We start from the raw sequence: 108830 nt of genomic DNA on the forward strand, positions 1-108830 counted from the left end.
CGCCCAGGGTGCGTATCCTGGAGGAAGCCAGTAACAGCAACCTGCTCACCCTGCCACCGCCAGGTCACACCCCCAATAGCGCCCACAAATCCAAGCACTGTCGGTACCATAGGAATCACGGTCACACCACTGAGGAGTGCCGCTCACTCCGGGACCGTATTGAAGAACTCATCCAGGCAGGCCACCTCGGCCAATATGTCCAGCGACAACAGGGTCACCGAGGAGGCTATGGTGGACGAGGACGAGGCAGAGGCCGTGGTTCAGGAGCTCGCACAGACCAACCCTCTAGCTCTCAGCAGAATGCCGGCGGAGTAGTGCAAGCCGAGGTAAGCCAAAAAATAGGATCCGCTCCCCTACGAGGAGTTATCAATACAATTGCAGGTGGCTTTGCAGGGGGAGGTGCCACCAGCTCAGCCTGGAAGAGACACATGTGCAATATCAACACTGTCCATTCCGCTACCTCGGCTTCGCACCAAAGTTCACCACCGATCACCTTCACTGACAACGACTATGCCAACGTCAGTCCCAACCAGGATGATCCCATGGTCATAGCCGTGGAGGTAGCCAATTGGGAGGTGCACAAAACACTGATAGACAGGGAAGCTCGACAGATGTCCTGTATTGGCCGACCTTCGTCAGGTTAGACATCCCCCACTCTCTCATCCAACCTCACAAAGAGCCCCTAGTCGGTTTTGCAAGAGAGCGAGTGCACACTCGGGGATACGTGGACCTGCTGACCACCTTCAGAACCTCTCCGGACACAAGGAGAATCATGGTCCGATACCTCCTTGTGGAGGCCAACACCTCCTATAACATCATCATTGGGAGGCCCACGTTGAATCAGCTTGGAGCAGTGGTGTCCACTCCACACCTCACTATAAAGTTCCCGGGAAGTGACGGTAAAATCATCTCCATCAAAGTAAATCAGAAGACAGCTCGGCAGTGCTACGCTGAGAGTCTAAAGATCTCCTCGTCCGGCGAACAAAACAAGAAGGATCCCCCCACCGTGGCTCACATCACCCACGTGGAAATCACCGATCTCGATCCGAGATCCGACTCCCATGATGAGCGGTCGAGCCCCATTGACGAGCTGGACGACCTCCAAATCGGAAAACTTCCCGAGCAGTGCACAAAAATCAGCAGACAGTTGAGCCCAGAATTGCGGCAGCAGCTCGAAGCTGAGATTCTCCAAAATGTCGACCTCTTCGCCTGGTCCAGCGCCGACATGCCAGGTATAAACGCTGACTTCATCTGTCACAGGTTAGCGATACACAAGGAGGCAAAGCCAGTGGCCCAGAGGAAGAGGAAGGTCGGCGGTGAAAGGTTGGAGGCCATCATCACCGAGACACAGAAATTGCTGAACGTTGGCTTCATCCGTGAGGTCAGATACACCACATGGCTGGCAAATGTGGTCCTGGTGAAGAAGAGCTCGGGGAAGTGGCGCATGTGCGTCGACTACACCGACTTGAACAAAGCATGCCCCAAGGACTCATACTCATTGTCGAGCATTGATAGGCTGGTTGACGAAGCGTCCGGACTCGCCCTCCTCAATTTCCTCGACGCCTACTCTAGGTACAACCAGATAATGATGTACCCACCCGACGAGGTGCATACGTCCTTCATCACGGACCATGCCAACTATTGCTATCGGGTGATGCCCTTCGGTCTCAAAAACGCAGGGGCAACCTATCAGCGGCTGATGGATAATGTTTTCCACCAGCAGATCAGGCGGAACATGGAGGTCTATGTCGACGACATGGTAGTCAAGACCATCTCGGCAACAGATCATGCTACCGACCTCGCCGAGGTGTTCACCCAGATTAGGAGGCACAACATGCGCCTCAACCCAGAGAAGTGCGTCTTCGGCGTCCAGGGAGGCAAGTTCCTCGGTTTTATGATCACCAGCAGAGGAATTGAGGCCAATCCCGAGAAGTGTAAAACAATCATCCAGATGCAGAGTCTGCAAACAGTGAAAGAGGTTCAACGCCTAGCCGGACGGTTAGTCTCACTGTCCCATTTCATCCCCAGACTTGCGGAGAAGGCAGGGCCGATCTTCACTCTGCTACGGAAGCCAAAAGACTTTCAGTGGACGGATCAGTGCGAAGAAGCTTTTCGAAGCTTCAAAACCTTCCTCACGACTCCGCCGATCCTACAGAGGCCGGATCACAAAACCGACCTCCTCCTCTACTTGGTCGTGGCAGAAAGCGCTATCAGCACAGTGATAGTACAAGAGCACCAAAAAGTGCAGACACCGATCTACTTCATCAGCCAAGTCCTCCAAGACGTAGAGAAGCGATACCAAATGATCGAGAAGTTGGCACTGGCACTTGTGACGGCGTCTCCGACCCTACTTCTAGAGTCACCAGGTGGTAGTCAAAATCGACTACCTAATCAAGCAAATTCTGCGAAAGCCCGAGCTCGCCGGACGGATGATTGCGTGATCAATAGAATTGTCCGAGTTCAGCATCCAGTACGAAAGTCGCGGACCCCTGAAAGCCCAATGCCTGGCCGACTTCGTAGTTGAGCTCACAACTACTACTGCCGAAGAACCCCAAGTATGGACTTTACATGTTGACGGGTCCTCCAACTCTAAGGGTGGTGGTGCAGGTATCATATTGGAAGGGCCGAACCAAGTTACCTTGGAGCAATCCCTCAAGTTTAGCTTCAAGGTGACCAACAACCAGGCGGAGTATGAGGCACTCCCCGCAGGACTAAGGCTAGCCCACGACCTCGGAGCTCGAAGAGTGAGTTGCAACAGCGACTCAAAGCTCATGGTGGAGCAACTCAGTGGGACGTACCAAACAAAGGACACTCTTCTACAGCGGTACTTCCACATTGCATACCACCAGATCTCGTCCTTTGACGAGTTCACCATACAACATGTGCCTCGAGAACAAAACACCCGAGCCGACCTCCTATCAAAGCTCGTTAGCACCAAAAGACCTGGACAACACCGAACTATCATCCAAGAGACCTTGCACTCACCCAGCGTGGACGACAAAGTCGTCAACGTCAGTGACAGCGAAGACCTGGGGTGGATGACAGGCGTCTAGAGTTACTTGAAAGAAGGGACCTTGCCCGAAGATAAGGACAAAGCTCGGAAAATGAGGATGAGATCGGCTAAATTCATCATCGTCGGGGATGAGCTATTCAAACGTGGCATTTCCACTCCACTGCTCAAGTGCTTGACTGCATCTCAGGCAGCCTATGTCATCGAGGAAATTCACCGAGGCATATGTGGCATGCATTCCAGAGCACGCTTAATGGCGACCAGAGTACTCCGAGCTGGGTACTACTGGCCCACTCTGAAGTCGGATTGCCAAGACTACATCCAAAAATGCAAAGAGTGCCAGCAGTTCGGCAACACACACCGGCAACCGCCCGAAGCTCTCCACCACATGATGTCGGCGTGGCCTTTCTCCCAGTGGGGAATGGACATCCTCGGGCCATTCCCCCCTGCAAAAGGTCAACTGAAGTTCCTCCTAGTTGCGATCGATTACTTCACCAAGTGGATTGAGGCATGCCCACTCGCCAAAATCACCAGTGAGAACGTGCAAAGATTCACCTGGAAAAATATCATTTGCAGATTCAGAATCCCTCACACCCACGTTACTGACAACAGCTGACAATTCATCGCACAGGGATATGAGGACTTCCTCCTCGAGCTCGGTATCAAACATCTTCCGACCTCGATGGAACACCCCCAAACCAACGGCCAAGCCGAAGCAGCCAACAAGGTCATCCTCCGGGAACTTAAGAAGCGGCTAGGGAACGCCAAAGGACAGTGGCCCGACGAACTACCCAGCATCCTCTGGGCGTATCATTGCACCCGCCAGTCAACCACGCAAGAGACGCCTTACAGGCTGACCTACGGAGCTGACGCAATGATCCTAGTAGAAGTCGGAGAGACGTCCCACCGACGCCAAGTTTTCAGCAGCGAGCAGAACGCTCGAGAGTTGGCAGCTGACCTCGACTTGGTTGACGAGCTTAGAGACGAAGTTCAAATCCACGAAGAAGCCTGCAAGCTCCGAGCTTCTCGAAGATACAACACCTGAGTGAGACCTCGCTCTTTCCAAGTTGGTGACTTGGTGTGGTGATTGCTGGGCGAAGCACGGAAAGACACGTCAGATGGGAAGCTTGCACCCACTTGGGGTGGCCCATTCCGAGTCACAGAAGACTTGGAAAATGGAGTGTACCGATTAGAAGAGCTCAGCGGAAAACCCATACCGCGAACTTGGAACACTACGCATCTCAAGTATTACTTCAGCTAAACTTTGTACGAATGAGCTGTGCACTCTTTTCCCGCCTCAGTCTTTTGTCCCAAAAAATAGAAAAATGGGTTTTGGCTGAGAGGGTTTTTAGCGAGGCACATTTACATAATCAATAAAATGACTCATTCTGTTCAACACACATTCTTTTCGCATTATTTCATGTTTTACGCTAAATAGAGGTCGAGTTCGAACCTCGGCATGATTGGGGTCGAGTTCGAACCTCGGCATGATTGGGGTCGAGTTCGAACCCTCACAAAAAATTACTTAACGAAAAACTGAGGTCGAGTTCGAACCTCGGTATGATTGGGGTCGAGTTTGAACCCTCACAAAAAATTACTTAACGAAAAACTGAAGTCGAGTTCAAACCTCGGTATGATTGGGGTCGAGTTTGAACCTTCACAAAAAATTACTTAACGAAAATCTGAGGTCGAGTTCGAACCTCGGTATGATTGGGGTCGAGTTCGAACCTTCACAAAAAATTACTTAAGGAAAAACTGAGGTCGAGTTCGAACCTCGGTATGATTGGGGTCGAGTTCGAACCCTCACAAAATATTACTTAACGAAAAACTGTGGTCGAGTTCGAACCTCGGTATGATTGGGGTCGAGTTCGAACCTTCACACAAAATTACTTAACGAAAATTTGAGGTCGAGTTCGAACCTCGGTATGATTTAGGTCGAGTTCAGACCTCGGTATGATTGAAGTCGAGTTCGAACCTTCACAAAAAATTACTTAACAAAAAACTGAGGTCAAGTTCGAACCTCGGCATGATCAACTCAAGGTAAAGTATCACCAAGTATAAAAGCATACGGCAGACATCGAACGTGTGTCTCAAAACGCGCAAACAACAAAAATCAAGCCTAAACACGAAGGCAAAGAAAAAGCGCAAACGCAAATAGACAAAGAAAAATATACATATACAAGCAATGTTTCAGAGTTCCACACTTGAATTCGAAACAGAAAAATAAAGCAGGGAAGCTCAAACTAGGCTATTACAAAATTGGTCTACGTAGAGGAATTCTCACTGGAGCTATCATCCACATCATCCTCCCTTACCAGCTTCCCGAAGCGGACGACCTTCTCCACATGCATAGCGGAGAAGTCAAACCCCGAAGTGAGGAGCCTGGCTTGGCGAGTGGCCTTGAGGAAACCCCTCTTATGCTCTACCACAATAGAGCGCTCGGTCTCCTCGAGTTTCCTCTCCAGCCCCGCTTTAGCCTCCTCCAACTTCGCGAGGTCCACCCTCAAAGCGGCATTCTCCTCCACTTGGCTGCCAAGAAACACCTTGTCACAGAGACGCTTCTCGGCCGCCGCCACCAGCTCGGCCTTCTGCGCAGTGACCTCATCCTCCAAGGCACGCACACGAGCTCGGGCGGAACTGGAGAGCTCCTGCAAGTCGCGAACCTGAGCAGCATAAGTCTCGTTCGACCGCAGGGCAATCTCCAGAGACTTCTGGAGCCTCTCCACCTCCCTCTGGGCAGCTTGAAGCTCAGCCTCGTTACGCAGCTTAGCCTCCCCGAGAGCACCTGCCAAGGCCCGATTCTCATCCTTCAAAGCTTTGCTCTCCTCCCTTAGGGCCTTGGCTTCTTCCTTGAAGGGCTGAACTCAGCCCCTCAGCCTGGCCAGGTCCTCCTGCTGCTTGGACCACTTATGCTTCCAGTGGTCCACAATGGCCATAGTCCTATGGAGGAAGACCTGAGCAGCGTCAAAGCCCTACACAAGCCTGACCTCTTCGATCATCCCCTGATCCTCCGAGCTCAGCGTGCCCTTGGGGAAGAATCTCTCGGCGGTCACCCCAGCGCTCCACAGCGAGTTCATGTCGACCGAGGCGCTCACATGGTCCAGGCGCACATCAGAGCGGTCCTTCCCGAAGTGGTGAGCAATATATCAGCTCCGGGAAGCCCCCTGTGACGGACCTGACGATGGTGCAGAGGCTGCGAGCGTAGCCGTAGGGACCTCAGAACTTGGCCCCTTGCCGCGAGCCTCAACAAAAGCGGAAGCCGGCGTCCCCTGCTCGGCAACATGGGGGTCCACGTCTAGCACCTCCGACCTCGGAGGCACCGGGGTCTCGACAACGCCCCCCGCCTGCAAAAATGGCCTCATGTCAAGAAACAAGAGACTAACATACAAGATAGAGAGAAAAACGAAAAGCGAGGTACTCACCTTGGCGGCCTGGGCGACCTGCTCAGCAACCTGGGCCTCCACCTCGGCAGTTATCCCTGCCTGCAAAGAGCGACAGCACATCAACAAACCAAGCCAAATCAACATAGAAGATAAATTAAAGCAAACAAAACACCTACCTCGGCAGAGGGAGCAGCTTGCTCAACAGTCCCCGCAACAGCCACTTGGGGAACCTCCCCAAGCGGAGGGCTCCTAGTGAGATCGACTGCATCAGCATCTACAGCCTTGGAGGTCACCTCCTCCATTCCGCGAGGGGCAGAGGTCCCCCCGACCTCTTTCTCTCCCCTCTTTCTTTTTCGGTTGACCTTCAGGGGGACATCTCCTCCTCTTGAGGCTCGGGAACCTCAAGCTCGGGAATGTTGTAGCGGTGCTTCAGCTCACGCCACTTATTCTTGCCCATTATGCCTGCAAACACAAAAAGCAAAACTCATCAGCAAAAGAAGGTTTTGCAAACCCTAACAATCTAAAGAGGACGAAATACTCACTCTCCAGGCCCCTCTCCTTGTATGCTGAGTTCGCAAGCGACAGAACGAGCTTGCAATCCAGCGGACGAGGAAGCGCTGCGAGGTTCTCGACGGCGGCCGCCTCCAAAGCCGTCAGTTTCAATTGGCCCACCCCATGAAACCTAGACGGTTTGGGGGTACCAATAGAAAGGGAATTTCGGCAGACCGCCGAAGTAAAACGCCCCATCCTCCAATGGGTCGACATCCATAAGAGCAACTCAGAAAAACTCCTGTTTGAAATTTTTGTATGACTAGGAGTAGAGAGTAAACAAACCCCCATCCCTACTCCCACTTAGAGACAGTATGTCGTATGGCGGAACGCCTATCTTCAACTGGTTAAAATGAAGAAAGACGGGAAGGGACACCTCTATCCCTAGAACTGAACACAAGACTTGAAAAGCCCTCAAAAAACCCCAACTATTGGGGTGCAACTGGCAAGGAGCCGAGTTGATAAAGTTCAAAAAATCACACTCGAACTGAGTGAAGGGAAGGCAGACACCTAAATCCCTAAAAAAACATTGGTACATATAGAAATGGAGAGAGTCAGTGGACTTCCCCATCTACACGCCCTCTCCGGCCTGACAAGGTTCAAGACGGATCATTTGGGAAATAGAAGGGTCGCAGATTCTGAGCGATTTCCAAACCGCATTGACCTCAAGGAAAGATCGAAACACGCTTTGGATTCCCTCCATCTCGCGACGAACCCAGTCATACCTAGGAATGCCTGGAACCAGGTCTTTTGACGGATTCACCACCTTCTTCTTCTCGGCGGCAGCCGTTCCGGTAGCCACCGCCTTACCCGCGCCTTGCCTTTGCCCTTGGCAGGCGCGGAGGACCCAGCACCACTCTCTCCAGCCATAAAGAAAACAAGAAAGACTCGAAGAAGATCGGGGAAGAAGGAAAAAGAAAACTGTAGAAAGGAAGTACCTGGTACTCTTCCTCAGAAAATAACCCTAACAACGACTGGGTTACCAGAAACGATAGCGGAAACGGAGAAAATGGAGACGGAGGACAAACAAAAGCGAAAGAAACGGCATGCGCAAGAAGTTGAAAGAGCGAAAAATGAGTAAAGTGAAAAGAGAAGAGGCACGAAGGAGAGAAAAAGGTTTTTCCCAAATTCAAAACGGTCACGCCACGTGTCGGCCAAGGGACAAGTCTGACGCCACATTAATGGAAAACCATTATGACAAATGCAAACCATCATTACATGACCGCCACTCCCATTAACGCGCCACTTGCACGTTTTTGGGAAATGACCAGTTATGACACATGGCATCTCAACAAGCAGGCGTACGCGAAAGGTCACTGCTCCCTAACGAGCACGGTTTTAAACTCCTCGACCCACGGTCTTCGGAGCTCTGGGGGCTAGTGTACTATCCGTACTGCCACGCCGAGCTCGAGCTCGGCATCACAACATGGATTGACCTCGGAACACGCACTTGGATACCTCGGCCTAGACGAGATCCGCAATCCAACCAGATCTTAACTGATCTCAAGGGATCTCGGTCTAGACGAGATCCGTTGCCCAATTAGATCATAACTGATCTCGGGCCCAAGGCCCAACGCAACCCTAATTCACACTAAAGTACGTGCATTACTTATACGAGACATACACTCATACAAACCCTAACTTTAGCATCGGAGTCTCTTTTGCAAGTACCACCCCCATCTTGGAACACCAACGTACCAGCGAAAGAGGCTCACCAATCTTACTCGGCGGATCATCTTTACAGCAGATCTCCGGTAAGAACAATAATAAATAATTAGACATAAAAAATATTAAAATTCTTTAATATAATTAAATTGAGAGTGGGTGTTAAATTAAAAATGAAAACGGGGACGGGTACGAGTATGGGTACGGGACAGGCAAGTACATACTCGTACCCGTACTCGTACCTGATTTAATATATCGAGTTTTATCCGTACTCATACCTAGTTAAATGGGGTATTTTCTGTCAAAATCGTGACTAATACATGCAGGACATGAGTGAAGGCTGACATGAAGGGAGCAGGTGGCATAGGGGCCCCTACGTTTTCAGGTTACAGGTGGCACACAAGGCCCCCGCGCTTTGCTTTCACCAGCCCCTTTATATGAAAAATGATTCAGCCTCCAAATCCGAAATTAATTTTGAACAATTAATATAATAATTTAAATTATAAAATATTAAATTAAATAATTATTTTATAATAAATTTATTAAAAAATATTAATATTTTAATATTTGGAATGTGATTCGGAATACGTTCTCGGAGTGTGTATCATTGCTCCCTTTATATACAACTAAGGGCATCTCCAATGGAAGCAACTCATTTGAGTTGCTTCATGCATTGGAAACTGAAAAAAGTGGTCCCCAGTGTGCCATGTCAGTATTAAGCAACTCAAACAGAAATTTACTTCAATGGTAAGAAACTTTAAGAAATTCAGCTTTTAGAATTTTTTTTCAAATCATTTATGAACCAAATTAATTTTTTTTTAAAAAAGAACAATTGCACTACAATAAAAGAAAATAAATTATGAAAAAAATATACAATAAGTAGATATTAAAAATAAAATAAAGCAATACATAAATACATAAACATTACAAGTATTCAACAACTACAAGTCTCCAAATTTTTTTCTTTTTTAATTTTTAATTTTTTAATTTTTAATTTTTAATTTTTATTTCTTATTTTTTTAAACCCTCTTTTTCATCCTCTTCACGCATCTTCTTCTCTTCCGTAAAGCATTTTTTCATTTTTTTTCTCCCCCTTTCCTTTTCTTCTGGTGGAGTTTCAAACACCGTTTACCACCGTCGCTGCCCCTGCCACTGCCGCTGCCCAGAACGTTCACCGGCACACCTCCGCTGTCCACCGGCGCGCCTCCGCTGTCCACCCGCGGCAGAACGTCCACCTCCGCTGTCCACCTGCGACAAAACGTCCATGTCCCCCTCATTCTCTCGTTCCATTCCCTGGACCACTATATTTTCTCCTTGGGCAGCCTATCCTAGTCCTTTATTCTCTCAAACTTTGATCTCTAGTAGCCTATTCCTTCTCCTATTGCATCTCATTTACCTTTTTGTACTGGCCTTTTGTAAGTTTTTATATTTTTATTAATTTATATAATAATATATTTTGTTATTAGTTGATATATTTATATATGTATTTGTTAATTTATTTCTTGTGTTATTTTACAAGCTAGAAAACATCTTCTATTTTTGGCAATTATTTACTGGTAAGAATAAAAAAAATTATTAAAAATAATTGTATATTTTAAATTTAAGTATAATATATATATAGTAGATTTGGACTCGTAGAATTTGAAAATATATGAGTTGATCATTCAATTAATGTTATAGTTTTGAATATAATTTCTTATAAGTATGTTACTGGTAGAAAATTGATATGTATGTGTAGGTTATATTTTGAAATATTTAAAATAGTCTTATTTGTGTTAATAAAAATATTCTAAAAGCTTATCTTTTATATAGTATGTTATAATTTTCATTAAGTAATAAAAGAATTAAAATTTGAATAAATATGTATAATACTTGTATAATTTAGAATGTATTTGTAGTAGTTAATATTAAGTTCAGGATTTAAAGAATAACAATTTAATATAAATGAAGAATGTAAATTAATATGCATTGAAATAATAATTAAGATTGTATGAGATGAGAAAAAAAAAATTATGTTGATTATAATAAATAATACTGAATTATTTGGGTTTTGAAATAAAATACATGCTGAATAAATTTAATTTACATTAATATTAAATAATATAATATTTATTAATATTGTGTAATTGACAAATATGTCAAATTTAATCTTGTAAAAAAAATATTAATATATATATATATATGCAGAAATTTAAGTGAATTTAAATTTATAATAAATTAATGTTTTGGTAAAAAAAAAAAAAAAAACCTAATTTGTTAAAATTAATAATAACAAATATTTTTACCAAATGATACCTTATAATTAATAATAACACATATATACTTTGTAACACCCCGATTTTTCATACTTTATATAAATAATATTTTTTAAATTATTATGATATTTAATATAATTATTTTAGAGTTTTCATATTATTAATTAATTATATGAGCTCTATTTTATTTATGAGACATGATTTATAATGATTATTTTGATTAGTGACATATAGGTAACTTTTATGAAATGTATTTTATTAATAATATGTTTGTATTTATTTTAATATTTTAGAGTGTTTATTAGAAGGATTTTTAATATTATTTAGCTAGTAGATATGAGTTCTATTTTTTATTTTTATTTTTTATATAAAACGTATGTTATTTTTACTAAAAGGGAGAAGTACATTTTATATTATTTATCAATTTTATGTGAGCTCTATTTTAATATAAAACATGGTTTTTAATTAATACTTAGATTATTTGCTATAAGACTATTTTTATGAAAATATATTTTTATCAAGAATTATATTTATGTTATTTATTAAAAGGAGGAAATATGTTTAATTATTTTAATTATTTTATGAGAAGGAAATGAGGGACGTAGTGGTCTTTTGCTAAATAGTATTATTATTATTATTATTTATTTTTATTATTTTTAAGAAAGGAGGTTGTCAGGAGTTATTTTTGCACTTCTCGCTTTCTCCTTTTCTACGCGTTGTGCTCTGAAGACTTAAAGAGAATCATGAGGAGGAGGTCACTGGAATTGTACGCACTTTGTCTTCTACTCATCAAGGTAAGGGGGGAGTGAGAGACCTCACTTGGGGGTGAGGGAATATATGTTGGGTAGCAGGATTGACTCTCAATCCCTTGCCTGATGTATGCCTATAAGAACAGGCACTTTATGAAAGTTTTAAGTTTTGCTTTCTGATTGTTCTATTGCATTCCTTGTGTGATTCTGAGTGTGGATGTGTGTTCAATTTCAATAATGGATATGTTTGGTAGCAGGATTATCCACAATCCTTTAGTTGATGTATGCCTCAAGCACTTTATGAATGTTTTTTGTTTTACTTTTTGACTGTTCTATTGTGTTCCTTGTATGATTCTGAGTATGAATACGTGTTTAATTTTGAAATAGACATGTTTGATAGTCGAATTGGCCCCCAATCCTTTAACTGATGTATTCCTATGGAAACAGACACTTTATGAATGTTTTTTCTATTTTTCTTTTTGACTGTTCTATTGGTTCCTTATGTGATTCTGGTATGAATATGTGTTTAATTTTGATATCGGATATGTTTGATAGTAGAATTGGCCCCAATCCCTTGCTTGAGCTATTCCAGGTGTACCTTGGGTCACTAGTGATGTATTGAGTTATTCCAGGTGTATCGCTTAATTAGGCCGCATGCCAGTGACGTATTGAGCTATTCCAGGTGTACCTTAGGTTGCTAGTGATGTATTGAACTATTCCAGGTGTGCCGCTTAGGCCGCATGTGTAACACCCCGGAAATTCTACTATTACAATATCAATTATTATCTATTTTTATATATTTATGAAGATTATTTTTTATAGTTATTTTAGTTAATTAAAGAGTTTTTTTATAGAATATTTTAGAGGTTTGTAACAATTTAAATTATTTATGAAAAGTTTTATAAAATTTTGTTTCTTTTACGTCGGAACGGGCTGTTCCAAAAGTGGAACGGGCCATTCCAAACAAAGAAAATATGTTGTTTTTGAGGTAGCAGAACGGGCCGTTCCAAAAGTGGAACAGGCCGTTCCAGAGAAGTAAAAAGGCCTATATGGGATTTTCCAAAACGGGCCCTTCCCAAATGGAAACGGGCCGTTCCGGAATTCTAAAAATACCTAGAAACCTTAGTTGGAAACTGGCCGTTCCAACTATGGTCAATACGTGTTAACATGGACCCCAGAACGGGCCGTTCTTCTTTTTGGAAATGGGTCGTTCTGATTTTGGAACGGGCCGTTCCAGTTGAGAATTTTACGTATATTTGAAGGATCCGGAACGGGCCGTTCCGGGTGCACCAGGATGCTTATAAATAGGGGCATAGGGGGTGAAAAATTTATAACTTAGTGAGAAGGTGAAAATCTTGAGAGAGAAAGAGAAAGAGAGAGAGGGAAAGAAAGAGGGAATCCAGAGGATGAGGTTCTGCTTAAGTTTCAACTCCTGCTTATCCAGGTAAGGGGGGAGTGAGAAACCTCGCTCGGGGGTGTGGGGATAATTGTAGGATAGTTTGATTGTCGGATTGGCCCCCAATCCCTTGCCTGTTGTTCTGTTTTTCTGTTTGGTTTTCTTTGTTCCTTGTTACTTTATTCCTTGTTACTTTGTTCCTTGTTACTTTGTTCCTTGTTACTTTGTTCCTTGAAAGTAATAAATGAATATGGAATTAATGCTAAAAATAAATAAGTTTTAATATGAAAAAGAATGTTCTCTGTGAATTTCTGTGCGGACTTTATGAGGAGTATTGATGACATGACCTTGTGAAATATGGACAAATGACATAAGACCTAAGAATGGACTATTGAGACAAGTTATGATTATGAGAATATGAAAAATAATGACATGATGTACTAAATAAAATTATGTAATAAGTTAAATGTTGAGTCAATGAGATTATGAATGTATGACATGCATCATATGCATATATTACTCCAGGTGTGCCGCTGAGGCCGCATACCCACGATGTAACATGCTAATAAGGTGTACCTTATGGTCACCCCCGATGTAACATGCTAATAAGGTGTACCTTAGGGTCACCCACGATGTAACATGCTAACAAGGTGTACCTTAGGGTCACCAACGATGTAACATGCTAACAAGGTGTACCTTAGGGTCACCAGTGATGTAACCAGGTGTACCTTAGGGTCACCAGTGATATGTGAAACTTCCGTATGGTGTCACATGCATGCATTTATGAGTCAAGTCCATGACATTATTGCATGATAAATGAGTGTATATGTAATATTGATGATGTATGTGTATTGTTTACATGTGACTTATATTTGTTGTGTGTGTGTGTGGGTGCTATCTAACCTTTATTTCTTCACCTAAAACTGAGTGAGAAGTTTCTCACTCTCTTGTTGTTCTTGTATATGTTTTAAATTATGTTGCAGATGATCATCATCATGAGGATGTTGGTGATGAGGCTTAAGGCTTCAGTTGGGCGTGCTCTGATAGGATGTGACATCGGGCATAGCTAGCCTTAGTTTGGGATATTATTGTTTTAATAGTCTTTTCTTTTCTTTTGTAATTTTGAACGTTCTTGATAAAAGACCAAAGTGTACATCTTTGTTATATTATTTTATTACATGATTTGAAAGTTATAAATTAATTCCTAACTAGGAGGCACTGCCACCTTTGCTGGAATTAATCTATATTTTCCTTTATATGATTTCTTAAATTTTGATACTTACATGATGACTTTCTATGATTTAGGAGTTACGAATGTGAATCTTTTACCTTATGATATTTGAGATAATTATTTTATCCATGAAAGATGTTACAAAATATGAAAGATTTTATTTACTCAAGAAGAAGAAAAAAAAATTTATTGCTTACATTTATTGTGTATTAATGTTGGGGTAGAGGGTGTCACATTTAGTGGTATCAGAACAGGTCGATCTAATCGGCCGTGAGTTATGTACTTATCGTGATTCTGTTGTGTACTCTGACAGTGTTTTGTTTGTTGTATACTTTGATGATGCTTTGCTTTGATAATGATGATGATGATGTTCTCCTTGTGCTGATATTGTAGAGTTTGATATTGTTGTTAATTTGTAATTAGAGGAATGATAGTGTTAGCTAATACCATTATGACCGCTCTTCTTCATTCTTATGATTGCTTATTTGTTTGATACTTCTTGCTTATGTAAGAAGTAATGGCTGAGTGATATCGCTTGTGTTGCAAGCATATGTGCGAGTAGTAGACGAGATATTGTGCTAATATTGTAGGAACTATTGAGGCCTTAGATTTGGGTAAGACATTGATTTTTTTTAGTATTAAGAGTTTACGATTGGTGAAATTTGTGAAAGCTATAGTTGTAGCGATTGAATCCAAGGATGATGTATGTTGAGAATTGGAGTTTTGGTATTCTTAAGGAGAGATTGAAGTATTGATGATTTCTAGAGTTTGATGGTTGCATGTGAATTTTATTTTCTTAAGCCTTTTGTACTGAATATGTGAGTTGTTTGGTTTGTAGTGGGAAACTTTGATATGAATTTGAGGTGGAAAGGAGTAAGTTTGGAAGGATTGAGGTATTTTGTGGCCTAGATGTTGATGCGTTATTGTGTAGGGGATGTTTGCACTCCAGTTATAGCTACTTTGGTGATCAAAGGTCTAGTTGTAAGCGTTAAATATATCTGTGGTGATTTTTGAATTTTTAGCTAAGAAGATGATCCTTTTAAAATCTCATGTCTCCCTAAGAGTTGTAGCTTATTCACTTAGCTTTCTTTGGTGATAGGTTGAGATCACGTGGATGAGTAGAACTCTCTATGTGTTGTTTTCTTTGATAGTTGTTGAAAGGAGAAGTTAGGCTGTATAATAATGTATTCGGGATAGTAGGCAATGCAAGGATAAGAATTGACTTTGTTAAGATGTTTTGGGGTGTTTTCATGTGGATTGAGAGGTTGTTTAAGGTTGTATGATGCTATGTGGTAAAGGTTGTTCATGTACATGCTTATGGATGGTATATATGAAGGTTTAAAGTAGGCATTCTAATATGACTTGATATGCATGTATGTTGATATGTGGATAGATGACTTTAGGGATGAATTAATGAAGGTTGTGTGTTTAGTAAGATTGACCTTAGGATGTGATATCATCATATTAGAGTTAAGGGTGAAGATATATCCAAGACAGCGTTACATCAAGTTATCTAAGCATGAATTTCTATTGCATGAGGTGAACCTTTTAGGTCGTAATTTTAGTGGAGATATAATGAAGATCTATCTGTGGTAGAAGTTGTCCTTAAGTGGGAGATACCAAAGTCAGTAGGTGTGGATATGAGTTTTCTTGAATTAACTTATTATTATAGGAGATTTATTGAGGAAATTTCTTAGAAAACCTTACCTTTGACTAGATTGATCAGGAAAAGATAGTTGCCTTTAAGGAATAGTAAGTGTGAAAGTATTTTCTAAACTCTTAAGAAAAATTGACTAGTATTAACATTATCGGACTCTAGTAAGTCTTATGTGGTATGTAGTGATGGCTTTGAAGACAGGTTTCGGTGGATTATTGATGCAAAGGTAGTAACTTGTGTTTTTAAGTATCTAGGTAATGGAAAATTCATGAGAGAAATTACCTTACCCATGACCTTGAATTAGAGGTTGTAATAGTTACGCTTGAGATTTTGGAGACATTACTGGTATAATTCTAAGCTTGAGGTATTTAGTGATCATAAGGATCTTAAATATCTGTTTGATCCGAAGGAATTGAATATGAGACAGAAGAGATAGTTGGAAATTATTAAGGATTAGGATTTTAATCTTAGTTGTTATCTGGGTAAATCTAAAGTAGTGGTCGATGCTTTGAGTAGGAAACATCTATATTCATCTTTCTTTATGGTTAAAGAGATGTACCTTTTGGCTCAAATTAGGAATTTAAGTTTGACTTGTAAAATTACTCCTAGTAGTAGGAAACTAGGTATGACTCGAGCAACGAGTAGATTGTTGAAGGGTATTGGATAAGCATAATTAGTCGATTCATTTTGGTGGCAAGGTATGAGTCTATAGGACAAGGTAGTAAATAAGAATTTGCCCGGGGTATAAATGAAGTTGTAAGACTTGAAGATCGAGTATGAGTACATAGTGAACTTACACTTAAGCGTCTAATCCTTGGAGAGGGTTATAAAAGTAAAATTAATATAGTGACAAATGTCCTGAGTAGGATGAGCATTTATCTATCATTTTGATGATGTAAGGGTTGAATTTGATTGAGGATATTAGAAACTTAAGCGTGATGTGTGAGCTCATCCTTAGGAGCATTGAATTGAGTATGTTGAAATGGACTAATAGATTAATAGATGTGATTAGAGGACCCAGGAGTTAAATCCTTTCTTAGTGAGCCAAGTGGAAAAGATTGGTAGAGGTATAGATAGCCCTTTACGCTTGGAAGTTGATGGTGTTTTGAGATTCAAAAATAGAATATATGTGCCTAGTAATCCCGAATTAAGGAAGATGATCTTAGAGAAATGACATAAGAGTACTCTTAGCATTCATTTAGGAGTTACTAAAATATATCAGAGTGGCGCAGCGGAAGCGTGATGGCCTAAGGTGAAAAGAAAAGTAGAGGAGATGGTTAGAGTTTTTTTAAGGATTATGACTTTCAATTGAATTATCACCCTAGTAAGGTATATGTTGTAGCTGACACTTTAAGAAGAAAATCTTTGAGGGTGTTTTCTTTTATGATTAGGGAATTGCATATGATTAAGGAATTTAGGGATATGAACTTAGGGTGTAAGTTGACCTCTAAGAGTATTAAGTTGGGAGCTTTGAGAGTGACTAATAGCTTGATAGATGAGATTAAAGAAGGACAGAAAGTAGATCCTCTCTTATTGAGTCAAGTAAAGAAATTGAATCAAGGTGTGGAGAGTGAGTTTAGACTTGAAGTGGATGGAGTGTTGAGATCTAAGAATAGGTTGTACATTCCTAGTGTGCCAAAGTTTAAGAGAGCAATCCTAGAAGAAGGTCATAGAAGTAGTCTTAGTATCCATTTAGGAGTCACTAAGATGTACCAAAACCTTAAGAAAGATGTTTTGGTGCCCTAAGATGAAGAGGGAAGTGTAGGAATTTGTGTATGCGTGCTTAGTATGTTAGAAAGCTAAGGTAGAACACCAAAAATCTCCAGGTCTGATGCAACCTTTAGACGTCCTAATTTGGAAATAAGATTCTCTATCTATGGACTTAGTTATAGTTATGTATGATATTCTTAAGAAATTTGATCTTATGGATAAGCTTACCGAGTTTGCTCACTTTGTACTTATGAACATTAGACATTTCTTGGAGAGATTGATAAAGTTGTACATCAATAAGGTAGTGAGTGCTACATGGGAATTAGAAAGAAAGATGCGAGAAACTTATCCCTTGTTGTTCTTGTATATGTTTTAAATTATGTTGCAGATGATCATCATCATGAGGATGTTGGTGATGAGGCTTAAGGCTTCAGTTGAGCGTACTCTGATAGGATGTGACATCAGGCATAACTAGTCTTAGTTTGGGATATTCTTGAATTTTGATACTTACATGATGACTTTCTATGATTTATGAGTTACGAATGTGAATCTTCTACCTTATGATATTTGAGATAATTATTTTATCCATGAAAGATGTTACCAAATATGAAAGATTTTATTTACTCAAAAAGAAGAAAAAAAAAATTTATTGCTTACATTTATTGTGTATTATGTCACAGCATGCTAGAGATGTATTAAGCTATTCCAGGTGTACCTTGGGTCACCACTAATGTATTTATGAATGAACGTGCCCCCAAGTATGTTGCTATAGCAGCATGCTAGTGATGAGAAATGTGCAACTTCTGTATGGTGCCACATGCATACATTTATGAGTCGATACATCACTGTTAATGATATGTATATGCCTCTAATTTCATGATTTGGACTATAATTGTATGTTTTAAATTGCTTGTGGTTTTCCATGGGAACCCCAAATGGTTAATTGTGTGAATAAAGCAAAAGGAAGACTAAGGTTAATTGTATGAATATGAAAAATGAAGGTTGGATTTGTGTAATTGATGGCCTAATAGTGATTATAGGTTTTTAATCAATGATTCTATTGATTTATGGCCAATTTCGATGAATTTTGATTGCGGAATGAGTTACGAGATACAAAGGATCAAAATTTGAATATGTCAAATTTCGTTATGCATGTGACTGGAGAGAAAAATCATATGAAATGACAACTAGGAGTAAGTTATGATATAAGTTAATTGTTAACAAATTGAGGTGTTTTGATGATAGTAATGCGTAAGGACTTAATGTGTGATATTGATAAAGTTGTTAGACAAATTAAGTTTTAAATTCTTAGTGACGTTGATCTCTTAGTGACTATGGTCAAGGTGTTAACATATGATTAGAATATCTTGTTGGATCGAGTGCTTACCACTGGGCTAAAAGCTATAGCTGATAGTTAGGGCACAACTCTTTTTACTTAACCGTATCGGCCCAAGGGTCATAGTCTCAACTGTGACTTGACCCACTCAAGCCTCTGCCAAGGGACAATTGATGCAACCTAGCAAACAATCTCCCCCTCAACAATTGCTCCCATTGGGAATTGAACACACGACCTTGGCTTTGATACCAACTGTTGGATTGAGCCCTTAACACTAGGCCAAAAGCTATAATTGATAGTCAATGTCTAACTCTTTCTACTTAACCGTAGTAGCCCAAATGCCATGTTTCTTGATTGAGACATGACCCACTCAGGCCTTCGCGATAGGACAATTGATGCAACCCAACAAATAGATCTTATAATGATTATATCTCGAGGTGGATGATGTTGTGTAATTATTGTGGTTGAACTATGAACATGTGTAGTCATTGTAATAATTAATGTTGATAACTTGTTATGGTATGTAAGTATGCTATTACATAATTATGAGTTATGTGTGAATTGATTAATGTGCTCTAGTATTGATATAATGATGTATATGGATATTGTGAGGGTCATATCATATTATGAGAAGTCTAAGCAAGGCTTAGCCACAATGTGATTATGAAATTAAATTAATTGAGATACAATTGTGAGTACGTATTTATGCAATATGATAGTTCTTTGAGTATTGTTTATAGGCATCATATGAATAAATGTTTCTAAAAGGGTACGATATGAAATACATTATCGGGGAAGGCCCCATTACGTAAAAGCTTGGGGATTAGTCCTTGAGGATAGCTTGATTTAGGAGTTCCAATCTCTCTTTTTGTGCGCATGGGATGTAACTTGTGTGACTTAGCTATTCTGACCAAATCCTAGTAGTATATCCTCCTAAGGCGAGTGCGTAAAAGGTGTGACCCATCATATATTCCTTGGCTACTTTACGTGTATTACTAGCGACAATGCACATGTGTGATGTTTATTGATGCCATATGAATGATAACATGTAGTTTTTGTCCAATGAATCATGCATCTTAATGTTATGTGGTGTTTAGTTGATATCTTGTGAATGAATGGAATATGTTATATTTTCGATATGTGTATTATGTTATGTTGGTATATGTCTTGTTAGTGTTTGACTGCTCAACTACATCTTACGTTATGACATGAAGTGAGATGTTTCTCACTCTCCTTACTTTATGTTATTCTTCTTGTATGTAGTTGCAGGTGATCTTCAACACAAGTTGAGGATATTCATCACCAAGCTTAGTCCTCATAGATAGATTATATTATGATAGGATGTGACATCAAGACCTAGTTAGAAATTTTCTTATCATGTTTTAAGACAATTGTCTTCTATGTTGAACACAATGTAATTTATTTATGAAATACTTTTCTATTTAATTTTATTTATTCGAGTATTTATGGTATGTGGAATTGAAGGTGATATAGTTATAATCTTTTTCTTTTAGTTGGAGAATTTACTATTTGCCCCTTATTCTTTATTATTGAATCATTTTCCTATGCATGATTAACTGCTTAACCCCAAGAGAGGCCAAGCTATAATACCAATTAAAAGTCAAAGAAACACACAAAAAGGGGTGAATGTGTGTGTGTAAATTTTTGGTAACCTTTTACAAAAAGGATAAATAAAGAAGTTAAATGTTTTAAAAATGTTTCTTCCCAAAAACTTAAGGATGTAGAAAATAAAGAACACTTTGATTTTTATACTATCTCTGTAACGCCATGGAAATACCAAGCTATTTGGTATATATACTCTATATATATATGTATGTATGTATGCATGTATGTATATGTTGTTTATATGGATTTGGATTGGATTATGAAGATGTGGATTTGAAATGTACTTACCTCTGTGCATGTTGTATGTTGATGTGATTTAGATTAGTTGTTTAAGCATGGTAGTGATTTTATAGTATGAGATGAGAGGTTGATGTTTTGAGAGGTTTATATAGGCATGTGTGTGCATGAATTTGGTAAATGATGCATTGTACACCATTATACTGGTACTAAGAGAGAAGAAGACTGATCACCTTCCTTCTCATCTTGGTTAAGTGAAGTATTATGGCATGCAACTCATTATTCCAAGAATATGTATCTGAAAGTGATGTTTGTTTGTATGTTGATATGCATTTCATATGGTGATGAGTTATGAGTATTGCATGGAAAGGAATAGGATGGGTAGGAGATTGAAGGATAGGAACATAAGATAAATCTGGTCTTTCTGAGTGAATTTGAGGTTGTTTTAGAGCTTAGGGAGTTGAAATACTTCAAGGAATAGGATATTTGAGGTGAATAGGTGCTAAGGGTGAAATTTGGAAATTTTGGAAAATGGCTATATATAGGGATTTAGGACTGGAAAGTCTCATTTTTCAGACAGGGACAGTTCTAGAGAGAGAAAGTAGAGAGAGGAGCTCTGGTCTGGAGGGAAGCTGAGGACACATTTGGGAAGCTTATCAAGCCAGGATCAATCTTCACAACTGGAGTTTCAAGAGATTTGGCTGGCATCTAAAGCCTTGAAAAGGGGGATTAAAGTTTGAGTTGGGATTTGAGGGTTTTGTCCAAATCTTGCATTTCTGAGGTTTCTAAGATAAGGGTAGTACTTATAAGACTTAATCTAGTATGTATGGGTTGAAATATCACATTGATTCCATGTTTTACGCATGATTGAGGCTGGATTGAGCTGGAGAGGGTTTTGGTTAGGGTTCTTCATGATTTCCATAGAATAATGGTTAATACTTGAATTTATTGCTTAAAATGTTATTTTTGGATATTGTTTATGCTTTATAATGGTTCAAACTCATGTAATTTGGATTGGATTCATGATTGGAAGGAATTTTCAAGGTTTTCAAGGGTTTCTGGTTGCAGAATGCGCCAGGCACAGTTCTTGGCGCCGGGCATGAATTTATCAGAGACCATCATTTCCAAATCACACCAGGCGCAAGTTTAGTCTCGCAGGGCACAATTTGGTTAATGTTATTGCACCAGGCGCAGCATAATTGCACCGGGCACAATGACCTCTTAGGTCTTTGTTTGAGTTTTGCGCCGAGCACGATATTAGTGCGCCGGACGTGAGTATGTTGGTCTTAAGGTCTTCATGAAAGTTTTAGCCTTGGATGTTAGATTTCCAATGGCATTGGAATCATCCAAAAAGGAGGTCTAGAACTCCAGATATGACTGTTTTAGTGAACAGGGGTCAAGCTGCCAGCATTGGTTATAGCTGTTGCAGTTTTTTGAATTTTTAACAAAGTAGATGATGGAATTAGGACTTGATGTCTTCATAAGAGTTGTAGGAAATTTTCTTATCTTTCATATGAGATAAGTATGAGCATGATATGAGTAGTATAACTCTTAATATGCTATTTTATGTGAAGATTGTCATTTCAAAAAGGGTAATTTGGTTAAGTTGATAGTTGTTTTGGGTGTTTAATTATTTATGTTGTTATATTGAGTAATTTGGCATGGTTATGGAAAATTTTGTATGTAATTATGGAATATGCTATGTGTGTTTGGTTTGGAAAGCTAATAGGACTTAGAGGAGTAAGGTTATGGTATGGATTGGGAGATCTCTTGGTGAGATCAGGATATAATCCTTGGAAAAATATGGAATTTGGGAGTCCCATGGTGAGGATTCCAATATGGAACTTTTCCAAAGATTATATAATAAACCACTTCAGATGTTAGGTGGATTCTGAAGTACTCCTCTAAGTATTATATTTGCTACCGGTATGGGGGCAAGGCCGAGTCATACCGATGGATGAAGTGGCCGCGATCACCAGGGTTACGTGACGACGTAACCCAACTATATATTTTCCATGAGAGGTTAGGTGTGTGACATGGGCAGGTGACATGTTCACAAATTCAACACTTAGTTTGGATGTGTTGAGGCCAAAATTTGGTTTGGATGTGTTGGCTACTTAATGGGATTATACAGTGGTGTGACTTTGGTTTGGATGTGGAATATGTATGCATTTGGTATGGATTGTATACATTGGTTATGGATTCTTTATTATTATAGAATATGTATGCATTGGCATGGATGTGTATACATTGGACTTTGGATTAGTTTATATTTGGCATGGAAATGACTTGTTATAATGTTGTCATTCCCTTGGTATGGATACATACTGTTGATGAATATCTAGTTTAATGATATTTTATTATGTTGTACTATGGTTGGTTTTATATGTGCTAACCCTTATATTTCCATGATGTGGACTGTGATGATCTCACTATGTGAGAGAGCAGATAAGGTGTGAGGCTTTGGGATAGCAAGGAGTCTTTTGGTAGTTGCTTTGAGAAGTGGCTAGGCTTAGAGCTTGACCAGCACCTAGGATGTCTTATTTTGATGTTTTCATGATGTTGTAATTATATTATCTTTTTGGATGACTGTATAACCTTACTGGTAATGACTCTTTTATAAAATTATGTTTTATATTATGGAAACAATTTATACGTTATTGTATATTTACACTCTAGTGTAGCTGGCCTTTACTCTATTTTCCTTATTATATATTATTTTATTTTGGTTGTCATATTGGTTATTGATGTGACGGCCTACGGCAAGTCGTTACAATCTCACTCAACTTGAGTTATGTCTAATCACCTTTAAACTATAAGGGTTCCATTAACCATGAGGATAATACAAAATATTCTTCACTACCACTTCTAAATTACACAATATTCTCTATGTCATTGTTGGATGAAACCATAAACAAAAGTTTACAAGTTTCTTTTATCAAGCCTTTTCAAGCTCAATCTAAGAAGTATAGGTTAGTATTTATTACAAGGTTAACTTTTCCAAAGAGGATATGTAAGTTTAAGCTTATAGTGTAGACTTGCTAAGGCAAGGGTAAAGCTTTTAGGCTTAAACACTAATCGTCTAGTGGCCTTTAACTTAGAACTTAATACAAGATAAAGAGTAGTAAATGCAAAAGACTTTTGGCATAATTAAGTGTGGGATTCTCTTATTCGACTCTTGAAGAGGTCATAGGCTTCATGTGATCTATCTATGTGAAATGGAGAGCCCTTCATAAGTCCGTTTTGACTTCTAGTGCATGATAAGTTCTTGAAGTGAAGCATATGCGCATGTTGATTTCTCTAAAACAAAGTTGTTTAATTGGATTGTCTAAGATGAAATATGCTTAAAACACCATTGACTTTCTCTGAACTATTGTCTTACTATCTCAGAACATTCCTATTGTGTGTGTATTTGCTATATATGGGATAGTGCGCTTGTGTTCAATATCTATGCTTATACAAAAAAGAGTAAATAGAACAATAAATGCATTATAATCAAAGTAGGTTATCACAATGATCATATTTCAAATATTTGAATAAAGTTCTCAGCCTTTTTTAGAGCTTGAAAACATATTTTCTTATGAAGTGCAAACATTGGAGTTGTTAATGTTTGGATGGAAATAATAAGTCCAAGTGCATTGGACGTTGAATGAATGTTTTATAAACACGCAAGCTTATCTAGACAATCACTTTTCTTTGATATTTGTATACGTATGCTAAGGTTGATTCTTTTGATTACTCAAAGCCTATACACTTTTTGTTTCTGCAAGATCCTTTTAAACACATATGTCTTATACAATATTCTCAAAAACCATTAGTATATCAAAGATCATATTACTTTTGTTATCATCAAAACCATGATGAGCTAGATGTTACAAAAACGTTTTTGGTTCGACAAACAATTCACAGTAGATAAACCTCAATTTTTTTTATCAAATTAATATTCAATTTTGCCATGTATTAAAAAGGGTACATTCAATAGATAGCAAGGCTGAAGAGATATATGTTTTTTATGGGGTATTCTTTTTTGTTTATCTAGGATCTTCTCAATCCACTATATGCATGCATGTATATGTATTTATTTACATAAAAGGAGCATACAAATTAAGTATAGTTCTAGAACTAATGTCAAAGATATTTTCTCAATAGATGTAAAATTGAAATCAATTCGAATATTTATATATATACATTATAGATGCATCATATCACTTAGAATTTCTCTAAAACTTGACATTTCATCAAAACAAATCCCTCACATGGACATGCATTGTTTACTTAAAGTAGTATATGAAGCATAAAGGGCTGAAATTAATGCTTAAATTGGCACTGGATCTATTAGCAAAAGCTTTAATAGATGTCTTCATTATTCCTTCTGAATGTGTGAAGTTATCTTTATCTTTATAGAATACATCGATGAAACATGTGAGGTTGAAAATGCGTTTCAAAAAAGGCATGGGAACATTGGCTGGCATAAGGCACTCCTCGTTTATAACCTTCCAACTATCTGTTATTCTCTTTTGACATTCATGAATGGCAGCTTCCCTAGACTCGTCATATTAATTCATATAACATTCTAAGAATGAGGAAACATGTCCTCTTTTTTGTTCAAACTATAAAACAAGAAATAATTTATACAAATTAATATTTACATGCTTTAATGGGAATATAGACTTTGATGAGAAGGATTCTTAAAATCAAATATCATACCTCGTTGGACACGATGTCATCCATTAGCCTGCAAACAATAGAGGTAGCCTTTAAAATTTTTGGCTCATTTGTTGCCCATTTAAAGATGTTCTCTGTGGCTATGTCTCCCATGCCAATGTAACTTGTTATGGCCATTAATGAGCAGCAACATGATATTGTTGATGTGTGCAAGTACTCATTTTTTGTTGTTGGTTTATAGTTGTTGTTTAACCATCTGGCCTCAGTCATGTTGGCTCGAACCAACTTTTTTTGTACTGCCAAACAAAATATAATGCATTATAATAAATATAGAGAGACTGAATCTAAAAGTATACCATGCAAAATATTTTTCTTTGTACTTTGGCTAGAATTATGATAGCTTTTAGTATTAAGGAGTACTTTTTATATTTAATTTTTAGAATAAGTGTACAAAAAGGATACCTTAATTGGTGATAACTCACAAAATCTAAATTTTATAATGAATTAATGTTATTGCAAATCCTTAATTAAGTTTGTTGATAGAAACCTTGAGTCTCTCAATAGAAACTACAAACTAATTTGATATATAAATCTTGTAACTCAAGTGCTGATTAAAATCGGGAAAAATAACTCATACTTCTTCTATGCTATAGTTAATGCAATTTGTTCTTCTTTCTTTCATCATTTCTTGCTCTATTTCTTCATAAAGATTTATGAGTAACTTATAAGGTAATTTCATGGATTCCGTGAGATCATCCAAGCAACTAATATCCCACCTGAAAATCAGTTTCATTAAAATAATTACATAATTGTTTTTTTCTTATAAATATAGAGTGAAGAAAATTTGTGTTTTTATAATTTGCTAATCAACCTTTCAATTGCCTCAGTCAAAAGTTCTAATTCACCAATGGTTCCATATGCATCATACATATCATCAATGATTATTGTTATGGCAAGTACTTTCATGAATATTCTTCTTGCTTGAGAATATTGGGGCTCAAAATATGCCACAATCCTGTCTCGCACATAGGGTAATTTACTAGAGACATCCAACTCTTTAACCACCTATATAATTGAAGACTAGAAACAATAGCACACTACAAGAATGTTGGTTATTAGTGTCGGTTTCTAACCGACTCTATCGTGTAATTAGCGTTGGCTATGCATCAACATAATGGCCTTCACTAAATTTGTTGACACTAGATATATTGTGTCGGTCTGACAAACGGACATTTCGTAGAGATGGCTAAACTAACTCTTAATTGTCGTTAAAATATGTCGGGTTGCTTTTAAATATTAAATAAATTTTGTTTAGCGTTAGATATAGAGACGTTAAATTACAATATTTTTTAAAATTAAAATTAGTTATTATCGACAATAAATAAATTTTTTTTTTAAAATTTATATTTTTAGTGTTAACAAAGTCGACTCAAACATAATTTTTTATTTATTATTATTATTTTATTGTCTGCTAAGTTAACACTTAAAGTTAGTTATGTTAGTTTAAGTCGTAGAATAAGGTTTTGTGGGCTTAGTCGACACTAAAGTTTCATATTTTTTTTTTTAATTTTGGAGTCAGCCTAATAAGGGCTTGGCCAACACTATGACTAGTTTTTTTTAATTTTATTTTAGAGTCAGCCTAATGAGGGCTAGACCGATACTATGACCAGTTTTTTTTATATAAATTTAATGTTAACCTTTGTTGTGTTTGGCTCATCATTCTTCTGTATCAGCCAATGCACATCAACAACCTGTGTCCATCACACTACAACTATTTTCTGTGTTGGAATACAGTGAGGTACAGTATACAAAATAAGGAATTACACCAGCATGATTCAAACCTGTCACATCTATTGATCTGTACGTAATAAGCTAATTATTTTCCATCTTAGAACATTATTTTTAAGATCTTTATAGTATATGAAGTTTTGAAGAATTATTCTCACTTTAGTTGAGATATAATTTGCTTTTAGTGCATGTACATATGGGATGTTGTAGTTTGAGTGCGTAGCATTCTAAGCATTACTTTTAGCTACATGAAATTAAAGTACCAAAACTAATCAACTTCTAATTTCTCTTCCAGAATATTATCTTCAGTTGTTTTTCCTTGCATGAGGAGCTTTCATATGGACATTTCATCGATCAGAGGGTTACCTGAACTGGTAAGATACATATCTCTTGTCACTACATTTTCAGATATTTAAATTTTAATAAAAAAAATTCTAATAAAAAATTAGAATCCATAAATTAAGAACCAACTACATATATATGGTGATAACAAGTAGGAATGTGCACACCATTTATGTCATAAGCAACATCAAACTGTTGTGCCAAGATATTGAATTTTACAAAGTCAAAGTTCTTGTCTCCTTTGAAATGCAACATTTGGGAAATTAAAAATAGTATAGAGTAAATGCTCTGAAAAAAAAAATGTAACAAAGATGAAAAGTCATAGATTCACATCATTCCTTACAAGAAGGTTAGTCCAATATTTTCATTTACAATTAGCATACCATGGAAGAAAAATCATCAGCATAATGACTGTCTGATTCACCTAGTAATTGCTGAGTGACAGGCGTTTTACCTCTTGTAAATAAAGTCACCTGCCAAATTCATATGTTTATAATCAAATCCATAAGTACTTCTAGGAGCAATGAAAAATCATTCCTTACAGCAAATGCAGGCCAACCAAAATGACTAATTAATGTGAAATAGACAAGTCATATACCTTCTTTGACTAGGAGCCTGGATAAAAAGACACTGATAAACCTGGTGTGCCTCCCATGATGAGGATTTTCTTGGTGCTTGATGTAGAGACATGGAAAAACCCTTTTGACTGCCATAATTTTGTGTTGAACTGTACCCAAAGACATTAGTTGCCAAGAAGAACAAAAAATTCGAAATACCAAATAATAAGTGAATAGCTATTTAATTTATATTGAACTAAATCTGAAGCATTTTTTGCAAGTAAAACACTCAACCTTATTCAAATCAAATGAAAAATAAATCAACCCCAATAATTATTGATGCAATATAAATCATTGCCTCTTCAATAGCCTACAATTTAGATCAAACATCAATGATACGAGCAAGAGTTAACATTAGCTATTTATCAATTGTATAAAAATTACAATGGCCACTCTCACACACAAACACACAAACACACAAAGGCATAAGGGTAACATAAAAGAAGGCCAACAGCTCCAAGTCCAAAGATGGCAGCAGAAGACCAAGAACAATATTAATTTAAATTTTAAGTTCACTCATTTTCATTTAAAACTTCATATTTTTACAAAACCATACAACAATATTAATTTAAATTTTATACATAATTGTTACTACTATCAAAAAATCAATAGTTATTTATTCGTACAGAAAAAGACCAAGAACAAAAATGTTCAATCTTCTCAAACACATATCTAACAGAGTTACATAGGTAGCAATTCATATTGACAAACAGCCTTCTCAATCAAAATCAACCGATATCTACCAGGATTAGTATTTTAAAATTGTTCAATCTCTTAATTTATATAGACTACCTTACATGCTACATATCTAAAAAAGTCATGTAGCCAATTATTTACATATAATTGGTGGTAGTATTTACACACAAAAAACACATATTGGTCATAGATCAGACAACTCAAAATATACAAAGTTCATCCATAGAAACTCAAATAATAAAAATAATTAGATAAATCATACTTTCAACCTTTGCATCCCCATTATGTAAAGACAAGAAAATAGGAGGACAAAATTTGAAGTTCAGCCAATTACCCACATAAATATAAATGTAGGCATTTCATAGTCCACTTGATCAAATACATTCAATTTGAGGCACAAATGTAATTTGCATATACAACTCAATGTCACAACATAGATAACTGCTAAACAAAAATTGAGCATAAGGATGTCACTCTTACAGAGAAATAGCATTTCAACCTTGCAATCCTTTTAAGAGAAGATGGTTCAAGATAATTATTAATTAAAATCCTACATAGGTAATACCTTCAACCCAATGCAGATTAAGAAATAGCAACCTCAAACCTCATCTTAGAATAGAAGAAATAAAAATATTAACCACCTTGACATTCAAAATTTTTCACTAGCATCCTAATTGACATTTTCACTTATTTTCTATAAAGTTAAAATGCAAAATTTCAACCAATCTATCCTGTGTCCGTATTTTCATTTAAAATTTCACATTTTTACTCATTTTCATTTTAGATTAGAATCCAAAACACCAGACAAGCAACCCATGTCTCCCATTTGTGAATATGTACTGTTTTAGCCACCAAACGACACATGGCCACTCCCTCATTCTAAATATACAATATTGATCCAATATACAATATTGTCCCTTAACCTTAACCCCTAGTCTCCCACGAAATGCATAAAGTTCAAAATCCAACACATATTAAAATAAAAATAAAAAAGAGCAAGTCAACAAAAAGAACATTTTTTCTAAGGTAAGCTTAGAGAGAAAAGTGAAAAATACCTTTGTTGCCGAACTTGGGGTTTTGGGAAAATAGTAGGATTTTTTCCAAGGAGAAGAGTCCGAGCCTCAATCAGGAACAAGTGAAGAGGTGAGTGTTGCTGGGAAGAGTGGCGAAGGTCGTGAGTGTAGGTTTCATGAATCACGCCATCTACCTTATGCCTTCTCGATCTATTTACTTTACTTTCCTGCTTCTGGAAAGGGTTGAATTGATAAGTTAGGGTTCAATGGGAATACAAGAAAAAGGGGGCATCAGCCACATTAGGACTTAGGGTTCATATTCTGCTTTTGGGAAGGGAAAATTTGACAAGCTAGGGTTCATTAAGAGTGAATACAAAAGGGGCATGAGCCATACTAGATTCAGGGTTCATGTTTTTCTTTCAGGAAGGGGAGAATTGATGAGTTAGGGTAGATGTAGAAGGGGGCGTGAGGCACTCAGCCACATTAGAACTTGGGGTTCATGTTTAATGTGTGAAAGGTTTTCACTTGGACGATTTTAGTGAGTTTTGACCTTTTTCGGGTTTTATTATACGTATAATTAGTTTTATTAATTAATTTTTAATTCTTTGTGTCGGCTAAACAGACACTAATATTTAATATATTATTTTTTATAAAACAAATTGATTGACAAATGGGTGTCGTCCATAATTATAAATTTTTAAAATATATAGTGTTGGCTAAACCGACACTAACATCTATTATAATATATATTAAAATAAAATTTATTATCTAGCGTCTGCTTTGACCGACGCAAATGAAATAATTATGAAATAATACAAAAAAATTACATGATTTTTGTTTATTGTCCGTCTAGAGTTACCTTAGCCGACGCTATATGCGTCTGCTCCATGGCCGACACTGTGTGGCCAACGCTACTTTCATGCATTCTTGTAGTGGCAACAATATTAGAAGAACTAGTCTTTGGAATTGATTTAACTTTGTTTAGCTATACGAAGGTTACGTGAATGAAGAACTTACTTGCAAATGTTGCCAAATTCTTTTTTATGTAGATTTTGTAATTTATTGAAATTTAATTTTGCCAAAGTGAGTAGAATTTCATTATGATAAGGATCTTGCTCGTAGATAGAAATGTAGCGTCGTGCCTCTAGCCTAGGCAGGTTCTTATGGAGAGATTGTCTTAAGCTATGATTGACTTGAACTGCAAGAAAAGGGCTCAATATGGTGGAAATGGACTTAAGGTGAGTGGAATGAAAGTTAATGCTTCTTCCAAAATGTCCTCTCCAAGAACCATCATGTATGAGGCTTCATACAAGCATAACATTCCCTCAACATCACTCATAAGTCTCTCACTAAAGTTTCCTTGTACATCCTTGAACTTGTTGAACACAACTAGTGTTTTATTCAACAACCACAATATTGAAAAATAGTTAGAGTCAACATTTAAGAGAACTATATGAAAGAAAAGTTCATAAAACAAGTTGTAAGATAATGTTTAAGGTGTATCCCATATTAATAAGAAAAACTTCATGCTTTATTCTCCATTCAATGTTTACTGCTCTAATTATGACATTCAAAATTTAATCAAAGTGAGATACGATGTAGATTCAAACTAGGTGAGGTCTCGAAAAATATTTTAAATAATCTAAATAATTTTTTCTTGTTATGAAAGTATGTATGTCTATGACATGAAATTCTTGTTTTTTCATTAGTGTGTGTAATTTATGTAGTAACTAAATAAAGTGATTTTTCAAAGATGATTTAAAAAAAATGAATTGAAATAGACACTTAAGATGAGGAATATACAGGGTGAAACATGAAATCCGTGTTGCCTCAATAATCTAAATAACACAGCAAGAGTGCAGAGGTTGGCTTCAATAGTTATTTCTCTATATTTTTTTTTGGACAGCAAAGATAATTATATTACTTAGGTACAAGGGGTACCTTAAACCCATATACAGTATACTTAACAAACCTACATAAGTATCTTTTCCTTCCTAAGGGAGGTTAATAGGTAATTTACCTTTAAACTAGTATAAATTACCAATTAACTAAGGTTTACACTTTAATATTTATGAAGGAAAATTCCCCCCTAGCTTGCTGCAAACCCGCGGTACCTGTGCCCATGTTAATATAACAGATTTGCACTTGTCAAATACATTTTATTTCACTTCCATCCTTTGGCCCCCATATATTTACAACATAATTCTTGTGAATTTGTTGCATAACTTCATCAATTTCATGTTCAAAGTGATAGTTCACACCCAAACGAGAAATTGAATCAATCAAGTCAACTTTTATTAAGGGATTCTCAACCTTTGAGACAAGCATCTTGCTCACTTCCTTTTTCAATGTTTCAGTTTGTGTCTCAATATCATGATCAAGTTCCTACGGGCGTTGAAGAAACACTTAATTATGTATTTAAGAAACATATTGAGTTCAAAAGCATATTATTGCCGTTCTTCATTAAAATAGATGAGTTGTCGGCAACCACTACAACAATTAAATTTAAATATTTTTCTCACAAAACACTTATGAGTATAAAAAATAGGAAAATAAAATAAAATAAAATTATCCAATAACTTAAAAATGAACTTATTTGCTTTAACTTTTTAAATATTAATGATTTAACCTTTTAAAAATTTAAAATTATACCAAGAATTTGATTTATTATTTTAACTAATTTTTTGTTTTTTTTTTCTCATATACATAACTTCTTATAAGTTTATCCAATCAGATCTTTCGTTAAAAAAAATTCTTTTTTATTTTGATCAATCATGAAGTTAAATAATCTAATCAATAATGTTCAAACATAGATCACAAATATTATGCTGGAAATCACATGACAAAAAATTACATCCTAGCGGCAACAACAAGACTGTTGCTTATTGACATAAATGATAACTGTTCTATGATTAATGACGACTTTGTTGATTGCTAACTTGTGAATTTCTTACATACATTCTTAATCAAATGTTTCCAATATAAATTTTCACCCATAGCATTTGATTAATATGTGAACCGGCATATAGGAATGATTTAAAGTTTTCATGTGTGAAGTATACTAACTATTTTCATGTTCCTGTGGCTCACACAATTCAACTTATAAAATCTCATGTTTATAATTATTCGATTAATTCTTTATTTAAATTATTTTATTTTAACAATATATATTGTAATTTTAAATAATATATAAATGTTGGTTAATGTGAATTGCGAAGTATATATACAAATTAAATATATGTTTCTTTAAAATTTGATATGCATATATCTTCAGCTCTAAGATTCAAAAAAATCAGTACAATACTAAAATTTATTAATTTTAAAAGAAATGTTAAATATACATATATACAGGGAGGTTATAATAACACCGGTGTAACTTTTACTAAGTATTACACCACTCAATAACTCTACCACTCAATAACTCTATATTAAATGTGAATTTTGTAAATCCAATTGTTAGATTGAAAGTTCATATCACTTTATATGTGTATATCAAATTTTGTTAAAATTAAACAACAACTTGAAAGTAATCAAAACATTCATATTTTAGTATATTTTGAAATGAATATATTACGTTAATTTTATTTTATAAGAATGAGTATCAAATCATCTTAAATTAATATAAAATTATATATATATAATCTAAGAGTAAGGAACTTTCAATATAATGATTAAATTTATAAAATTCACATTTAATATAAAGTTATTAAATAATATAATATTTAGTAAAAGTTATATCGATATTATTATAACCTCCTTTATATATATATATATATATATAATGACATCTTAAGACTTAAATAAACAAATCTAAATATCAAAGATATGATTAGAAGTGGAATATAAACGTACCTCGGAACTAGAAACATACTGAATAAAATAATCCCCCAAACAGAAGGAGGAAAATCTGCAATTGGTCGAAGGTCTGAGGGTGGTTTTGCATCATGACAGAAAACTGGTAGTGATGATGATACATTAGACATTGTTTACTTTCTAAGTATATATATATATATATATATATATATAGAGGAAGCATATCAAGTGAGAGGGAATTTATTATGAGAGATGAAAGGGTTAAAATATAACCCTTAGATTAATTAAGTGAGAGAAAATTTGAGGTTTAATCAAGTAAGAGGAAATTAATCTAATAGAAAAATATTATCAATTGAAAAATTATACTTAAATTTAAATGTAATTTAGTAGAATGAAAAAAAATATATTATTTTGCTAAAAAAATTCTTATGACAAATATGTAGTTAGAACGGTCCGTTCCGAATTCAGAACAGTCCGTTCTGGTTTAACTAGTCATGTGTTATTTTTGAATCTGGAACGGGCCATTCTGATTTCGGAACGGGCTATTCTGATCCATTCGTCATGTGTTTTTTTTTTATATTTAGAACGGCCCGTTATGATCCGTTATTCATGTGTTATTGTTTCATCTGGAACGACCCGTTCTGAAATCAGAATGACCCGTTCCGCACATGAATAACAGTTGCGTCAGTGCATCGTAACACGTGTTTTTTTTTTTGGTAATTTAAAAAAAAATTCAGTAAAAAATTTGAAAATTTTAATCCTGTGTGAAGGTGTATAATATACTATTACTCATTAAATAATAATCTCAACTGTTCAGTATTTTTATATTATATTTATGGTGATTATTGATGCAGCAACTATGCACCACTTGTAAAAGTGGGCTATGAGAGACATCACCGTGATTTAGTGTAACTTAGCATTGAAATGTTCAACATTTATAGGAAACGGAAGAGAAGACATAACCGTTACTTACTAAGCAGGCTTACATTAATGTTGGACTAAAATGAATTTAATAATATATGAAAAACCATTGGATCTATTTGTGGTGTAAGCAAATTAAATAAAATAAAATAAAGCAATAAGATTCTTAAGTACATAAACAATTTTCCATGCTAAATATTATTAAATATGATTATATGTTAACAAATATTATTTTTATTATTTATTAATAAAGTTTATAAAATACTTTTAAAATAGAAAATTTAAATATATATTAATATAATTATAAATTCAAATAAATTGATAAATATGTGTAATAATTTATTTCTACTGTTAACTATCCTATTAAATAAATTACTGTAAATTATTTTATCTTTAATTAAATATATTAATTAATTGAAAAATAATAAGATGCAACTATACTTATTTTTATTTATTAACATACATAATACTTCTAATTAATTTATCTAAACCTAGCTAGTTCTTGTGATCTACACGTTTTTTTAACTAATCACAATTATAAATTATTATATGATTAATTTATCCATTAATATTGTCGATCTACAATCTAACCCAATTTGTAACGACCCGTTGTGGCCGTCACACTACGAAACAACACTACACACTACTGGAATATATATACTAAAATAGTATAATAAAATATTTACAACACAAGTTGCTAATCAAGCAACCAACAGCAATCAGTTATATACAACAAAGTATGCTACTATAAGGTAGCTTACAAAAAAAATATCCATCTTCAGGCACCTCCTGTAGCCTCTAGCAACTATCTCCCAGCCTATCCCTGCCCTGCTCCCATACAACGTATGATCATCGCAGTCCAAACCACATGGAAACATGCAAGGTGTAACAGCCCAAAATCGCTGGGCCAGAGGCCCAATTGATTGCCCGGAACGGGCCGTTTCAAAAGTGAAACGGGCCGTTCCGGAATAAGAAAAATGCCCAAAATTGGAGAAGCAGAACGGGCCGTTCTGGTTTAGAGAACGGGTCGTTCTGGTGGGAGAACGGGTCGTTCTGCTGGTTTTGAGAACGGGCCGTTCTGGTTTTGGAACGGGCCGTTCCAATTGAGAATTTTGCGTGGTTTCAAAGGGTCCAGAACGGCCGTTCCACTTTTGGAATGGGCCGTTCCGGTAGGTGAGCCTGAAATCCTATAAATAGTGCCTCTCACCTCTCATTTTCACACATCTCTCATTCTCTCTTCCTATTATCTTCTGTTCTCTCTTCTTTCCCTCTTCTTCTCTCTGAAGACGAAGGGGCATTTAGAGGAGGAGACCAAGAGATTCCTGTTTTAGTTCAACAGCTGTTTATCCAGGTATAGGGGAAAAGGGGATTATTTGTATGCAAAGTTACATGAGGAAATTGGGTAGAAGAGGAAGCTCGTAGGATTATGAATAATTTATTAATTATTTCTGTTTGGAGAATTATTGGTCTTATGTGATTCTATATTTATTTAGGACTATGAATATATGATTAATTTGTAAAAATGATGCTCTGGGAGAGAGAACGAAATTATAGAAAAGTGCCTGTAGGTTAGGTTTTGGAAAAATTGGATTATTTATGTTTGAGGAATTGATGAGCCCATTAGATTCTGTATGTGTTGAGGATTAGAAATATATATTTAATTTATAAGAATGATGATCAGGGAGAGAGAACGAAATTGTAGGAAAGTGCTTGTGAGCTAGGTTTTGGAACAATTGGGGGTTTTACTGTTTTTGTTAAAATTATATTAAATTGATAATTCCATTGATTATTATATTAATTTATGAATGTTATCATTGTATTAATTGACAAGAATTGATGATCTAGATGTGAATTGCTTGAGGGGTGTGTAAACCCTTATTTTGTTAGACTTATTTGTTGTGTATGTGATATGAAATTGAGTTTTGAGATGAGATGTTATATGGATGTAAATATGATTGTGATTGTGGTTCCTCACACTAATGATCAGGGATGAGACGGACCTTGAGTAGTGATGCTTTCAAGGACGAGCGTGCCCCTAGCATGGTATGGGATGAGTGAGGTAATTAACACGCATCACTTATGTCAAATATGGCAGCCCTGGCATAGGGTTAATTGCAAGAGATTGTGTGGATTGTAATGTGCTTGTGGTTCCTCACACTAATGACCAGGGATGAGACGAACCCTGGGTAGGTGATGTTTCGGGGACGAGCGTGCCCCTGGCATGGTGTGGGATGAGTGAGGAAATTAACCCGTATCACTTGTGTCATATGTGGCGTGGCCTTGGCATAGTGTTAATTGTAAGATTTGTGTGGATTGTGATAGATTGATGTAATTGTGAATTGAGATGTGAAGATGATAAATGATTGATAAATTATATATATAAATGCTTGTAAATATTTTATTAAGTAATGAGTTATGATGAGACTACATTTGTGGTGTGTTTATATGTGTTTTGCATATAGATATTTTCTTTTCTCACCGTATAAATTGTGGATGTTTTAGGTGAGGAAGATCCGACTACGAGTGGCATATAGAATGCCAACAGTTGAATTGTGGGTATACTATGATATTGTGACATTGGAGCAGAGGATTTTTAGGACATAGATTTTTATATGGATTTGAAATTGTAATTATTATTTTTAAAAGCAATTTGTAAACTCCTACGTTTCATTTTTATTATTGTGATTATTGAAGAATAATTTTGAAGATTCTCATGTGAACCCTTTTACCAAAATTGAAAAATTTATTTGTAAGTTTTCATTATTACAATATATGTGTTGGGGTAGTGAGGGTGTCACATTTAGTGGTATCAGAGTATGTCGATCCAATCAGCCGTGAGTTATGAGTCTACTATACTTGTTTGGTAGATTAATAATGTGATGATTGATTATGTTGTTGTTTATTTATTTGTGTGCATTGTGTTATCAGGATTTGTCTCATAGACATGATATAACTTGATGATGCTATTTTTGATTGCTCTTTGTTATTCTCATGATTGCTTAATTGTTTTGGTACTTGTTTCTTATGTAACAAGTAGTGGTTGGGTGGCATCGCTTGTGTTGCGAGCATAGGTGCAAGTAGTGGTAGAAGACAAGTTATCTTGCTAACCAACTAGAACTAGTGAAACCTTGGATGTGGGTGAGAAATTGACTTATCGAATGTATTAAGAGTTTACGATTGGTGGAATTTCTGAAAGCTATAGTTGTAGTGATTGAATTCAAGAGGTTATTGTCGCAACCCGAAAATTTCCGGTCTCGCGACTAATGATTTAGACATCCTTTTAAAAGTCTCATTAATTAAGGAATGCCCCGACACCAGACTAATCCTTAATCAATGGTTTTGAAAATAGGGTTTATGGAGTCGCCACCAATGTTTTACTCAAAACATTAGAAAAAGAAAAGATTTTTAAAAGATCCAATAATGGCCTTGATAACCAGAATTGGGTTCGGGGGTCAGTTACGTGTAGGGAAGGTATTAAGCACCCCTACAACGCCCTAAATCGGTACCCTATGATGAAGTTAATGCGATAAGAAATAATTTATTTTAAATATTAGATCCCCTTTTATTGACGATTATTTACATGATTTAAATTTTAAATTAAACAATTGACTCTAGTGTATCTACATGATTGCTCTTATTATAAACAATATTTATCAAATATAAGAAATAAAAGAGAGAGAAGAAGATTGATTAAAATACCTCGTAGCAAGCTTTGTTAGATCTTCTAATATGGAAATTGTAGGTGCTTTATGGCAACCTTTCACACTACACAAATGTCTCACAATACTTAAGAAATACAATAGGAGAGAGAGAAAAAAAAAAGAGAGAAGTTTCGAGCTCTAGAGAGTGCTGGACGAAATTTTCGGGATCCCAAAAAAATGAGCCCCAGCTGCCTATTTATAGCCTTCAGAAAGGGTCCAGAACGGCCCGTTCCAAAATCAGAACGGCCCGTTCTGGATCCGAACGTTATATGCAAAATTCTTACCCTGGAACGGTCCGTTCTAAAATCAGAACGACCCGTTCTGGAGTGCTAGAACGGCCCGTTCTAGATTTGGAATGGCCCGTTCCAACCTAAGATTTTTAGGCTTTTATCTTAACTTGGAACGGCCCGTACTACAAGAAAATTACATATTAGCGAGGGACTATTCCCTCGCTATTTCGTCTCTGATCTCTCGCTAATCAGATTTGCGATGGAATAGTGATGAAATTGCGAGAGACCATTCCCTCGCTAAATACAGGTAGCTAATTAGCGAGGGATTTAATCCCTCGCTGATCTATAGCAAAATCCTTCGCCAATCCCTCGCTAAGGTCCTCGCTAATTATATTAAGGATGCTTACTATTTGCTCGCTAATTTGCGGTCAAGCTTCCCCGCTATTCCCTCGTTAAGGGGTCGCAAAATATCCCTTTAATTTGTAGCTAATTCCTCGCTAATGTTCCCTCACAAACCCCTCTCTATTCCCTTGCTACATTTCTTAGCTAAGGCCTTGCAATTCCCTCGCTGAATATCCCTCGCTGACTCTTCTCTATTTCATAGCAATATTTTCCTAGTAATTATCTCGTTATTCCCTCGCAATATTTCCCTAGCAATTGTCTCGCTATTCCCTCGCAATATTTCCCTAGCAATTGTCTCGCTATTCCCTTGCAATATTTCCCTAGTAATTATCTCGTTATTCCCTCGCAATACTTCCCTAACAATTATCTCGCTATTCCCTTGCAATATTTTCCTAGCAATTGTCTAGCTATTGCTTCTTTTTTTTTTTAAATTTATCGCTTCGTTTATCATTTCCTCTGGGGAAAAAAGGAATGTGTCATTTCATCTCTAGCTTAGAATGATTTCAAAGCCTTACGGATCGTAATATTCATTTTCTTTGTCGCTTCAAAAACCCCAAACACTGAATCGATTTGGATACATGCTTGGTACCCGAGTATATGTATCTATCCCGCTTTAGATTCAGGAAGAATTACAAGGGCAAATGGACAGAGATATATGTATAGACTAGAATGACAATGACGGAGAAAAGTAGAGTGGGGACCAACCACGAAATTTCATCCAATAAAAACGCGAACTGGATTCAAAAATTCAAATTCAACGTAACTTTTTCCACTTTTGTTTGAAATAAATTAAACACGAACGGAGCCAAGAGCTGTTATATCTTTTTCCGTTTTGAAAATTAAAACAGAGGTATAGAAGTTTTGATTTTGAACTCGCAAGAAGAAATTTCTAAGATTAGTACACGAAAAAAAAATTTCGTACATAAAAATCATGATTTCTGATAATCATAAATTTTGAAAATCATTTCATGACAACAAAAATTACTTTCAGATAACCACGTTTTCTAGTAGTATTTTTTTAAAATAGCAAACCAAAAGGAGAAACCAACATTTCTATGTGAAATTTTCAGAAATGTTAACAACAATGCCACTCTCAGCAAATTGTTCACTCAAGCTTTTAACCCACTTTTTATAAGCTTGGAACGGCCCGTTCCAATTTAGTGCTTTTTGGCCTTTTTAGAAACTTGGAACGGCCCGTTCCGAATTGGGAACGGCCCGTTCCGGTTTTGAAACAGCCCCGTTCCAGTCTTCTAAAATCAGCCTGTTTGGGCTTTTGGGCTCTCTAAAGTCCTGTCCTGTTGTTTGCATGCCCCCGGACGAAATTGGGTGTCTACAGCTGCCCCTCTTTACTTGTCCTTTGGAATAGCTGTGTTGCTTTTCCAAAGGCAAGTAAAGACGTAGACATTTCGTCCGGGTCTTCTTCTCGTCTTTGTGTTGATGCTTCTACGTTGCTTCCCTTGGATAAATGTATTTGCTTGTATCCTCACCCTTTAGAGCAGTTTTTGCGTACTGTATTGGGTAACAAAGTTGACAAACTGTACACCTGATCTTCAGTCTTCGAGTAGAAGCTCGATTGTTTCTCTTGTGATAGTGAGGTGGAGATCCGGTTCTTCAACCTGCTGATGTTGAGTATTGTTGTGCCTGTTGATATTGTGAGTATTATTGTGTCAGCCTCTTCAAGCCGCCTGCTGATATTGTGAGTATTATTGTGCCGGTCTCTTCAGGCCGCCTGCTGACGTTGTGAGTGAAGTTGTGTCGGCCTCTCTAGGCCGCCTGCTGATGTTGTGAGTATTATTATGCCTGCCTCTCTAGGTCGCCTGCTAATGTTGAGTATTATTATGCCTGGCCTCTTCAGGCCGCCAACTGATGCCGAGTATTATTATGCCTGCCTCTCCAGGCCGCCTGCTGAATGCTGAGTATTATTATGCCTAGCCTCTCCAGGCTGCCTGCTGATGTTGATGATGCGATTGCCCTTTTTCTATGGGAGGACGTCTGATGAAGACGAGGATTGCTAGTAGGTGTTGCCCTTGTGATGGTGGGCAAAGGAGTAAATGATGAGTATTATTATGGCTGGCCTCTCCAGGCTGCTTGCTGATGATGATGATGTGATTCCCCTTTTCTTTGGGAGGACGTCTGATGAAGACGAGGATTGCTGGTAGGTGGTGCCCTTGTGATGGTGGGCAAAGGAGTAAATGATGAGTATTATTATGCTTGGCCTCTCCAGGCTGCCTGCTGATGATGATGATGTGATTCCCTTTTTCTTTGAGAGGACGTCTGATGAAGACGAGGATTGCTGGTAGGTGGTGCCTTTGTGATGATGGGCAAATGAGTAAATGATGAGTATTACTATGCCTGGCCTCTCCAGGCTGCCTGCTGATGATGATAATGTGATTGCCCCCCCCCCCCTTTTTTGGAGGACGTCTGATGAAGACGAGGATTACTTGTAGGTGGTGCCCTTGTGCTAGTGGGTAAAGGAGTTGATGGGTGGCAGAGATTCTAGTGTTGCCCCTGCCATGTGAGTATTGTGATGCCTCTCCAGGCGCCTTTATTGTGGGATGGTTGGTAAGAGTTTGGTGTTGTTCTTGTCAAGGTGAGTATTGTAATGCCTCTCCAGGCGTCTGCTTGTGGTATCTTTTTTCTTAATTTCATTTTTTTGTTTAGCTTCGGCTCTTTCATGTTTGAAGCTTGCCTTTTTTGCTATTTTTTCTAAATGCTTCGGCTTTTTCAACATTTGTGAAGCTTGCCTTTTTCTGATATTGTTTTTGCTTTTTTATTGTCTTCATTGGTGGAGGGATCTATTCCCATGATGTTATTTGCTGGATCTTTATTGAGGAGTATTATCTTGGAAGCCACTCCTGGCTTTGGTGAGGAAACCATGCCTGATCTGGGCATTCTCTTGGATTATCCTGCATTTGGTGAAGAGTAGGGCGCGATGGCCTCTTCATGCTTATAGGCTTACTTGTTTGGTCATTGAGCTTTTACGAACGCTTTGACCTGATGACTTCCTTTGACCATGGCAAGTATAATGAATGGATGCATGGATGCACATAAAAATGCAAGATAGGAATGATTTTTATTATTTTTTATTTTTTTTTGTAACGCCCTTCCATATGCCCCTACCTCATATGCATGTGATGCAGTTTATGCTCATGTGTTTGTTCCTAAAGATGCAATTCATTTTTTTTATGTCAGGAAATTAACCTGTACGTATTAAGGTTAATGTTGACGATTCCTTTTTATTCGTGTCGTTCGTGATTGTTGCCGGGATATGTTCTCTTGAACTCAAGGTTTCAATGGCTCCTAAATTATCAATGTGTAGTCAAATATCTCTAAACTCCGTTAAGGGACATCTTAGTCTTCCCTCTGTGAGTATTCACTGTGCATTTTCCGTGTATCCTTTCGGTACCATTTTAATGCCATAAGGGTCAAGAGAAAAGAAGAAAAGGGATGTTTGCATTTTTTCAAAAGATTGTTATAAGGGATTTTTTTTTTCAAAAGGGGTTTTTAGAAGAATGGCTGGCCAAGGTGGGCTTTAGTGTTTATGGCTATTAAACAAAGCATATTTGCTACAAAGAAGCTATCATTGTGTTTAGCCTTTTTGGAAAGTGAGGTGATGACTCGGGGTCGTACTCTAATTGGATGATTCCTCTGAGTCGCCTTTCGGTTTTCAACTCAGGTTGCTGCTTTAACGTCCTAATTTTTGCCTAGGTCACTTGAGATGTGTTCCCTAGCGGACATTTTTCTTTTGATCTTTTCTTTTGCCTAGGTTACTCATTTTTACTTGTGGATTGCCTAGCAGATCTTGCCCTAACTTTTGCGCAGCCCCCTTAGTGGGTTTCCTGCCGGGCCTTCATTTTTTTTTTTGCAGCACTCATGAGGTATGAGATGTCTTTTTTTTATCGAATCCTAGTCATGTTTGAATTCCTGATTGTTCCTTTGTTATCCTTTCCATGCTATTATTGAGTAACATCTTTATTGCAAATACATTTTGTTTATTAAGGGTTGATGGATGAGGCCTAAAGTGGATACTTAGAGGGAGAAGAGAAACGAAAGAGTGTTATGGCATTTAAAACAATACTTTCAATTTACACGTGCCCCTTTAACAAAGCTCGAAGGCCCGGGCATGCCCCGAGTTCGTGATTCATACACAGAGAGATAGACGAAGGATTCCCCCTAGAAAGTCATGGATGATTTGATAATTTCAAAAAAAACCATTCCACTTGCTTGTTGTCGGTGTTTTGAACTAGGAGTGAAATCTTTATGAATTCTTGCTTTCGAAGGGAATACTCGAACCACCTTTCGATTTCAACTCAGATAGACATTTTTATATATCCCTAACTTTTGCATAGGACTTATCCTATTGGGATTTTGATTCTTTTTTCTTTACCCTAATTTTTTCCTAGGACGCCCTTTATGGGTTTTCATCCTAACGGGTTTTTGTCGCACAATGTCTTTACTCTTCAATAGGATTTTGTCTTGTAATTTCCTAGAAGCAAGGATTCGTTTATTCTTGATCATTCCTCCTATCCCTGCAATTGTCATTTCGTCATGGGAAACTCTTGCTATTTGAATCGTCGATTTGGGCGTGTGATGCCCCCAATTACTGATAAATGTTTCCCGATTTGATGTGTCAGGTTCGCATTTGATTACAGTAATTTCCATTATCCGGCTTAACACGCACAAGTTATATTTCCCTTTTTATTCTTATTTATTATTTACAAGGAAGGCGTGTTATCTATATGAAACGTAAAATAGGATGCAAAGACATACTATTATATGTGCCTTCCATTTCTAATGAATGTATGCTAATGTACTATCCTAAGAGATGCATGATATTTATTTTCTGCCTAGATTTTATCATGTTTTTTGCTAAAGGAAATGATGCATGATTTTTGCTATATATTTATCTCTTCTTCTTTTTTAAATAAACTATCCTATATGATGCTTTGAAGTTTGGGTATATAGAAGGGAGTTAAAATTTTATCATAATTTTTATTAATATTTATTTGTTTATAATTCTTATCCATTTGAAATTAATAAACACAAACAAATGCAATACACATATGCTCAAACAAATGTACACCCGCGAACAGTCACGTTTAAATCCTTGGTCTGTGGTCCCTGCAAGAAAAGTGCATTGTATAGGAAAGTTCTAATCTCACTGGTCTTAAGGCCCCCAAGGTGCCCCCATTATAGGGACCCAGTATCTCTGTCACCGTCACCTGGCAAACTCTAAGGTCTGTCGCAGTATTTCAGGCTAGAGTAACTGGTTATCACCTTGAGTGTGATTTTCGACAAGGCTCGCAGGCTCCAAGGCCAAACTTGGGCCGGTCGTACGTCAACCACTCCCTATGTTTATTACCCTCATGCCCCCGGGTGTAGGGGGAACTGTTGTGTACAAAGGTTTGTGTACAATTTTTATCTCAAAAAGTGCAGAATTTAAATAAGCAAATAGATATTAAATCTAAACAAATAAAGCAAACAAAGTAAAGGAGAAAAATATTTAAATTATTATTTTTATTTTATTAACTTCATTAATTAAATGGTCCTGGCCCTCTTAAAACGTCCCCAGCGGAGTCGCCATCTGTCGCAACCCGAAAATTTCCGGTCTCGCGACTAATGATTTAGACATCCTTTTAAAAGTCTCATTAATTAAAGAATGCCCGGACACCAGACTAATCCTTAATCAATGGTTTTGAAAATAGGTTTTATGGAGTCGCCACCAATGTTTTACTCAAAACATTGGAAAAAGAAAAGATTTTTAAAAGATCCAATAATGGCCTTGATAACCAGAATTGGGTTCGGGGGTCGGTTACGTGTAGGGAAGGTATTAAGCACCCCTACAACGCCCTAAATTGGTACCTTATGATGAAGTTAATGCGATAAGAAATAATTTCTTTAAATATTAGATCCCCTTTTATTAACGATTATTTACATGATTTAAAATTTAAATTAAATAATTGACTCTAGTGTATCTACATGATTGCTCTTATTATAAACAATATTTATCAAATATAAGAAATAAAAGAGAGAGAAGAAGATTGATTAAAATACCTCGTAGCAAGCTTTGTTAGATCTTCCAATATGGAAATTGTAGGTGCTTTACGGCAACCTTCACACTACACAAATGTCTCACAATACTCAAGAAATACAATAGGAGAGAGAGAGAAAAAAAGAGAGAAGTTTCGAGCTCTAGAGAGTGCTGGACGAAATTTTCGGGATCCCAAAAAAATGAGCCCCAACTGCCTATTTATAGCCTTCAGAAAGGGTCCAGAACGGCCCTTTCTAGATCCGAACGTTATATGCAAAATTCTTACCCTGGAACGGCCTGTTCTGAAATCAGAACGACCCGTTCTGGAGTGCTAGAACGGCCCGTTCTGGATTTGGAACGGCCCGTTCCAACCTAAGATTTTTATGCTTTTATCTTAACTTGGAACGGCTCGTTCTAGTAAAGCTTTTAACCCACTTTTTATAAGCTTGGAACGGCCTGTTCCAATATTGGAACGGCCCGTTCCAATCTTGGAACGGCCCATTCCAATTTAGTGCTTTTTGGCCTTTTTAGAAACTTGGAACGGCCCGTTCCGAATTGGGAACAGCCCATTCCAGTTTTGAAACAGCCTCGTTCCAGTCTTCTAAAATCAGCCTGTTTGGGCTTTTGGGCTCTCTAAAGTCCTGTCCCGTTATTTGCATGCCCCCGGATGAAATTGGGTGTCTACAGTTATGTGTTGAGCATTAGAGCTTTGAGTGTTCTTGATAAAAGGTCAAAGTGTTGGTGATTTTCTTAAGTTTTGGTGCTTGCATATTAATCTTGTTAAGGGTTAGGTTGCATGAGGATTTTATTTCATCTCTAAGTCTTTTGTGGAATAGGTGAGTTATTTTCGTTTAGGGATTGTAGTTGGAAGCTTGGATATGAGTTTAAGGTAGAAAGAAGTAAGTTTGGGAGGGTTGAGGTATTTTGTGGGATGTTAGTGCACTATTGTTGTCTAGTGTAGGAGATGTTTTCGTTGTAGTTTTGTTATGCCAGTAGGAGTACCGTATTGATAGATTTAGATTTTGTGGTCTTCATGAAAGTTGTAGTCTTGGGATTGATCTTTTCAATGGCACTGGAATCAGGTAAAATGAAGGTTTAGAACTCCAGTTATAGTTATTTTGGTAATCAAAGGCTAGTTGTAAGCATTAAATATATCTGTTGTGATTTTTGAATTGTTAGCTAAGAAGAGGATCTATTCAGAATCTCATGTCTTCATAAGAGTTATAGCTTATTCTTTTATCTTTCTTTTGAGATAGGATTGAGATCGTTGGACAAGTGTAACTCTCTAGGTATCATTTTCCTTGACAGTTATTGATGAGATATGTATGCTATCATGATGTTTTTGAGTTACTAGGCAATGCAAAGATAAAAATGATTTTGTTATGATGTTCTGAGGTGTTGTCATGTGGATTGTAAGGTTGTTCAAGGTTGTATGATGCTATGTGGTAAAGTTAAGTTCATGCACATGTTATATGGTGTAAAATAGTGATAGATTCATATATATGATTAGGAAGGATATATATGAAGGTTTAAATAGGTATTCTAATATGATTTGATATGCATGTATGTGGATATGAGGATAGATGACCTTATGGATTAATTAGTGAATGGTTGTGTGTTTAGTGAGATTGACCTTAAGATGTGATATCATCATATTAGAGTTAATTCTGAAGATATATCCAAGATAGATTTAGGCTAAATTATCTAAGTATGATTTTTGATTGTATGAGGTGAGTGTTCTAGGCCTTGTAATTTCTTGCGCGGATAAAACGTAGATCTACCTATGGTAGAAGTTGTGCTTAAGTGGGAGATACCAAAAGTCAATTAGTGAGGTTAGGAGTTTTATTGAGATAGTTTATAGGAAATTTATTAAGTAAATTTTTAAGATAGCGGTTCACGATTTAGGCTGCTCTCGTTTCTCTCGTCGCTACTTCGGGAATCGCTGTTGCTTTCTTTTCCTCTGGTTATTAAGATGTTTCAGTTCACCAGGTTGTTTCTTGCCTACCCATGGATTTAGCAGTAGTTCGAAAGGTTAATCTATATCGGGCATTCCTGGACCTATGCTTATTTTTAACTCCCCAAAGCATTTTTTCGCTTACTTCTCTGGGTCGCTTACTATTACCTTTGACTAGATTGACTAGGAAAGAGTTGCCTTTGTATGGGATAACAAATGTGAGAATAGTTTTCAAACTCTTAAGGAAATATTGACTAGTGTTAATACTACTGTATTTTAGTAAGTATTATGTTGTATATAGTGATGCTTCTAAGATGGGTTGGTTGGAGTATGGATGCAAGAAGGAAGGGTAGTAGCTTATGTGTCTAGGTAATTGAAAATTCATGAGAGGAATTACCTTACCTATGATTTTAAGTTAGCAGTTGTAATATTTAGAGACACTTAGAGACACTGCCTATATGATTTTAAGCTTGAGGTATTTATTGATCGTTAGAGCCTTAATTATCTATTGACTGAAGGAGTTAATTATGTGACAAAAGAGATAGTTTAATTTCTGGAGGACTAATATTTCAAACTTAGTTGTTAATTGAGTAAAGCCATTGTGGTGACCGATGTTTTGTGTAGGAAACCTTTATATTTATCTTCCCTTATGATCAGAGAGATGAATCCTTTTGGCTCAAAATAGATACTTAAGTTGGGCTTATAAGGTTACCTTTAGTAGTGTGAGACTAAGTATGACTTGACTAACGAATGGATTGTTGAAGGAAATTGGAGAAGCATAATTAGTTGATTCATTTTGGTGACAAGATATAAGGCTATAGGATAAGGTGATGGATGAGAGTTTGACTTGGGTGTAGATGGAGTGGTGAAATTAGAGATCTGATATGAATACCGAGTGTACTTACACTTAGGTGCTTGATCTTTAGAAATGATCATAGAAGTAAAACCAATATTGTGGCAAATTCCTTGATTATGATGACCTCTGATATATCATTTTTGATGATTTAAGGGTTAGACTTGATTGAAAAATTTAAAGACTTATGCTTAGTGTGTGAATTATCCTTAGGAGCATTGAATTGATTATGTTGAAAGTGACTAGTGAATTAATGGATGAGATTAGAGAAGCCTAGGAGTCAGATCCTTTCTTAGGGAACCAAGTGGAGAAGATTGGTAGAAGTATAGATAATCATTTCTGAGTAGAAATCGACGTTGTTTTGAGGTGCAAGAACAAACTTGGGTGCGTAGTAACCTTGAATTAAGAAAGATGATTTTAGAGGAAGGACATAACAGTACTCTTAACATATATTTAGGAGCTAATGAGATGTATCGGGACCTTAGGAGGATGTATTAGAGTGGTGCAGCGGAAGCATGGTGGCCTAAGGTGAAGAGAGGAGTAGAGAAATTGTATACTTGTGTTTAGTATGCTAGAAGTCCTTAGGAATTTTTGTAGCACTTAGACGTCCCATTTTGGAAGTAAGATGATGAGTGGATAGGCCTTAATTGTAGGTTTGTCTGAGACGCTCAAGAGGTTGATTCTATTTGTGTTTTAGTGGATAGGCTCGCCAAGTTTACTTGTTTTGCCTTTAGATATCTTTTGGTGAAATTGATAGAGTTGTACATCAATAAGGTAGTGAGGTTGCATAAGAATTATAAAGTAAGAAGCGAAGAGTCTACCATTGCAAAAATTTCGGGGACGAAATTTCATAAAGGAGGAGAGTATTGTAACAGCCCAAAATCATTGGGCCAGAGGCCCAATTGATTGCCCGGAACAGGCCATTTCAAAAGTGAAACGAGTCGTTCCGGAATAAGAAAAATGCCCAAAATTGGAGAAGCAGAACGGGCCGTTCTGGTTCAGAGAACGGGTCGTTCTGGTGGGAGAACGGGTTGTTCTGCTGGTTTTGAGAATGGGCCTTTCCAGTTGAGAATTTTGCATAGTTTCGAAGGGTCCAGAACGGTCGTTCCACTTTTGGAACGGGCCGTTCCGGTAGGTGAGCCTGAAATCCTATAAATAGCACCCCTCACCTCTCATTTTCACACATCTCTCATTCTCTCTTCCTATTATCTTCTGTTCTCTCTTCTTTCCCTCTTCTTCTCTCTGAAGTCCAAGGGGCATTTAGAGGAGGAGACCAAGAGATTCCTGTTTTAGTTCAACTGCTATTTATCTAGGTACGGGGGAAAAATGGATTATTTGTATGCAAAGTTACATGAGAGAATTAGGTAGAAGAGGAAGCTCGTAGGATTATGAATAATTTATTAATTATTTCTGTTTGGAGAATTATTGGTCTTATGTGATTCTGTATTTATTTAGGACTATGAATATATGATTAATTTGTAAAAATGATGCTCTAGGAGAGAGAACGAAATTATATAAAAGTGTTTGTAGGTTAGGTTTTGGAAAAATTGGATTATTTCTGTTTGAGGAATTGATGATCCCATTAGATTCTGTATGTGTTGAGGATTAGAAATATATATTTAATTTATAAGAATGATGATCTGGGAGAGAGAACGAAATTGTAGGAAAGTGTCTGTGAGCTAGGTTTTGGAACAATTGGGGGTTTTACTGTTTGTGTTAAAATTATATTAAATTGATAATTCCATTGATTATTATATTAATTTATGAATGTTATCATTGTATTAATTGACAAGAATTGATGATCTAGATGTGAATTGCTTGAGGGGTGTGTAAACCCTTATTTTGTTAGACTTATCTGTTGTGTATGTGATATGAAATTGAGTTATGAGATGAGATGTTATATGGATGTAAATATGATTGTGATTGTGGTTCCTCACACTAATGACCAAGGATGAGACGATCCTTAAGTAGTGATGCTTCAAGGACGAGCGTGCCCCTGGCATGGTGTGGGATGAGTGAGACAATTAACACGCATCACTTATGTCAAATATGGCAGCCTTGGCATAAGGTTAATTGCAAGAGATTGTGTGGATTGTAATGTGCTTGTGGTTCCTCACACTAATGACCAGGGATGAGACGAACCCTTGGTAGGTGATGTTTCGGGGACGAGCGTGCCCCTGGCATCGTGTGGGATGAGTGAGGCAATTAACCTGTATCACTTGTGTCAGATGTGGCTTGACCTTGGCATAGTGTTAATTGTAAGATTTGTGTGGATTGTGATGGATTGATGTAATTGTGAATTGAGATGTGAAGATGATAAATGATTGATAAATTATGATATATATATATATATATATATATATATATATAGAAATGCTTGTAAATGTTTTATTAAGTAATGAGTTATGATGAGACTACATTTGTGGTGTGTTTGTATGTGCTTTGCATATAGATATTTTTTTTTCTCACCGTATAAATTGTGGATGTTTTAGGTGAGGAAGATCCGACTACGAGTGGCATATAGAATGCCAACAGTTGAATTGTGGGTATACTCTGATATTGTAACATTGGGACAGAGGATTTTTAGGACATAGATTTTTATATGGATTTGAAATTGTAATTATTATTTTTAAAAACAATTTGTAAACTCCTGCATTTCATTTTAGTTATTGTGATTATTGAAGAATAATTTTGAAGATTCTCATGTGAACCCTTTTACCAAAATTGAAAAATTTATTTGTAAGTTTTCATTATTACAATATATGTGTTGGGGTAGTGAGGGTGTCACACAAGGGTAAGCTAGAGACAATAAACAACTCATAAATATCAAATATGAAACACAACTATAGAATCATCTTCACATCCGAAAAAAAGATAAACAACACATATATTATACATCTTAACATCATTTTAACTTGATTCCACATATCAACACTGTATCAACACTTCAACGCAACTACTGTACAAACCATTGGAATGGTTGTCATATTCATCATAACAACAACCAACACATATGTTACACACCTCTCAACAACACATGTTTAAAACAACTTACAACACAGGTAATCTAGCGACACTAGCTTCATCATCAACTTTTATACAATTAAGCAACTTACAACATAACAACACTATCATCATCCTCAACAGGATCAACATACAACACAATCACAACTTAACAACACAAGAACATAGATACAACTTTTATCAACAACAAATCAACTCATCAACAACTTATGCGTCGTCACGCATTTCAACTCGGATATCTCCTACAATGTGGTAAGTAGTCTAAGTAGCTAGGTCCTACCGAACTGACAACACAGAACCTTTCTGGGCTTGCTAGGTAAACATCAAATTTGGATAGAAATCCACAACACGATAACGATTTCTCAGACTTTGCCACTTAAACAAGGAAGTATAGTACTCGGTTAGGAACTAAGTTCCCGACTTCGTACTATCTCAAATTGGTCGCTTGTAATCAGTATAGCTCGACCTTGCCCCTATACCGTGGTCGCTTTGTAATCGGTATAGCTCGACCTTGCCCCTATACCGTGGTCGCTTTGTACACGTGTGCCTCGACCTTGCCCACACACGGGACCAAATAAGTCCTAGAGGAGAACAACACAACGTCCACTCCAAGGGACAACTTCCCAAGGAGGGTTTTCAACAAATTGGGCTCTCAGAGCACCACAACTATCTCAATCCGCACAATGGGATGAGCAACTTCGAAAGCATCTCATCTAGTCCTAGTGATCAACAACTTATCATCACAACTGAATCAGCTTACAACTCAACAGCACAGCTTAGCTTAACAACTTAAACAACACACTACTTTCAACTCATCATCTCAATCAACTTTCAACTTAAACAACACGCAGCTTTCAACTCATCATCTCAATTAACTTTCAACTTAAACAACACACAACTTTCAACTCATCATCTCAATCAACTTTAAACAACACAATCAACTCAACAACTTATTAGCTCAAACTCATAATTTACAACTCAATCATTATAAAATAATATCTTTTCAACACATGGCACAACATACAACTTTATAGCAACATACAACTCTTCTCTAACAACTTAACAACATGGTCTACTAATAAATTTTGTGTAAATCTCAACACGCCTACACATTTAACATCATGCTTCTCACAACTCACAACATTATCATTTCATCATATTTTACAACATATAAATAATCCACACATAAATATAGCAACTTTAGCAACATACCATGTATTCAACGCATTTTCTATTTGGCACAACTACTCATTTAGTTTACAACACTATACTCAACATGCATCTCTTCATTTCACTTTCTACTCATCATACATCTCAATGTAATTATACAACTCCGTATGAGTTCCTAAACTCACATACAACCAAACAACATACAATCTAGTTTTCCTTATCTGAAGATTGGCTCAGAATAGCCAAGAACTGAGAAGAAGTGGAATTTCCTTTTCGAAGCTCAACCTGGGACTTCAATCCACCCAAAGCAAGCTTCCTAGTCCAGACTCCTTCTCTCTAAAACTTCTCTCTAAAAACCTCTCCTCCTCCTCAACTGCACAACCTCTATTTATAAAAGTCTGAAGTGGTCAGAACGGCCCGTTTCAAATCCGGAACGACCCGTTCTGGGCTCCTTCATCATGTGTAAAATTCACATGCAGAACGGCTCGTTCTGGCATGTCTAGAACGACCCATTCTAAAATTGGAACGGCCCGTTCTGGAGTTGAATTTAACTCACAATGACCATTTTGGAACGGTCCGTTCCAGTCCAAAATTCATAGGCCTATTTAGTAGTTTGAAACAGTCTGTTCCAGTTTGGAAACGACCCGTTTTGGGCTACTAAATCACCCATGACCTTCTAAAATACTCGCTACCACTACAAAAAAATGTGTGATTTGTGGCGGTTATTTTGGCATTTTCTGGCGGTTAAAAATTGCCACAAATCGCATTACCGGCGTTATAAATAATCGCCGGATCTACAGTCGCCAAAAACTGTTTGCGGTGGATATTTTGTAAACGCTGGTTTTGAGTGCCAGAAAATTCAATCTCTTTGTGGCGGTTTGAAACCACCACAAAATGCATTTTTGTTTGACTTGTTTGACATTTTGTGGCAGTTTGAAACCGCCACAAGATTTCAGTTTTGTTTGACTTGTTTGTCATTTTATGGCGGTTTAAAACTGCCACAAAATTCTTTTTAATTCTACCCAATACTAGGTTTCTGACGATTTTAAAACTGCCACAAAATTATTATTATTTTATTTATTTTCATTTTCTGGCGGTTTTAGTTGCCAAAAAATATATTTTTATTGTCTCATATTTTCTGACAATTTTAAATTGTCATTGCGGTAATTTTTTATTTTTAAAATATATTTATAATTATTTTAAAAGCACATTTTTGTTATAAATTGACAAATAATATTCTATATATTTTAAGCATTTATCAAATTATTATTAAAAATTATCACTAACCATGTTAATCATTAATGATTAATAATGACTATATTATATTGTTATTTAATTCAAGTAACTTGTAAATAAAAATTTTACTTGTCAAATTCTAGGATCATTTATTTTAGTAAATTCTACCTATAATTATAATAATATTTATGTGTTTTGTATGTTTCTTGTTCAAATATAATTACGTAATGATACATTAAATTAACAATTTTTAACATTATAAAAAAATCAAGACAACATCTAACCATAGGTCTAGCATGACATTTTTATTATTAAGACATTAACATCCATCAATTCTAAAACATATCCAACATATTAAGTAACTCAAAATCAAATTCATGATTAATGCTCAAAAGCAAAATATGTAAATTGTCCCAAAATTAATCTTGCTTCAAATATAAAAACAGGTTCAAATTCATGAGTTCATCATGTCTAACAAAAAAAAAACAATAATATGTCAAACTCCATGAACATTACTATCTAATGAAGATCCTCCTTGTGGTGTTGCCATGTCATGTCCACTCCCTTCATCCTATAAAATATTAAACTTCAATTAAGTATTAATATAATTTAATTTAGTGCAAAAACATATAAAACACTTACCGCTACATTACTAATAAGTTTCATAGTATTTTAAGTTAATATAATTACCAGAACAAACATTGATGCCTGCATCACGAACAAACTCAAGGGTTTTCAGGCGCTCATCATAACTCCTTGTTGTGATGATGTTTGGATAATATTCCCTAGAAGTGTCAAGATTGTGATTATAGGCAGTGAAACCTACCTTCTTGAGTTCAACAGCCTGTTGTTTCTCAAGCATGCCAAGGGTGCAACAAACCTCCATCCCCATATCCCTACAATAAGGCTGAGAAACCTACCTTCTTGAGTTCAACAACCTATTGTTTTTACCTAAAACAAAATTCCCGACATCTAAACTACGATACATTTCTTAATTTAAATAAGAAGATATATGATGCTTAAGTAAAGAAATGTTGGGAACGAATGCATAACTCAAATGACACCATTCCATGGGAGGCAGATCCAAAGAGTTTTCCAGAGATCAGTAATGACATCACGAGGCCACAAGCTAGAGAAGAACACTACACATAAATTGATTATCTGATAAAAGTGTACCTTATTTGCAGCCCTGAGCACAGCTTCCTTGTTCATAAGGCGTTGGCCTTTGATTCCTGTGTCATACTTAGAGGATTGAGGACAATAGGAACAATCTTCACTGCACCCTCCTATTTTGATAGATAGAAGAGTACACTGCTACACTTCCCTAAAGTTATGAGCATGTCTATGAACTTGAGCCTGCAAAACAAATCACCCCCAAAATAGATAATATATGTTGTGATTCTAAAGCTTCAATAACAGACTTTGCCTCTTTCAGATCATCATTTGTATCTTCTAATTGCTTGCTTGTTTGCTTAAGCTTGTCTTTTGCCATCAGAAATTCTTGATTTAAGCATGTTGTTTGGTCCTCCAATAGGCCACGGAAAGTCCTCTCTTCCTTCAGAATGACCTTTATTATATCTAATTCCAGCTGCAAATTTAAAATATCTTCTGTGTGTTTTAACACTTGAGTTTCATGCTTCAGCCCGATCTGCGGAACTGCCTGAGCTTCACAAAATGATCCTTCTGTAGAAACCTAAAAATAATAATGATAAAAAAAAAACATTATTTCACATGTCACAGAACTATCCTACATATGAAGTGATAAAAATAAAATAAAAAACTGTAGCAGAAAGCCATAATGTGTATGGAATATGAAAGGTCTAAAAGAATGCACATGATTGAGTTCATCATAAGCTTTCCACACAAATACCATTCACATCCTCCTCCTATAGATTTGTACAATGTAGTAAAGAAAAAAATGAAAAGATCTGAAATCAGAATAACAAAACTACCTTTGTAGCATTTGTGCTGCTTAGTGTTGAGTGAAGAGAGTCTATTTCCCTGTATAAATATGCAATGAAAAAAACATTAGGATTTTTACAGCCAAATTTTGGGTTTCCAATCTGCTTCCATTCAACCAAAATAACTTCAACAAGAGTACCAAAATCATACCTACTGTGTTTTGCATTCTCCTCTAGGCAATAATTTAAATTACGCATGCATTCTTGTAACTCATCAAGGGTGTTTCTTAGCTACAATCCATGAACAGTAGTGGTCACATTTCTAATTTAACAACCAAAAAGGTTAAATTATTATGAAGGAAGGAATAAAACCTCGAGATCAACAGAGTTATTTTCTTTCTTGCAGCACTAAGTTTTCTGCTTCAGGTAATTAAAGACTGACCTGAGGTTCAATATCATGATTTGAATTACCCTGTATGGAGTTTCTTCCATGGTACTGAAGCAACTGCAGAACAAAGGTTTTTCAATCATAGAATCTTAAATGCAAGGATTCTAGAAGGAAAATTATTTGTATTAAAATCCAGAAACACAAGTACCTGTTCCCTCAAAGAAGACACTTCAGTCAAAAGAATCTCTCTCTCACCTTCTTCATAGAACTCTTGATATCTGTGCTAATAATGGTAAGGATCTGCTAAAAACCGAGAACATTTCATAGTCATTGTCTTGGTTAGAGAAGATACATCACCTTCTAAGTTGGTCTAGAAGCCTGATATTCTCCACAGCAAACCAAGTAACTTCAGGATTTCGATCAAGTCTGCCCTGAAGTATCTGAATCTCATTATAAAGTGATTTATGTGATTCAGAATATTTTGTCTCTTTTCCACTTCCCTTATTATGTGACTTGGAAGGGAACACCGGTTTATCAACAAGAATTGCCAATTAAGTAGACTCAACAACAACTCTTTTATAATTGAATACTTGCACAAAAAAAAAATATAATACTGATTGAAGATACCCACAACCTCTCTAAAAGTGTTTCACATTTCTACAGGGAGTAAAATATCATTTTATCGTGTTTTACATTGATCTATATTGATTTAAAGATGCTCACAACCCACCCAGAACAAAAATTGCAATTTGACATCTTCTTTCAAATGTGGCTCTCAATTCTTCCCTTTCTTACCATCACACTACGACGAAAGTGTACATGTTTTGTGTGCAAAATATCAGAAAACTTGATAAAAATAAAAAATATAGGAACTGCTTGTTAATCAACAAAATCCATACTAATAATGCCAACTTACACTTAAGTCTTTGATAATGGGGTGATGTGTATCTAGTGTTTTATATGTTTTTTAAGCAATACCTTCATATATGGAAAACTGCACTGGTCAACCTTGTTATAGCTATTGGTTAGTATTGAGACACTTGTGATGTAATTTATTTATTATGCATATTGATGTTAAGCCTGTAAAATTATTAACTTCATCATACAATTTACAAGAAAATAATAATTACACTTGATTACATATTATATAGAGAATATTTAAAGATCATATAGTTCAAGATAACCTAATAATTTCTTGAAAGAAAATTTGAAGAGCAGTAACTCACCAGAGTCAGAATAAAGACAAATAGGGAATATCCATAGAGGCAGAGTAGTTGGACAAGGCCAGATGGTACAGAGATGTACTTAAGGATTAAATACAAACCAAGAGGAACAATGCTGACATAACTATAAAACAAGCCAGTGGACCATGTCACCAGATTTATGTCATAGTTCCATTCCTTATGCTTCAGTTTGTACGATAAATAAGTCACAAATGTGCCAATGGATGCTGCTACAAATATTAAGGTAGTGCAAATCCAGAATGGTCCATACCTGTGCACATTTATGGTCAAATCCAAATTATGTGCTGCCACACAGATAATAAGTATTTGTTCTCTAAAATTTAAAAATAGTAGTAGGAGTCCTTTACACTGGACTTTGGTACATAGGTAATAAGAAACTCAAGCCACAGAATATACTATAATGAAATCTCATAAGAAATGAAACAAAACCAGCACACGGTTAAATGGAGCACAAAGTATTATAAAGGAAACAATCATCCGACTCTTCGTCGCCTTGAACGTTCTGGCCAAATTCCCAATCGTCTTTATGCAGGGAACCAGAAGCTTCGAATCCGCTTTCTCGATTATCTTCACCACTTGATCCACAACGGCCTTGCAAGCGGGTGAGTTTGGCTTGAACGTCGATTTCCTCAACTCGGCGTCTTTCTCCGCCACCGCGGTAATCTCCATCACCGCCATCGCCGAATTGTACTGCACCGCCTCCGTTCCCTTCCAAATCGTGGTTGGTTTTCCCTTCCAAATCTACCTTCTCGAACATTCAAGAAATTTTTAGGCTTCCAACTTTTTTTGAAGTTATGCCTTCGCCACCACAATTGTAGCCGTAGAAGTCACATTTCTCTACAATTTTCCATAATTATGAGGAAACTATAATTGAACGTTGAGTAGAGAGAAGAATTACATTACCTCTTGGACTTTGAAATTTGTCGGGAAAGACAAAAGAGAATCAGAGCTTGGCGTTTCTTCGTCTCGCAATAGGAGCAAATTCTTTGACTTCCAAAAAAAAGAGAATGAATGAATGAACCCTAAAAAGTGGAGAGAAAAAGAGTAATAGAATAGTGTTTTTGATTAAAAATGGGAAATGGAAAATCTTCATATTAAACTATCTAAGTTTTTTATTTTTGATTTTTATATTTTTAAAAATAATATAAAAAAATGGTTGCCACGTGTGATATAGAAAGATTGAACAGTATTTAAAGATTGTGGTGGTAAAATCGCTGAAAATATTATTCTTTTATGGCGGTTAAAGTAACCTAGAAATATAATATTTTTTGCGATTTTTTGAAACCGCCAGAAAAAAAACCTCACTGATTACATAATTTTTTATAGTGTACGTTATACAATTAGTGGGACACAATTGCCTCCACAAATTAAATGTTTTTAATTTCTCGAAGATATTGAATAAATACATTTTTTTATCCAATAAAGTATTATTTTAAAATAAAGAATAGAAAATAAATTGGTACTCTCCCTCATTCTCATTTATAATCAAATTAAGAAAGGAAAATCAATAGAGAAATCAATTTAACCTATGACTATGAGGCTAATCCAGCCCACCTCCAATAATATCCCTATTTTTTTTCCCACTTAATGAAGGGGCGTTAAAGGGCGTTTAGATATTAATGTACTAAGGAATAAAATAAAATGCAATAAATGAAAACTAGGACTAATTATCTAAAGTATAGTGAAAGTTTTATCTTCTATTTACTTTTTCAGTTTTCACCTTTTTTATTTTCAAATATTATTTAAAGATTTAAAAATTTTAGATAGTGGAGATAATATTTAATTATATATTTATTAAAAAATTTACATATAAATTTTAAAAGTATAAATATATATTATAATTATTTTTTATAAACTTTTATATATACGATTATGATTAAGGATGAAAATAAATTAGATCAAACTATGTTATATTATAATTTAGTAGGTTTGAACCTAACTTTTTTTAAATACATTTCTTAAATATGACTTATTTATCTATGATAGACATTTTTTAAATGTTTGGTTAGAACTACAATCCTAAAAATATACTTTATAATAATTTAATACTAATAAAAACATAAAAATAAATATGTTAAATTGTATAAAAATCAAGTTTAATTTATTTATGATATAAACATATTTTTATATCTAATATAATTTGTTGGATGATAACTTATTTCAAAACATATTTTATAATAAAAATTCTAAATAGAATATAAATCTTCTAATATTTTTTATTTTAATTTTTTTAATCAACGTATATAATCTTACAAATTTTACTATTTTGATTTTTTAATCAATATATATAAATAGAAAATACAAAAGGTAAACATATATGCTATAAATTTTATTTTATAAAAAATTAAGCTTTTTAAAAAAAAAATTTGTTATTAAGGAGTATTATTTGTCACATATGAGAACTAATCTCCTTCAAAAGTTTGATAAATATCAAATAAATGAACAACTCTTTTAAATTTATATTTTATACATATAATAAGTTATATATATATATATATATATATATATATATATATATTAGAATATAATATTTATTTTTAAAATATATTATTTTTTTATAAAAAAAATATGTATGTAAAATGGTAGTGGGAGCAAGTGCTCCCACTCTCCTATACATAGATCCGGCACTGATTTATCACATCTTGTATTATAGCACATAATCCTATTTCATTTTTAAGCGTGTTTGTCTAAATTATTATTTAAATTAAGTAAACAGTTTACAATTTTTTGAAAAGTAAATTTTGTATATATAAATGAGTAACTATTTTCAATAAGAACATTTTTATTGAAAAAAATTCAAGTCTCACATCAATTATAGATAAGACAATTAAAGAATGTATATGTAGAGAACAATCCTCAATTTACAAACTGATTTTGTAGGATTGAGTTAAATTCAAATTCATTATTTTAAGATGGTATCAGATCAATCATAGATCCTTAAAAAATGGTCATCTATTATAAATCATTAAAAGGGATCACCTACCATTTATCCACGTATTAAGCCCAATAATATTGGACGTGAGGAATGTATTAGGAAAAAATCAAGTCACACATCAGATTAGGCAATCACTTATTAGTATATAAGTAGAATGCAACCCTTAAATTAGGCTCAAATATACTATTCTACTATTATAAGATAATAATTTCTCTTTAATCAAAGTATTTTTAGGTGATTTTTAAAATGATAAGATTTTTAGTAATTTTTAAATTTTAATTTATTTAATTTATATTTATTTTAATTAAATTTTAATATTTTTAAAATAAATTATCAATAATTAAAAATAATATTTTTTATAATATAAATCATTTATCATAAATATAAAATATGATTTATAAATTAAAAAATATTTATTTATATAAATTTTAAAATAATATAACTTATATGTTTAAATATATTATTTATTTTTAGAAACTTTTACATTACAAAATATATATATAGTATTTATCTGTATATAATATATATAAATTTTATTTATGTAATAAATATTTAACTTTGCAATAAAATACTAGATTTTTTATAATTAAATAACATGAACACGTGAAACTTGCAGATGAATGTCTCATTAAATACTAATTTAATGCAATTGAATTCAATAAAACTGAAGATCTATCATTATATTGAATTTCAACATTTGAACAAGAAGTTGGTTAAGGTGTTGTTTGCGTATACAATTCATCTATATACAATCATTATTATTGTTTAGTTAATAAATTATAGAAAAAAAATAATTAATGATTGACACTAATATTTAATTATAAATATTTTTCTATAAAATAATAATAATAATAACAATAATAATAATAATAATATTATTATTATTATTATTATTATTATTATTATTATAATTTTCATGAATCACTTATTGTTATTATTATTATGAATGAGAAAATGTTATATCAAATTTTGAATATATATGTTGGTTTGTCTATAAAATTAGAGTTTAAGTAATTTGTCCTATCAAAGACTTTTTTACTAGGATCAGTTTGGTCATTTTCGAAAGTTTGTTTTGATCTATTAGCTTGTTTAAAAGCTTATTTTATATAATAATGTTAAATAAATTAATAAAATTAATTTTAAATAAGTCAACAAATTAATTTATTTTTAAATATGCGTGTGAGTGTCTTTTTAAAAAATTTTGTGATAAAAAATTAATTTACTCTATTATTATTCAAATTTAGAATTTAAAATAATAAAAAAAATTAATGTAAATTATTTATTGAGATTAATGTCAAAATTCATTTGAATATTTTATTTCTTAACAGATTGAACTAAAAAGTTATCTTAGAATTCGCAAATTTGTTAAAGAAAACATAATCATGCTTTTCGTTAGAGCCAATGATGAACATCCTTAAAATCATGGAGAAAAGTAGATAAACGTGTTGTTGTTGCTACTTTGCGCTGACATTGTTTCTACAAGCTCTATTTGATATGGAAAGATAATAAGTATCTTTATTGATTAGATAAGAGATATCATTAGGTGAAATTCATTTAATGTTTGCATTAAATGAGTCAATGATTACCTCTCATCACAAGAAAAGATGTCGAAGATAGACAAAGCAAACTTGTGAATTAGACTCAAAGTATTGCAATGGTCATCTTCTCCAAAGTCACAATACATGAAGGTCTGAAATTCAACAAGACATATATATACAAACAAACACACTCTATAAATTATACTTGTGTATACACTTCATTCTTTCTTGTAAAAAGCTTATTATACTATATATATTGGTTGTATAATGTCTAAATAAGACAAAATAACATCTTTGTAACCTTTATAATCATTATTATAAGGTTGAGTCTGGAGAGCCTTGCTTTAAAAATAATACATAGTTGAACCTGGAGAGACTTGTTGTAAAACAATACTTGGTTGAGCCTGGAAAAGCTTATAAGTAAAATAATACTTGGTTTAGCTTGAAAAGTTTATCTAGAAAAGAATATTTAATTGTTAAGCTTGGAGAAATTTATTGTGAAAAGAATAATTGAATAGATACTTGAAAAGATAAGTCAAAAATCTCTATATTTGTGACAAAATGATTTTATCATTGTATCTAAGTACTATGGTGACAAAATTTTTATTACAATAAATAATCTTTTATGACGTCTAAAACTAATATAACCACTAATTTGATTAATGATAGCTTACATATTTGCGTAGAGAGGTGACATGAAAATATCTGACATATATGTATCTTTAGTTACAAATGTTACTATAAGAAAACCTCTTTTCCTGCCGTGATACTTTCTTAATCGTGCTATCTGAACTATATATATAATAAAACTAATAGAAAATAGTATAAAAGTTTACGTTGTTTAAATAGATTATTAAGTATTATTTTAAGGTATAACATCGAGAACATGGGTGATTAATTGCATTATTCATTTCTCATGAAAAAGATTTGGTCAACCGTGTATTAACTTTCAAAAGAATTCAAAATATATTTGAAGACGTAGGACGAACAGTAACCTTATCCATTCTTCTTTTTCAGATACACATACTTTATGCTTTAGAAAAAGCCCAACCCCAAAACCAGCTAATATATAACATATATTATTAATTACTACACGTGGCAGAGAATCAAAATTCCAATTTGGTTGCACTTTTGAATTAGAACCAGTGCTATGTTTCTTGTTCCATCTTCTGTCACATGGGACATGTAGGGTAACAAGGGTCAAAATCAGTGTGCCTATCTACCTACGACTTTATATTATGTAAGAGACTACGTAGTACGTTCCCATCGATGGATATGTGTGTGGTACGATCAATAGAGCAATGTTATATTTTTTGTGACCCCAATTAAGAATTGCCATGGGAACGCAAATATGAAACTCTTATGCTTCTTGTTCCCATTTGCTAGCCGAAATAGATAATTGATTCCCATGTAATCACCATTTTGGGAATAACATGCATGCCTTCCACTTTGACCATGAAATATTTTTAGGGTTTAACTTTAAGTAAAGTTAGTATTAAACAAAAGTTACACTGACAATTAATAATAAAAAATACTATTATTATGACTTTTAAAATGATTATAATTAAAGTTAATATATTTATCATATATAATATGATATTATAGCTGTGACATTATAAAAAAATTATTAATTATATTAGTGCATATCCTCTTTATCATAGTTTTTTCCGTTATATTATTTCAATGTTAAAAAGTTTTTTTTATCCATCAATGTTAAAAAGTTAATGTTGCATGTAATATTATATATTACTAATTTTATTTTTTATCTTAATATTTAGTGCGTGTAATATTACCCGTTATATTAATTTTATATTTATATCTTAGTGTATATATATATATATATATATATATATATATATATATACAAAAACAATATTATATTATGTTAGAAAATAAAAAACTTTATATAAATTTCTACGTATACATATTAATTAATTAGCGTTATATTACTAACGTGATTATGTATTAAATTTAATTAAAAAAGGTGGACTACATGTCCCAACTCATTTGCATTGCTATTCACAATAAGCTAGACACTTAGAGTTGTGAAATGGGTTAGTTGACCGGGTCTAACTCAAATTAAATAAATTGAATTTTTTATTTAATTTTTATTATATTTAAATTTTACAAAATAAAAATAAAAATATAAGGCTAATAAGTGTTGAATCTAGAAATTATAGGCCCTTTGTTCTTTTAAAAAAAAAAATTAATTATAGACCGAACTTAATTAGCTCAGTTGGTCCATTGGATCAGAGAAAATTTGTCAAATTCTTTTTCATGCTACTATTTTTGGGAGGTTGACTTGGTCCACCATCATGTTGAATTATTTTTGACACCTTTATATTAGAGCAAACTTTTAACCCATAATTTAATTGCATCGAGCTAATTCAATCTTAGTGTACCACATGTTAGAATAACTTAAATAATAGTTGAGAAAATTTACTTCTTTCTCTTTTAGTATGCATCAAGAATATTTCATAATTCATAGTCAAAGATTAATTTCTTTTAAAATATAAAGATCATTAAATTGAAGTTTATTTTTCCTTGTAAAGTATTTTCTTTAAGTTCAAAACTAGTGGGAAAAAGAGATATTTCATTTCCTCTTAATTTTAAAATTTATAAATAAAAAAATAAATTAAATGGGAAATTATGGATAGTTAAAAAATATAAATGATTATTTTTTCTTAACAAATAAGAAAATATAATAATTCATTGGAAGTGAAGTGCAAAAATAATTATTCACCGTTTATCTCTTTTATAATAGGTATATATTAGAGAATTGAATTATTATCAACATGCTTAAAAATTCATATATATCAATTATTTTGAGTCTTATTGATCGACTTCTTTTCTTATATTATCATACCCATTTTTATTTTTATTTTATAATCTTTTTGGTAATGATCAATTTAGGAGTAAGAGATAAGTGTTGAAAATATTTAAATTTGACATTAAAAATTTAAGTCCATACAAGTTTAAAAATTAATTTAGTATCACACTCATTATTATTCTATGGAAATATGACATCTTGTCAACTCAAGAGTATATGTGAATTACAAGGGTATAGTTGGAAGGTTGGATACATGCACGTGAACTTGGGTTCAATTTTCGTTGTCTTTCATCGTAATATAATATTTCTCATTCATTAAAAAAAAATTTCAAGAATTTATATACTTGGACCCGCACCGTATACTTCATTTCGACTTCGTAGAAATTCAAGATACAACAACAAACTTCGAGTCATCAAATGTTATAGAAAAAACACCACAAGGACAGATGAAAGAAATTTTATTATTTGAATATACTAATGTAATAGAAATTCAAATCAAGAAAATATTGCTAGCGCAAGAATCACGTGTTCAATAATCGGAGCTAATTTTGTCACAAAAGATAATTAATTCAATCACCTAATTTCAACGTACGCTAAATCAAATTAGAAGTCACTAAAATCAGCCTAATTAAGTATTTAGTTTCCAATGAGCCTATTTGATAGACGAAAGAACAATAACAGGCTAAATAAATTAAAGAGAAAAAGGTTAATAAAAGAAACAATATCTAAAATTTTAATACGCAACTCATATTGACTCTATTAGACCCCATGGGTCCATGCATGCGAGAAATATTCAAAGAATATTTTACTTTAATTTCTTTTATTCCCGATCATTCTTTGGGAATTAAGAGCCAACATAAAAAGTAATCTAAATCACATCTAAGCATGACATTTTAATCCAGTTTCGTAAGTACCTGCTTGAATCCGGAGAAAATTTAAACCTAAATAATAAAAAAAATCCATGTTGATGATCAGGTTTGGATTCAAGTTTAGATTTTTTCTGATTAGCAAAATTAGAGGCGAGCGCAAAAAATATAAAACTCTCGCCCCATTACCATTGCTAAAATTGTATGATCTTATAATCATTTCAACTATATGGTCAATGTCTCTTCTAGTTGTTGAGAATATGAGAGCATTATGCGGCAACCAAATTTACCAAATAAACCATTGTAAATCAAATGGCTTGCCATCTAATTTTATTGTGAGCATCAAAATACACGGTTTTGCTCAAAACTTACACATATTTCATTTAATGAATTAATTATAAACATATAAATTTTGTATTAATCGTATTACAGAAACTAAATAATAGCAACAAAAAAAAAAATATATATATATATATAATAATACTTCATTATGTTATAAAACTAATAAAAATGATTAGAATACATCTTCAAATTAATTCGGGTTTAACATGTTTGCAAAGCCCCAATCCGATACTAAAATCCATTACATCTGAGTTTGTTAGATTTGGTTTGGGTTGGCCTGACCTTGATTGGCCATCACCAATTATTTGGTCGAACCATCGGCTCTAATATCAATGTTGAAGAGTTTTTAAATCATACAAATAAGTTTGATACCATAACATAACCTAAAACCTTAAGGTAATAGGTAGGTGGGTCTTTCTCACTTATATATTATTCAACACGCCAAACTCTAATCAATGTGGGATTCCAACAATCTGAAGTGCAAAAAAAAATATTTCTCATAAAATTGAATTACGAGTAATGTCATCCCTAAATACAATAATCACTTAAACTATTTACTTTTTAAAATATTTTAAAAATAAAAATAAAAATAAAATTTATGATATTTTAATTAAAATTAACTAACTTTATTATTTTTGTCATTATAAATTAATTATCTGTTTTTATGATATTAAGTACTATATGATAATTACTTAGCATCCGCAATTCTGAAGATAGTAAAATTTTCACTTTATATTATTTTTGATTCCAAGTAAATATATATGATAATAACTCTCATTTTATTTGATTTATTTTGAGTAAAAAATTATTTTTTAAAGTAATTATTGCTCAAAAATCAAACAAAAGGAAACGCCTACAATTTTCTGCCAACAATATACAGGGAGCATCCCATTTATGCCATGCCCGTACTTTTTTGTTTATTCTCTTTCTAGAATCTTGCTTTTATCTAGAAAAAGCCAGTCGAGAATCTGGTTTATTAAGCATAAACCTTTGTATTTATAAATCAATATAAAATAATAATAATAATAATAAGAGAAAAATAACTATGAACTGACATCTGCTTCATTGCAATGATTGGTTATCTTTATATTATAGTCATGAAGATAACTAAAGAAAAAATCATCTATATATAAATGTTACGAATTCTTCAAAACTGTAGCTTTCGGGTCATAAATAACAATTGAACTATACTATACTACTTCTTTGATTACTTTTTACGTGATTTTATTAATTTCTTAGTGTACGTTTATTAGAAATCTCTCCTTCCCCTTATTAGATTCACAATAAATTCATGTATATCAACTTTCGAAATTTAACTTACCTAAAAAAATTTGTAAGAAAGAAAAATCATGTCTATCTTCATCGCCTTATGTTCTTTATTTTTTGTTAAAAGAATAGCCTCAAATATGCAATATCTGATTTTTTTTTATTTATTTAGATTTTTCTTCTTTTAAGACCAATTTTGGTTTCTTGTTTTTGTCTTTCTCCCAATATTTGAGTTTTATAGTTTTGGTAGTACGTTCCTTTACGATTTTATTTTTAATTTAGTCGGTCTTGCAAAGAAGAGGCATTTAAATATAATTTAAAAGAAGATGAAGTATAGTTTTCAAAATATAATACTTATAAAATAAATTAATACTTATCGATCACTATATAGTTTTAGGTAAGAGATATAGCTCTTTAATTATAAAATAAAATAGTAATATAATATTTTTATTGCAACTTAAAATTGAATATCTATATTTAACAAAGAAGCATGTATAAATATCAAATTATTTATATTAACAATTTTTTTAAGCATCATTCAAAATATGATTGTAAAATAAAAAAAGATATAGGATTAATTATTATTAGAAATAAAAATTACATAAAATATTATATATATATATATATATATATATATATATATATATATATGAAGATCCTTTTATTCTAGGAGTAAGTCTACCTAGACTTACTCTATTCAATAACTTATGTTTTATATCAAATTTTAATGATCCAACCGTTTAATTTAAAATTCTTAATACATAAATCAAATCTGTAAATTTTTAGAAAATTTAAAAACTATTTAATACTTCGTTTCATTAATTTGAATCAATGTATAAAATTTTTATAATTATTTGTCAATTTGAATTAATGAAACGAAATATTAAATAATATTTAAATTTTTTAAAAATTGACAAATTTGATTTATGTATTAAAAATTTTAAATTAAATGGTTGGATTGTTAAAATTTAATATAAAATATGAATTATTAAACGGAGTAAGTTTTAAAATAAAAGGATCTCTTATATATATATATATATATATATATATATATATATATATATATATAATTCAATACCTAGTCGGTGTTTGTTGATCACGTGCCCCATATAGTTGACTGTGAGTTTTTTCTGGTTAGTTAGAACTTAGCATGTGCTAGAACCTCCACCACCCTTGAATTTTGATTACCTCTTTCATTGTACTAAGCGGTTGGATAGACAATATTGTTCAAAAGAATATCCATAGTGTATTCTACTTGCTTTTTGCCATGTTCATGACACATACACATATATATAATAATAGAATCAACACACAAAGTGTTTCTCGAAGGATCAGTGCATTTCTCGTTTTCCAGAATACTCAAGAGATTGCATACTGTAACATTCCAAATTTTTCTACTAATATTACAAATTATTATTATTTATTTTTGTATTTATGAAAATTATTTCTTTATAATTATTTTGATTAATTAAATCAGTTTGATTAAATTTTTAAAAGTTTTTAATAATAATCATTTATGAAAATTATTTTGTATAATATTATTAATTATGATATTTTTGTTATAATTATTATTTGAAGAAAATCATGTTTTAAATTGTATTGATATTTTATTTTGATATATATACACGTTATTTATTTATTTATTAATCAGTAATTTGAATTTTTATAGCTTTGGAACGGGCCGTTCCAAATCAAGCATTCGTGGGTAAAATTTTAACCCAGAACGGGCCGTTTCACTTTAGGAACGGGCCGTTCCGGATGTGATTTTAAAAGAATAAAGTTTGACTCAGAACGGGCCGTTCCAAATTGAAACGGGCCGTTCCGGAAACCCCAGAACGGGCCGTTCTGGTTTTGGAACGGGACGTTCTGGGAGAGGCTTTTGTACCTATTCCGTGTGCCCAGAACGGTCGTTCCGGATTCGGAACGGGCCGTTCTGGCCGCGACCCGATGCCTTTAAATAAAGCGTTTTGCACTCTCTAAAACTCATTTTTTCATTTTCTAATCTTCTTCCTCCTTTCTCTCTGAAGACGAAGGGGAACCTAGAGAGGGCAACCAACAAGATTCGGCTCCTGCTTATCGAGGTAAGGGGGGGAGTGAGAAACCTCGCTCTGGGTGTGGGATTGTATGCTGGGTAGTGGGATTGGCCTCCAATCCTGTGTTTGTTGTATATGTCATATTTGTCTTGTATGTTTCAATTACTTAATTAATATGCGTGTATGAATAAAAACTTTGTTTAGACTATGATTGTGGAATTTGGTACTTCTATGGGTTCCTACGGGAAACCCTAAGGGAGTGCATTGATGCTTGTATGAGTAAATTAATTGTGATAATAATTATATACGTGAATTGTCTTATTTTAAATGTTTATTGCATAAATTGGAACGCTCTATCACTACAAGAAAAATGATAAATTGCGACGGACAAATTGCGACGGTTATCTAGAAACCGTCGTCGCTTTGATATTGCGACCCTTCATACGACGGTTTTTCAAAACCGTCGCAAAATTGTTCAACATTGCGACGGTTTATCGTAAACCGTCGCAAAATTTGTTTAACATTGCGACGGTTTATCATAAACTGTCGCAAAATTTGTTTAACATTGCGACGGTTTATCATAAACCGTCGCAAGTTTAACATTGCGACAGTTAATCATAACCGTCGCAAATTTAACATTGCGGCAGTTAGTCATAAACCGTCGCAAAATTTTCAGCATTTTTTTTATTAGAATTTAAAAGTTTTTTTTTAAGTATTATGTATATTATCTTAACGAACTTATATTTTATTAACAATTTTATATATACTTTCTTTAAAAATATAAAAATAAATATGTTAAAATTTATAAAAATCCAGTTTAATTTATTTATGATATAAATATGTTTTTAATATCTAATATATATTTTTAGATGATAATTTATTTTAAAATATATTTTATAATAACAATTCTAAATGGAACATAAATCTTCTGATTTTTCTTAGTTTGATTTTTTTAATCAATATATATAATTTTACTATTTTGATTTTTTCAATCAACGTATACAATAAAGAAAAAACACAAAAGATAAACATGCATAGTAAAAAAAATTTTTTATCAAAAAACTTTTTATTTTAATATATTACATTATATATGTGAATATTAAGACATATATATATATATATATACATATATATATATATTATAATTAAACTTTTTTAAAAAATTAATTCATTATTAAGAAAAAAAAAATTTATTACATGAGAATTAATTTCTTTCAAAAATTTGATAGATATAAAATAAATAAACATTTTTTCTGAATCTATATTTTTATTTTATTAGAATATAATTTTTATTTTTTAAAATATATTATTTTTTTAGATAAAAAAATTATGTATATGTCAAATAGTAGTGGGGCAAGTGCCCACTATTCCAAATGTACATCCGTCCCTATATATATCTATATATATATATATATATAATATAGGGGGTTATAATTATACCAATGTAACTTTTATTAAGTATTATGTTGTTCAATAACTTTATATTAAATGTGTATTTTGTAAATCCAACCGTTAAATTGAAAGTTCATATCACTTTATAAGTGTATATCAAATTTTGTTAAAATTGAACAACAACTGGAAGGTAATCAAATTGTTTATATTTTAGTGTATTTTAAAATGAATATATGACATCAATTTTGTTTTATAAAAATGAAGTATCAAACCATCTTGGATTAATATAAAGTTTTGTATATATAATCTTTGAGAGATATGAACTTTCAATCTAACAGTTGGATTTACCAAATTCACATTTAATATAAAGTTATTGAGCGGTGTAATACTTAGTAAAAGTCACATTTAATATATATATATATATATATATATATATATATATATATATATATATATATATATATATATATATATATATATATATATATATGAGGGGGTTTATAATTACATCAGTGTAAATTTTACTAAGTGTTACACAACTCAATAACTTTATATTAAATGTGAATTTTGTAAATTTAACCGTTAAATTGAAAATCTTTTACTGTTAAATCATATATACAAAATGTTAAATTAATCGAAGATGATTTCTTATAAAAACAAAATTAAATCTGTCAGAAAATTTATATTTTTGATGAGAAAATTTTTGTAGGAAAAACTATATTATTGATGAAATATTTTAGAAAAATTTATATTTGTCGAAAATGTAAGAACTGGTTTTAAATTTGATATGAAAATATTATGATATAATTAGATAAGATTTTAAGTTAGTATTTTATTAATGGTTGATAATTAAAAAATAAAACAAGGATAAATATATTTTTTGAATTTTATATGTTTGATTTAAGATAACTTACAAAATAACTCTTGGTAAAGTTATTCCGCTAAATAACTCATCGTGTGTGTTGAATTTCATTGATCCAATTAATTGTTAATTTAAAAATTATTAAATTTTACTAATAATTAATATATAAAAATTAATTAGTTTTGGAATAAATTATTTTCTAATTAACAATATAATTAAAACATTAATTATTTTAAATTATTTAACTAAAATCTTATTGACAATTTACTATATGATCTTAATATTTTTGTATAACTAATACTTGGTTTTAAATTTGATATGAGAATATTATATATAATTAGATAAGATTTTAAGTTAGTATTTTATTAATAGTTGATAATTAGAAAATAAAACAAGGATAAATACATTTTTTTTTTGAATTTTATATGTTTGATTTAAGGTAAATAAATATATTAAATTAATTAATAATTTATTTAAAATATTAAAATAATTTATAAGTATGTAATAAATAAATATTTATAATTTTATAAATTATATTATCATTATAAATTAAAAAATTTAAATAATTTAAATTATAATTTTAAATCAAAATAAGTAGATGTTAATTATAAAAGTAAGTACATATAAATAAAGAATAACTAAATATATTATTATTATTATTATTATTATTATTATTATTTGTAATATAAAATTATTATATATTATTATTATAATACAGATATGAGATTGTATATTTGAGGAGGACTTAAATGAATTAATCTGTACAAGTTATACTGACAACATACATATACATTTCGGTAGCTTACTCATCAGAACTTCACAGTTAAGCGTGCTTGACCTGGAGTAGTACAAGGATGGGTGACCTTCTGGGAAGTTTCCCAGAAATTGCACAAGTAAGGATAAAACATGCTAAACAGTGAAATATCGTGAAATAAAATCCTTGAAAGGCCAAATATGAGGATTGTTACATTAATAAATTTATTAAAATAAAAAAAAATTATAATTTTTGACTGTTAAAAAAAGGATTATAATATTAATTTAGAAGCAGTTGGTGCGACAGTTGATGAAAGGGTCGCAATGTTAATATAGAGGCATTTGGTGCGACAGTTGATGAAACGGTCGCAATTCCAATTTTGCGACGGTTTGTGCAACGGTTCTGATAACCGTCGCAAAATTGCCTGGTGACGGACGACTCTGCGACGATTCCCAAACCGTCGCAATGTTGTCTTTGCGGCAGTTATAACCGTCGCAATGTAGGTCATATAACCGTCGCAAAATCGTCATTTTCTTGTAGTGTATGGGTTCTTGAGAGAACCCTATGAGCAGCAGACAAAATAGGAATGTTTTCTGTTTTGCTATCTGATTACTCTATTGTATTTCTTGTTGAATATAATGTATAAATATGTGTTTAATTTATTAAATAAACAAGTTTTGATATGAATTAGAGTGCTCTGTGGGTTCCCACAGGAACCCTATGAGAAACAGACATATTTCTAATAGTTTCTGTTTTAGCTTCTGGTTGTTCTGTTGTATTCATTGTTGTATGAGATGTATGAATATATGTTTACTTTTGCAAATAAATGAGTTCTGATATGAATAAAAGTGCTCTGTGAAAATGGTGAATATGATGTGATAATGCGAATATGATGATGAAATGTAATGATGAGATGTGATGATGAAATATAATGAGGAGATGTGATGATGAGATATGTTGAGACATGATAATGAGATATGGGAATGAGACATGAAAATGTGATATGTGTTAATGCATAGAGTCTTGTTTGACATGCATCATTTGCATAAATGTTTTAAGGGTACGATATGGAATACACCGCCAGAGAAGGCCCCCTAGTATAAAAGCTTTGGGGATTAGTCCTTGGGGATAGCTCGGTTTGGAAGTCCCAGTCTCGCCCATTGTGTGCATGGGATGTATCTTGCGCGGCTTAGCTATCCCGACGAGACTCTGGTAGTATATCCTTCTAGTGAGAGTGCGCAAAGGGTGTGACCCGGCATGTACTCCTAGACTACTCTTCGTGTATTGCTAGCGGCAATATGTCATGTGATGTTTTACTGGCGCCACATGCATGATAATGTGAAGTTCGTGTCCATGCATGTCCATGTAGACACCCAATTTCGTCCGGGGGGCACACAAACAAGGACATGGATCTCTGTCATGAAGGGAAGGAACTTCCGAAGAGTGCAAGCGACAAGATAGGACATTAGGGGACCCAGAAGCCAAATCAGACATTTTCAGTGTCCCGGAACGGGCCGTTCCAAAATCGGAACGGGTCGTTCCCAAGACTGGCACGGGCCATTCTCGAATTGGAACGGGCCGTTCCAAGGATTTTGAAAGGCCTGTATTTTGTAAACTGGAACGGGCCGTTCCAACTGGAACGGGCCGTTCCAGTCTCCTAAAAATGGGCTAAACCAGCACCCCAGAACGGGCCGTTCTGAAACCAGAACGGGCCGTTCTGGTTCCCCGGAACGGGCCGTTCTGGTTTCAGAACGGGCCGTTCCAGGGTCCAAATTAAGGCACAACGGCCATATCCAGAACGGCCGTTCCAATTTTGGAACGGCCCGTTCTGGACCCCTTCCCGAAGTCTATAAATAGACAGCTGGGGCTCATTTTTCCGGACTCGGAAATTTCGTCCAGACTTCCTATAGCTCGAAATTTCTCTCTTTTTCTCTCTTCCCCTCTCTTTTTGTATTTCTTGAGATTTTTGTGAGGCATTGTAGTGTGAAGGGTTGCCATAAAGCACTCAAATCTCCATCTTTGAAGATTAATAGAGCTCGTTCAAGAGGTATTCAAATCAATTTTCTTCTCTCTATTTTATTTCTTACATTTGATAAATATTGTTTATAATAAGAGCAATCATGTAGATATTTTAGAGTCAATTGTTAATTTAAATTTTAAATCATGTAAATAACCATCAATAAAATGGGATATAATATTTAATTTATTATTTCTTATCGCATTAACTTCATCATAGGGTACCGATTTAGGGCGTTGTAAGGGTGCTTAATACCTTCCTTACACGTAACCGACCCCCGAACCCATTTCTGGTTATCAAGGCCATTATTGGATCTTTTAAAAAATCTTTTCTTTTTCCAATATTTTGAGTAAAACATTGGTGACGACTCCATAGAACCTATTTTCAAAACGATTGATTAAGGATTAGTCTGGTGTCCGGGCATTCCTTAATTGATGAGATCTTTAAAAGGATGTCTAAACCATTAGTCGCAAGATCGGAAATTTTCGGGTTGCGACAGATGACGACTCCACTGGGGACGTTTAAAGAGGGTCAGGCCCATTTAATTGATGAAGTTAATAAAATAAAAAAAATAATTTAAGTATTTTCCCTTTTACTTTGTTTGCTTTATTTGTTTGGCTTTAATATTTGTTTGTCTGTTTAAATTCAACATTTGTTTGAAATAAAAATTGTACACAATCCTTTGCACACAACAGTTCCCCCTACACCCGGGGGCATGAGGGTAATAAACATAGGGAGTGGTTGACGTACGACCGGCCCAAGTTTGGCCTTGGAGCCTGCGAGCCTTGTCGGAAATCACACTCAAGGTGATAACCGGTTACTCTAGCCTAAAATACTGCGACAAACCTTAAAGTTTGCCAGGTGACGGCGACAGAGATACTGGGTCCCTATAATGGGGGCACCTTGGGGGCCTTAAGACCAGCGAGATTAGAACTATCCTATACAATGCACTTTTCTTGTAGGGACCACAGACCAAGAATTTAAACGTGATTGTTCGCGGGTGTACATTTGTTTGAGCATATGTATGTTGCATTTGTTTGTGTTTATTTATTTCAAATAGATAAGAATTACAAACAAATAAATATTAATAAAAAAATATGATAAAATTTTAACTCCCTTCTATATACCTAAACTTCAAAGCATCATATAGGATAGTTTATTTAAAAAAAAAAAGATAAATATATAGCAAAAATCATGCATCATTTTCTTTTAGTAAAAAAAATGAATGATAAAGTTTAGGCAAAAAACAAATATCATGCATCTTTTAGTTTAGCATATACATTCATTAGAAAATGGAAGACACATAGTATGTAAAGATTTTTGAGAAAGGAGAACATTCTAAAGTACAAGAATCGTGTGCACACACTAAAGAGGCCTACTAGGCTTTGGATTCTCGTCATCCTTTCAATAGAAGGCAAAGTCTACATCTTCTCAGACTTCTTCCGATTTAAAAAGATGTCATTCCTCAACTCAAATAGGAGATTATTTGAAATTTCGAAAAGGAGGCACGCAAAAAAAAAAAAGAAGAAATTGAAGCGAAATTTTTTTTTTGATGATAAGCTCCCCTAATCCTCCAATTCGTTATCAAATCACTCCAAATTGCATCTTTCTTTTCTGACTCATCAACCTCGTTAATAAAGATGAAAATTTTGGCAATCACCAAAATAGTGGTGAACTTGAAGATCCTATTGATGGTTACTTCTGATGGGAATAACAAGAAGAGAATCTGAGAAGAAACAAGAACTAATTGCAAATCAACGAACGAGCAAGCATGTCCATAGGGACATCATTCAAGCATGAGCTTCTGTAGCCTCAACAACATCATCAAAGTGCACCAAAAGATTTGTACAAAGAATGTTCTCTAAACAAATAAATCAATGAGAATGATATTTGTTGAATTTCTCAATCATCTTTGCATCCTATTTTGCACTTCATATAGATAATATGTCTTCCTTGTAAATAATAAATAAGAATAAAAAGGGAAACCTAACCTGTGCGTGTTATTCAAATAATGAGATCATTGGTAGTCAAGTGCAGACTCGATACATCAAATTGAAAGCACTTAAAAACCAGTAATTGTGCAAGAAGACTGGGGGGCATAACACGCCCAAATTGACATTCAAACACCAAGAGTTCCCCATGTGGAAATGACAACTGTTGGGATAGGAGGAACAATCAAGAATGAATGAATCCTTGCTTCTAGGGAATTACAACAAAACTCAATTGAAGAATAAAGGCATTGCATGACAAAAACCCGCTAGGATGAAAACCTGTAAAGGGTGTCCTAGGCAAAAATTAGGGTAAAGAAAAAAAATCAAAATCCCGATAGGATACGTCCTATGCAAAAGTTAGGGATACATAAAAATAAAAAAAATAATAAAAAAAAGTAATGCCTACTTGAGTTAAAAAACGAAAGGCGGCTTGAGTATTCCCTTTAGAAAGAAAGAATTCATAAAGGTTCCACTCCGAAGTCGAAACACCCACATTCAAGCAAGTGGGAATGCATTCATAATGCAGTTCAACCAATCGTCAACCATGCCTCTCTAGGGGGCAACCTCGGTTAATCTCTCTGTGTATGAATCACGAACTCGGGGCATGCCCGGACCTCCGAGCTTTGCTAAAGGGGCACGTGTAAATTGGAAGTACTGTTTTAAATGCCATAACATTCTTTCATTTCTCTTCTCCCTTTAAAATATTCACTCTAGGCCTCATCCATCAACCCTTAATAAACAAAATATATTTGCGACAAAGATGTTACTCGAAAATAGCATGGAAAGGATAACAAAAGAACAATCAGAAAACCGAACATGACTAGGGTTCAATAAAAATAAAGTCGTCCCACACAAATGCTGCGAAAAAGAAGGCCCGGCAGGAAACCCACTAAGGGGGCTGCGCAAAAGTTAGGGCAAGATCTGCTAGGCAATCCACAAGTAAAAATGGGTAACCTAGGCAAAAGAAAAAGATCAAAAGAAAAATGTCCGCTAGGAAACACATCTCAAGTGACCTAGACAAAAGTTAGGACGTTAAAACAGCAACCTGAGTTGAAAACTCAAAGGCGGCTCAGAAGAATCATCCAATTAAAGTACGACCCCAAGTCATCACTTCACTTTCCAAAAAGGCTAAACACAATGATAGCTTCTTTGTAGCAAATACGTTTTGTTTAATAACCCTAAACACCAAAGCCTACCTTGGCCAGCCATTCTTCTAAAAACCCCTTTTGAAAAAAAAATCCCTTCTAACAACCTTTTGAAAAAAAAAATAAACATCCTTTTTCTTCTTTTCTCTTGACCCTTATGGCATTAAAATAACACTGAAAAGATACACGGAAAATGCACAGTGAATACTCACATAGGGAAGGCCGAGATGTTCTCAAACAGAGGTTAGAGACGCTTGACCACACATCGACTGGATAGTCAAGGAGCCACTGAAGCTCGTGTTCAAAAGAACATATCCCAACAATGATCATAAACGACATAAATGAAAAGGAATCGTCATCATTAACCTTAACACGTACAGGTTAATTTCCCGATATAAAAAAAATGAATTGCATCTTTAGGAACAAACACAAGCATAAACTGTATCGCATGCATATGAGTTAGGGGCATATGGAAGGGCGTTACACAAAAAAAATAAAAGAATCATTCTTTTCTTGCATTTTCTTTGCATCCATGCATCCATGCATTCTACTTGCTATGGGTCAAGAAGACTCATCAGGACAAAGCACTGTAAAAGCTCAATAGCCAAGCATGAGTCAAAGCGGTGTCAAATGGCAACCCCAAGTGATTCTATGTGCCCACTAAGCAAAGACATATCAACAGTGGAATAGAATAGAATCGATCAAACAAGCAAGTCTGTAAGCATGAAGAGGCCATCGCGCCATACTCCTCAACTAAACAAAGAAATGAAAAGAAAAAACCTACAACAAGAAGATGCCTGGAGAGGCATTACAATACTCACCTTGACAAAAACAAAACCAAACTCCTACCAACCATCCCACAATGAAGGCGCCTGGAGAGGCATCACAATACTCAAGTGGCAGGGGCAACATTGGAATCCCTGTCAACCATCTACTTCTCCTGCCCACCAACATAGGGGCACATCAAACATCGTCTGCCCATCAACCTGGGGGCAGTCTTTCATCTCACAACACCAATAAGAAGACATCAAGTACAAGAACAAAATGGGTTACCTGACCTTAGTGAAAGGGTTGCTAGATCCCCAAAACTAGTACAAATTGGGTTACCTGACCTTAGCGAAAGGGTTGCTAGATCCCCAAAACTAGTACAAATTGGGTTACCTGACCTTAGCGAAAGGGTTGCTAGATCCCAAAAACTAGTACAAAGTGGGTTACCTGACCTTAGTAAAAGGGTTGCTAGATCCCCAAAACTAGTACAAAGTGGGTTACTTGACCTTAGTGAAAGGGTTGCTAGATCCCCAAAACTAGTACAAATTGGGTTACCTGACCTTAGCGAAAGGGTTGCTAGATCCCCAAAACTAGTACAAATTAGGTTACCTGACCTTAGTGAAAGGGTTGCTAGATCCCCAAAACTAGTACAAATTGGGTCACCTGACCTTAGGGAAAGGGTTGCTAGATCCCCAAAACTAGTACAAAAGTGGGTTACTTGACCTTAGAGGAGGCCGGCTGAAGCCTTAGAATATCAGTCCAGCTTGGAGAGGCTGAGCTACGAAACTACTTCACCAACAAAGTGGGTTACCTGACCTTAGAGGAGGCCGGCTGAAGCCTTAGAATATCAGTCCAGCCTGGAGAGGCTGAGCTCATAATATACTCCTTCTTCAACAAGCAACAAATAAAAGAACATATTATCACAAGGGAAACAATGCAGAAGCATCAGAGAGACGAAGAGAAGACCCGGACGAAATGTCTACGTCTTTCCTTGCCTTTGGAAAAGTAACACATTACTATTCCAAAGGACAAGTAAAGAGGGGCAGCTGTAGACACCCAATTTCGTCCGGGGGGCACACAAACAAGGACATGGATCTCTGTCATGAAGGGAAGGAACTTCCGAAGAGTGCAAGCGACAAGATAGGACATTAGGGGACCCAGAAGCCCAAATCAGACATTTTCAGTGTCCCGGAACGGGCCGTTCCAAAATCGGAACGGGTCGTTCCCAAGACTGGCACGGGCCATTCTCGAATTGGAACGGGCCGTTCCAAGGATTTTGAAAGGCCTGTATTTTGTAAACTGGAACGGGCCGTTCCAGTCTCCTAAAAATGGGCTAAACCAGCACCCCAGAACGGGCCGTTCTGGTTCCCCGGAACGGGCCGTTCCAGGGTCCAAAGTAAGGCACAACGGCCATATCCAGAACGGCCGTTCCAATTTTGGAACGGCCCGTTCTGGACCCCTTCCCGAAGTCTATAAATAGACAGCTGGGGCTCATTTTTCCGGACTCGGAAATTTCGTCCAGACTTCCTATAGCTCGAAATTTCTCTCTTTTTCTCTCTTCCCCTCTCTTTTTGTATTTCTTGAGATTTTTGTGAGGCATTGTAGTGTGAAGGGTTGCCAAAAAGCACCCAAATCTCCATCTTTGAAGATTAATAGAGCTCGTTCAAGAGGTATTCAAATCAATTTTCTTCTCTCTATTTTATTTCTTATATTTGATAAATATTGTTTATAATAAGAGCAATCATGTAGATATTTTAGAGTCAATTGTTAATTTAAATTTTAAATCATGTAAATAACCATCAATAAAAGGGGATATAATATTTAATTTATTATTTCTTATCGCATTAACTTCATCATAGGGTACCGATTTAGGGCGTTGTAAGGGTGCTTAATACCTTCCTTACACGTAACCGACCCCCGAACCCAATTCTGGTTATCAAGGCCATTATTGGATCTTTTAAAAAATCTTTTCTTTTTCCAATGTTTTGAGTAAAACATTGGTGGCGACTCCATAGAACCTATTTTCAAAACCATTGATTAAAGATTAGTCTGGTGTCCGGGCATTCCTTAATTGATGAGATCTTTAAAAGGATGTCTAAACCATTAGTCGCAAGATCGAAAATTTTCGGGTTGCGACAGTCCATCCTTATTATTAAATGATGATAAATTACTATTTGTATGACTTGGATGATTGAATAAACTATTGTTGTTGATTGATCTAAGAGGTAACTGTATTGTTTGTGTTTGGCTATCCGGTGTGCGTTCCTACACCGTGAGCCAGAGTGAGATGTTTCTCACTCCCTTCTTTTGTGTTGTTTCTCTTGTTTGATATACAGGTGATCATCAGCGTGAGGCTGAGGATGTTGGTGATGAAGCTCAGGCTTCTATGTTGGGTTTTGCTCTGATAGAACATGTGACATCAGGACATAGATAGGATTAGTTTAAGATGTTCTTATTAAATTATTTTGGAAAATTCAGTTTTATTTCTTTGTAATTTTACTAGCATGTTATTTGGATTAAGTTTATGAATGTGAACTCTTTACCCTTACGTGGTTGGAAATTTGATTTTTAATGATAAATTTTTTTTATATTTGTTTATAATTATTATATATATATTTTGGGGTAGAAAGTATCACACATATCATACTCCATAAATTCTTCCTGTTGTAATGTAGTTGAATTGTTTCTGGAAACATTGTTGAGATTACTTGAAAGCAACATATAATTTTTATAGTATTTATCATTCAAGAATAACACATTTCTTACTATATTATCATACTCTGTAATTTTTATAAAATTTTTTGAAGATAAACTTAGATCTATAATACAATTCAAAAATTAATAAATTATTTTTCTTTTTCTTACTTCTTTTAATTTTTAGATAATGTTAAAACTTCTTTAATTGATTCTGGATAATTTTTTAAGTTTTCACAATTTTTTCGATAAAAATAAAATAAGATAACGAAAAAAATTTAAAAAAAAGTTTTAAGATAAAAAAAATATTATGTTTCTATAAATAACTTTAACTTTCATAACCTCTTTTTTTAAATTCAAAATTTTTAATATCAAAATTATTCTTAATAAAATATGAAGGAAATATTAATTTTAATAATTCTAAAATAATTTTCAATAATTTTTAATATATTTTAAGTCTATTAATCATTATACTAAATATCTTTTTATTAAAAGTCATTTTCCATTATATAAGTCGTCATTATTAAATTAAATAATTTAACTTTTCTAACCAGTTATAACATTCATGCCATAACCCAGATAACTTTTTGCAAGTGAATAATACATATGTTTTGTTGTTTTCTGTTGCTCTTGACACCTGGAGAACCTGTTCTCTTCTTCAACCAACTAGATGTTTCTTTTTAACCAATTCTCTTTTATTGGCAATCTATCAGTTAGCACCTTTCATACAAAACTTTTATCTTTGGTGCATGATAATTTTAATCCCTATATTGTCTTCATTAAACTGTAACTTTGGCTTTCAAAAGTCCTAACAAGTCCTTCATGTTATGTTTGCACCTAAGTTGAATTTGTGTCGTTTGGATCGACCTTGTCATGCTAATTAGGCATAAGAACCCATGTGAAATATTGGGCATCTTGTCACAAACTATTCATGTAAGAAATCATCTTACTATTCGTTTCTCACTAAAAACTATATATAGGGTCTTATGTCACATGTATATTCATGTTCTATATATTACCTTACTGCTACTCTGTTGAATTGTTTAATGACTTAGACATTGGATTGCTTGTAGATAGTTAATTATTCATAATATAAAAATAATTAGTTAATATTTTTTACCTGAACATTCAAATTAAAATATAAAAATCACAATAGGGTTAAATATTTAGATTAGTTTATATTTTTGTAGAAATAATAATGTTCATTATGATTTTTTATGAAAAATAAATAATAATTATTTTTCCAAAATTAATATAAAACAAAAGAGACATAAGTTGAAGTATGAGCGCAAACTCGTAATCATACTCATTCTTCCTTTGTGTCATTTCGTAATTAATATTCTTAATTAGTAATGATTATGATAATTATTATTTACTTGATGTTATATTATTTTTAACTTATTATTCTAACTCTTTTATTTATGTGTTCCTATTGTTTTCAACAACCTTCTTACAATTTTAATTTAGATGTGAGAACGTTTGGAATTAAAAAGAAAGAAGGTAATTACTTGTAAAAAAACATGAAAATGAATGTTTTTAAACTAGATATAAAGATGGGCAATGAGATATATGTTGTTCACCTTTGTTGCTTTCAATATACATATTTCTTCTCATTTTAAACTGTTTCTTGATAAGTCTATTTTTTAAAAATCAATTATTTCTTTTAGGGTCAACAATCTTATAGTTTTGATGTATATAATAAACAAAAATATTTACATGAATAATCATTTGAAATTAATTAATTTACTTTAAGAGTATAAGAATTAGAAATTGAAGATAAATATTAACTTGGTTTGAAAAGGAATTCATGTATCATCACAATTTCAAGACATTCATCCTGAGTGTTCCACATCATAATTTGAAATATCTTTCGATCATTCTACCATCATTAGGTACCTTTTATAATAGATTAGCTTAAGCAAAGCTTTATTTAATGGTGGCATCTCTGATAGATCACTTTAACAAGTGATGCATGATAAATCATTAGTTTTGACCATCAGATTCATCTAAACTAATAACTTTAATACACCTTATCACACTAGATCCAAATTTCCGAACTGAATTTTTTTTAAATTACAAAAAAAAGCACGTGTTACGATGCACTGACGCAGTTGCTATTCACTTTCGGAATGAGCCGTTCTGAAATCAGAACGAATCGTTCTAGATAAAATGATAACATGTGAATAATGATGAGAACGGGCCGTTCCAGATGAAAAAAAAATGCATGAAGAATGGATCAGAACGGCCCGTTCCGAAATCAGAACGACCCGTTCCAGATTCAAAAATAATACATGACTAGTTAAACCAAAATGGGCCGTACTATATATTTGTCATAAGACCTTTTTTTAAGCAAAATAATATTTTTTTTCATTCTACTAAATTACATTTAAAATTTAAGTATAGTTTTTCAATTGATAATGCTTTTCTATTAGAATTAGAGGTTTACATTAATTATATGCGTAAATTTCTAATTCTAATTAGAAAATAATACCAAGCAAAATTTTCTATTATAAATATAATTTTCTCTCATTTAAATCATTGCAAAAATTTGTTAGTTTTAGTTATATATCTCGACATTTTTGTCTTAAAAAAATGATGTTACCAAATATTTTTATATTTGATTTACATTAGTTTAATTGCTTTTAAAGTGCATAGACTTTCGTGGTTTTGTTGCCAATGCCACAAATATTAGGCGTTGATTAAATGTCACCTAGTGTGAGAAGAGATACTCATTTTCTGTTTGGATTTGCATTGGGTGTTAATGTATGTGGCGTTAAACATAAGTTAGACAAAGGCCCTCTGCCTAATTAGGGTCGGCCGTGAGTTTTGTCATACCAGACACGAGAGAATAGGAGACTCTTTCGTTCAATGACACTAAGTAAAGAGAACCTTAGGCCTACCAAACCCATTGAGCTCGCTAAGCTCAGAAGCAAACAAAAGTCCACAGGCTCATGAAGCCCAAAACTAGGCCCAATAAGCTTAAAACCCAAAAAGTCTTATACTAAAGTCTTATACTAAGGCCCATAAGACTTTTTGGGTTTGAAGCTTATTGGGCCTAGTTTTGGGCTTCATGGACCTTTGGGCTTTTGATTGTTTATGAGATTAGTGAGCCCAATGGGTTTGGTGGGCCTAGGGTTATCTTTAATTGGGCTTTACATGGATGACCATCTTTCTCATATATTTGGTAGTATAGGAGTTTATATTGTTTGGTCTTGTATTATGGGCCTTAGTATAAGACTTTTTGGGTTTTAAGCTAATTGGGCCTAGTTTTGGGCTTCATGGGCCTTTTGACTTTTGATTGCTTCTGAGCTTAGTGAGCCTAATGGGTTTGATGGGCCTAAGGTTCTCTTTACTTGGGCCTTACATAGATGACCACCTTTCTCATATATTTGGTAGTATAGGAGTTTATATTATTTGGTCATGTATTATGGGCCTTAGTATAAGACTTTTTGGGTTTTAAGCTTATTGGGCCTAGTTTTGGGCTTCATGGGCCTTTGGGTTTTTCTTTTCTTCTGAGCTTAGTGAGCCCAATGGGTTTGGTGGGTCTAGGGTTCTCTTTACTTGGGCTTTACATGGATGACCACCTTTCTCATATATTTGGTAGTATAGGAGTTTATATTGTTTGGTCTTGTATTATGGGCCTTAGTATAAGACTTTTTGGGTTTTAAGCTTATTGGGCCTAATTTTGGGCTTCATGGGCCTTTTGACTTTTGATTACTTCTGAGCTTAGTGAGCCCAATGGGTTTGGTGAGCCTAAGGTTCTCTTTACTTGGGCTTTACATAGATGACCACCTTTCTCATATATTTGGTAGTATAGGAGTTTATATTGTTTGGTCTTGTATTATGGGCCTTAGTATAAGACTTTTTGGGCTTTAAGCTTATTGGGCCTAGTTTTGGGCTTCATGGGCCTTTGGGTTTTTCTTTGCTTCTGAGCTTAGTGAGCCCAATGGGTTTAGTGGGCCTAGGGTTCTCTTTACTTGGGCTTTACATGGATGACCACCTTTCTCATATATTTGGTAGTATAGGAGTTTATATTGTTTGGTCTTGTATTATGGGCCTTAGTATAAAACTTTTTGGGTTTTAAGCTTATTGAGCCTAGTTTTGGGCTTCATGAGCCTGTAGACACCCAATTTCGTCCGGAGGGCATACAAACAAGGGAATGGACCTCTGTTACGAAGGGAAGGAGCTCCCGAAGCATGCAAACGACAAGATAGGACTTTAGAAGGCCCATTAAGCTAATTTTAAAAGACTGGAACGGGTTGTTCCGAAAACCGGAACGGGCCGTTCCCAATTTGGAACGGGCCGTTCCCAATTTGGAACGGGCCGTTCCAAGTTTTTAAAAGAGCCATCAACCCTAATTTGGAACGGGCCGTTCCAAGATTGGAACAGGCCGTTCCAAACTCTTCAAAAGAGGGCTAAACCTGTAACTAGAACGGGCCGTTCCAAGTTATAAAACAAACCTAAAGAACCTTGTCCGGAACGCCCGTTCCAGCACAACCAAGTATGTGTTAATTATGTCTCTGGAACGGGCCGTTCCAATTTCAGAACGGGTCGTTCCAGTTACAAATTTAACCCACAACGGCCATATCCAGATCGGCCCGTTCCGATTTTGGAACGGGCCGTTCTGGACCCTTTCTGAAGTCTATAAATAGACAGCTGGGGCTCATTTCTCAAGACTCCAAAATTTCGTCCAGACTCCTTAGATCACGAAATTTCTCTCTTTTTCTCTCTCCCCCTCTTTGTATTTCTTGAGATTTTTGTGAGGCATTGTAGTGCAAAGGGTTGCCAAAAAGCACCTAAAATCTTCCTGTTTTGAAGATTCAATAGAGCTCAATCAAGAGGTATTTCGGTTAATCTCTTTCTCCTTTTTTTATTTATTTCTTCTCTATAATAAATATTGTTATAATAAAAATAATCATGTAGTTATTTTAGGATTAATTGTATAATTTAAATTTTAAACATGTAAATAATTATTAATAAAAGGGGATTTAATATTTCTATTATTATTATTTATAATTCTAACTTCATCATAGGGTACCGATTAAGGGCGTTGTAGGGGTGCTTAATACCTTCTCTACGCGTAACCGACCCCCGAACCCAATTCTGGTTATCAAGGCCATTATTGGACTTTTTAAAAAACCTTTTTTTTTTCAATATTTTGAGTAAAACATTGGTGGCGACTCCATGAACTCATTTTTCAAAACCATTAATTAAGGATTAGTCTGGTGTCCGGGCATTCCTTAATTGATGAGACTTTTAAAAGAATGTCTAAACCATTAGTCGCGAGATCGGAAAAATCTGGGTTGCGACAGATGGCGACTCCACTGGAGAAGTTTTAAGAGGGTCAGGCCCATTTAATTGATGAAGTTAATAAAATAAAAATAATAAATTAAATATTTTTTCCCTTTATTTTGTTTGCTTTATTTGTTTGGCTTTAATATTTGTTTGTTTGTTTAAATTCTGCACCTGTTTGAATAAAATTGTACACAATCCTTTGCACACAACAGTTTCCCCTACACCCGGGGGCATGCGGGTATTAAATATAGGGAGTGGTTGACGTACGACCGGCCCAAGTTTGGCCTTGGAGCCTGCGAGCCTTGTCGAAAATCACACTCAAGGTGATAACCGGTTACTCTAGCCCGAAATACTGCGACAAACCTTAGAGTTTGGCAGGTGACGGCGACAGAGATACTGGGTCTCTATAATGGGGGCACCTTGGGGGCCTTAAGACCAGTGAGATTAGAATTGTCCTATGCAATGCACTTTTCTCGACAGGGACCACAGACCATGGATTTATACCGCTCGTGGATTATAATTGTTTGAGCATATGATTGTTGCATAGTTGTTTGTATATAAAAAAAGTTCATCTTCCTTTTGTCATATTCCCTTTCTTTTGTCTAAAAATATAAACAAAAATATAGTGAGGCTCTTATATGCTATACATATATTAGAACTGGTAGGAGTACTCGACAAAAATCAGTGCAACCTTTGTCATATCGTAAAATATTACGAAAAGGGGCACCGATGATGACCGACTTTCTAAGGATTGGTGTAACCTTTGTCATATCGTAAGATATTACGAAAAGGGACATCTACCTTCATAAGGGCAAGCGTCATCCTGTCAGTAATCTCCTTCCATAGATCTATAAACAAGGATAATAGAAATCCATTGTTATCCCTCGAAGGTGGCTTCTCAACACTCCGTACTCACGAGGGTCGAAAAAAGACAAGCTATGGAGGCACTAATGGAAAGGAATCGCGAGCTGAATGAAGAGCTTAGGCAGCTCAAGGAGCAAATGGCTCGAATGTGCGAAACCATGAGCAAGCTCCCACATGATGACTACAGCGCTAGTCATGTAGGAGATGCGTCCAAGGATCACCTAAATGCTTTGGAAGAGAGGTTAAGAGCGGTGGAAGGTCATAGCTTTGACATTCAGGAGGCCGCTAAAATGTGCTTGGTACATGATATCCAATTCCCACCCAAGTTCAAAAGTCCTGACTTTCAAAAGTATACGGGATCCAGCTGCCCCAAAATGCATCTGATGATGTACTGTCGAAAGATGGCTGCCCATGTGGACAACGAGAAGCTCCTGATACACTGTTTTTAGGAGAGCTTATCGGATGTGGCCCTCAATTCGTACATGCAGCTGGAGGGAGGAAGGATCCAGACATGGAAGCAGCTCGCCGACGCTTTCTTGCAACGATACAAGTACAATATTGATCTCGTCCCCGACAGGTCTGATTTGCAAGGGTTAAGCAAGAAGGGGGACGGACCTTTCAAAGCTTATGCACAGAGGTGGAGGGAGCTGGCTGCACAAGTAGAGCCCTCGCTTTCTGATAAGGAGATGGTGACCTTGTTCATCAACTCTTTAACCGGCTCCTATTATGATAAGATGATAGGGAATACCTCGACTTTTTTTGCCGACATAGTCACCATAGGCGAAAGGGTGGAGTAGGGTTTGAAGAGCGGTAAAATAAGAAAGGCTCCAGGGAGTTATGACTACAAGAAGTCCTACGGAAAAAAGAAGGAGGATGGGATCAATGCAGTCATCATAGCCACCACCCCTCCAAAGAGTCAAGGCGCGACACAGATCGAGTCATGGAAAGAGAAGACGATGGACAAAATTCCCACCACTTATGCGGCACTATTACCTTAACTCTTAGAGGCTTCCATGCTGGTACGACTCCCGCCATCAAAGCAATTCAGTCCCCCTTTCCCTTCATGGTACAATCCCGAGGAGCGTTGCGATTATCACTCTGGCTCCCAGGACATTCTATGGAGCGATGTAAGGCCTTAAAGCTTCGAGTCCAAGGCCTAATTGACGTCGGGTGGTTAAAATTTGACACGGACACGCCTAGTATCGACAAGCAGCCGCTTCCCAAGCATGAAGATTAAAGCCCGTGAAACGGTGCTGTTGGAAGACCGCCTGAATAAGGATGTCCATTAGGGATTCATGTTTTCTTATCCACCTAAGAAAACTGTTCAATCGGCTTCGTAAGTACAAATTAAAGCTAAATCCTACTAAATGTACTTTCGGAGTTCGATCAGGAAAACTCCTTGGGTTCATCGTTAGTGAAAAGGGGATAGAAGTAGATCCAGACAAACCCAGAGCCATAATAGAAATGTCACCCCCTAAGACAGAAAAGGAGGTCAGAGGATTTCTTGGTAGGGTGAATTATATAGCTCGTTTCATATCTCAGTTGACTGACACATGCGCTCCCATCTTTAAGCTGCTCCGAAAGAATCAACCCGTGGAATGGAATGAGGAATGCCAAATCGCTTTCGATAAGATTAAGCAATGTCTTATCAATCCACCAATATTGATGCCTCCTATTGAAGGAGAACCTCTCATCCTATACCTCACGGTCGTGGAAAATTCCATGGGATGTATGCTGGGACAGTTAAACAAGACTGGTAATCAAGAAAGAGCTATCTATTACTTGAGCAAGAAGTTTACTGATTACGAAGCTCGGTATTCTCCTTTGGAGAAAACATGTTGTGCCTTGGTGTGGGCCACCCAACGGCTAAGACAATACATGCTGAGACATACAACCCAGTTAATATCCAAAATGGATCCTATCAAGTACCTACTTGAAAAGTCTGTTCTGGTTGGGAGAATTGCCAGATGGCAGGTTTTGCTATCAGAATATGATATTGTATAAGTCTTGCAAAAGGCAATCAAAGGTAGTGTCCTGGCCGATCATTTAGCAAATGGACCAACCGAGGATGAACACATGGTCAAGGAGGAATTCCCCGATGAAGAAATATTGACCTTGAAGGATGAGCCAAAAAAGCAAAGTCAAAATGAATCCTGGTCGATGTTCTTCGACGGGGCCTCCAATATAATATGGCACGGAATAGGAGCCATACTGATATCGTCCCAAGGAAAACATATCCCTGTGACTGCAAGGTTGGACTTTGAATGCACCAACAACATGGCTGAATACGAAGCTTGTATATTGGGTCTACAGGCTGCGCTAGATAACGAAGTCACCAAACTAGAAGTCTACGGTGATTCAGCTTTGGTGATATACCAGCTACGAGATGAATGGGAAACGAAGGACTACAAATTAATCCCCTATCGAGCATACGTTCAGGACCTGATGTCTCAATTTGAATCCATTAACTTTGAGCATACCCCGAGAGAGGGGAATCAGTATAGCAGATGCGCTGGCCACACTATCATCCATGTTCGCTATAAAAGAGGGATGTGAAATACCGGTCATCAGAATCAGACGACATGAGACACAAGCTCATTGTTGCACACTAGAGGAAAAGGAAGATGGTCATCCTTGGTATTTTGACATCCATCAATACATTAAAGAAGAGAAATACCCAGTCGGGGCATTTGCAACGACAAGAAAACAATCAGACGAAGGGCTATCGGATTCGTACTACATGAGAACATCCTATACAAGAAGAGTTTTGATTCCATCCTGTTAAGATGTATTGGTCAGAAGGAGTCTCGATCGTTAATGAAGGAAGTCCACGAAGGAACCTTCGGTACCCATATAGCTAGACAGGTCATGGCCAGAAAGATCATGAGGGCAAGATACCTTTGGTCCACTATGGAGAAGGATTGCATCTCGTATGCTAGGAAATGCCACAAATGCCAAATATACGCTGATAATATCCAAGTCCCACCAAGTGAGCTCAATGTAATGGCCTCGCCCTGGCCTTTCTCGATGTGGGGCATGGATGTCATTGGACCCATTGAACCCAAGGCCTCAAATGGACATAGATTCATTCTTGTAGCAGTTGATTACTTCACCAAATGGGTTGAAGCCACGTCATACGCACATGTAACCCATAAAGTGGTAGTCAATTTCGTCAGAAAAAACATAATATGTCGTTATGGAATACCTGACAAAATTATAACAGACAACGGGTCCAACCTCAACAACAAGATGATGACTGAATTATGTGACTCTTTCAAGATTCAACATCATAACTCCTCCCCTTATAGGCCAAAAATGAATGGGGCAGTTGAGGCAGCCAACAAGAATATCAAGAAGATCGTTCAAAAAATGGTCGTTACATATAAAGATTGGCATGAGATGCTACCTTACGCATTGCATGGGTACAGAACATCCGTTCGCACATCGACGGGCGCCACCCCTTTTTCCTTAGTATACGGGATGGAGGCAGTCTTGCCCGTTGAAGTGGAAATTCCTTCTTTGAGATTACTCACGGAGGCAAAGCTCCCAGAAACTGAATGGGTTCAAACCAGATTTGCCCAATCAAATCTTATAGAAGAGAAAAGGTTAGACGCCATTTGTCACGGGCAAACATATCAAAAGAGAATCAAGAGAGCCTTCGACAAGAGAGTCCAACCACGACCATTTGAAGAGGGGGATCTAGTACTCAGGAAACTTCTACCAGCACAGAAGGATAAGATAGGGAAATGGACACCGAACTATGAAGGCCCATACGTGGTCAAGCGAGCCTTTTCTAGAGGAGCATTGATCCTCACTAACATGGATGGTGAAGAACTCGCTTACCCAGTAAACTCTGATGCCGTGAAGAAGTTCTATGCTTAAGCGCAAAAAAAAAAAAAGGGCGCTAAAGCAAGACGAACTGACGACCTAGAAGCCCTATCACCCTCTATAGAAGTCAAAAAATTACTTGAAGCAGTGCTAATCATACGACTAGGAGGATGCCAAGCTTCGTTTCTTAAAGTCATGATCACTCAAGCCCAGACACCGGCCAACCTCAGTCAGTGTTTCAAAACCTCCTCTTGTAACCCTCCTTGAAATTTTCTAATTGGCAATAAAATACCATTTTTCTCAGTTCTTTCAACCTTTATGTTTAAATGACGTGTTTTGGTATAAAAGAGAAAAATCAAAACAACCCAGCAAAAAAGCAGTTAAATAGATGAGACAATCTTATACGGGCCTCTAAAGTAAGCAAAAGTTATGTGTGAATCTTCAGTCAAAAAAAAAAAAAAGGGTAAAGAGAAGCCACGTGATACCAATAGATTTCTAAAAAGCTTAAACACATATGTATGGCATACAGAAAAGCGCGCACTTGAAATAAATAACTTTTCACATCAAAAGGGAATTTTCCAAAAGGACAGTAGGCTGCAGACATTTTCAATCCATGCATGCATCATGAATAAAATCTCTAAAGAAAGCAATCAAGAAGGGAGCCACGTGTGAAGAGGAAAAACCCTTCCCTCACAACAAAGATCAGACAAGGTCAAGTCAATCCATTACAATGACCAGCCATAGACAAAAAAAGGCAAGCTTCGTACATGTTGGAAAAAAACCGAAGCATTTAAAAAAAATATATAGCAGAAAAAAGGCAAGCTTCAAATGTGAAAAAAGTTGAAGCTAAACAAAGAAATGGAAAAAAAAACCTACAACAAGAAGACGCCTGGAGAGGCATCATAATACTCACCTTGACAAGAACAACAACAAACATCTCATGCCCGTCCACCTGGGGGCAGTCTTTCATCCAACAACACCAACAAGAAGACATCAAGTACAAGAACAAAGTGGGTTACCTAACCTTAGACGAGGCCGGCTGAAGCCTTAAATATCAGTCCAGCTTGGAGAGGCTGAGCTACGAAACTACTTTAACAACAAAGTGGGTTACCTGACCTTAGCGGAGGCCGACTGAAGCCTTAAAATATCAGTCCAGCTTGGAGAGGCTGAGCTACAAAACTACTTCAACAAAAAAGTGGGTTACCTGATCTTAGAGGAGGCCGGCTGAAGCCTTAAAATATCAGTCCAGCTGGGAGAGGCTGAGCTATAAAACTACTTCAACAAAAAAGTGGGTTACCTGACCTTAGAGGAGGCCGGCTGAAGCCTTAAAATATCAGTCCAGCTTGGAGAGGCTGAGCTACGAAATTACTTCAACAACAAAGTGGGTTATCTGACCTTAGTGAAAGGGTTGCTAGATCCCCAAAACTAGTACAAAGTGGGTTACCTGACCTTAGTAAAAGGGTTGCTAGATCCCCAAAACTAGTACAAAATGGGTTACCTGACCTTAGTGAAAGGGTTGCTAGATCCTCAAAACTAGTACAAGATCGAAGAGGGTTACCTAACCTAAGAGTGAAATAAGCTACACATTATCACAAGGGAAACAACGCAGAAGAACTAAAGAGACGAAGAGAAGACCCGGACGAAATGTCTACGTCTTTTCTTGCCTTTGAAAAAGCAACACATTACTATTCCAAAGGACAAGTAAAGAGGGGCAGCTGTAGACACCCAATTTCGTCCGGAGGGCATACAAACAAGGGAATGGACCTCTGTTACGAAGGGAAGGAGCTCCCGAAGCATGCAAACGAAAAGATAGGACTTTAGAAGGCCCATTAAGCTAATTTTAAAAGTCTGGAACGGGCTGTTCCGAAAACCGGAATGGGCTGTTCCCAATTTGGAACGGGCCGTTCCAAGATTTTAAAAGAGCCATCAACCCTAATTTGGAACGGGCCGTTCCAAGATTGGAACGGGTCGTTCCAAGATTGGAACAGGTCGTTCCAAACTCTTCAAAAGAGGGCTAAACCTATAACTGGAACGGGTCGTTCCTAAACTGGAACGGGTCGTTCCAAGTTATAAAACAAGCCTAAAGAACCTTGTCCGGAACGCCCGTTCCAGCACAGCCAAGTATGTGTTAATTATGTCTCTAGAACGGGTCGTTCCAATTTCAGAACGGGCTGTTCCAGTTACAAATTTAACCCACAACGGCCATATCCAGAACGGGCCGTTCTGATTTTGGAACGGGCCGTTCCGGACCCTTTCTGAAGTCTATAAATAGACAGCTGGAGCTCATTTCTCAAGACTCCAAAATTTCGTCCAGACTCCTTAGATCACGAAATTTCTCTCTTTTTCTCTCTCCCCCTCTCTTTGTATTTCTTAAGATTTTTGTGAGGCATTGTAGAGGTATTTCAGTTAATCTCTTTATCCTTTTTTTATTTATTTCTTCTCTATAATAAATATTGTTATAATAAAAATAATCATGTAGTTATTTTAGGATTATTGTATAATTTAAATTTTAAACATGTAAATAATTATTAATAAAAGGGGATTTAATATTTCTATTATTATTATTTATAATTCTAACTTCATCACAGGGTACCGATTAAGGGCGTTGTAGGGGTGCTTAATACCTTCTCTACGCGTAACCGACCCCCGAACCCAATTCTGGTTATCAAGGCCATTATTGGACTTTTAAAAACCTTTTCTTTTTCCAATATTTTGAGTAAAACATTGGTGGCGACTCCATGAACTTATTTTTCAAAACCATTAATTAAGGATTAGTCTGGTGTCCTGGCATTCTTTAATTGATGAGACTTTTAAAAGGATGTCTAAACCATTAGTCGCGAGATTGGAAAAATCTGGGTTGCGACAGGGCCTTTTGACTTTTGATTGCTTCTGAGCTTAGTGGGCCCAATGAGTTTGGTGGGCCTAAGGTTCTCTTTACTTGGGCTTTACGTAGATGACCACCTTTCTAATATATTTGGTAGTATAGGAGTTTATATTGTTTGGTCTTGTATTATGGGCCTTAGTATAAGACTTTTTGGGTTTTAAGCTTATTGGGCCTAGTTTTGGGCTTCATGGGCCTTTTGGCTTTTGATTGCTTCTAAGCTTAGTGAGCCCAATGGGTTTGGTGGGCCTAAAGTTCTCTTTACTTGGGCTTTACATAGATGACCACCTTTCTCATATATTTGGTAGTATAGGAGTTTATGTTGTTTGGTCTTGTATTATGGGCCTTAGTATAAGACGTTTTGAGCTTATTGGGCCTAGTTTTGGGCTTCATGGGCCTTTGGACTTTTGTTTGCTTCTGAGCTCAGCGAGCCCAATGGGTTTGGTGGGCCTAGGGTTCTCTTTACTTAATGTCATTGAGCGAAAGAGTCTCCTATTCTCTCGTGTCTGGTACAACAAAACTCACGCCCGACCTTAATTAGGTAGAGGGCCTTTGTCTAACTTATGTTTAACGCCACATACATTAGCAGCCAATGCAAATCCAAAAAGAAAATGAGTATCTCTCCTCACACTAAGTGACATTTAATCAATGCCTAATGTTTGTGGCATTGACAACAAAACCACGAAAGTGTATGCACCTTAAAAGCAATTAAACTAATGTAAATCAAATTTAAAAATATTTGGTAACATCATTTTTTTAAGACAAAAATGTCGAGATATATAACTAAAACTAACAAATTTTTGCAATAATTTAAATGAGAGAAAATTATATTTATAATAGAAAATTTTGTTTGGTGTTATTTTCTAATTAGAATTAGAAATTTACGCATATAATTAATGTAAACCTCTAATTCTAATAGAAAAGCATTATCAATTGAAAAACTGTACTTAAATTTTAAATGTAATTTAGTAGAGTGAAAAAAAAATTATTTTGCTTAAAAAAAGGTTTTTTTTTAAACAAATATATAGTTAGAACGGCCCGTTCCGAATTCAGAACGGCCCGTTCTGGTTTAACTAGTCATGTGTTATTTTTGAATCTGGAACGGGCCGTTCTGGTTTCGGAACGAGTCATTCTGATCCATTCTTCATACGTTTTTTTTCATCTAGAACGGCCCGTTCTCATCCATTATTCATGTGTTATTGTTTCATCTAGAATGACCCGTTCTGATTTCAGAACGGCCCGTTCCGAAAGTGAATAGCAGCTACGTCAGTGCATCGTAACACGTGCTTTTTTTTTTTGGGTAATTTAAAAAAAAAATTCAGTAAAAAATTCGGAAATTTAGATCCAGTGTGATAAAGTGTATAATGGTCTATTGGTTTAGATGTATCTTAGGGTCAAAACTCATGGTACACCCATACACCACTTGTAATAGTGGTCCATGAGAGAAATTACCTTATTGAACCCTTCAAAAAGTAAATGTAGACTTTTAGCCGCAAGACATCATATCTTACATATGGAGAAACTTTAATTAAAAGGCCACTTAAGTTTTCATTCTGGTTAACTTCGGAGTAACAAATGACTCACCGAATTACTCTTCCCGTCATAAAATAATTGCACTTTTTGTATTTAAAAAATATAAATAATTAGTGTTTTTCAATTTTTAATATACTATTATTTTTTAATTTGTTCCTCCATAAATTATATTAATACTTTTTTAATGTAATAAATTTATTGAGTGAGTATAATTATTTTAGTAAATTATATTATATAAAGAAAATATATATTTATTATTATTCGTAATATGCGTATAAAAGATTTAAATTATAGTTATTTGATAATAGATAGAAGTTTCACTACTAGAAAAGTGTCATTTTCCTGCGAATTTTTTTACAAAAAAATATTTGCAGAAACTTTTTGCGAATTTTCCTGCAAAAAAATATTCGCAGAAATTTTTTGCAAATTTATTTGCGAAAAATAATTTACATATATTTCTTACAAATTTTACTATAATTTTAATGATCATAGAAATTTTATTCCATGGTAAAAATTTGCAGAAAATATTGTAAGAGTTTTATTTTGTTTCTTGCAGATTTTCTTGCAAAAATAAATTCACTAGTAATGTTTACTAAATGGTAGAAAAAATTTGCAGGTAACTTTTCCTGCGGATTTTCTTGCAAATTTTAATCTGCAGAAAAAATAAAAAAAAAATATTTAAATTTATGAGTTTAATATTTAAAAAAACTTCAAGTCCCACATCAATTGAAAATAAAACAATTAAAGAGTATATAAGTTGGGGCAACACTTACCTTACAAGTTGATTTGTATGGTTGAGTGTTAGGCTTAAAATCTACAATCTTAGAATTTAAAAGATTATGTATCACATGTTGGAGGCATGGAAACAAATGTTTCGGATGAATTCATTGTGAGCATTTGAAAGTTGAAGAATTATTGATAGAATTTATAGTAATTTCTTTAATTTTTTTTCGTAAAAAATATTCCTGCAGAATTTCTTGCAAAAAAATTTGCAGGAAACTTTCCTGCGAATTTTTTTTGCAAGAAACTTTCTTGCAAATTTTTTTCGTAAGAAATTTTCCTGCAAAATTTCTTGCGAATTTTAAAATTCGCAAAAATATATTATCCAAGAAGGTATTACCTGCAAATAAAATTTTGCAGAAAAATTTGTAGGAAAAACGTTTCTTGCGAATTTTTCATAAAAATTCGTAGGAAAAGTGGCATGTAATAAGAGAAATTCAAGTAGTGTTTGCATATGGTTAACCAGTTGAGTTAGTTTCAACATTTAACTTTAATGGAAAAGCTAGACTAGAGGCCTCCAATGTCTCTCAATCTTCTGAGTAAAAATTAAAGAAAATGAAGCATTCACATGTAGAGTTGGTTACTTCAAAATGACATTAACTTCATTCCCATCAGTTCCTTTTTTTTCATTACATTAATATTTATGACAAAGCCATGGTTAGACACACTAATAGTCTATTAACTTATTAATACTATATGAGAATATATTTTTTTCACATAATGTGTTGTGGTGCGTGAAAGAGATTAGATTATAGAATACTTTAGGTTAGAGCATAGATAATCTTGAGAAAAAGTATTTAAGTTGTGAAAGTTATAACTAAAGACAAATATAACACTCTAGTTTTATTTTAAAATTATACAATATTATTAGTATTTATTAATTATTTCTTTGATGGTTTTTAATTAAATAATGGCTATTTTAAAATTAATGGATTGCACTAAAGGAGAGTTCTAGAAAAATATTAGCATAAGTGTTTTCATTACATGTTGGGCTTGATCTTAACTCATTCATGAAGTCATTAGAGTTTTTAAGATTTGGTCTTTCTATAACGTTCATCTTCTGTTGTTTTGCCGCTTGGAAACTCTCAGTTTCATCAGAAGCGCAAATGATGAGTAAGAAGTTTAGCTAGTGGATCAAAATTTTGAACTCATTGTTGTTGGAGCATTTTTCAAGTAAAGTGGAGTAAAATTATCCCGCTTATGGTCATGGAACGAGTTGTGCATAGCAAAGGTAGCCCACAACCCTTAGGCTTATGTTTGATCTATTGATTTTTTTTTTCGGTTGAATTGTAAACACTTATAAGCAATTTTTTTTGGTTGATTGTATTGCTTATCCAATTGGTTGCTTTGTTTATTCTAGGAATTTGAGTGTTTAGGGTTCTTGAACAATTGAGTTTTGTGATTGAATTGTGTTTTTCATGAGCAAAATGGAATTCTTGTAAGACTTGATGCGTGTGATTATTTAAAGGTAAATGTATTAGTATTCTATGAAAAACTTGGGACAAAGGGGTGTTTGGTAAATCGAATACTTTTCTCTTCATGAAAATCTAAAATTAGGAATATTAGTTTCTCATTTAGTTGTTATTTAAAAAGTAACATTTTTAGGAAGTATTGTTTCTTGTGAATGTTTTTTACATAAGTTTCTTACAAAATTGTTTCCATGTAGGTGGAAAATTAACATTTTCAAGTTAAAAAAAAGGTTTTAATGCAGTAAAAAAGTCACATTAATTACCTGTATTTGTTTATTTAATATAATAAACATTTTTTATTCTCAACTAATATTTATAAATGTTTTCAAAATATTTATCACCAACCAAACAAGTTTTAACCATTCATAGAAATTATAATTTTGAGGATTTATGATTTTTATGAATCACGATTCCCAAGCATTGAAAACTTTTTTCATGTACCAAAAACTCCTTAAAGAGTAAGTTGAATGGGTTTTGGAAATCCTCAATTCGTGCAAAATCATAAGTTCACACTAAGCATGTAGATATCATATCTTACATTTTGATATTGTGAGACCTAGCTTTCTCTAAGTGCAATAGCCACAAAAAATGCTATGGGTTTTGGTTTTGAGCTTGAAGCTTATCAAGTTAAGCATATGAGCCACAAAAAGTAACATCTAAGTTAACAATGCTAAGCAAAACACAATTCTCGTTAAGTATACGAGTCACATAAAGCATAGTGTATTTGCATTCTAAGTGAAACCAAGTTCTCGCTAAGGAGAAAGCTATAGTGAGCAACAAAGGTTTTGATGCTAAAAGCAACGTGATTTGTTTCAAGTGCGAGAATTATAGAAAGCAACTTGCTCTTTGTACTTTTATAGCATTAAGCAAGGATGTTAAGGCACTAAGCTAGAGAGCGCCAAAGAGCAAACTTGATCTTTGACCTCTCCACACTAATCCAGGGGTAGTGTTGCTTTCTAAGTGTATATCCCTTGGAAACTTTAAGATGCACTTAAAATGTAATGTGTGAATTTAAACTTTTTATTATGAGATACATGAGGCTTGGGATATGACAATATGAAAACATGAAAATGAGAATTGTGATAACCTAATTGTGATGGATAGGATTCTCCATGAGGACACATGCATGTATGAGTATATATATTGATGAATAAGAGATTGTATGAGAATTATTGTATGAGTAATGCATCTTAAGCATGAAAGCTAAGTTTTTGGAGTATGCTTATGAACGTAACTAGGGAGGTCACTAAGGATCTCCAAATCTTAACATTAGGGTGTATATAATTGGTTTGGGATCTCAGTATGGCATATGTTAATCCCAAGAAGTTGAAATATCCTTGTAAGACTTTGTAATGTTGACAAACCAATGTCATATTTCTTCCCAATTGGGAGTTAGTGTTTGAAGTCATGATGTGGTGTTTAGTTAACTATCGTATACTCCTATGATACTCATATTTGAGATATGTAAGACCCGCAATGCATGATGCATTCTTCTTTTTCCCCTTTCCCTCAACATTCTCATTTTCTCTCTCACACACTTAATCCTTCTCTGTTAAGATTCTTCTCAGTTCTCACTATCGTTATTCTTATTATCCACTCTTTCCCCTTCCCAACCTCAACAAGGTTCAGATAATTCACCGACGAAGAAAGAGAAACCGCAACTGCGGATGACGGAGGAACACCATTGTGAGGCTCTTGAGGGCCACCGTCTCTATGCCAAAAATTGCGGCCTCTTTGACAGCTTTGCCACCATGAACCTCTATGCTGAGTAGAGGTGTGGATTTTTAGCTGGAAGCACAAATATTCCTTTTCTTCTTCTTTCTCTTCCCCGAAGCTCGGATTCTTCTTCTCCGAGGTAAGGGAAACTAGTGGGTTTGTATGTGGTGCTTTTGATGATTTCTGAGTTGCATGTTGTGTTGTGTGTTGAAAATTGATGATTTCTTGTGCTGGATCTTCTTGTATTGGTGTTTATCTATGGATTGTGTAAGCTTGCATGTTTGGTTTTGGTGAAAATGGTGAAGAACCTAAGTGTTTCTGTCATCAACCACTAAGCCCTTCAGTGGCAACGTGCAAGAGAAGAATTCCTTGGAGGAAACGGGCTGAGTCGTTATAAACGGCTGAGTGCTTTGGGAAATGGCTAAGCCCTTTGAAAGGGCTGAGCCCTTAGAAAGGACTGAGCAATTTCAAGGCCGCGAGCCAGGAGAGAATTCCCGGAGGTAAACCGTTGAGCGCTTTGGAGGCGTTGATCACTTTTTTTCTTTCAAAATTTTACTTTGTGGTCTTTATTAAAGTTGTAGCCTTGGATCTTAGCTTTCCAATAGCGTTGTAATCACTCAAAAAGGAGGTCTAGAACACCGCATATGACCTTTTTAGTGAGAAAATGTCAAGCTGTCAAAATTTAGGTTAGTTGTTGTAGTTTTTATAATTTTTAGCAAAGTAGACGATGAAATTAGAACTTGATGTCTTCATAAGAGTTGTAAGAAATCTTCTTATCTTTCATATGAGATAATAATGAGCATGATAGGTGTGACACCCTCTATCCCGCATATCATAACACATAATAATAAAATTTGAATAATAAAACATTTTATAATTAAAAAAAAATCCAACGTGTTCAGATAGAGAGTACCACATGCATAACTTAACAAAATCAGCAAAATTTAAAAATAAAAAAAAAGTAAAGTCTCCAAAAATAATTTAATAAGTGAACATCCTAATCTAATCCTATCTACGCCCCGATGTCACATGTCCTATCAGAGCAAAGCCAAACTCTAAAGCCTAAGCTTCATCACCTACATTTCCAGCCTCACGCTGATAATCACCTGTACAACACAGTCAAAGGAGAACAACAAAAAGTAAAGGGAGTGAGAAACATCTCACTCTAGCTCACAGTGTAGAAATACACACCAGATAGAAAAACACAAACAAGATAGATATAGCATAGATTTATTAATAACAATATTACATCTCACTCATCCAAGACATAAAAATATCAATTAATTATATAACATTGAAAATGCACATGTATGGACACGGACTACATATTATCATGCATGTGGCGCCAGTAAAACATCACATGGCATATTGCCGCTAGCAATACACAAAGAGTAGTCTAGGAGTACATGCTGGGTCACACCCTCTGCGCACTCTCACTAGAAGGATATACTACCAGAGTCTCGTCAGGATAGCTAAGCCGCGCAAGATACATCCTATGCACACAATGGGCGAGACTGAGACTTCCAAATCGAGCTATCCCCAAGGACTAATCCCCAAAGCTTTTACACTAGGGGGCCTTCTCTGACGGTGTATTCCATATCGTACCTTTAAAACACTTATGCAAATGATGCATGTCAATCACGACTCTATGCATTCTCATATCACATTATCATTTCCCATGGTCATTTCACATCATCACATTTCGTCATCACATTTCATTATCACATTTCATATCTCATGTCTCAATCACATTTCATATCTCATGTCTCAATCACATTTCATATTAATTTATGATATTCACAAAGCCTCCATAGAGCACTTTAATTTATATCAAAACTCGTTTATTTATAAAATTAATTACATATTTTTACATCTCATCAAACAAGGAATATAACAGAACAATCAGAAATCAAAACAGAAAATATTCATATTTTGCCTATTTCTCATAGAGTTTCCCGCAGGAACCCATAGAGCACTCTAAATAATATTAAAACATATTTATTCTCAAAATTAATCACATACTTACACATTACATTTAACAAGGAATACAATAGAGCAATCAGAAATCAAAATAGAAAATATTCATATTTTGCCTATTTCTCATAGGGTTTCCCATAGGAACTCATAGAGCACTCTAAATCATACAATTAATTGCATATAAGAAAAATAATAAGCAAAATAGATATAGTTGGGAGAAACCCCTCACACATGAGCATACAAAAAAATATAGCAAACACAGGATTGGGGGCCAATCCCACTACCCAGCATATATTCCCACACCCAGAGCAAGATTTCTCACTCCCCCCTTACCTCGATAAGCAGGAGCCGAATCTTGTTGGTCGCCCCTTCTAGGTCCCCCTTCGTCTTCAGAGAGAAAGGAGGAAAAAGATTAGAAAATGAAGAAATGAATTTTAAAGAGTGCAAAACGCTCTATTTATAGGCATCAGGCCGCAGCCAGAACGGCCTGTTCCAAAATCGGAACGACCTGTTCTGGACTCCTTCGTTATCTCAAAAATACGCCATTGGAACGGCCCGTTCTGGACTTATTAATGCTATGTAAAAAATGTAACCGGAACGGCCCGTTCTTCAATCAGAACGGCCCGTTCTGGGTTCCAACTTTGCTTATAAAATCATGTACCGGAACGGCCCGTTCTTAAATCGGAACAGCCCGTTCTGGTTTCTAATTTTTCTCATAAAAACATGTCTTGGAACGGCCCGTTTCGATGCAAGATTTATATGCTATTCTAGTAGTTTGGAACGACCCGTTCCAATTTGGGAATGGCCCGTTCTGGGCTACTAAAATATATATTTTTTTTCCCGTAAATAATTCTTATTAAAATATTCATATTCATTAAAAACATCTAAAATATTTTATAAAACCCATTTAATTTGTTAAAATAATCATAAGAGTTAATCTCCATATAAAAATAATAATAACAATTAATTATTACATTGGTAAAAATTTTCAGGATGTTACAATTCTTCCCTCCTTTTGGAAATTTCGTCCCTGAAATTACCTGAAGCAAATAAAAACGGATATGTTTCTTGCATCTGACTTTCTAATTCCCACGTAGCACTTTCTTCAACATTTCCTCCCCAAACAACCTTGACTAAAGGAATTTCCTTACCTCTTAGTTGCTTTACCCTCTTATCCTCAATCCTCAAAGGTATAGTTTCATAGGTGAGGTTATCCTTTAACTGAATGTTGTCGGATTCAACAATATGAGATGGGTCATGAATGTATTTTCTGAGTTGGGAAACATGAAAGACATTATGAAGATTTGATAAGGATGGAGGTAACGCAATTTGGTAAGCTACATCACCAATCCTCTTAAGGACCTGGTAGGGACCAATGAATCGTGGAGTAAGCTTGCGAGATTTAAGTGCTCTACCAACTCCAGTCCAATGAGTTACTTTAAGGAATACATGATCTCCCTCTTTAAACTCAAGGTTTTTCCTTCTTTTATCATGGTAGCTCTTCTGCCTACTCTCTGGGATGCTCTCATTTTATCCTGGATCATCCTAACCTTTTCAGTAGTCTGTTGAACTATCTCAGGTCCTAATATAGCATTCTCTCCAGGCTCTACCCAACATAGGGGTGTCCTACATCTTCTACCATACAAAGCCTCATAAGGGGTCATCCCAATACTAGAATGGTAGCTATTATTATAAGTAAACTCTATCAAAGGTAAGAAACTATCCCAACTACCCCCATACTCTAAGATGCAAGCCCTCAACAAGTCTTCCAAAGATTGTATGGTTCTCTCAGTTTGGCCATCTGTTTGGGGATGATAGGCTGAACTCAATCTAAGCTTAGTGCCTAACGCCTTATGCAAGCTCTCCCAAAATCTAGGGGTGAACCTAGGATCTCTATCAGAAACTATACTAGTAGGAACTCCATGCAACCTCACAATCTCACCTATGTACAACTTGGTTAACCTCTCCAAAGGGTATCTAATGTTAATGGGAATAAAATGGGCAGACTTAGTCAATCTATCCACAATGACCCATATAGCATCCAAGTTCTTCACTATCCTAGGTAACCCAACTACAAAATCCATAGAGATCCTATCCCACTTCCACACAGGCACATCTAAAAGTTGTAACAAACCTGAAGGTCTTTGGTGTTCTACCTTAGCTTTCTGACATATTAGGCAGGCATACACAAATTCCTCTACTTCCCTCTTCATCTTAGGCCACCAAAACATTTTCTTAAGGTCTTGGTACATCTTAGTGGCTCCTGGATGGATACTAAGACTACTCCTGTGACCTTCTTCTAGGATTGCTCTCTTAAGCTCAGGCACACTAGGAATGCATAACCTGTCCTTAAATCTCAATACTCCATCCACCCCAACTCTAAACTCACTCTCCACACCTTGATTCAACTTCTCTACTTGACTCAATAAGAAAGGATCTACCTTTTGACCTTCTCTAATTTCATCTATCAAGCTATTAGTCACTCTCAAGGCTCCCAACTTAATACTCTTAAGGGTCAGCTCACATACCAAGCTCATATCTCTAAACTCCTCAATCATACGCAACTCCTTAATCATCAAAGAGGACATTCTCAAAGATTTCCTACTTAAAGCGTCAGCTACAACATTAGCCTTGCCAGGGTGGTAATTCAGTTGAAAATCATAATCCTTAAGGAACTCTAACCATCTCCTCTGCCTCATATTCAATTCTTTTTGGTCAAACAAGTACTTAAGGCTTTTATGGTCACTAAAAACCTCAAATCTAGACCCAAACAAGTAATGTCTCCACAACTTAAGAACAAATACTACTGCAGCTAACTCAAGGTCATGGGTAGGGTAGTTCTGTTCATGGGTTTTCAATTGCCTAGATGCATAAGCTATTACCTTTCCCTTCTGCATAAGCACCCCTCCTAAACCTATCTTAGAGGCATCACAATACACTACAAAGGTTTCACTAGGGTCATGTAACACTAAAATAGGGGCACTAGTTAACCTCCTTTTAAGTTCCTGAAAGTTCTCTTCACACTTAGAATCCCACACAAAAGGTTGGTTCTTCCTAGTCAATTTGCTCAAAGGTAAGGCTAATTTAGAAAAACCCTCTATAAACCTCCTATAATACCCAGCTAGTTCTAGAAAACTCCTAATCTCAAAAACTGACTTAGGTGTTTTCCACTCAAGTACCACCTCTACCTTAGAAGGATCTACAACTATCCCTCCCTCAGAGATCACATGTCCCAAAAATCTTACACTATTAAGCCAAAACTCACACTTAGACAATTTAGCATATAATTGCTTCTCCTTAAGGGTTTGAAGGACAATCCTAAGGTGTTCAGCATGCTCCTCCCTAGTCTTAGAAAATACAAGGATGTCATCTATGAAGACCACTACAAATCTATCCAAGTAAGGGTGAAAGATCCTATTCATATAATCCATGAATACTCCAGGTGCATTAGTCACACCAAAAGGCATAACTAAATATTCATAGTGTCCATAGCGAGTCCTAAAAGCAGTCTTTGGGATATCCTCAGATTTCACTCGAATTTGGTGGTAACTTGATCTCAAATCTATCTTACTAAACACACAAGCCCCAACTAGTTGGTCCATAAGGTCATCTATTCTAGGCAAGGGATACTTATTCTTAATGGTCACTTTATTCAGTTGCCTATAGTCTATGCACAACCTCATGCTCCCATCTTTTTTCTTAACCAATAAAACAGGCGCTCCCCAAGGTGAGACACTAGGTCTAATGAATTGTTTCTCTTGAAGCTCTTCTATTTGTTTCTTGAGTTTAGCTAACTCCTTAGGGGACATTCTATAAGGTGCTATAGATATGGGTGCAGTGCCAGGTACTAAGTCTATGGAAAACTCAATCTCTCTCTCAGGTGGTAAGCTAGACATGTCCTTAGGGAAAACTTCAGGAAACTCACTCACTAAGGGAATCTCACTAAGCTCATGGTCTTTCTCAAGTGTCAAACAGGCGAGAATCATGTAAATCTTTTCATTTTCCTTTAAACAAGTTTTTATTTTATTATCACTTAAAAACTCCCCACACTTACTCTCACCAAAAGATATGGATTTTTCAAAGCAATTTAGTAAGACATGATTGGAAGATAACCAGTCCATTCCAAGAATGATATCTAGTTGACTAAGAGGCAAACAGATAAGGTCAACCAGAAACTGTCTTTCAGAAATAAAAATTGGACATTTAAGACAAATACTAGAAGTAGTTATGGGACCATCTGTAGGGGTTTCTACAACTAGATCATAGCTCAAATAAGACACTGGAAATTTCAATTTTTGGACACAGGCAAAAGAAATGAAAGAATGAGTTGCACCAGAGTCGAATAGTACAACAAAAGGATTCTCAGCTATGAAACAAATACCTTGTATTAAATTATCAGATTGAGCAGCTTCAGCACTACTAGGAGCAAATACTCTTCTAGTAGTCTTTGGACGCTTAGGTTGAGAACCAGCTCCTGATCCCATCATGCGTTGCCTTGGCGGTTGTGGACACTGAGTACTAATATGACCCTTGCCATTATAGTTGAAACATGTTATTTCCTTGTCAGGACAGTTATAGTGCTCATGCCCACATAGCCCACATTTCTTGCATCGACTAGTAGGGGTAGAAACAGAGCCTCCTACACTAGCAGCACCACTTACGAAAGAATTTCCAGCAATGGATCTACTCTTAGCATGATTTCCTTGAATCTTGGCAGGAGTGGAGTAAGGCTTACTCTTACCCAGAGCACTAGAACTTGCAGCACGCATAAGACCTCCAGCTCCCTTGTAAAAAATAGCATGTGCACGGTTGTCACGGTCGTAGATTCTACTCTTGTTGACAAGCGTCGGGTAGTGATAAATCTCTTGATAATTGATCGCTGTCTTTATCTCAGGACGAAGGCCATTCACGAACTTAATGCACTTAGCCCTTTCACCACCCTCACCATGATAATGAGTACAATAGCGAACCAGAGCATCAAATTTTGCAGTATACTCTACCACTGTATCATTCCCTTGCTTCAGCTCGAGAAATTCAACTTCCTTCTGACTCCTCACATCATCCGGGAAATACTTCTCAAGGAAGACCTTTTGAAGTTGTCCCAGTTCAATTTCACTCCTCCATCAATCATCCTTTGAAGTGCTCCTTCCCACCAAAAATGGGCATCAGCGGTCAACATGAAGGTAGCCAACCTCACCTTTTGAGCGAGAGGACACTCCATGGCATTGAAAATCTTCTTGATCTCCATTAGCCAATTCATCGCAACATCTGGGTCATATCATCCTTTAAAAGTAGGTGGATTATTTCGTTGAAATTACTCCAACCAGTTAGGAGCGACTTCAGCCCTATTGTTGTTACTCACAGCTTGTGCCAACGCTTGGAGGGCATTAGCAATCGCACGATCATTTCTACCAGCCATAGTCTAAGAAAATAGTACACACAATCAAATAAATAACAGACATAATCAATCATCACGCTAGCATAAATTTCACAATGAATTCATTTCATCATTCATCTATCAAACAAGCACAGTAGACTCATAACTAACGGCCGATTGGATCGACCTGCTCTGATACCACTAAATGTGACACCCTCTACCCCGCATATCATAACACATAATAATAAAATTTGAATAATAAAACTTGATAATTAAAAAAAAATCCAACGTGTTCAGATAGAGAGTACCACATGCATAACTTAACAAAATCAGCAAAATTTAAAAAAATAAAATAAAATAAAAGTAAAGTCTCCAAAAATAATTTAATAAGTGAACATCCTAATCTAATCCTATCTACGCCCCGATGTCACATGTCCTATCAGAGCAAAGCCAAACTCTGAAGCCTAAGCTTCATCACCTGTACAACAGTCAAAGGAGAACAACAAAAAGAAAAGGGACTGAGAAACATCTCACTCTAGCTCACAGTGTAGAAATACACACCAGATAGCCAAACACAAACAAGACAGATATAGCATAGATTTATTAATAACAATATTACATCTCACTCATCCAAGACATAAAAATATCAATTAATTATATAACATTGAAAATGCACATGTATGGACACGGACTACATATTATCATGCATGTGGCGCCAGTAAAACATCGCATGGCATATTGCCGCTAGCAATACACGAAGAGTAGTCTAGGAGTACATGCTGGGTCACACCCTCTGCGCACTCTCACTAGAAGGATATACTACCAGAGTCTCGTCGGGATAGCTAAGCCGCGCAAGATACATCCCATGCACACAATGGGCGAGACTGGGACTTCCAAACCGAGCTATCCCCAAGGACTAATCCCCAAAGCTTTTACACTAGGGGGTCTTCTCTAGAGGTGTATTCCATATCGTACCCTTAAAACACTTATGCAAATGATACATGTCAATCACGACTCTATGCATTCTCATATCACATTATCATTTCCCATGGTCATTTCACATCATCATTTTGTCATCACATTTCATTATCACATTTCATATCTCATGTCTCAATCACATTTCATATCTCATGTCTCAATCACATTTCATATTATTTTATGATATTCACAAAGCCTCCACAGAGCACTTTAATTTATATCAAAACTCGTTTATTTATAAAATTAAATACATATTTTTACATCTCATCAAACAAGGAATATAATAGAACAATCAGAAATCAAAACAGAAAATATTCATATTTTGCCTATTTCTCATAGGGTTTCCTGCAGGAACCCATAGAGCACTCTAAATAATATCAAAACATATTTATTCTTAAAATTAATCACGTAATTACACATTACATTTAACAAGGAATACAATAGAACAATCAGAAATCAAAACAGAAAATATTCATATTTTGCCTATTTCTCATAGGGTTTCCCATAGAAACCCATAGAGCACTCTAAATCATACAATTAATTGCATATAAGAAAAATAATAAGCAAACAGATATAGTTGGGAGAAACCCCTCATACATGAGCATACAAAAAAATATAGCAAACACAGGATTGGGGGCCAATCCCACTATCCAGCATATATTCCCACACCCAGAGCAAGATTTCTCACTCCCCCCTTACCTCGATAAGCAGGAGCCGAATCTTGTTGGTCGTCTCTTTTAGGTTCCCTTTCGTCTTCAGAGAGAAAGGAGGAAAAAGATTAGAAAATGAAGAAATGAATTTTAAAGAGTGCAAAACGCTCTATTTATAGGCATCAGGCTGCAGCCAGAATGGTCTGTTCCAAAATCGGAACGGCCCGTTCTGGACTCCTTCATTATCTAAAAAATACGCCACTGGAACGGCCCATTCTGGGCTTATTAATGCTATGTAAAAAATGTAACCAGAACGACCCGTTCTTCAATCAGAACGGCCCGTTCTGGGTTCCAACTTTGCTTATAAACTCATGTACCGGAACGGCCCGTTCTTAAATCGGAACGGCCCGTTCTGGTTTCTAATTTTTCTCATAAAAACATGTCTTGGAACAGCCCGTTTCGATGCAAGATTTATATGCTATTCTAGTAGTTTGGAACGGCCCATTCCAATTTGGGAACGGCCCGTTCTGGGCTACTAAAATATAATTTTTTTTTCCGTAAATAATTCTTATTAAAATATTCATATTCATTAAAAACATCTAAAATATTTTATAAAACCCATTTAATTTGTTAAAATAATCATAAGAGTTAATCTCCATATAAAAATAATAATAACAATTAATTATTATATTGGTAAAAAATTTCAGGATGTTTCAATAGGAGTATTATAACTCCTGATACACTGTTTTATATGAAGGTTTCCATTTCACAAGGAGTGATTTGGTTAAGTTGAAAGTTGTTTGGGTGCTTAGGTTATTTCATGTTGTATATGTTGTGTAAGTTGGCATGATAGATGAGTGGTAAACATGATGGGTGATTTGTATTATATGTTGAATATGTTATATGTTGTGAAGTTGTTTACGAGTGGTGTGTTGATCTATTATATGTTGAACAGATGATATTGTTGAAGCATGTTGAAATTAAGTTGTTAAAATTATTTTGTTATGTATTGACTGTTTATATTTTGTGAAATATGATGAGATGATCTAGTTGAGAGTTGTGAAGTACATGATGATAATGTTGTGAGTTGTGAGAAGTATGATGTGAAATGTGTAGAGGTGTTGAGACGATACAAAATTTATTAGTTGATTGTGTTGCTAAATTGTTAGATGAGAGTCGTATGGTGTACTATGTTGAAAAGATATTAATTTGTGATGGTTGAGTTATAAACTATGAATTGAACTATTGAGATGTTG

General features: G+C 35.1%; 4 protein-coding genes and 1 long non-coding RNA gene across 5 annotated transcripts; 2 read left to right on the forward strand and 3 right to left on the reverse strand.

Moving 5' to 3' along the window:
• Positions 1 to 3692: 3692 nt before the first annotated feature.
• LOC145950273 (uncharacterized) lies at positions 3693 to 4055 on the forward strand. The gene has a single exon (XM_083061351.1). The coding sequence runs from the start codon at positions 3693 to 3695 to the stop codon at positions 4053 to 4055; it is 363 nt and encodes a 120-aa protein (XP_082917477.1).
• A 19400-nt stretch (positions 4056 to 23455) lies between these two features.
• On the reverse strand, positions 23456 to 54152 carry LOC109791556 ((-)-germacrene D synthase-like). Its single transcript, XM_083061352.1, has 5 exons — positions 53951 to 54152; positions 30943 to 31123; positions 30785 to 30851; positions 26341 to 26534; positions 23456 to 26245 (listed from the first exon to the last, which is right to left on the reverse strand). Exons 1-5 carry the CDS (start codon positions 54150 to 54152, stop codon positions 26101 to 26103), a joined length of 789 nt encoding a protein of 262 aa, XP_082917478.1. The 3' UTR covers positions 23456 to 26100.
• LOC145950926 (uncharacterized) lies at positions 27448 to 30525 on the reverse strand. Its single transcript, XR_014428755.1, has 3 exons — positions 29968 to 30525; positions 28198 to 28326; positions 27448 to 28072 (listed from the first exon to the last, which is right to left on the reverse strand). It is a non-coding gene; the product is annotated as an uncharacterized LOC145950926 (long non-coding RNA).
• LOC145949228 (kinesin-like protein KIN-12D) lies at positions 53661 to 86343 on the reverse strand. Its single transcript, XM_083061355.1, has 10 exons — positions 86323 to 86343; positions 57697 to 57815; positions 56776 to 57043; positions 55907 to 55980; positions 55758 to 55827; positions 55604 to 55666; positions 55373 to 55452; positions 55213 to 55261; positions 53951 to 54953; positions 53661 to 53831 (listed from the first exon to the last, which is right to left on the reverse strand). The coding sequence occupies exons 1-9, from the start codon at positions 86341 to 86343 to the stop codon at positions 54603 to 54605; spliced, it is 1095 nt and encodes a 364-aa protein (XP_082917481.1). The 3' UTR covers positions 53661 to 53831; positions 53951 to 54602.
• Positions 86344 to 88461: 2118 nt separating this feature from the next.
• Positions 88462 to 88941, forward strand: LOC145950275 (uncharacterized). The gene has a single exon (XM_083061356.1). It carries the CDS (start codon positions 88462 to 88464, stop codon positions 88939 to 88941), a length of 480 nt encoding a protein of 159 aa, XP_082917482.1.
• Positions 88942 to 108830: the final 19889 nt, after the last annotated feature.

Source organism: Cajanus cajan, chromosome 8 (genome assembly GCF_000230855.2).
Source record: "Cajanus cajan strain Asha chromosome 8, NIPB_CcT2T_4, whole genome shotgun sequence".
Classification (NCBI taxonomy): domain Eukaryota; kingdom Viridiplantae; phylum Streptophyta; class Magnoliopsida; order Fabales; family Fabaceae; genus Cajanus; species Cajanus cajan.

Excerpts from the sequence above, each read along its gene's own strand:
- LOC145950273 (XM_083061351.1), top strand. The coding sequence starts at position 3,693 with ATGGAACACCCCCAAACCAACGGCCAAGCCGAAGCAGCCAACAAGGTC.
- LOC109791556 (XM_083061352.1), bottom strand. The coding sequence starts at position 54,152 with ATGGGGATGGAGGTTTGTTGCACCCTTGGCATGCTTGAGAAACAACAG. Across the intron at positions 31,124-53,950 it reads AGGCATCAATGTTTGTTCTG|TTCAAGTCAATCATAGCTTA; the intron begins GTAATTATATTA and ends CTTTTCTTGCAG. Across the intron at positions 26,246-26,340 it reads TTGACTGAGGCAATTGAAAG|GTGGGATATTAGTTGCTTGG; the intron begins GTTGATTAGCAA and ends ACTGATTTTCAG.
- LOC145949228 (XM_083061355.1), bottom strand. The coding sequence starts at position 86,343 with ATGACGCTTGCCCTTATGAAG. Across the intron at positions 55,828-55,906 it reads CTTCTAGACCAACTTAGAAG|ATATCAAGAGTTCTATGAAG; the intron begins GTGATGTATCTT and ends TTATTAGCACAG. Across the intron at positions 55,667-55,757 it reads TGTCTTCTTTGAGGGAACAG|TTGCTTCAGTACCATGGAAG; the intron begins GTACTTGTGTTT and ends TTTGTTCTGCAG.
- LOC145950275 (XM_083061356.1), top strand. The coding sequence starts at position 88,462 with ATGGTCAAGGAGGAATTCCCCGATGAAGAAATATTGACCTTGAAGGAT.